At 41.8% G+C, this 116,330-nt stretch overlaps 3 protein-coding genes, 1 long non-coding RNA gene and 1 pseudogene across 8 annotated transcripts; 2 read left to right on the forward strand and 3 right to left on the reverse strand.

Moving 5' to 3' along the window:
* Positions 1-5,646: 5,646 nt before the first annotated feature.
* ATMIN (ATM interactor) lies at positions 5,647-16,990 on the reverse strand. Its single transcript, XM_039461997.2, has 4 exons — positions 16,624-16,990; positions 11,666-11,791; positions 10,705-10,904; positions 5,647-9,677 (listed from the first exon to the last, which is right to left on the reverse strand). Exons 1-4 carry the CDS (start codon positions 16,954-16,956, stop codon positions 7,865-7,867), a joined length of 2,472 nt encoding a protein of 823 aa, XP_039317931.2. The 5' UTR covers positions 16,957-16,990; the 3' UTR covers positions 5,647-7,864.
* Positions 16,991-17,097: 107 nt separating this feature from the next.
* Positions 17,098-22,303, forward strand: LOC141585423 (uncharacterized). The gene is made up of 3 exons (XR_012518883.1): positions 17,098-17,156; positions 17,880-18,049; positions 22,220-22,303. It is a non-coding gene; the product is annotated as an uncharacterized LOC141585423 (long non-coding RNA).
* CENPN (centromere protein N) lies at positions 22,125-46,353 on the reverse strand. 3 transcript variants are annotated; one of them, XM_039462911.2, is made up of 11 exons: positions 46,269-46,353; positions 42,817-42,997; positions 40,429-40,474; positions 37,709-37,768; positions 37,254-37,330; positions 34,218-34,394; positions 31,174-31,275; positions 28,786-28,849; positions 26,711-26,823; positions 22,976-23,102; positions 22,125-22,700 (listed from the first exon to the last, which is right to left on the reverse strand). In XM_039462911.2, the coding sequence occupies exons 2-11, from the start codon at positions 42,985-42,987 to the stop codon at positions 22,618-22,620; spliced, it is 1,020 nt and encodes a 339-aa protein (XP_039318845.1). In that variant the 5' UTR covers positions 42,988-42,997; positions 46,269-46,353; the 3' UTR covers positions 22,125-22,617. The 3 variants fall into 3 exon arrangements, with proteins under 3 accessions (XP_039318845.1, XP_074260873.1, XP_074260866.1); XM_074404772.1 differs by lacking the exon at positions 34,218-34,394; XM_074404765.1 differs by lacking the exon at positions 31,174-31,275.
* A 300-nt stretch (positions 46,354-46,653) lies between these two features.
* On the forward strand, positions 46,654-82,027 carry CMC2 (C-X9-C motif containing 2). 2 transcript variants are annotated; one of them, XM_074404778.1, is made up of 5 exons: positions 46,654-46,812; positions 61,623-61,738; positions 76,628-76,699; positions 80,516-80,557; positions 81,649-82,027. In XM_074404778.1, the coding sequence occupies exons 2-5, from the start codon at positions 61,658-61,660 to the stop codon at positions 81,733-81,735; spliced, it is 282 nt and encodes a 93-aa protein (XP_074260879.1). In that variant the 5' UTR covers positions 46,654-46,812; positions 61,623-61,657; the 3' UTR covers positions 81,736-82,027. The 2 variants fall into 2 exon arrangements, with proteins under 2 accessions (XP_074260879.1, XP_003938118.1); XM_003938069.4 differs by lacking the exon at positions 80,516-80,557 and having other exon boundaries at positions 46,665-46,812.
* A 12,111-nt stretch (positions 82,028-94,138) lies between these two features.
* On the reverse strand, positions 94,139-94,607 carry LOC101041154 (prefoldin subunit 4 pseudogene; annotated as a pseudogene). Its single transcript, XR_012518870.1, has one exon. The product of XR_012518870.1 is annotated as a prefoldin subunit 4 pseudogene (transcript).
* Positions 94,608-116,330: the final 21,723 nt, after the last annotated feature.

The raw sequence follows: 116,330 nt of genomic DNA on the forward strand, positions 1-116,330 counted from the left end.
GTGGCATGTGCCTGTAGTCCCAGCTACTCAGGAGGCTGAGGCAGAAGAATTGCTTGAACCCAGGTGGCAGAGGTTGCAGTGAGCTGAGATTGGGCCACTGCACTCCAGCCTGGGCAACAGAGCAAGACTGTATCTCAAAAGTACATACATACATAAAATTCATGTCATTTAACAAATTAGAGCCATTTAGAGTTGAGCATATGAAGGCATATATGCTGTCCCCTCCTAGTTGTCAAATCTACTCAATGCCACTTCAACATGCTTCAGAGGACAACACACATAAATATATTATGAGAGACAAACTGCATCCCTAGACTGCCAAAAGTGACATAACCCTTCTCTTTCTTTTTAAAAATTATTTAAATTTTCTTTTTTTAAAATTTTAGAACTCACAGTCTAATAAACATTTTAGACTTGGGGGTACGTGGGCATGTTTGTTATGTGGGTATATTGTGTGATGCTGAGGTTTGGGCTTCTGCTGATCCCATCACCCAAATAGTGAACATAGTGCCCAGTAGGTCAGTTTTCAACCCTTGTTCTTCTCACCTCCCCACTTTTAGAGTCCCTAGTGTCTCTTGTTCTCATCTTTACCTCTGCATGTACCCAGGGTTTACCTCCCACTTATAAATAAGAACATGCGGAATTTGGTTTTTCTGTTTTTGTGTTTGTTAAGGATAATGGCATCTAGCTGCATCTATGTTGCTCTAAAGCACATGATCTTGTTCTTTTTTATGGTTGCATAGTATTCCATTGTATATATGTACCACATTTTAGAAATCCAGGCTGGGCGTGGTGGCTCACACCTATAATCCCAGCACTTGGGAGGCTGAGGTTGGTGGATCATTTGAGATCAGGAGTTCGAGGCTAGCTTGGCCAACATGGTGAAAACCCATCTCTTCCAAAAATAAAAAAACTATCCAAGCATGGTGGTACACCCCTGTAATTCTGGCTACTTGGGAGGCTGAGGCATGAGAAGCACTTGAACCCAGGAGGCAGAGGTGCTGCACTCTAGCCTGGCTGATAGAGTGAGACTCCATCTCAAAAAAAGAGAAAAGAAATTCATTCTACCATCGATGGGCACCTAGGTTGATTTCCATGTCTTTGCTATTGTGAATTGTGCTGTGGTAAACATACGCGTACATCTGTATCTTTGGGACAATGCTTTGTTTTCCTTTAGGTATAGACCCACTAACAGGATTGCTGAGTTGAATTCTATTTTTAGTTCACTAAGAAATCTCTGGGATAACATGGGGAGAAATGCCAGATAGAGATGACAGAGGGATGGAGGCAGCAAACCACATTGTCATGTATGTACCTATGCCACAATCCTGCATGATCTGCACAGGTACCCCAGAACCTAAAGTAGAATACTACACACACACACACACACACACACACACACACACACACACATATATAAGAAAAAAAGAAAAAATATCAACTGCTTCCCACAAGGGCTGAACTAATTTACATTCCCCCTAACAGTGTATAAGTGTTCCCTTTTCTGTGCAAAGTTGCTAACATCTGTTATTTTTTGACTTTTTAGTAATAGCCATTGTGGTTAAAAGAAACGAAACTTGAAATGACTTTGATCTTACATTTGTTAAGATTTATTTTGTGGCCTAACACATGATATGTCTTGGGAAGCGTTTCATATGCTGATGAGAAAAATGTGTATTCTGCAGTTTTTTGGAGGAATGTTCTGTCATTGTCTGTGAGGTTCATTTGGTCTGTTGTGCAGTTTACTGTTTGTTGATTTTTCTGGATGACTGGTCCATTGCCAAAGGTAGAGTGCTGGAATCCCCTATTATTGTTGTATGGCAGTCTATTTCTCCCTACAGATATTTACTTAATAATTAGATAATATTTATAGTAATATTTGCTTTATACGTGTGGGTGTTCTGGTGTTGGTTGAATATATATTTAAAATTGTTATATAATGACTGTATCTCTTTTTGCAGTTTTGACTTAAAGTCTATGTTATCTGATGCAAGTATAGCTAGTCATGTTCTCTTTTGGTTTCAGTTTGGATGGGATCACGTTGCCCATCCTTCCACATTAGTTTGTGTGTGACCTTGCATGTTAAGTGAGTCTCTTGTAGGCAGTATATATAGTTGGGTCTTGTTGCAGGTTTTATTTTCTAAATCCATTCAGTCACTCTATATCTTTAATTGGAGAATTTAATGAATTTACATTTAAGGTTATTATTGATAGGTAAGACTTACTCCTGGTATTTTAAAAGTTATTTTCTGGTTTACATATCCTTTGTCCTTTTCTTCCTCTTTTGTTGTGTTAATGGTTTTCTGCAGTGCTAAACTTGGATACCTTTGTCTTTCTCATTTGTGTATTTGATGTAATTTTTGTGTGTGTGGTTACTAAGATGCTTACATGAAAACTCTTATAGTTACAGTAGACTTTTTTAAAGTTGATAAAAACTTTGGTCCTGTACAGATACTCATAGAAAAAATGTTTGCCCTTCCCCCAACAATTTATAATTTTGTCTTAATTTACATCTTTTTATATTGTGTATTCCTTAACAATGTATTGTAGCCATAGTTATTATTCATACTGGAGATCTCACTTACATGCCACCATTAGAGTAATGGTACATTCTGAATTTGATTATGAATTTACCTCTACCAGTGAGTTTTATACTGTCATATGTTTTCATATGACACACAAAATGATGAAAGTAATTATCATCCTTTTACTTTTGGTTGAAGTACTTCAATAGCATTTCTTGTAAGGCCAGACTAATGGTGATGAATTTCTTCAGCTTTTGCTTGTCTGAAATATACTTTATTTTACTCTCATTTCTAAAAGACAGGGTACAGTGTTCTTGCGTGTCAGTTTTTGGAACATTGACGGTATCATTCCATTCTTTCCTGGCTGTTTCTGCTGAGAAATCTGTTGATAGTGTAATGGAGAGTCCCTTATATATGATTTCATGCTTTTCTCTTGCTGCTTTTAAAACCCTGTGTCTTTGACATTTTACAGTTTGATTATAATGTGCCTCTGAAAGGACCTCTTTGGGTTGAATCTATTTGGGATTCTTGGAGTGTCGTGGATCTGGATGTCCATATCTCTTCCAGGACTTGGGAAATTTTCAGCTATTATTTCATTAAATAAGCTTTCTGTGCCTTTCTCCATTTCTCTCTGAAAATCTCATAATGTGAATATCTGTTCACTTAATGATGTCCCCATAAGTCTTGTTGACTTTCTGCACTCTTTCTCATTCTCTCTTTATTCTTTTTTTTTTTTTTTTTTTTTTGAGACGGAGTTTCGCTCTTGTTACCCAGGCTGGAGTGCAATGGCGCAATCTCGGCTCACCGCAACCTCCGCCTCCTGGGCTCAGGCAATTCTCCTGCCTCAGCCTCCTGAGTAGCTGGGATTACAGGTACGTGCCACCATGCCCGGCTAATTTTTGTATTTTTAGTAGAGACGGGGTTTCACCATGTTGACCAGGATGGTCTTGATCTCTCGACCTCGTGATCCACCCACCTCGGCCTCCCAAAGTGCTGGGATTACAGGCTTGAGCCACCGCGCCCGGCCTCTCTCTTTATTCTTATTGAAGTTGTTATTTCAGTAGAGCTGTCTTCAAGTTCAGAAATTCTTTTTTTTTTTTTTTTTTTTTTTGTTCTGGCTGGGTGCAGTGGCTCATGCCTATAATCCCAGCATTTTGGGAGGCTGAGGCAGACAGATCACCTGAGGTCAGGGGTTCAAGACCAGACTGGCCAACATGGTTAAACCTCCTTTCTACTAAAAATACAAAAATTAGCCAGGTGAGGTGGCAAACATCTGTAATCCAAGATATTCAGGAGGCTGAGGCAGGATCACTTGAACCCAGGAGGTGGAAGTTGCAGTGAATCAAGATGGTATCAGTGTTTTCCAGCCTGGGTGACAGAGGGCGACTCTGTCTCAAAAAAAAAAAAAAAAAAAAAAAAAGAAAGAAAGAAATTATTTTTTTTTCTGTTTGATCTAGTCTGTTGTTGAAGTTGTCAATGGTATTTTTTATTTCATTCGTTGAATTCTTCAGATCCAAGATGTCTGTTTGGGTTCTTTTTTTAAAAATATCAATCTCTCTTGAATTTCTTATTCAGATCAAGAATTATTTTGCTTACCTGTACTCTCTGTGTCTTGTTGGTTTTCCTCAAGATAATTATTTTGAATTCCTTTTCAAGAAATTCATAAATTTCTATCTAACTTGGGGGTCAGTTATTGGAGAATTATTGTGTTTCTCTGGTGGTGTCATATTTGCTTTTTCATGCTTCTTGTGTCCCTTTGTTGATTCCTATGCAGCTGATTTTCCAGTTCTATAGAGTTGCTTTCATAGGGAAAGGTTTCAACATGCAGACGGGGCCTAACCATCAGTTGGGTAAGGCACATTGGCTTTGGTTCTGCATGGGTATAGTAGTAGTGTGGTCTCCATTCAGGTTCTTCAGCTGTAATCAATGTCAGCAATGCCTGCGAGGGCCTCAATGGCCTAGGCTGCAGGAGATTGTGTGGCTGCCATACCAGGTGGGATATGGCTCCTCTGTGGAGGAGGTACCAGGCTTTTTGCATGCTGAGGGGATGGATGCGAGGCTGATCTACTGGCTTGAGCTTGGCTTCCCTGCAGAGCAATACTGCCTTTTCTCTTGGAGGCAGGACACTGCATGGGCTTGGGTGCTAGGGTCATGGCTGTTCTGCTAGCCTAGGTTCTGAGTAGTTGAGTTCAGGACTGTGCTGCCACCGGGATGGGTAAGATGGAGCACCACTCAGGCAGCTTGTTCCCAAGGAGCAGGGAGCTGTAGCACCTCATCTGGGGGATGCTGCACTACTGTGTGTGAACATGGTGTCATGACGGCAGAGCCTCAGGGATGGAGAGGCCATGGTTACTGTCCCTCATAGCAGGATGCTATCAGTGGGTCCAATTTGAAAATGGTGCCATGCTGTGGCAGCTTGGGTCACCTTCTTCTCTGCAGTAATGCAGCCATGTCAACTCAGGCAACTTTCTAAACCAGGCTCAGGGTGGCCTGAGAGAGCTGCAGGGTTCTCCAGCAGCAAAGACCACAGTGTCTGTGGTGGTAATGGGACCTGGTGGCGACCTTCTGCCTTCCTCTTCCCCAGACAGAAATCCGTCTTGGTTCTGAGCTGATCCTGACTGAGGAGGTGGGCTGGCAGAACAGGGTCTTTCAATCCCTTCTCTCTGTGGCCATTGGAGTCTCCGTGTGTCACAGGTTCTCCACCACTCCCCTGACATACTCCAGTATTTTCTTTTTTGTTGGCTGTTTTGAGACGAGTCTCACTCTGCCACCCAGGATGGAGTGTGGTGTTGCAATCTCAGCTTACTGCAACCTCTGCCTCCTGAGCTCAAGAGTCTCCTGCCACAGTCTCCCGAGTAGCTGGGATTACAGGTGCGTGCCACCACACCTGGCTAATTGTTGTATTTTTAGTAGAGATGGGGTTTCACCATATTGGGCAGGCTCATCTCAAACTCCTGACCTCAGGTGATCCACCTGCCTCAGCCTCCCAAAGTGTGGGGATTACAGGTGTGAGCCTGAGTATGATGAAATAGTCATTTTATCATATGGCTTTCAGAAGACAATGAGTTTGTGAAATGGCAATAAAATGACATGAGTAGGTTCAGGAATTCACAAGAAAAGATAGAATTCTGGCTTCTCTTTAATCATTAAATTTCAGTTTTTACAAATAATTCAGGTTTAGGTTTTTGAGGGGGAAACAGTTTTTGTATTATTACATGCTGTTTTTTCTGTAAATAACTCTTGACTAGATTTACAAACATTGTCACAAACACAGAAAAAATTTTAAGCCATAGATCACTGCATTTATATTTACAACAAAGCCATAAACATGCATTTCCCCTTCATTAGGACTTAAATAGATGCTTGAATATTAAGGCAGTGACGATTCTAAAATGTAATGAAATTCTGAGTTAAGGCTTTATGTTTGTTTTGAAATCCATACTCATAGGCAACTGTGACCAAAGCAAACTCTTACCTACTGGGTGGAGTTCATCTGCCCAGGATATGTTCTTTACCAGCACTTCTTTTCTTTTGTAACAAATGTATGGGATAGGAATTAGTAGCAAAACCATCAATAATGAATCATTAGTCACCTTAGTAGGTTTTATTTTGAGGATTTAGCTTTCAGTAACACAGGCATGTGCCACAGAAAGCAGCATTTGTGTGTGTGTGTGTGTGTGTGTGTGTGTGAATGCAGACAACTTACAGGCTGCATTATTCCTACTTGACTGGAAGTTAGCCAGCAATTAAGAATCCAGGATCTCCTAAATACAGAAAATCCCCAAAGCATACTTGATCATGCTCTCACCTCAAAACACAGAAAATGTTCCTGATTACTGAAGCAATAGGTCTTCACTTTCTTTGTATTCTTTGAAGACTGTTTGGTATTCTCTTTAAAAACAACAAAAAAAATGCAGAATACCATATTTTAGATGAATCTATCCTATAATTGTTAGCCTCAAGGCACAAGTAATATCCTTGCTAGACCAATATCTATCTTATTCAAGGAAAAGATGAACGGTGAATACAACAAAAATTCAACTTTAAAATAATTGTAGATTACACTCCTGCCCTATCAAACTCAGTAGTACTAAGTGCAAAGTATTGAAACCTAATGGGGGATGCCCTTTTCTCTTCCCACTTTTTTATTTTTTAATGTTTAGAGTGACAAAACTCAGATCCAGCCTGTGGGTGCACTTTGGGAAACAGCTCCAGAGCCCCCCACTCTGGCCTACTGTGCAGAGCAGAAAGGATATTAATAGGGTATACCCCTAAATGAAGTAATAGGCGTATTTCCACAACTCTCTGTTCCCATCTTTTGGATATCTTATCCTTTTAGCAGGAACACTACACTAAGTGCTTTTTTTTTTTTTTTTTTGAGATAGGGTCTTGCCCTGTTACCCAGGTTAGAGTACAGTGCCATGATCATGGCTCACTGCAGCCTCAACCTCAAGTGATCCTCTCACCTCAGCCTCCCAAGGAACTGGGATCACAGATGCATACCACTATGCCTGGCTAATTAAATTTTTTTTTTTTTCTAGAGACACTGTCTCCCTAGGTTGCCCAAGCTGTTGAACTCCGGAACTCAAGTGATCCTCTCGCTTCAGCCTCCTAAAGTGCTGGGATTAGAGGGGTGAGCCACCATGCCTGGCCTGCTGCTCTTTGCCTTGCCAGTAATTTTACATCATAACCCTTGTGTGTAAAGTGCTCAACAGTAGCTCATGTAGGGCAGAGGTGGCACTGATTACATGAAAACTGCTTAAAAAGCTAAACAGCTATAGTTTTCCTTGGTGTCTTTAAATCAGTAAAGAGGTGCCAGAGCTGATGAAGGTACAGGCAGCAGGAGTCCAAGAGCGTGGAAGCACTACTGCTTAAATCTACGGTGGCAGCATCAGGTTTCTTTAGTTATTAGTAACAGAAGTCAGGAATTTCTAACAAGCACTGTCAAAGATATTGGGTGCAACGTAAGTTAAGTACATTACACTTTGACGAAAATGTTTTAGAAGATTTGAGAAATTTGTACCCTTGAACCTGGTAAGCTTGGCTTCAGCTAAATGGCTATGTATATTTTATAGATGTGAAATATGTCTTTTAAATATGAAAAGACTAGCTGTGAAAGGGCAAATGTAAGCAACACAAAAACAGTTTAGATCAACATCTCACATTTTATAACAGACTCACATTTATACACAAATTTCATGTTTACAAGTACAAAAGGCAAAGAAGCTTAAGCAACTGCATCATCGACTACATTCAATAGAATACTGCTGTCCCCATTCTGTAGTTGAATCCAGAGGAAATGGTAGATGCCGTATCACAAGTGGACTCCACTTTTGGTCTTAGAAGGTGGAGGCTGTGTGTGGTTCAGCAGAGGTCTGGGTTTCTACAGAGCTCAACTGAGACTCCATTGTGTTCCAGGCCAGATCAGCTAGAAGAAAGTCGTCCATTGCTGTTTGAGTTTCATTGCTGGTGAAGAACAAGCTCCCCAGGGTTTCAAACCCAGAACTCATGGTCTGTGTTTCTGTACTGTTCAACTGAACTTTGCTTTCTAGAGCAGGTATATTTTTAGCAGCGGAGATTCCTTCAGTTTGGGTCTCTGTGTCAGATGAATCAGTACTCATGGAAAAGCTGGAGTGTTTCAGAATACTTCCCAGAGGCAGATGAGGGCTGCTGTCTAAGAAGAAGTTTAAGTCTGTCTGTGTCTGTGTGTCAAACATCTCAAGGCCTAAGAAGTTAGAATTTCCCCTACACCCGTACGACTGAGCAGAGGTATCGGCCAGTAGGAAGTCCGTTTGAGTCTCTATGTCCAGTGACTCCAAGACTGGCTCAGGGTTCATGGTGCTAAGTTCACTCTCTTCAGTTTGAGTCTGGATATTTGAGGCTGAAAAGAACTCTTCAATGTCAAAATCAATTCCAGGATTCTGGGCTGGGCCAGATGGAAGCTGCGTGTCAGGTCCAGGATTTGTGTCAGACAAAAGACTACGATGATCCAGTGTCTGAGCAGGCAGATTACTTGACAAGATGTTTTCCAGATCACAGAATAAATCCATGGTTTGGGTCTGATTATCTGTCATGTTCTGTGAAGGAAGCATACTATTCTGTGCACCGAAGTTTATAATTGGTGCAGATTTCTCAATAACTTGATTTAAAGCCTTAGGGTCATTCTGAGGTAACAAACTATGAGTTACTGTCTCTGCTACTAAATTGTTACTTATAATGTTACCTGTAGCAACATTATATGATGAATGAACACTCTCAAAAATGTCTCCACACATAGCAGCTTGGTCCATCTGTACATGGTCATCCGTTGGATTTTGTATCCCACTGGTTTGAGTTTCTCTGGAGACCCCACCTGACTGGAAACAGGGGTCAATAAATGCATCAGTCTGAGCGGCTATAGAGGAAGTTACCTTAGAGCTGGGCAAAAATGTCTGAGTGTGAACACTAATGGGAAGAGACACTTGAGAATCAAACGACAAATCAGTTTGGGAACAAGATGACACAGAGGAATCAGTGCTGGCCCACTGTGCAGAAGGTATAAAGTTGTTTTGTGAGGCATAAGACAGATCTGTCTGCACATTGATGGAAGAAATGCTGTTCTTTTGACACGTGTTCCCTAGTTCTTGTAAAGGAGCCGATGGACTTTTACCCAAGTTCACTTGAACGCCTGTGCTTATGGGCTCAAGAGCAACAGGATGAGCAGTTCTGAAAAGAGGTAGGCTTTCCTTAAGAGAGCAAGCCTCTGAATCTAGGCCAAGGATCAGGGTTCCTACTGACAAGGGCAGCAAGTGCACAGCCCCTGTGGCAGAGCCCTGATCCACACCTATCACCACGGGCTGGGCTGGGGAGTCGGCTGTAGGCACGAAGACAGGCATGAGAGAAAACTGCATCACTGGTAGTTTAACCAAAGCCACTTTTGGTTTTGGTAAAAGCAACTTCTGAGGATATCTTGGTGGTGTTGTAAGAGTCTGCTTTTCAGTGTTAGAGCCACAGGAGTCTTCAAAAGATGGTTCTAGCTTTATTTCTGAAGCTTCTAGTTCTTGCGTGTCTGGTCTAGGGACCGGCTGGTTGTTCGATGATTCAATGGTCTTATTGGATACCTTCTGGTTTTGCAAGCAGTTTTCCATTTTCCTTTTTTTACTAGGCGGATCCCTGAAAACAATGACAGAGCAAAGAAGAAACCTTAAAATACAGCTTTCTTTGACCATGACACTGTATCTTCACTTACAAATGTCATTTCCCACATTTATGGTAGCGGTCATATTCAACCTAGACAAGATAAATCCCTTCTTTTGTAACTCTGGGAATTGGACCTCTTATGGCACGTGGATGTTCAGAAACACACACACAGGGAAGGAGGAAGCATACGTTTTTCTTGGTTAAGCTCTAAGTACTAGAACTCAACTCAGCTCCTTAAGCCAACAGAAGCTAAAAGACTTACTTAATGCAAGTTTTCGCATTTTTTTCTTTTTTTTTTTTTTTTTTGAGATGGAGTTTCGCTCTTGTTACCCAGGCTGGAGTGCAATGGCGTGATCTCGGCTCACCGCAACCTCCGCCTCCTGGGTTCAGGCAATTCTCCTGCCTCAGCCTCCTGAGTAGCTGGGATTACAGGCACACGCCACCATGCCCAGCTAATTTTTTGTGTAGAGACGGGGTTTCACCATGTTGACCAGGATGGTCTCGATCTCTTGACCTCGTGATCCACCCGCCTCGGCCTCCCAAAGTGCTGGGATTACAGGCTTGAGCCACCGCGCCCGGCCATTTTTTTCTTTTTTAAAAAATAATTTAAGGTAAGTTTTCTCATTTCTAAGGCAGGAAGCTACCACACCAAATGTAAATTTGAACTTCAAATGAAGTACAGTTTCATGATACAACTGACTCTTTGGCAGTCTGGTTCCCTCTAATAGAAAATTCTGGCAGTTGAGATTTTCAAATGGAAATAACAAGGGACTCTCAAAGGAGGGTAGCAGGAAAAAATAGGAGGAACAATTGGGTCAAGATTTCAGGCCCAGACATGGGTTACTTGCAAGATCTGCTGCCATGTTCAGAAGCTTCCTTCTTCCACGTCACATGTTTCCTAAGATTCCTTTTTTCTCCCCACACCACTGGGTCTCCCGATGTTTCATCTGAAATGCTTCCCAGAGCTACTGACTTGTGTGTCATCATCTCTTTCTTTCACCTGTGTTCTGCAGGGATCTCGTGGCCAGTTCGGTAGATGTGAGACTGCAGTGCCGTTCTACTGGCGTAGGGACAGCCACATGTGCACCGGAAGGTCTTGCCACAGTCCTCTGCGTGTCTTTTCAAGTCCCATTCTGTACCATACGAATTGCTGCACTTACTACATTTGTGCTTCTTCTCAGCATGCATTTTCATAAAGTGCTATCAAGGACACAGAAGGGACTAAGATGAAAAACAGCAACTGATCAAAGCATTTCCAAAACCATCATCGCACCCACGTTAACAATGATTTTACCCTGTTAATATAAATCACATATAAAATATAGCAGTCCAAGTCAGGAATCTAAAAGCAGGCACACTGCAGTGTATTCTGTATTTGCCGCCTCTTGTTGCTTTTGCTTTGTGAAAAGTGAGCAGATTGTTTTGGAAACAGTCTACGGACTCCAGCATTTACACTCTGATCTGTAAGTGCAATGCTAGGACACCCTCCAGCTGACCCTCGGGGGAACATTTCAGGTGCCAATCTCTTCTGGTTCTGAATCACCTCTTGTCCCAGTCACTGGGGCCCTCCCTCCTAAGATAGCGGCCTCCAAAACTCTTCTTTTACTGGATTCTGCAGGTTCCCATTCCCCTGGGAGAACAGTTCCTTTGTGTCTGTGTGCTCTGCCCTTGGAGGTATGCAGACTCACACAGGAGATCTGACAGCACATATTTTCACATTCTTTGCTGAACTGGTCTCCTCTCTCTCTGAACCCACTTCTAGACATATTCCCTCCAGACCATGCCGCATTTCCGTCCACTTGTGTGACAGCACACTCAGGTTTATACCAAGTGGGAGACGTGTGGGCAGCTCCTCTTACACGCAGCTTTCTATTCGATTCTGTAGTTATGTTTGCTAAATAATCAGAATGCACAATAGGTTTATAGCATCTGCATCTCATCCTCAGGGAAGTATACAATACCTGTTTTACGAGAGAAAACTGAGAAAATGGTCTGTCAGGGCCTCTGGGGCAGCCTTCAATTGGACAACAGTAGAATTTCGGTACAGTTTTCAAATCTTTTCTTATTGTTGGATTGACTATACCATCCTGCAAAAGGAATATTAAATAGTTATTTCAAAAACCAACACAGTAGGCTGGAATGGAAACAGGAATGATTGAAAACGGGCACATTCTGTGAAATACTTTGAATTAACTTAGAGTTTCTCCATCTAGTGTTATCAGTAAGAGAAAAAGTGCATGAGTGTGTTTGAGTAGATTAAATAAAATGCGGGTAGAATACTAAGCAAGACTCTAAAATACTGCATTCATTTGACGGTTACTGAATTATTCTTAGTCAATTTATATTCCAGGGAGATGTCCCCCTTATATAATCCTAGGCTGTCAAATGCTCCATGAAACCACCGACTGGGATCACAACAAGATCCCTGCTCATTTGGAACACGTGGTCAGTGATGCTGTCATCCTGTCATTATCCCCCCCACCTCCCTCACGCGGGGGTAGCGTGCGCTCTCATCGCTGAATGCCTTTTACTACCGCCTGTCCTCTCCATTCTCAGTGCCCCTCCCTTCAGCTCCTCCTGACTATTTATGTGGAATTTGTCGTTAGCCTCTTAATCTAAAGTCTAGACATTCAGTCTCTTTTTCATTCATACTTTTTCAGATTCTCCTAAGAATAGCTTCGGTTACGTCATTATCTTGCTCAAACGTTTTCAGCAGCACCCCAATACTATTCAAGTGCAAACTTGTTGAGCTTGGGATCCAAGTCCCTTCATCCATAGCTTTAAACTACGTTCTCTTCTCTCATTACACCTAAGAGAACTCATTCTAATTTCCCACACCTTTTCATCGGCAGGGATTTATTTGTATCTTCTATTGCCTTTGGGAATGTTTTGAACAGAATAAATGTTCAGTAAAAACTGGCGGCATTATACTGAATCTGTTCAATGGCCATCTAGGCCAAAAACTATCACGCCTGGGGAAGAGACCACTAAAGACAGTCAAAGTGGATGTGAACAGGTTCATTGTCATGGCAACAACCTGACACCATCATGCTCCTGCTTTCTGAGAACCCAACACCCCATTTCTCCCCTGCACAGCAGTTCCGCTCCCACCCACACCCGCTGCTTTTGGGGTCTTCTTCCCATTTCTGTTAGAGAGTATGCTCAAGGGCAGGATGGCTGAGGAGATGAGAAATGGCGCTGGCACAGTAAAATGGAAACGCACTGAGAAAGTGGTGGTTTTATTCTGAAGTTCTACGTACATTCAGGAATAAAATGTACTAGACTTTTTGCGTCTTTTGGGCGCATAACTGAAAAAGATGTACACAAAAATATTTCATGTTTATGAAAGATTTTAAGTTAAAGACCTTGAAAAAGAACCTATGAGAGGAAACAATCCAGTTAACAAGACAGAAAGAAAATATACAAGAGGAAAAAGGAAGGACACAGCTGTAGAGGGTGAAAAGAAAGGACTGTAAGAACTGTAGCAAAAACTAGGAGAAACTGTCACTGTAGTACTCTAGCACCCACCTGACTGCCTTCTGAGAAAGCGTCCAAGAAGGAAACGTTTGCTTTGTCATCTTATTCTAAATTTACAATTAGAAATCTTCGCACAATATAGTCTATCGAGCAACTTGGAACCTTTCTTTAAAAGATTTCTGGCAAATCACTAAAAGCGAACCTCTGGATTGAAAATGACACAAAGCCCTTCAAGCCATGTTTTACAAATATAAATGCTGCTTGATAAGAGGTTCTTTAAGCGCCCGCCTCTCCCCTCCACCGCTTTCGTGCACAGGAACAACATAATCTCTAGCAATAAAAAAGTGTCTTCTTACTTCCACTCTTCCTGCCCCTGAATCATCACAGCTTTCATTTCTCCATCAATGCCACCGTACACAAGGCTGAGCTAGATTTCTGGATTTCCTTACAGGACATGGAATATGGCCATATACCGTAAGCACCCACATCAAACCAGAAGATGGCACATACTCTACAGCCTGCCATCCAGTTCCTCATTCTCACTCATTGTCGCTCGGAAGGGCTTGCTCACCATTTATGTTAAGGGAAGATTTGGTTGGGGGTAGGGTGTTTCGTGAAGAAAGATTAGAACAAAATAATTACTATACAGCAACTAGTGGGGAGGGGAAGAAAATATAATCTAGAAAATATATAAATAATGAAAGAAATTATGCAAGCAACTGTAACCAAGACAGTGGAAATTTCCACTGAGTGTAAGAAAACCTGCCAATGAGATATACTCAGGGCAGAAAGCAGGTGGAGTCTCTCATCAACACAGCTCTTAAAACCTAAGATAGCTTCCCAGCTGGGCTTCCTCCCTGTTCCTTGTCCTTACCCTTTCCTCCTTCCAGTACTTTGAAAATAGGTATCAATAATAATGTTTGAGGCCCAGCACAGTGGCTCATGCCTATAATCCCAGTACTTTGGGAGGCGAGGCAGGTGGATAATGTGAGATCGGGAGTTCAAGACCAGCCTGGCCAACATGGTGAAACCCCATCTCTACTAAAAATACAAAAATCAGCTGGGCGTGGTGGTGTGCACCTGTAATCCCAGCTACTCGGGAGGCTGAGGTAGGAGACTAGCTTGAACCTGGGAGGTGGAGGTTGCAGTGATCCAAGATGGAGCCACTGCTCTCCAGCCCGGATGACAGAGTGAAAGTTTGTCTCAAACAAAACAAAATAAAAATCCCAACAGAATGAGAAACAAACCTACTGTATACTAACCAGTCCTGAAAAGTAAATGGTGTCTTCAGTTCAACAGATGTTGACCAGGGTCTTTAAAGAGCTAGAGCTCCTAACAGCAATTTCACAGAAAGGACAAAAAGAAACTATAAAAATAATTAATCCACCTAAGTTATGATTAAAAAAGGGTTTAGGCCAGGTGTGGTGGCTCGCGCCTGTAATCCCCGCACTTTGAAAGGCAGAGGCAGGTGGATCACTTGAGGTCAGAAGTTGGAGAACAGGCTGGCTAACATGGTGAAACGCTTTCTCTACTAAAAATGCAACACAAAATCAGCTGCGTGTGGTGGCAAGCACCTGTAATCCCAGCTACTCAGGAGGCTAAGGCAGAATTGCTTGAACCTGTGAGACAGAGGTTACGGTGAGTCCGGATTGTGCCATTGCACTCCAGCCTGGGCGACAGAGCAAGACTCTGTCTCGAAAACAAAAACAACAACCAAAAAGGATCTAAAATGTAGTATGAAAACCAAACAACAGATTGAAAGCCATTCCCAGAGTTACACTTGTGTACTGAAAAAAACCCAGAGCTTTTCGGTACAACAATTCAGCCCCACCTACAGGGCCTTCCTCAGCATCCCTCTTGTACATTTCCTGACTGGCTCCCTGATCTTCTTTTGAGAATGCTGTTGCATCTCGGTTTAGATGATGGTAAAAGCGGATCACCCTTCATGGGCGACACATCTGTCCTACTAGAGACTACAATTTCAGGGTTTTTGCTGTTAAATTCTTATCAGAAGTCTGACTACAGTGAACTTTCCAAGGAGGATTCACCTGATGGGCAGACAGAACATGCAATACTCTGGGTACTCTAAATTGACTCCCGACCATCAAAAGCTACATATTCACAGAACTGCTTTCAATGACTCGTGCTTTTGAATACTGTCACCGCTGGCCTAGAGTGGTGGAAGGAAACTTGCCATTGTAATGACTGAGAGATTATGACTTAATAGGTCCGGGGTGGGGCTGGACGTCTGGATTTTTAATATGCTTGTCACAGATGTGTCCTAATTGTGAAAATGACCGCCCCTTTTTGCATAACGTGGAGGAACTGAACTGACTGTTGTCATGGTGTTCTGCATCCCCTCTTAAAGAAGAGCTACAGGGGCAATTTCCCTTAGGTCTCAATCCTGAGCTGATCTTACCAACACCATGAAACTGATGGTGTTTAGAGCAAAACCGAAGGCTGCTTTAAAACATCTTTTTATTCCTTTTTTTTTTTTTTTTTTGAGACGGAGTTTCGCTCTTGTTACCCAGGCTGGAGTGCAATGGCGCGATCTCGGCTCACCGCAACCTCCGCCTCCTGGGTTCAGGCAATTCTCCTGCCTCAGCCTCCTGAGTAGCTGGGATTACAGGCACGCGCCACCATGCCCAGCTAATTTCTTGTATTTTTAGTAGAGACGGGGTTTCACCATGTTGACCAGGATGGTCTCGATCTCTCGACCTCGTGATCCACCCACCTCGGCCTCCCAGAGTGCTGGGATTACAGGGGTGAGCCACCGCGCCCGGCCACATCTTTTTATTCTTAATCGACACAGTAATTATTGCTACTGAGGGGGTGCAGTGTGCAGCATGAATGCACATATACATTGCATAGTGATCAAGTCAGTGTATTTAACATGTCCTTGACCTCAAACATACTGTCTCTTGGTGACGAGAACATTCAAAACCCTGTCTTCTAGTTATTTTGGCACATACAGTCCACTGGGCAGGACCTAAGGGCGGTATTGCGGGTGTGGTGGCAAGCACAGGGCTTCGCAACCAGAGGCCCGGGTTTAAAGCTCCGCATCACCTAGGTTGCATAATCTGTTTCTCATTAATATAATGGAGACCATGCGTCCTCCGCCAAGATGCCATGAGAACTCATGAGTAAAAACGTCTAAAATGCCTGGGCCGGCGCCCGGCACGACACTCGGGGCCAGCAAACCAGGGAACCGGCGCAAGTGGCTGACCCCGGGCTCCTGGCTCTTCCTCCCCGCCGGAGGCCGCGCCTGCAGGGCCCGCCGCGAGGGTTCGAGAGACACCTGCAGCCGGGGCGGACAGAGGCCGGCGGGGCAGCGGCGGCGCGCAGGGCGCTTGTGCCCCACAGGTCGGGCTTGCGCGCCGGCGCTGGGCGCTTTGTTGGAGCCAGGCCCCGCAGCCCGAGCCGCCGGCCGCGTCGGGCTCACCTGCAGGCGGTGGCTCTTGACCAGGTGCATGTTGAGCGCGGGGCTGTTGGGCAGGATCTTGCCGCACCCGCGCACGGTGCACAGGATGTTGGTCCGCACGGCCCGGGACAGCTCGCTCACCGACGGCTGGATCAGTTCCCCCGGCGGCAGCGCGGCGGCCGAGGACTGCTGCGTCGCCCCCGCGGGTCGCGGCCGGCTGCCCCTCAGTCGGGGTCCCGGGGGCACCCACGGGCCCGAGGCGGCGGCGGCGGCTCCTCTTTTGGCCGCGGGGACGGCCCGGGTACCCGACGTCAGAGCCGAGGACCCCGCCGCCGCCGCCTCCGAGGCCGCCATGGCTCCCGCACGGCCGCCGGACCCAGCTCGCAGGCCCCGCCCCCCTGCAGCCACTTCCGGCAGGAGGCGGAGCCGCAGGCTCATTAGCATCCGGCGGGCCCAGGTGGCCGCGGCGCCCCCTGCCGGCTGCAGAGGGCGCGCCTCGGAGGGAGGGGACGTTAGGTGAGGCCGCCAGGAGGCGAAATTTCATCTGCCAGCAGGTAAAAGGTATTGCCCCGCCCCTCTAATCTAACCATTCTTTTTAGGAACCTCAGGCAGCAGTCAGACAAAAGATAAAGCAATACGTTGGGCAATGCGTTTACTTCCCAGAGATTAGAAACAACCCAAATGTTCAGTGGCAGATGAGGCAGAAGTACCCTAATTTCCGCCATTGTTAATTACCTAGATCTTACCGGGTACCAGGTGGGTCTGGTGGGATGCACTTTTCATGCTGTGTCATTTTGTCTTCAAAACGACTGTAGCGGGTACGTACTGTAAATTACCCCACTTTGTGTAGACATTTAGGCTTATAGAAATTAAGTTACTTAACCTAGACCACACTATACAAACGAAAGGACTGTTAAAACGGATAGGGTTAATCACATTAGGGAGGGTGGATTTGCTTGCCTCTATTTTAACTGCTGAAATTAGGATTACTGTTTGGGAGACAGTGTAGTTCAGTACATGATTCTAAAACTTAAATACTTAGACTGGATAGGTCATGTAAATGGGCATAAGGGGAACGGGGTAGACAAAAGGGAGGGGGCGGACTGCAGTGAAACACATCCTTTATTAAAAGCGGCAGCTGCTGCTCATCTTTGGTGTGGCTAGAGTTTTCTGTGAAAACTTCCAACTTTTACATACTAGCAGCAATATTCATTTTCTCTTGCTATTAATAAATTACCACAAACTTACTGCCTTAACACAAATTTATTATCTTACAGCTCTGGAGGTCAAAAGAAATGAGTCTGCTGGGCTAAGATCAAGGTGTCAGCAGGGCTGTGTTCCTTCTGGAGGCTCCAGGGGAGAATCTTTACTTGCCTTTCCCAGCTTCTAGAGGTTGCCTGCATTCCTTGGCTTGTGGCCCCTTCCTCCATCTCCAGAATCAGTAAAGGTGAGTTGAGTCTTTGTCACATCACATCACTCTGATTTCTTCACTAGTGACCGCTCCGCTTCTTCTATTCTTGAGGCCCCTTGTGATGACACTGGGCCCATTCAAGTCACTCAGGATAATTTCTCCAACTGCCAAGTCCCTTTGCCTTGCAACCTAACTGTGATAACGTGAAGTGTCTATTTGGTCTTTGTCCTGGCATGCAATTCCTAAAATCCCTGGAATCAGCAAAGTGATGTGTCTTTTTGTATGCTAATGAGTTGGCTGATGACTAGAGATCCCTAGGTAGCTTTAGGATGAGACTGGTTACTGCAAAGAGGGAGACAGCATTAGAGGCTTGGGACTTTCAGTCCTCCCCCTCAACCTCTGGGGAGGAGACAGGGGCTGAAGCTTAAGTTGATCAGTCATTCCTGTGTAATGAAGGTTCCATAAAATCCCAAAAGAGCTAGGTTTGGAGAGCTCCCAGATAGCTGAATGCATGAAGTTTCCTGGAGGGAGGCACCCTCAGAGAGGGCATGCATGGAAGCTTCATGTCCCGTCCCATAAACCTTGCCCTGTGCATCTTTTCATCTGAATCCTTTGTAACATCCCTCATAAGAAGTCAGCCAATGTGATTTCCTGAGTTCTGTGAGCTGCTCTAGCAAACTAATTGAACATGAACAAAGGGCTGTGGGAAATGCAATTTATAACTGGTTAGTCAGAAGTGCAGGTGAAAGAACCTGGGGCTGGTAGCTGGCCTCAGAAGTGGGTGGCAGCTTTGTGAGACTGAGCCCTTAATCTGTGCGGGTCTGATGCTATCTCCAGGTAGTTAGTGTTGGATTGAACTGGAGCACGAGTAGCTGGTATCTGCTGTAGAACTGACTGCTTATGTCAACCAAGAGGTGAAAGACCACACTGCAAAGCAGTGAGAGAAGGCACTGTTTTTAATTTAAAAAGAAAAGAGACAGGCTTTTGCCATGTTGGCCAGGCTGGTTTTGACCTCTTGAGCCTAAGGGATACACCTGCCTCAGCCACCAAAAGTGCTGGGATTATAGGCACAAGCTACCACATCCGGCCAAACAAGGGATTTTTATTGGGGTCTTAGAAATTGCAATTTGGGGCCGGGCACGGTGGCTCAAGCCTGTAATCCCAGCACTTTGGGAGGCCGAGGCAGGTGGATCACGAGGTCAAGAGATCAAGACCATCCCGGTCAACATAGTGAAACCCCGTCTCTACTAAAAATACAAAAAATTAGCTGGGCATGGTGGCACGTGCCTGTAATCCCAGCTACTCAGGAGGCTGAGGCTGGAGAATTGCCTGAACCCAGGAGGCGGAGGTTGCGGTGAGCCGAGATCGCACCACTGCACTCCAGCCTGGGTAACAAGAGCGAAACTCTGTCTCAAAAAAAAAAAAAAAAAAAAAAGAAATTGCAATTTGGGAGACACACATTCACCTAGAAGCCAAACTGGGTTCTGAAAAGAGGGAGAGAAATAGAGGTTTTTAAAAGAAAGTAGAGGGTTATTACATGAGTTGTTTTGAAAGAATTATCACTGGAGGAGATAAATGGCTTAGTACATGAATCCATAGTTTACTGGTTGTCGCTGTTGAGGAGTTGTAACACTGGCGAAATTCAGTTTTCCAGGATGTAGTGGTTATTGCAATTTTGGCCCAGTTCAAAGCTTCACGGCAAGTTCGTATTTTTTGTTTTTGTGTTTTCCAAGTTGCAGATTGTGCAGGCAAGTCCTTCTGAGAATGGCTTCCCAACTCCATTTTAGAGCTCTGAACCAAAGTGATGCATTTTGTGTACCACATTTCACATTTCCCTCTTTTGATCAAGATCCAAGATAGCAGAGCTGATAAATCACTTGTTGGATGGCCACAGACTAGTTATCTCTCCCTTAAAGTTAGAAACACCTGTTTCTACAGTGTCATGTCTCACAAAGTGGGTAGTCACATCAGTGCTTCCAAGATTGGTCAAATTTGAGTAACAAGGGATCCATTTTAACAAGGAGGACTGCATTAGTCTATAGCAGTTAGCTGTATATAAGGAGGGGCATACATTTGATTAACCATGTCTAAATGTTGTGACATCATGATTTTAACATAGATACAATGGGACATACAGAAGGTACAATCCCTTCTGCCAGCTGCTCAAGTCCTGGGTCCCTTGACTGGGGCTTCCAGAAGAGCAGAGCAGCTTTTGGATCCTGCTAAAAAGTGCTAAAAAAATGCACTGAAAATCAACTGATACAAAATGGATTAATAGGAGAAAAGGCATGCAAGCTTTATTAATATGCCTAGCGAAGAAGGAGAGGAATCGCAGAGTGATTAAATCCTCCAACCCCCAGTGGGGTACGGATGCTTACATACCCTTTTTCACAGGGGTGTAAGGAGATAGGGAACGTATACAGTTCTTTTGAGGAGCAGTAAATGATTATCAGGAGAATAAATGGACCAGGGAGACAGAAATTAACTTACAAATGATTCTCTTTGGAATCTGAATAAGCCTGAAGGGCAGGCCTTATGAAAAAGTCCATCCATGTGTGGCTGTATTCTTCAGTCTTCATTTCTTTGATAGACAATGAGATTTGAAGGAAAGAATAGAGGGCATTTGTTTTTCTTTTGGTAAGAAGCTTTCTTAGACAAGGAAATTCCAGAGGGAGTTCCTCTCTGCTCTTGGTTGAGGCAAGAATAAGACAAAGTTAGAGGGACCTTGACTCTGAGGCTTATTTCTTAGGCCTTTCCATTTTCAAAAGCACCCAGCATGCCCAAGTACCATCCATCATTTTCTGTGCCTCAATATTCCCTAGTCTGAAATTTCCGTCAAAGTTTGACAAACCAAAGAGTGAGCTGGCCATGAAGAGAAAAATCAAGTTAAATAGAATAGAATTTTAGCCAGGTGTGGTGGCTCACACCTGTAATCCCAGCACTTTGGGGTGCCAATGTGGGCAGATCACAAGGTCAGGAGTTCGAGACTAGCCTGGCCAACATGGTGAAACCCTGTCTCTACTAAAAATACAAAAATTAGCTGGGTGTGGTGGCGTGTGCCTGTAATCCCAGCTACTCAGGAGGCTAGGGCAGGAGAATTGCTTGAACCTGGGAGGCAGAGGTTGCAGTGAGCCGAGATCATGCTGTTGCACTCCAACGTGGGCAATAGAACAAGACTCTGTCTCAAATAAAATGAAATAAACAAACAAAAATTAGCTCGGCGTAGTGGTGAGCACCTGTCATCCTGGCTACTTGGGAGGCTGAGGGAGGAGAATCGCTTAAACCCGGGAAGTGGAAGTTGCATAAGCCGAGATTGTACCACTGCACTCCAGCCTGAGCGACAGAGTGAGACTCCGTCTCAAGATAGAATTTTGATTTTGGTGAGCCTGTCAAATATCAAAGGTTTAAAATAATCAAAATGCTGAGCACAGTGGCTTATACGTATAGTCCCAGCTACTCAGGAGGCTGCGGTTAGAGGATCGCTTGAGCCCAGGAGTTTGAGTGCAGCCTGGGCGACACAGTGATACCCTGTTTCTCTACTAGAAATACAAAAATTAGCTAGGCATGGTAGTGCATGCCTATGATCCCAGCTACTCAGAGGCTGAGGCAAGAGAATCGCTTGAACCTGGGAGGTGGAGGTGGAGATCATGCCATTGCACTCCAGCCTGGGTGACAGAAAGAGATTCTGTCAAAAAAAAAAAAAAAATTAGCTGGGCATGGTGGAGCATGTCTGTAATCCCAGTTATTTGGGAGACTAAGGTGGGAGGATCACTTGAGCTTGGGAGGGCAAGTCTGCAGTGAGCCGTGATCATGCCACTGCACTCCAGCTTGGGTGACAGAGCGAGACTCTCTCTCAAAAAATAAATAAACAAAAAATTAGAAAACATTTTTAAAAAAACATGGTATTTAGTGATGATCACTGAAAGACTTTCATCAACAGTAACTGATGTGACAGCATTTTTATATCTTTATTCATAAATCAGTATAATATTTGTCAGTTGGAATGTTATATACATGATAAAATAATTATGAAAAGTATCATATTTACAATAAGAATATTATTTTATATAACTGACTCACCAAATATGCAAGCTCTTGCAACAATAGCACAATGGACTCAACTCTGTCCTTTGAATGGACCAATTTTATGGTTCTTCTAAAAAGTTTTGAATATAGTTTCATTTTGCTTCTTTCTGTGGATCTAAGGCTTAAGAATCAATCCCTGGAAACCAGCAGCTGGAATCAGACCTCCCCAGAATCAAGAAGAGACAGCAGTGGGAAAAAGAACACAAGTCCCAAAGTCTCCAGCACTGTGCCAAATGCCTGATTTCAGAGCATTCAAGCACTCTAGGTCAAGTGTGGGGCCACATATACGTATGTCCTGTCATCTCAAAGGCCGCAACTGTTAGCAGGGTATGCGAGACAGGATGCATATCGTGGAGGAATGAGTCAGTCCCAACAATTATGTGAGCATTTCTAAAAATTCAGTAACAAGGATTCTCTAAAATACAAGTCTACAGACAGAAGCTATACAGCCAGCCATTAACGGAAGTGCACGTGCAATGTCACGAAGGAGGAGCAGTGTTTATGAAACCACACACGTCTTATTTATCTCTAATTTTAAAATAATTCATTCTCTTGTTGGGTATGCAAGTGAGCAGTGGAGAAAGAGGTGCATCTGCAATACCTGAAATTTAAATTTAAAAACAAAGGAAAAAAGAAAATTAAAAGTTGTCACAGAAGGATGGATTGGAGTCAGTTTAAAAATGGCCGAGATTAGAGGGTGGATCATGGAGGTGGCCCTCCCCCCCAATTAAGTACATAAGCGGAAGATGCACGATACAGCATTACGGGGTAGCAGACTGGGTGACGGGAGAGCTCAGAAGTAATTAGCAGATTATGAGGACAGAATGGAGGCATGTTGTTAACTTCTCTAGCTTATAAAGTAAGCTGACCACTCACCAGCTGGTGCTAAGGATTTCAATGCTTCCAGAAGATGTGGGCTAGAGAACTTTATTAGGCATCGGAGGGGTTCTTCCCTCTCAGCCAAGATACTCCCATTTAAATCACTTTTGAATTTTGTTTCAAGCTGTCAACAAACATATTTACAAGTGACGATTAAATGTATTGTATAAATGGTGAAATACAGTGAAATCAGAATGATACATTTTATTAGTTCTTGCCATTAAGAAATATAGGAATTAACAGGGGTGGGGACCATTTCATTTGCTAACTGCAAACATAGAGGGCAGGCAGGGCATGGTGGCTCACGCCTGTAATCCCAGCACTTTGGGGAGGCCAAGGCGGGTGTATCACTTCAGGTCAGGAGTTTGAGACCAGCCTGGCTAACATGGTGAAACTCCATCTGTATAAAAAATACAAATATTACCTGGGCATGGTAGTGTGTACCTGTAATCCCAGGTAACTGCTTGAACCCAAGAGGCAGAGTCTGCAGTAAGGCAAGATGGTGCCACTGTACTCCAGCCTGGGCAACAAAGTGAGACTCCATCTCAGAAAAAAAAAGAAAAAAAAAAAAAAACATAGAGGGCAACTGGTATATCAAACAACATCCAAGGCAAAATGCCAGCATGCACAGTGCCTGCCACATGGGAGACGTTACCTGTCAGTTCCGCCCTCAGGTGCCCTTTACAATTTGGATTTTTTTTTTTGAGACGGAGTTTCGCTCTTGTTACCCAGGCTGGAGTGCAATGGCGTGATCTCGGCTCACCGCAATCTCCGCCTCCTGGGTTCAGGCAATTCTCCTGCCTCAGCCTCCTGAGTAGCTGGGATTACAGGCACGTACCACCATGCCCAGCTAATTTTTTGTATTTTTAGTAGAGACGGGGTTTCACCATGTTGACCAGGATGGTCTCGATCTCTTGACCTTGTGATCCACCTGCCTCGGCCTCCCAAAGTGCTGGGATTACAGGCTTGAGCCACCGCGCCCGGCCACAATTTGGATTCTTAATGGTAAATTCATGTTATCTTCTCCAATCTGTAATTTTAATGTAAATATACCAGTTTTTTTTTTTTTTTTTTTTTTTTTTTTTTTTTTTTTTTTGAGTCATAATGAGATTTCTTTCTTTTTTGAGACAGAGTCTCACTTCGTTGCCCAAGCTGGAGTGGTGCTAACATGGTTCCCTGCAGCCTCAACCTCCTTGGCTCAAGCCATCCTCCCGCCTCAGCAAAAGCAGCTGGGACTACAGCCACATGTCACCACGCCCTGTAGTTCTGAATTTCTGTAGAGACAGGGATTCGCCATGTTACCCAGGCTGGTCTCAATCTCCTGGGTTCAAGGAATCCTCTTGCCTCAGCCTCCCAAAGTGCTGCGATTACGGGTGTGAGCCACTGCACTCAGCTGACATTTCTTTTTAACTTCTAATTATAGAAGATTTTAAACATATACAAAAGTAAAGCGTTTCATGAGTACATCACCCAGGGGAAATAATGATCAGCTTGTGGCCAGGTGCGGTGACTCAGGCCTGTAATCCCAGCACTATGGGAGGCTAATTCGGGCGGATCACCTGAGGTCGGCAGTTCAAGAACAGCCTGACCAACAGGGAAAAACCCTGTCTCTATTAAAATACAAAATCAGCTAGGTGTGGTGGTGCATGCCTGTAATCCCAGCTACTATAATCATGAGGCTGAAGCAGGAGAATTGCTTGAACCTGGAGGTTGTGGTGAGCCGAGATCGCACCATTGTACTCCAGCCTGGGCAGTAAGAGCAAAACTCCGTCTTTCAAAAAAAAAAAAAAAAAAAGTTCAAATCCTATTTTCTGCATCCTAGACCAGTGGTTCTCATGTTTGCGTGTGCAGAATCAGCTTAGAGGGCTTGTGAGGGTCCCACCTGCCCCAGTTTAGTAGGACTAGGGTGGGGCCAAGAATTGGCATTTCCTACCCGCTCCCAAGGGATGCTGACACTATTAAGCCAGGGACTATACTTTGAGAACCACTATCCTAGATTATAAACTGTTTGAAGGAACTAGTTTAAAGCCTGCCATTAAGGGACCCAACTTGAAAAGTGTCAATCCATTTCTCCCACTAAAAATACATAAAATCAAACAGGCTTTGGGCTTAAGTGAGCAGATCAAAGGCGGATTTAAAGTGTGGCCTGTAGCTGTAGAAAGGCTAAAGAGGAAAAAAATCTACTGGAGGGCTTGGGGGCAGAAAAGTGTTTTGAGTATGAGCATGGAGTGAAATTAGAGTGATCACAATATAAACCTCCAGTTCTCCTAATGGTGGCAGTGGGTTTGCGTTCAACACCTGTAGCCCCCTGCCCTGGCCTTCCTGGCAGCAGCCCATGTCTGGAAGGCACACTTCTGGAACGAGCCACATTTGTGGTACTGCCTAGGTTACTGGCTTTTCTCCATGTGATGCCAGCTGGGCTATGTAATGACTTACTGATTCATTATTTTATTCAGCAAGTATTTATGAGCACCTATTATGTGCCAAGTACTGTTCTGGGTGTGGATGGGCTAGAATGGTATAATCTACATTTTTTCCCCCTCAGATATACAGATTACAGCCAGTTATGCATAACTGCATTAATATGTTAAGATGAAACTAGAAGGCAAATTTATAATTTCCTTTTTTTTTAAAATGGAGTCTCGCTCTGTCTGCCAGGCTGAAGTGCAGTGGCACAATCTTGGCTTACTGTAACCTCCACCTGCTGGGTTCAAGTGATTCTTCTGCCTCAGCCTCCTGAATAGTTGGGATTACAGGCATGCACCCTGCATCTGGCTAATTTTTTCTTTTTGAGATGGAGTCTCACTCTGTCACCTAAGCTGGAGTGCAGCAGCGCGATCTTGGCTTACTGCAACCTCTGCCTCCCTGGTTCAAGCAAGTCTCCTACCTCAGCCTCCCGAGTAGTGGGACAACAGGTGCATGCCACAACACCCAGCTAATATTTTGTATTTTTAGTAGAGACGGAATTTCACTGTGTTAGCCAGTATGGTCTGTATCTCCTGACCTTGTGATCCACCCGTCTCAGCCTCCCAAAGTGCTAGGATTACAGGCGTGAGCCACTGTGCCCAGCTGTTTTTTTTTTTAACATTTTTAGTAGAGACAGGGTTTCACCATGTTGACCACGCTGGTGTCAAACTCCTGACCTTAGGTGATCCACCCGCCTTGGCCTCCCAAAGTGCTGAAATTACAGGCATGAGCTACCACACCCGGCTCAAATTAATAATTTATAAAGATCTCCTGTGCTAACAGAAGAACTTATAAATACAATAGAGGTCTATTTAATTCATAAATTTATTACATGAAATTAAAGTGATACATGAAAGAGGAATAGTTTCTTAGATTTGTTTTTCACTTAAGGTTTTTGTTCTTTTTAAACAATGTTGATGTCTTTTTTTTTTTGAGACAGAGTTTCACTCTTGTTACCCAGGCTGGAGTGCAATGACGTGATCTCGGCTCACCACAGCCTCCGCCTCCTGGGTTCAGGCAATTCTCCTGCCTCAACCTCCTGAGTAGCTGGGATTACAGGCACACGCCACCATGCCCAGCTAATGTTTTGTATTTTTAGTAGAGATGGGGTTTCACCATGTTGACCAGGATAGTCTCGATTTCTTGACCTCGTGATCCACCCACCTCGGCCTCCAAAAGTGCTGGGATTACAGGCTTGAGCCACTGCGCCCGGCTTAATGTTGATGTCTTAATATTCAATAGTTAATATTTATTACTATGTCTTACCTTATATTGTGCAAATTCTAGTTGTGGTTGAGGATAATCTCCAAATGTTTTTTGAGTTATTTGTTGGACTCTCTCTTTTTCTGCTATGTTTTCATGAATGATCCTTGAATCCACTATAGGTGGAAGATTTCAGATAAAACAGCCGTTAGGAATATATTTCATCCTTAAATTATCCTCCTTTCATTCCTAACCCTTCAAATTGTTTGTATAATTTTAAAATAATATTTACTGCTGCTTCTTTTGGTTGTAATAATTTCTTATTGTAGGGAAGTTGGAAAGTAAGGGTTGATAAGAGAAAAAATAAAAAAATAAAAATCGTGTAATTCCACCACCCAGAAATAAGCACTGTTAGCATTTTAGTGTATTTTTGCCTAGCTCTTTTTACAGTGAATAAAAATAAAGATGTGTGTGTGTGTGTGTGTGTGTATGTGTGTGTGTGTGTGTGTGTGTGTGTATGTTGTTTGGAGATGGAGTCTTGCTCTGTCTTCTAGGCTGGGATGCAGTAGCGCAATCTCAGCTCACTACAACCTCCACCTCCCATGTTCAAGCGATTCTCATGCCTCAGACTCCTAAGTAGCTGGGATTACAGGAGTGCACAACCATGCCCGGCTAATTTCGTATTTTTAGTAAAGATGGGGTTTTACCACGTTGGCCAGGCTGGTCTCAAACGCCTGACCTCAAGTGATCTGCCCACCTTGGCCTCCTGAAGTGTTGGGATTGCAGGTGTGAGCCACAGTGCCTATATGTGTATATATATATATTTTTTAAGAGACGGGGTCTCACTATGTTGCCCAGTCTGGACCGGATCTCCTGGGCTCAAGCAATCTTCCCACCTCAGCTTCCCAAGTAGCTGAAACCACAGATGCATACCATTGCTCCTGGCCTCATCTAAGTATTATTTAAAACTCGAATCATAAAATACCCACAATTTTATATCCTGCTTTCTTTACCTAAAATGAGATCAACAGCAGTTCATATGACATTGGCAAATCATAAAAGCGTTTAGTTTATAACAGTGGCACTGTTTTGTTTCATTGCCAAATCTTTCTTAAGAGGAAAGTTTGCATTTTTTAATGAATTTATATTTTACCCCACCATTTTTGGGAATTTACTAAAGTAATATAAATTAGTAGTTCTGTACTCTGTTTGCTTGGGATTTCTAGTGAGAGAAATTAGTAGTTCCATACTCTGTTTAATATAAATTAGTAGTTCTGTACTCTGTTCGCTTGGGTTTTCTAGTGAGAGACTTCAGTCATCTTTGAGTAGCAATATACTTAGATTCTGATTGTTCTAGAAGTTTATGCAGTGCATTAAAGCATGGGCTCCAGACCCAGACACACCTGGATTTCATAGCTGGCTCTTCCACTCCTTAGCTGTGTGACTTTGCCTAGAGAGTCACCAAACCAATGAATAGTACTTATTTTTTTTTTTTTTATTTTTTATTTTTTTTATTTTTTTTGAGACGGAGTTTCGCTCTTGTTACCCAGATTGGAGTGCAATGGCGCGAACTCAGCTCACCGCAACCTCCGCCTCCTGGGTTCAGGCAATTCTCCTGCCTCAGCCTCCTGAGTAGCTGGGATTACAGGCACGCGCCACCACACCCAGCTAGTTTTTTATATTTTTAGTAGAGACGGGGTTTCACCATGTTGACCAGGATGGTCTCGATCTCTCGACCTCGTGATCCACCCGCCTCAGCCTCCCAAAGTGCTGGGATTACAGGCTTGAGCCACCGCGCCCGGCTGAATAGTACTTATTCACAGGACTACTGTGAAGATTAAGGAAAGAATATATATAAACATCTTGTGTGGTGCCTGGCACACAAGAAATGCTCAACAACTATTAGCTAATTTTTGTTTTTGTCATTATTATTTTGTTGTTTATTGTTACTCCAGTAAATTCTAATGGAGTCCTATGGTAGATTAGCTTTCCTCCTTCAACAGATACTTAATTTTCAATTTTTCTGAAAATACATAGTGTTGAATTAGGATCCCAGTATACACGGTTTACCAAGTGAAAGAAATCTATAAGGGAATGATGCATTTCCAAAATTCAGTTTTATATTAAAATACACATACTATTTATATCTAGTCCAAGGTTTCTTTCCTGTAGAGGTGTCGTAGAGTTGTGAGTTTCAAAGGTCTAGGAAAAAAAAAAAGTGAATGTTTTACTAATTTTGACATCTTGAAGTATATATATTAATTGGTTTTAGAATATTAAAGTATGCCAAATTTTTTTTTTTTTTTTTTCAACAAAAAGTTCCGAGGCCATATCCTGGCTGAGTTGAACAGGACACTGATAAGGAGGCTGCTGGGACTGCAGCTCACTGTTCCGTTTGAGGAGCTGTGCTTTTTTATTACAGAAACGGATCTGGTGAGCCGGGCGTGGTGGCTCACACCTGTAATCCCAGCACTTTGGGAGGCCAAAGCGGGTGGATCACGTCAGGAGATCGAGACCATCCTGGCAAACACGGTGAAACCCCGTCTCTACTAAAAACACAAAAAATTAGCTGGGTGTGGTGGCACACACCTGTAGTTCCAACTACTTGGGGGGGTGAGGCAGGAGAATCACTTGAACCTGGGAGGCAGAGGTTGCGGTGAGCCAAGATCACGCCATTGCACTCCAGCTTGGGCAACAAGAACAAAACGCCGTCTCAAAAAAAAAAAGAAAAGAAAAGAAAAAGAAATGGATCTGGCAAGTGTAAAGCCCAAGGAATCAGCAGAAGCATTTGCACTGTGGTATTTCATCATCGTCAGTGCTGAATCTTCACAACCCTAAAACACTTACTGAGATTGCTTTTGGAAACATAACCTTCCTACCATAAGTCTGAATCTCCTGAATCCCTTCTCCTACGTTCGCCCACTGAAGCCACTGTTTTTATAGTTCAGTGCTTGACAATGTGGATTTTCCTAAGAATGCTATTGTCATTTTTTTGTTTTTGAGACAATATCTCATTCTGTTGCCCAGGCTGGAGTGCAGTAGTGTAATCACGGCTCACTGTAGCCTCAATCTCCCTGGGCTATGGCGATCCTCTTACCTAACCCTCCCAGGTAGCTGGGATTACAGGCACATGCCACTACACCTGGCTATTTATTGTATTTTTGGTAGAGATGGGGTTTTGCCATATTGCCCAAGCTGGTCTTGAAGTCCTGGGCTCAAGGAATTCACCCAAAGAGCTAGGGGTACAGGCATGAGCCACTGTGCCTGACCACTACTGTCATATGACAGCAGAAGAGTTTATATCAATTTGGTGGAAGGTAGTAGGTAGGAGGGGATGGCTAGAGAAGAAAATTATGATTTAACTTAAAAAAAAAATTATTTTTTATTTTGTAGAGATGGGTTCTCCCTACGTTGCCCAGACTGGTCTCGAAATCCTGAGCTGAAGCAATCCTCCAACCTTGGCCTCCTAAAGTGCTGGATTACAGGACTGAACCACTGTGCCTGGCCTCATGATATAACTTTTTTTTTTTTTAAGATGGAGTTTTGCTCTTGTTGCCCAGGCTGGAGTGCAATGGCATAATCTTGGGTCACTGCCACCTCCGCCTCCTGGGTGCAAGTGATTCTCCTGATTCAGCCTCCCAAATAGCTGGGATTACAGGCATCCACCATCATGCCCAGATAATTTTGTATTTTTAGTAGAGATGGCTTTCTCCGTGTTGGTCAGGCTGATCTCGAACTCCTGACCTCAGGTGATCTGCCCGCCTCAGCCTCCCAAAGTGCTGGGAATACAAGCGTGAGCCACCGTGCCTGGCTGGCAAAACTTCTTAATGCTAGTTTTTCCTTAAAGAGGGACTACTTGCAGAGAGCATCACTTCTTTCTGCTTAGAACAGATCAAAATGCATAACTATAACATCTCTAATGGCTCAAAGATATACAGAGCGCATTAACAATCCAACACAGGAGTCTCGACACATATGCAGACATTTGTCATGCTTAGTTTGAAAAAATACCCCTGCATTGTAAGGACAGATCTGTACTTGTCATTAGAGGGAACATTACGTTCCAATAATTTTAACAAATGAATTTTGGGACTTAAAAAAAGCACACTTTTCTCTTTAATTCCAGTGCCTATATAACCTGCTAGACTGATGGGACAAAAAACTAATCACACTTTTCTGTTGTTTGATAGAATAATGTATTTAGCTTCAAGAGACAATGTAAATTTACTCTAAAGAAAAAACAGATTCTAGATTAGCTGATTTGGAGGCTGAGATCTATAACATAGACTCTAATGACTAATGAGTGGTATAAAACACAATATAATTATAAAGAGATGACTGAGGAATTTTTATTTTCCTTTCATGTTCACTAATAGCAAGCTTTCTTCATTTCAGTAATATCTGAAGTGATCTCCTCTTGTCAAGAGGTAGATTTTCCCAGTAGCGACTTTTCCCACTAGCTTCTAACTCTGGTATGAAAGAGAAAATAAAGATTTACCTTTAAAGAGAGTCACAGATTGGCTCACCTGATTATACTGTTTAAAAACAATAGCCTTGAGAGACTCCAGATATCTACTTCTCAGGTCCATTTTCACAATCTGATGGTGTTTGCTAGCAACTGTCAGTGCCTTGAAATGAAAATGTGCAAGACTTTTATTAGGATTACTGTCTCTGTGTTTGTAATATTTGTCAAAGTAAAATATTAGGAACTGCAATTAGTGAATAGTTTCCCCTTAAGTGTAAAAAAAAGAAATCTAGAAAAAAATCTGAAAGCCTGTTGCTAATTTCAAAAACAGCATGGTTAATGCTATTAAGATTCTCATAAATGCAGTTTTTTAAATCATTTTTTAAGAAAAGTGACCCTGTTTAAAGTTAGGAGTTATAATAAATCAAGTTCAGACTTAGGAATAAAAAATAAATACTCAAAATGTTACTGTTTTTGAATATGAGTCATCTAATACTATAATGATACTGCCATTCAGAAATGCAGATATGTATGCTTTATGGCAAATACTGAAGAAAAAAGTGTGTATTGAATACAGCTTAAAAAAGTTTCCTGTCAAGGAAAAAGAAGACTGAAACAGAATTACTATGATAGGTCAAGATGTTTACTTGGATCTAGAGAATAGAGACAAGTTTGCCTTAAGATGTGCAATAGAAATGAACATTAGTCCGAGTGGTGGCTCATGTCTGTAATCCCAGAGCTCTGGCAGGCCGAGGTGGGTGTATCACTTGAGGTGAGGAGTTCAAGACCAGCCTGGACAATAAGGTGAAACTCCATCTCCACTAAAAATACAAAAATACATTAGCCAGGCATGGTGGTGAGTGCCTGTAGTCCCAGCTACTCGGGAGGCTGAGGCAGGAAAATCGATTAAACCTCGGAGGTGGAGAGTGCAGTGAGCAAAGATCATGTCCCACTGTACCCGGGGTGACAGGGCGAGACTCTGTCTCAAAAAAAAAAAAAAAAAAAAAAAAAATAGAACACTAGCCTTTAGGGTAATGTTTAAACTACCTGTGGTAAGGTAATGTTTAAACTACCTAGGTGTAACTGAATGAAAGACTACTATGTGTCATGGAGGAGGAGAGCCCAAATGTAAAGAAGTGTTAAAAGGAAATAGAATTGAGTAGCAGTCTTTGCCATTTCGATAAACCACCAAAAAACTTAAATGACAAGCAAGTACAGTCACAGGGATCCTGGCGCTCGCCTGGTCACAACACTGGAGTCCACACAGCGGCTCCACTCAGCTCTGTACCCAGCTCTGCTGTGTGTAGTGACAGGAGGTGATGCAGCCAGGATGGCGAAGCTACTCACTACAACCAGCTGATGTGGCAGCTCTGGAACCAATTGAAGGTGCCACTGCGGTTGTGAATGCTAATAGTGGCAGCAGCAATTGCCACGCCAATTTAGGGAGAACTTACTTTGGGGAAAGATCCTAAGAAGCTTGTGATACTAAAGGCAGAACCATAAAGAGAAGCAGACTCTGAACAGAGGCTACATCTTAGGTTAAAGCAGTCTCCTTGTGTATGGAATGTGGGAGAAATGGTTCCAAATGAAAATGATGTTCATCAATAGGCAAATTATACAGTTATGAAAAAGCAATGAGGTATATTCATTTGTAACCATGTGGAAATGTTCTGTTGAATTTCTTTTTTTGAGTTTCTTTCTTGTTGCCCAGGATGGAGTGCAATGGCACAATCTTGGCTCACTGCAATCACCACCTCCCAGGTTCAAGTGATTTTCCTGCCTCAGCTTCCCAAGTAGCTGGGATTACATGCGCCCGCCACCATCTCAGCTAATTTTTTTGTATTTTTAATAGAGATGGGGTTTCACCATGCTGGCCAGTCTGGTCTTGAGCTCCTGACCTCAGGTGATCCACCTGCCTTGGCCTCCCAAAGTGCTGGGATTACAGGCATGAACCACCAAACCCGGCCTGCCCTGGCTTTTCTTTTTTTTTTTTTTTTGAGACGGAGTTTCACCCTTGTTACCCAGGCTGGAGTGCAATGGCGTGATCTCGGCTCACCGCAACCTCCTGGGCTCAGGCAATTCTCCTGCCTCAGCCTCCTGAGTAGCTGGGATTACAGGCATGTGCCACCATGCCCAGCTAATTTTTTGCACTTTTAGTAGAGACGGGGTTTCACCATGTTGACCAGGATGGTCTCGATCTCTTGATCTCGTGATCCACCCGCCTCGGCCTCCCAAAGTGCTGGGATTACAGGCTTGAGCCACCGCGCCTGGCAAATATATACATATTCAATTTTTTTTTTTTTTTTTGAGACAGAGTTTCGCTCGTTACCCAGGCTGGAGTGCAATGGCGCGATCTCGGCTCACCGCAACCTCCGCCTCCTGGGTTCAGGCAATTCTCCTGCCTCAGCCTCCTGAGTAGCTGGGATTACAGGCACGCGCCACCATGCCCAGCTAATGTTTTGTATTTTTAGTAGAGACGAGGTTTCACCATGTTGACCAGGATGGTCTTGATCTCTTGACCTCGTGATCCACCCACCTCCCAAAGTGCTGGGATTACAGGCTTGAGCCACCGCACCCGCTGCCTTGGCTTTTCTAATAAACATCCTGTCAAAGGAAATAGCAAACTCTGACGGTAGTTATTTTGAATGTATGGAACAGGGAATAGGGGTATGAAGCTTTGAAGCCTTTTTATCTTTAGAGACTTCTATATTGGTTGCATTTTTTTATATTAAGCATGCATTATTTCTAGATCAAAAAACAATAAAGTATAGCCCCAAACTAATACCTTATGCTGTGTTCCCATCTGCAGATAACAACTCTCTGTTTCTTATTTTAAGAGAACAAGAATTAAATGTGGTATTCTTTATCTTTTTTTTTTTGAGGTGATATGTTGCTTTGTCTTGTGATCACAGCTCACTGCAGCCTTGGAATCCTGGGACAAGCAATCCTCCCACTTCAGCCTCCCAAATAGCTGGGACCACAGGTACACGCCACTACACCTCACCTGGTATTCTGTATCAAATACTTATTGAGCAGTTAAAATCTTTATAGAACTTTGCGATAAGGATAATAAAATATTACAGCTTGTGACAATTTCTTCCATACCTGACCCAGAAGTGGTGCATTGCACCTCAGCCTGGAGGAGGACGTGAAGGCGTACGGAGTCTGGGAGTAGTATACCACATAGGTGGGTTTGTACTGGTTTGGCTTTGTGTACTGTGTTCCCCAGGCAATTCGAATCCAGACTGCATTCTCCTCAGTTTCTCTGAAGCTGACTGTCACCTCATTAAAAAAAAAAAAAAAAAAAAAAAAAAAAAAGGATTAAGTTTCCTAATTAAAATCTCACTGTGGCACCAATTCCAGGTGATTTTTAGGGGTAAGTGATGATGTCCCTATAATTTTTTTTTTTTTTTGAGACGGAGTTTCGCTCTTGTTACCCAGGCTGGAGTGCAATGGCATGATCTCGGCTCACTGCCACCTCCGCCTCCTGGGTTCAGGCAATTCTCCTGCCTCAGCCTCCAGAGTAACTGGGATTACAGGCATGTGCCACCATGCCCAGCTAATTTTTTGTATTTTTAGTAGAGACGGGGTTTCACCATGTTGACCAGGATGGTCTCGATCTCTTGACCTTGTGATCCACCCGCCTCGGCCTCCCAAAAGTGCTGGGATTATAGGCTTGAGCCACCGCGCCCGGCGATGTCCCTATAATCTTGCATGCAGGTTGAGACCTGGCAGTCTTTTCTCCTTTTCAGGAGTATTTTGGGTATTTTTGGGAAAACATTTTGCGATTAAAAAAAAAAATCTTTTTCATTTCTTTTTTTCGAGACTGGGTCTTACTCTGTTGCTCTGGCTGGAGGGCTGTGGCATGATCCTAGCTCACTCACTGCAGCCTCCACTTCCTGGGCTCGAGCCATCCTCCCATCTCAGCCTCCTTAGTAGCTGGGACCACAGGCACATGCCATCATGCCTGGCTAATTTTTTTAAAAAAGTTTTTTTTGCAGAGAAAAATAATTTCTTGGGCTTGTCCTGAAAACTGCTCTTCCAGCTGTAAGAGTTTATGAGGTAAGGCAGCCTTATAAATGAGATTGTTTTATAATGAAGCCTTTTCAGCATCTAGCACAGATCTAGCATCCACTATCAAGTTTAAGAGTAAGATTTCTATGTAATTAAGTCAGGTGTTATGACTCATGCCTGTAATCCCAGCACTTTGGGAGGCTGAGGTCGGAGAATTGCTTGAGCCCAAGAGTTTGAGAACAACCTGACCAATGTAGTGAAACTCCATCTCTACCAAAAAAAAAAAAAAAAAAAAAAAGCCAGGCACGGTAGCATGTGCCTATAGTCCCAGCTACTTGAGAGGCTGAGGTGGGAAGATGGCTTGAGCCTGCAAGGTCGAGGCTATCATGAGCCAAGATCATGTCAGTGCATTCCAGCCTGGGCAACAGAGTGAGACCATGTCTCATTTAAAAAAAAAAAAAAAAAAAGGAAAAAAGAAACATAAGATTTCTGTGTAATAATGGGCTTAAAAATATACTATTCCTAATGCTCTTATGCATTTAGCTCAGAAGGTAAAAACTCCTGTGGGAATGTTATATGGCGAGACCAGAGGAAGTACTACCCTGTATCCATTTCATTGATAAAATACAGGCCCTTCTAAACTGCTACATATGGTTGCCAGTTAGTCTGGAATTTAATAGCCGGTTCCTAGATTCTCAGCTCCCCTCTAATTCAGCTTCCCTTTAAAGCTCTGAGCCTGGAAATGAGGAACTTGAGTGAAATGCACTTGGCTCGCCCACGTCTCTATTTCCTCCCTCTGAGATCTTGTTCTAGGAAAAGTGGGTTGTTATGGTGGCACTAGCAAATTCTGCTCCCTTTATTTAGCTCCTTTTCTGAATTCCCTCAGTCCAGGAGACAAGGAAGTCTCCCCAGTCCAGGGTATGGTGGCGCAGAGCTGTGTGACTTTCTTGGGTGAGCAGCACAGAGCTTGGCCCCAGTCACGTGCTGTAGGCCTCTACTAGCTTGAATGCAAGGGCATCTTATTCTGAATAGCTTCTTTGTTTCACATTACAAAAGCAAAAACATCTGTGAAATCAAGGGTGCTTCAGATTTGTACTGACCATTACTGGAACTACTAGCTCCATGTGGCTACTTAATGTAAAATCATTAAAGTTAAATAAGATTAAAAATTCAGGCCGGGTACGGTAGCTCACGCCTCTAGTTCCAGCATTTTGGGAGGCTGAGGTAGGCAGATCACCTGAGGTTAGGAGTTCAAGACTAGCCTGGTCAACATGGAGAAACTCTGTCTCTACTGGAAATACAAAAGGTAGCTGGGCCTACTGGTGCACACCTGTAGTCCCAGCTACAGGAGGCTAAGCCAGAAGAATTTCTTGAACTCAGGAGGCAGAGGTTGCAGTGAGCCGAGATCTCGCCACTGCACTCCAGCCTGGGTGACTAAGACTCTGTCTAAAAAAAAAAAAAAAAAAAAAAAGAGAGATTAAAAATTCAGCTGCTCAGTCACACTAGCCACATTTCAAGTGCTCAGCAGCCACATGTGGCTGAACTGAGCAGTGACAATAAAGAGCAGTTCCATCACTGCAGAGAGCTCTATTGGATTGAGTTCTGCCTGAAAAGGAAGTATCACCCCCTGAATGGACAGGTGAGAGGAAAGGGAAGATTTTATAATATTTACAGTGTGTCTTTGATATGGAGTAGAACAGTATGAACTATTACTAACTGAATTTCTTTTTTTTTTTTTTTTTTTTGAGAAGGAGATTCGCTCTTGTTACCCAGGCTGGAGTGCAATGGCGCGATCTCGGCTCACCGCAACCTCCGCCTCCTGGGCTCAGGCAATTCTCCTGCCTCAGCCTCCTAAGTAGCTGGGATTACAGGCACGCGCCACCACGCCCAGCTAGTTTTTTTGTATTTTTAGTAGAGACGGGGTTTCACCATGTTGAGCAGGATGGTTTCAATCTTTCGACCTCGTGATCCACCCGCCTCGGCCTCCCAAAGTGCTGGGATTACAGGCTTGAGCCACCGCGCCCGGCCTCTAACTGAATTTCTTACCAAAAAAAACTAAGTAGCAAATTTTAAGTGCACAGACATCATTACATTGAATTTTATGTAAAAGATGATTTTTATTCTTACATTCTTTAATGCTCTCTGAAGAATTTTCTTAAATGAATTTTTGAATTGTTTCATATCAAAAAGGTCAACATCTTCACCTGCCAAAGTGAAACACAATAAAGAAAAATCAAGACAGCTACAATGTCTTCAGTAAATACATTTACAAAGAACCCTGAAACTAAGCATTTAGTATAATTCTAGAGCAATAATGATCAAATCACACAAATGCTGCTAGTACTTCTGACATGGCACCAAGAAATATGCTTCTCATTTTCCATAAAGGTGTAATAAATAATCACCTAATTTTGAAAGAAATGAGGAACATACTGCTATTTTTTTTTTTTTTTTTTTTTTTTGAGATGGTGTCTCACTTTGTCACCCAGGCTAGAGTACAGTGGATCTCAGCTCACCTCTGCCTCCTGGGTCCAAGCCAAAATATCAAATACAAACATTCAATTATAAACAGAAAATATTACCTGGTTCTTTACTCATCTGAAAAACATCCCAGATTTTCTGGTGTTGATGAAATTGAGTATCTGAGAGAGAGAAAAAAGGTTTACTACTAGCATATCATAGAACTTTGAAGTAATATGCTTATTGATATTTTTATAATATAAAACTGGGGAAAATAACAGTAATTCACAAATGGGGTTATACAGATTTATATTCAAAACATAAACTTTATATGGATTAAATTTACTTCATACGAATAAAGCAAATCATTATCCAATCCAGCCCATTAAGATGACACAGTTGAGTTTTGGTATTTATTCTATGTTAGCCCATTTATTCTATTTCCACATAAGCCTGCCCCACAGAATGCCACATTAATCTTGCACAAGAGGGAATGCTGTGCCCCACAGGACCCACATTTGAGTCACCTGTTCCTCTGTCTGAAGCCTCTTCTCCTAGCTCCTTACACATCCCATTCCCCACCTCATTCTGCTCTCTACTCAGAGTAGCCCCCACCCTCATCACCCCACCCCAAACGTCCCGTGTTAGTTCCCAGTTCCCATCGGAGGACGCACCATTACCTGATGTCATATTACGTATATATATATTTATATGTGTGTGTGTGTGTGTGTGTGTGTGTGTACTTATTATATTTTTGAGATTGAGTTTCACTCTTGTTGCCCAGGTTGGAGTGCAATAGTGCGAGTTCAGCCCATTGCAACCTCTGCCTCCTGGGTTCAAGCAATTCTCCTGCCTCAGTATCTCGAGTAGCTAGGATTGCAGATGCCTGCCACAATGCCCTGCTAATTTTTTGTACTTTTAGTAGAGATGGGGTTTCACCATGTTGGCGAGGCTGGTCTCGAACTCCTGACCTCAGGTGATCCACTCACCTCGGCCTCCCAAAGTGCTGGGATTACAGGCGTGAGCTACCGTGCCTGGCTACATTATGTATTTAGATGTTCATTTATACACTACCTGTCTTCCCAACTAGACATTCATGGAAGTGAGGGACCTGTTTACTGTTGTAGTCCCAGGTCTAAACTTAACTGTGTAGCATAAAGCAAGCACTCAGTATTTATTTTGTTTTTCTAAAAGACAGGGTTTCACTATGTTAACTGGACTTTGAACTAGCAGGGTCAAGCGATCCTCCTGCCTCAGCCTCCCAAGTGTTGCACACCATCATACCAGGCTTCAGTTTATGTTTGATGAACGATGCCGATGCCCTGAATTCAGCGATGGCATAGTTGGAGCAAGGTATTAATAAAGATAATTTTCATTACACTTACAGAAAACAGCTAATACATAATGATCACAATTAGTAGATACCAGGTTCTATTCTAAGTATTTAACATCTTATTTAATCCTCACCATAACCTTATGTGATATTATCACTATTATACAGTTTGGTCAAATGATAAAACCAGACATGTTGGCATGGCACAGAGATGTTAACCAGCTTTTTCCAGAGCTCACAGGGAGGCAATAATGGAGCCATGAAATGAACCCAAGAAATCTGGCCCCAAGGCCTGTGTTCTCAGCCCCTATACTACGTTGCCTCCTGATGATAAAAACAGACATCTTAAAAAAGTACAGACAGCAAAGCTAGACAAAAATCAATGAGAGGAAGGGAGGAAAGGTGAGAAACTGCAGTGTAATAGGAATAAATTTTCCGAAAGATATTTTCAAATGCTGTAATAATAATACAGACTCTTCTTCACTTATGATGGGGCTATGCCCGATAAATCCACCTTGAGGTGAATATAATTCACCTACCCTTCATACATCCTAGCTTAGCCTACCTTATAGGTGCTCAGAGCACTTACAGTAGCCTACAGTTGGGCAAAATCACCCAACATAAAGGCTTATATCATAAAGTGTTGAATACCTAATGTAACTTATTAAATACTGTACTGAAAGTGAGAAAAGAATGGTCATATGGGAACTCGAAGCATGGTTTCTGTTGAATCCCTGCTGCTTTCCTACTGGCATGCTGCTTTCATACTAGTTGAAAAATGTTAAGTTGAGCTATTGTAAGTTGGCAACCTGAGTAATACAAAGCCTAACAAGCATTTACTTTGTGCTTATGATGTGCCAGTTACCACACTAACAGCTTCTCAGGCATTATCTCATTTAATGCTAACAAGAATCCTGTGAAGTACATACTGTACTATTATCTCTGCTTGAAGTCTGAGGCTTAGAAAGGTGTTGTAACTTGGCAAAGAACATGTAGCCAAGTGACACAGCTGGGATTTGAAACAAGGTCTCCTCGACTCTAGAACCTGAGGCCTTATGTACAAAACTGTTTCTGGATCAGGTACAGCGGTTCACACCTGTAATCCCAGCACTGTGGGAGGCAGAGGCAGGATGACCACTTGAACCCAGGAGCTGGAGACAGCCTGGGCAACATGGCAAAACATGGCAAAAAATAGAAAAAATTAGCCACGCATGGTGGTACAAGCCTATAGTCCCAGCCACTTGGGAGGCTGACGTTGGAAGATCACTTGAATCCAGGAGCAGAGGTTGCAGTGAGTTGAGATCGTGTCACTACACTCCAGCCTGGGTGACAGAGGGAGAAGGTTGGAAGATCACTTGAATCCAGGAGCAGAGGTTGTAGTGAGCTGAGATGGTGTCACTACACTCCAGCCTGGGCGACAGAGGGAGACTCTGTCTCACATAGAAAGAAATAAAATTGCCTCTGATGAAACTGATTGGTTAAGTGTAAATACAAATCACTAAAACTTACAAATGATGTCTAACAGGGCAGCATCATTGAGACTTGCATGCTTTTCCTAAAAAAGAAAACATATTAATTAGCCTAACTGTGGTGATAGGTTTGTTTGTATCCCTTTAATACACATTTTAGGATTGGTTAGAACAGACTACTAGCACGTTCTCAGTACTTCACTGACAACCTGTCTCCCCTCTGTTCTCCTGTTAACCAGTGGACATTCTTTCTGATTCATGTCTCAGTCCAGGCATTCAAAATCTTCGCTCACAATTTATTCCTCATTTATCACTTTTAATTTCTGGATTTTTTTTTTTTAAAATGAACTTTATTGAACTATAATTATCATCCATTAAACTATATATATTATTAAAGTATACAATTTGCTGAGTTATGACTTATGAATATACACACAAAACCATTACCACAACCAAGACAGTGACAAGATCCAACAGCACTGCCTCCCAAATGTTCTCCTGTCTATTTTTTTTTTTTTGAGGCACAGTCTCATTGCTGCCCAGGAGTGCAAAGGTGCAATCTTCGCCCACTGCAACCTTTGTCTCCCAGGTTCAAGTGACTCTCCTGCCGCAGCCTCCTGAGTAGTTGGGATTACAGGTGTGCACCACCACGCCCATCTAATTTTTGTAGTTTTAGTAGAAGTGGAGTTTTCATGTTGGCCAGGCTGTTCTCCTAACCCCAAATGATCTGCCTGCCTTGGCATTCCAAAGTGCTGGGATTCCAGGCAGAGGCCATTGGGCCCAGTCTTGTGTCTCTTTCTTGTCACCACCCCCCTCACTCTTCTTTGTCCCCGTGTCTCTACCTCCCAACTGTTAGTCCTGAGGCAAACACTGATGTGCTTTCTGTCATTATAGATTTGTTTGCATTTTCTAGAGGTTTGTGTGAATGTTAACGTTAAGTATGTACTTGTTTTTTTGGTCTGGCTTTTACTTAGCACAGTTATTTTGATATCATCCATATGTTGGCATCTATGAATACTTCACTCCTTTTTATTGCTGAGTGTATCCACTGTATGGATGCATCACAATCTGTTCATCTGTTTACCTGATGATGGACATTTGGGTTGTCTCCAGTTTGTGGTTTCTATGAATAATGTTGCTGTGAACATTAGTATACATGTGTTTATGTGGATCTGTTTTGGTTTTAAAACAATGCTACAATGCATCTTAATTTCTATAAATACTTATCAATTATATTATTTACATATACTTCCTTATTTTTTACTATTTTCTTACTATGAATTTCCATAAATAGAATTGCTAGGTCAAAAAGTGTATTTATTTAAAAGTAAAGGAAGTTGGGTGCGGTGGCTCATACTGGTAATCCCAGCACTTTGGAAGGCCAAGGCAAGCGGATCACTTGAGGTCAGGAGTTGGAGATCAACCTGGTCAACATGGCAAAACCTTATCTCTACTGAAAATACAAAAATTAGCCCGATATAGTGGTGCATGCCAGCAGTCCCAGCTACGCAGGAGGCTGAGGCAGGAGAATCGCTTGAATGTGGGAGGCAGAGGTTGCAGTGAGCCGACTGTGCCACTGCACTCCAGCCTGGGTAACAGAGCAAGACTCTGTCTCAAAAATAAGTAAATAAAATAAACAAGTTAAATGAAGGAGAAACCAGTATATTGGAATAAGAAAATTATTTGAACTATATGTGCAACTTTTCTGATAGTCTGAAAACATTTTAAAACAAAAAGCAATTAAGCAGATAAATACACATGAAAGGATTCCTTTCTCTGCAACTTTGTCAACAAATCTGGCTGTTGTCTTTTGATACTTGATAATTAGATAGGTTTAGAAAAATACTGTAAAAATTACTGCTCATTATTTAAATTTGTACTGAGTGTTTTTTTCTCCTATGGTATTCACTTATTCTTTCTTATTGATTTGTAAGCATTCTTTTTCTGTTTTTTTTTTTTGAAATGGAGTCTCGCTCTGTTGCTAGGCTGGAATGCAGTGGTGTGATCTCGGCTCACTGCAACCTCTGCTTCCCAGGTCCAAGTGATTCTCCTGCCTCAGCCCTCCTAGTGGCTAGGACTACAGGCATGTACCACCACACCCAGCTAATTTTTGTATTTTTAGTAGAGACAAGGTTTCACTGTGTTGGCCAGGATGGTCTTGATCTCTTGACCTCATGATCCACTGCCTCAACCTCCCAAAGTGCTGGGATTACAGCCGTGAGCCACCGGGCCCGGCTGTTAGCATTCTTTTAAGATGAAAAGGTCAATTAAAAATTAGTTTATTTTCCACTGCAGTTGTATGTAGCCCTCATCCCTTCGCTAGTAGTTTAGCAGCTACCTTACATTCCTTTTGCAGTAAGGAACAGAAGAAAGAAAAACCCAAAGGGGTAGCATTTTGTTCAAGACTCATCATTTTTAACACAGTTACCTCACACAGCCGAACCAAGTGCTGAACTAAAGATTCCTTTCTCTGCCGGAAATTTATAGTCTGCAGTTGATTTTCAGGCAAAAAGTCCCAGGCTTTTAGGATTGTTAGCAGTTCATTCATGCGGATTTTCAAGATGGTCCTCTTGATGAACTCAGCAACAGTCTCATCCATCCCTTTGGCACTTTAATGAAGCAAAAGTAGCACAGCAAAGTATTAACCAAATACAAAACTTGTCTATCTTTATTTACACATACACAACACATGAAAAAGAGAGATAGGGTCTCACTACATTGCCCAGGTTGGTCTTGAACTCTCAGACTCAAGCAATCCACCCACCCTCAACCTGCCAAAGTGCTTGGATTATAGGCATGAGCCACCGCACCCAGCCATTAGCATCATATTTAACTGGGATTTTGATGTGTAGGTCAAACACCTAAATGTTGATTTATCCTTTTCCAGCCATTCTGCAGTGTTTCAGCGTGAGCATTTATTTTCTCCTTCAATTGTATATTTAAATGCTTTAGAGTTTAAAAATTGGTGCTGTCTCTCATTTCTTGGCTAGAGTATTTTGATCTTTTGATGGTGATGATCTATAAATCATTCATTCATTCACTGATTCATGTAACGCCTTACTTATGCATGCCAGGCACTTTTCTAGGCACTGGGAATAGATTATGTCTTTGGCCAAAAAAACAATTATCTGTTCCAGTATATCGTGTCCATTCTAGTGAAGGAGAGAGAGAAACAACATGGAAACCACAAAAGTGAAGAGTGCAGGAGAAAATGGAATCATGTTAAGCAGGCTGAGTTGAGGGTGGAGGTGCTGGAGAGAATACGACTTTGGGACAATCCTTGCAGGACAAGCAGCCATGTGTGGACGAGCTTTCTAGGCAGAAGGAACACCATGGGCAAAAGTCCTGAGGCAAGAGCCTGCTTGGGGCCTTCAAGGAAAAGGGACAGGGGTGGCTCCAGTGAGGGGACAGCAGGGAGAGGAAGGAGGCATAGAGGAGGTGAGATGAGGGATCGTGGAGGGCCCTGAAAGCCACTCAGGGGATCACTGCTTGTTTTACTCTGCAAGGTGCTGAGCATGGGCTGGACATGCTCTTGTTTAGCTTTTCTACCAGGATCAATCTGGCTACTGTACTGACGTAGTCTAAGGAGGCGAGAGCAGAAGCTGGAGGTTAGCGAGGCAGGGGAAGAGGTCAGATTCTGGATACCCTTTTCAGAGGGAACTCATGGGTCAGCCACCGTACCCGGCCTTTTTTTTTTTAAGACAGAGTCTTGCTCTGTAACCCTGGCTAGAGTGTACTGCTCACTGCAGCCTCCTGCAGCCTCTGCCTCCTAGGTTCAAATGATTCTTCTGCCTCAGCCTCTGGAGTAGCTGGGATTACAGGTCTGCACCACAATGCGCAGCTACTTTTAGTAAAGATGCGGTTTCGCCATGTTAGCCAGGCTGTTCTTGAACTCCTGGTCTCAAGTGGTTCTCCTGTCTTGGCCTCCAATAGTGCTGGGATTACAGGCGTGAGCCACTGTACCAGGCTATCCTCTACTAATTGCCTTTACAGAACTATCTGAAGTTATCTTTTTTATTTTCTTGTTTCTAAAGTTGAGCTCTAGCGCAGGATGGTGTTTTTATTTACAGCTATGCTCCTAGAATCCAGAACTGCGTCACTATAGTCAATTATGTCTAGTCAGCCCAAGCACAGTCTAATGCGTCCTTGATAAATACTTGTGGAATGAATGCCTGAGGAGACAACCTGGGCTGACTGGGATTCAGCAGTAAGTGAAACATCAAGTCAAAGCTTCTCCCATTAGGAACATAGGCGAGGGGCCAGGCGCTGTGTATCACTTGAGGTCAGGCACTCCAGACCATCCTGGCCAACATGGTGAAATCCCGTCTCTACTAAAAATACAAAAATTAGCTGGGCGTCGTGGCACACATCTGCAGTCCCAGCTACTCGGGAGACTGAGGCAGGAGAATTGCTTGAATCCGGGAGGAGATTGTAGTGAGCCGGGATAGCGCCACTGCCCTCCAGCATGGGCGAGAGTGAGACTTCATCTCAAACAACAACAACAAAAACACACACACACATGCAAGGCTGTTAAAATGAAGATTGCTGGGCCCTATCAAGTTAAACCGTGAGGACGGGATATGGAGGGCTGGAGATTTCGCATCTTTTAAAGAGAACATCAGATAATTCTGGGTAAAGTTTGCAGAACGCCTGTCTAAAGAAATTTGGAGCGTACTCAGTCTCACCAATGAAGCTGGAAATCCCTTCAGTAAACGCTTACCCCACTCACCATTTTTAAAATTATTATTATTATTTTTTTTGAGACGGAGTTTTGCTCTGTTACCCAGGCTGGAGTGCAATGGCGCGATCTCGGCTCACTGCAACCTCCACCTCCTGGGTTCAAGCAATTCTCTTGCCTCAGCCTCCCGAGTAGCTGGGACTACAGGCCTGCGCCACAATGCCCAGCTAATTTTTGTATTTTTGTATTTTTTTTAGTAGAGACGGGGTTTCACCATGTTGACGAGGATGGGCTCGATCTCTTGACCTCGTGATCCACCTGCCTCGGCCTTCCAAAGTGCTGGGATTATGGGATTATAGGCGTGAGCCACTGCGCCCAGCTTTTTTTTTTTTTTTTTTTTTTTTTTTTGCCAGAGTCTCACTCTGTCGCCCAGGCTGGAGTGCAGTGGTGTAATCTCGGCTCACTGAAACCCCCGCCTCCCTAGTACAAGCAATTTTCCTGCCTCAGCCTCCCAAGCAGTTGGGATTACGGGCACCTACTACCACGCCCGGCTAATTATTGTAGTTTTAGTGGAGACGGGGTTTCACCATACTGGCCAGGCTGGTCTCGAACTCCCGTCCTCTAAGGTGATCGGCCTGCCTCGCCCTCCCAAAGTGACGGGATTACAGGCGTGAACTACCGCGCCAGGCCCCATTTTTAAACTTTCTTTGTACTTCTCAGCGCTTTAGTGCCTGGCATAAGTAGATGCTCAAGATTTGTGGAACGCATGATCCAACAGACCCCTTTTAAGCAGGCAGCGCGAGGAGCCACGCAAGAGGCTACAAAGCCGAAAAACGACGGAAGCCGAGGTGACAGGAAAGCAAAACCCCAACCCTGGGCCAGGCAACAACCCCAGGCTGAGAACGCGGAGTTCCGGGCCACATGACCACGCGGCCGGTCTCTGACGCAGACACACGCCGACGGAAGGCTCAGCCCCGCCCCACCGCGGGCGAGGTGACGCCACGGCCGGCCCAGCGTCACCGCCCCCTTTCACTGCGGCCCCTACCGCAGTTCCCCGCCCCGAGCCCGAGACCCGGCGCCAATCCTGCGCCTCACAACGTGCGGCAAGCCTCAGAAAGCCGCCCCCGAGGCCTGGGATCTGGCTTCCTCAACGCCCTGGCACCCTCCGGGACCCGATCCACGGCCGCCCGCGGCTCTCTTACCGACCCACATCTCCTGCCGTCTCACTCCTCCGCTGCCGTTCCCGCCCGCCGCGCCTTCAAAGCTACCAATTGCAGTTCCCGCTGCCTCCAAGCCCCGCCCACCGGAGCTCGAGCTTCGGGCAGCGTGTTGGGCACAGGGAACTGCACGGGGGAGCGACTGAAGCGAAGCTTGCGGAGCCCCCACTCCGCTCTTCTTAGAAGTGTACAGTCGTGCACCAGTAGCGGACTTGCACTTAGGCTCCTTGAGCCCGGCTTGTGTGCTCGGCTTGTGGCTTAGACCCTCGGCAGGGTGCGCCGTGCCTCAGTGGACTCGCTGTGCTTCCCCCCAGGGCCCACAGAAATGGGCTTGTCCAGGCCGGGCGGCGCAGGCGCCTTGAGGGCCGCGGGCGGCGGGGGTGGGGAGCCAGGACAGCGGTGTAGAGCGTCCCCGGCGTTCGCCGCTTGGAGAGCGGTCCAGTCCTCGACTCCCTGGTAGCCTGCGTTCGGGTCGGGCGTGTTCATCGGTGACTTCCGCTTCGGCCCTGCCGGTGTGGCCGCGAGTCCGGTGAGTCTCGGGAGTCCGGGCGGTTCCGAGCACGGTCCGTTGTCCCTCCTCAGGTCCCCGGACGGCGCGCCCTACCGAGCCCCTTCCTGCCTCCCGCCGGCCCGGGGAGTTAGGACCGGGGAGACCCGGCGCCCTCAGGCCCACAGCCGGGCTCCTGCGCTGGGGAGGCTGCGGGTGGAGTGGCTGGGCGCCCTCTGGGGGAGACGCCGGTGGCCGAGACAGGCCCTGGGTGTCGTTCGGGGTTCCAATCCGCCTGCCGCTCACTGGCCGACCTTGGGCGCGCTCCTCCCCTCCCGGAGCCGAGGCTGCTTCGCCTGTCAAACGGGCACAGCCCATCACTCGGCTTTGAGGAACGGAGCCCTCAACAGAGTTTGACAGCATGAGCGCTCAGTAAACTGTTGTTGTTTAAATAGCAGTTGAGAATTTGCGGGTAGAAAACGGGAGCCGTTCAAACACGTTTCAGCTGCGATGAAAGTTGGCTCTGTGATGGGAGAACCCTAAGAGCCCCGTCAGTACCCTTCACTCTTGTTTCCCCTTCAGTCCTTTTTTTTTTTTTTTTTTTTTTTTCATGAAAGCAAGACATTGATCTTTCTTCTCTTGGGTTTAAAGATCGCGGGTTTTATGTAGAGTCTTAAGTAAATTAGTTTTGGAAGTCTTCATTTAAAACCTTAAAGGCGGGGAAGTTTTTGAGGACAAAGGAATTACCTTGTGATGCCTCTTATGTCTCCTCTCTTCTCAATCGTGGCTTTTGCACTTGTTGAGTTGATTTAAAATGAGTTTATTTTTCATCCTTTTCCTACTGCGTAGAGGCTTGAACTAGTTGTCAGTTTCTGAGACTCATGAATTCAACATTCAGCAGACATCGTTTGGGTGTTTACCACGTGCTTTTGCAAGAATGCTGCCTCACGAGCCTCTACGTTCCTTGAGATGTTCGGACGATATTTTCCTCTGAAATTCACGGAGCAGAGTGCTGGGCCCTTTGGTAATGTTTGTTCAGGGAAAGCTGCGAGGGCGCATTCACTCAAACTCCTTGGTGGAAGTCAGAGTAGTTAAATCCTCCTCCCCAGGCCGCCCCTGGGGTCACTCCCAGGGGCAGCCTGGCACGGGGTCTACATTGCCAGCGCCAGTCCCTTTCTCAGTGGCATCGCTTGAGAATTGGTCCCTTTGCGCTAACTCGAAGTGGGTAAGGGAGGCAGTCTCTGACCGTCTGCTACCTCTTCTGCGGTACGGCTCATAGTTTGAAAAGTTGAAAAATAATTATTTAACTGATACTAGGGCCGAAATGTAGGCTTTAAAATATATGTTTGTTATTTTTTATATTTTAATTTATTTTATTTTGAGATGGAGTTTTGCTGTGTTGCCCAGGCTGGAGTGCAGTGGCGTGATCTCGGCCCACTGCAACCTCCACCTCCTGGGTTCAAGTGATTCTCGTGCCTCAACCTCCTGAGCAGCTGGGATTACAGGCCAGCTCTCTGTGGATAGTTTTTTTCTGGAGAACAGATTTTTCAGACTCTGAACAACAGGCTTTTATGGCCTTGTTTTTTGCTTTTGAAATAACGTTAGAAATTACGACTGTAGTGTAAATTTCCTGTCCAGTCGCACAACAGGAAAGTCTTTCGAAAGAAAAGCCAACTGGCATTAAGATACACGGTTTTCCCCCGTGATTATAGATTTGATGAAGTGCGTTATTAGAATGCTTACCCATTTTCTTTATACTAGAGTTAATATAGCGCCCGCTGATTGATTTATTTTCTAAAATTGTGCCACCTGGTGGTTGAAGTCTGCCATAGAATACTCTTGAGGAAAATTGAACTTCACAGTCAGTAGACTAAGTGAAGGAGTGAGCTGTAATTTTTGTATCTCGACTAAGAGTACCCTTCGGCCTTCTATGCTCCCAGCTTACTCCCTAGGAAAAGTTAAAATTGCTCTTACCCTTATGGGTCTCGTAGCCAGCTATCAAAACTTGACAGGTGAATTTTTTTTTTTTTTTTTTTTTTTTTTTTTTTTTTTCACAGAACTGCCCCAGGGCAGACAGCTGAAAATTTTAAGGAGTTTCATTGAACTGTTTTGGTATCATTATGTGCATATACACAGTGCATGGGGCTGGACTGAAGAGGGAGGTGGAGGAAAAGTTTACCCTTTTGATGTTTTCTTAAATACTGATGTAAAGATGAGACTGAGACTCTTTGGTGGAAGTCACAGTAGTTAAGCACTTCTCCCCAGGAAGCCCCTGGGGTCACTCCTAGGAGCAGCCTGGCATGGGGTCTACATTGGAATTGAATATTAGTCTATTCAAATAATGACAGTTTGAATGGAATTTGTCCCTCTATCTCACTGGAAACATCCAAGAATAAGGTCTTATGTTCCTTTTGCATTTGTTTCAAACATGCTGCTGATGTTCGTAATTATTAATTTTTTTTGAGATAGAGTCTCACTTTGTAGCCCAGGCTGGAGTGCTAGTGGTGTAATCTCGGCTCAGTGCAGCATCCGCCTGCAGGGTTCAAGCGATTCTCCTGCCTTAGCGTTCCAATTAACTGGGATTACAGGCCCCCCACCACCATGCCTAGCTAATTTTTGTGTTTTTAGTAGAGACTGGGTTTCACCATGTTGGCCAGGCTGGTACAGAACTCCTGACCTCAAGTGATCCACCTGCCTTGGCCCCCCAAAGAGCTGAGATTACAGAAGTGAGCCACCGCTTCTGGCTTCTCATAAGTTATTTTAAACCCATGCCATCACTGAGATAAAGGTCGAGAGCAAATTTCATTTTATGGAAAAGAGGCTTAGGTCTCAGATTAGTAACCAAAATGACATAACTTGTCAATAGCTGACTAGTGACAAGTACAATACTATTCTCTTTTTTGTGTGTGTCTAGACAGACCCAGTATTTCCGATTTTACAGGATTTTACATCAACTTATTTGGAACCTTGGCCTAGAATTACTGCCTGTTGAACTTGTTATCAACCAAAAGCTCTTTGGGAAAGTTTTTTCCATCTTAATTTATTTCATTCACAAACTGCTGTAGAGGCATGTCTTTCCTATTTTGAACATGGATTAAAAATCTGTCATGGTTAGAGATTGTGTTGGGTTGTGACTTTGCAGTTAACTACTGTGTGACCTTGGGGTTAGTTTTTGAAAATGTGAGCAGTGCATATTTTCACTTACAGAAAGACAATTTCTTGTGGTTCAACTGAATTTAAAAGGCTCCTCGTTTCATAGGGTTGTTGCATTCTAAGACTTGTGCTTAGCACTTGGCAAGTGGTCATCAAATTATTTTCTTAACTAATAAAGCTGATATATTCTTATGACTTCGAAGAAATTTTAAGAATAAGAGTATGGAGTATGTATTTAGGTTTTCTTCAGTTCATAAAATATATTGTGAGTTAAAAATTGTGTCACCTTTAAGGTGAGTACTGGAAGACATCAGCACTTAATTACATGTGTTCTGGAAGAACAATGCCATTGTTTTACAGTTGTGCCTTGTACATTACACCCAAGAATATAGCAGTACATCTGTGTACGCACCAACATTTAGGAAAAGCCAGGTGATACAAAGTGGATGGAAGGGAGCATAGGTGACAGGTAGATAGAGGGCAAGGGGAGGAAGAAGCTCTCTAGCTAAAAATATGTGGTAGAGGAAAGAAAGGAGTGATGGGGAAAGCAAGGAATCTGTTGGATAAGGGATAAGGTGAGTGTTTAGAGCTCTAGGTTAAGTAGTAGCATCTTACCAAGAATAGGAAAAGGAAATGAAATTAAACCATTTTATTCTTTGACATAGTCATCTAGGCTAAGAAAGTAGAAGGGCCTCATAAATATGTGCAATTATTATTTGTCAATTAAAAATGCAAATAATGAGAATTAGAAGGGAAGGTGTTTTATTGGTACCTACTGTTAGGCGCATCACTCAAGTAAAGATACACACCAGGCTTTGTGTAAGTAACATGGCTGTTTATTCACCCAGGTGAGGGTGGGTTGAGTACGAAAAGAGAGTCAGCAGAGGGCAGTTGGATAAGAGTTGGTTTTAAGGCCGGGCGCGGTGGCTCAAGCCTGTAATCCCAGCACTTTGGGAGGCCGAGGCAGGTGGATCACGAGGTCGAGAGATCGAGACCATCCTGGTCAACATGGTGAAACCCCATCTCTACTAAAAAAAAAATACAAAAAACTAGCTGGGCGTGGTGGCGCGTGCCTGTAATCCCAGCTACTTAGGAGGCTGAGGCAGGAGAATTGCCTGAGCCCGGGAGGCGGAGGTTGCGGTGAGCCAAGATCGCGCCATTGCACTCCAGCCTGGGCAACAGCGAAACTCCGTCTCAAAAAAAAAAAAAAAAAAAAAAGTTGGTTTTATAGGTTGGGGCAAGTGGTCAGCAATACGTTGGGCAATGCGTTTACTTCCCAGAGATTAGAAACAACCCAGGCCGGGCGCGGTGGCTCAAGCCTGTAATCCCAGCACTTTGGGAGGCCGAGGCAGGTGGATCACAAGGTCAAGAGATCGAGACCATCCTGGTCAACATGGTGAAACCCCGTCTCTACTAAAAATACAAAAAATCAGCTGGGCATGGTGGTGTGTGCCTGTAACCCCAGCTACTTGGGAGGCTGAGGCAGGAGAATTGCCTGAGCCCGGGAGGCGGAGGTTGCGGTGAGCCAAGATCGCGCCATTGCACTCCAGCCTGGGCAACAGCGAAACTCCGTCTCAAAAAAAAAAAAAAAAAGTTGGTTTTATAGGTTGGGGCAAGTGGTCAGTTAAAGGTGGTAATGTATTTTAGGGAGGGGAAGGGCATCAAGGGATGCATGACCGCAAGGGTAGAGATCAGTAATCTATCTTGGGGAAGGGAAGCGTGTCACAGGATGCTTAATCACAAGTGTAGGAGTCATCTCTTACAAACAGGCATTATCATAAGGTTGGGGGGGTTATTGGTTGCAAGCAGAGGGGAGGGTGAGGCAAATTACGTAGTTACAGGGGTTGGGGCCCTGAGAAACCCAATGTCCAGGCGGGAAATTCTGTGAGGATGAGTAGAACAATGGTTGCAGGGGGAGAGCCATTAGTTGAGGTTGGAACTAGTTGTTTTGCTTCTTTCTGCCACCACCTGGTGACTTGTGGCACTTCAGACTTTCTGGACTCTGGGGACCATCCAGACGTGTACATCCAGTTCACCCAGGCTATAATGGCTAGGCTTGGACTTGGAGGCCTGACATTCTCATCTTTTTATATCTGTATAAAGAAAAAAGTTAGAGAAGTGAGTAGGGGCTATGTTTCTCATGGCTTCTTTGAGCATGACGGGAGGCTGCGAGGATACCTAAAAAAAAGTCTGTGATTCTTGTAGTTTATTAAGTGTTTGGTTAAGTCCTTGAAGCTTAATAGCTTTAAGGTGGCTGGTGATGAAGCCTTGGGCCAAGATTGGACAGGATGTGGTCCAGGAAGACTTGGATTGAAAGGGTTATATGCGGGTTCTGGAGAGTTGTCATGCTGCATCTTGACCTTACTTAGCCCAGTGTTGCCTGGAATTCTTGAGGGGTGGGTGGGTGTTTCAGGTTGATCCTAGAGGGGTGAAGGCTATGAAACAGGACTGGGGATAAGACAGGCCGGTGAACGGGGAGGGTTGGCAAGGCATCTTGTCTTAAGTGGCTGAGAGGTCCTGGGACAGGGTGATGTTGTGGGGTTGTTAAAAGTAGCATTTGCTGTATAGAGTGATTAGCGATGGCCTGAATACGGTTTGCAGAAATTGAGAAACCAATTGGAAAATGCAAGGTCCAAATAAAAGAAGGAAGAAGGGCTTTAGGGGAGTAAGGATTGGAGGGTAATTAGGAAGAAGTAGCTAATGCCAGAATGGGACCAAGATAAGAGTGAGTAGAAAAGTAAAGAGGAGGACTTCATTAGGGTGAAAGAATTGGAATGTCCCTTGCCACACAAGGTCATTTATCCACTCAGGGTAGGAGTTGAGGGTAGAATTTTGTGGATAGAACCACAAGATACTAGCTAAAGTGGTCTGGAGGAAAACAGTAAACTGGCAAGGCAAGCAGGCATAGGGCATTTAAATGTCGACAAGAAGGGCGATCAGAAGTATGGTTAGACAGAAAGCAACAGAAATAGCTTGTGAGGTGTATACCAAGCTTTAGGGTTGACTGTGTAGAGTCCTGCTGCAAATAGCAAAGTTAAGAGAAGGATTCCTGTCAGTGTTAGAATATAAACTACTCATGTGTGATTTGTGTCTACTCTTCAGGAATTTGAGTTAGCTTAAGAGAAGTAGGAGAGAGTACTTGTGACTTCCAAGAGGAGATGGATGGGCTAGGCTGGTCGTCTGATGGGCACAGTTTAATCCTGGACTGATGAACCCAGTAGGAAGGGTTTTGTAGACAAGACTTATTGGGGTACTGTGGACAACCAGGTAGGGACCCTTCCACTGAGGCTGTAGAACTGGAGAGTTTAGATCCTTGACCAGCACTGATTGTCCAGCTAAGGTGTCATCATAAGGCTGGATATCTCGAGTGGGTAAGAGGAGGTTAGTAGCTTGAAGAATTTCCTGCCTCGTTCGTTGGAGAATTAGAAGATAGATTGTAAGACGGCTAGTGTCTGGGAGGACGCTAGCTTAGGCCTAAGCAGAAGAGTGTGGCCATATAAGAGTTCAAAGGGGCTGTATCCGTGGGTTCCTGGAGAGTGGCATGAATTTGGAGAAGAGCAATAGGTAGAAGGGATACCCAGTCCCTCTTTAGTTGAAGGATGAGTTTGGTAAGATGTGTTTTTAGGAGGCCGTTAGCTTTTCCCACTTTTCCTGATGACTGAGGGAGGTAAGGGTCATGGAGATTCCATTCAAAGCTAAGCGCCTGAGAAACTGCTTGGGTGATTTGGCTAATGAAAGCAGGGCCATTGTCTGATTGCATAGAAGTAGGCAGGCCAAATGGGGATTGATATTATTTAACAGACAAGAAATAATAGCAGCAGCCTTTTCTGTTCCAGTAGGGAAGGCTTTAATCCACCCTGTAAAAGTATCTATGCATACAAGAAGATACTTGAATTTTTTGGACACGAGGCATGAGTAAAGTCAATTTGCTAATTTTATGTGGCAGCAAATCCCCCAGCTTGGTGAGTGGGAAAGGTGTGTGTGTGTTGGGGGGGCGGGTCTCAAAAATCCCAGGGGGTTGGTAGAGTGGCAGATGGAGTACTGAGATGTAGTTGTTTTAAGGATGGACTGCATGAAGTGAAGAAGAGGTTCTAAGAGGTGGGCCAGAGGCTTATATTCCACGTGAAAATGGTTAAGAGAGGATAGAATGGGCTTGTGAAACAGGAAGAAGGAATTTTCCTTGATCCAAAAACTAACTGCCTTGAGTGGGAATTGACTGGTAGATAAAGGATTCAGAAGGAGAGTAAGTAGGAGTAATTGATGAAAAAGAAAAATACTGTCCGCTAGGAGGGGATATTGGTTGTGCATTTGCTGCTTTCTTAGCTGTTTTAATTGGCAAAACCATTTCGTTGGACAATGAGATTTAAAGTTTTTTGGTGTCCTTTACAGTGGACGACTCCAGCCTTGGCTGGAAGAAGGGCAGCTTTAAGGAGAGCTTTTATTAAGGGGGCATTGATAATAGAGGACCCCTGTGTGGTAAGGAAACCTCTTTCTGCCAATATGGCAGCATAGTGGTGTAGGATGTGGAAGGCATATTTAGAGTCAGTATAGATATTTACATGTATTCCCTTAGCAAGAGAGCACGAGTTAAAGCAGTTAGTTCAGCTTGCTGAGAAGTGATGCAGGGAGTATAACAGCCTCAATGATAGGTGAATGAGGTACAGCTTTAGCTGGTGTCAACTGACCGGGCTTTGAGGAACTGCCATCAATAAACCAGGTGTGGTCTGGGTCTGGAATGGGAAAGAGAAATATGTGGAAATGGGGAGGATGCTATATGGATTAGGGAGACATAGTCATGGGGTTTGGGGCTTGTGTTTTGGTATTAGGTGAGAAGCTGTAAAATTAGGGCCGTGTGCAATAGTCATAGTGGGAGTTTCGATAAAGAGTTAATAGTGTTGTGTAAGACGTGGGGCAGATAACAGATGTGGAAGATGCCAAGAGGATACTAAAGCCTGAAGATTGTGAGAGCTGTGCAGTGAGTGAGGCATAGCCTGTGATTTTGAAAGCCTCGAGAAGGAGTAGAGCAGAGGCAGCTGTCGCACGTAAGCACTAGGGCCAACCTAGGACAGTTGAGGTCAAGTAGTTTAGAGAGGAAGGCAACAGGATGCGGACCTGGCTTTTGTCTAAGAACTCCAGCTGCACCACCCTGAGTTTCAGCAGTGTATAAGGAAGAGGGTTAGGTTGAATTGGTATAGCAAAGAGCGGGTTAAATTAAGGGTTTTGTACAGGTAATAGGTGCAGTTATGTGGGCAGCCAGTGGAACAGGAGGAATAGGCAGAGAAGTTACACGGGGTACCTTGGAGAAGATTTTTTGATTACTTTAATAAAAGAGAGTTAAGGGTGGCAGCCGGGTGTGGAACCAGGAAATGTCTTGGCACACACAATGGAGAAGAGGGTGAAGTGGCAAGATTGACAGGAGCAGGGCATTTACATTTCCTTAGGAATTGAGGTGAGTTTCAGAGAAGCTGAGGAGAGTATAGGGATTTGGTACTACAGGATGGATGTGGGTGGTGTCCTACACTTCTAGGGTTAAGGTAGGGGGACATAAAGGGGAGGTATTGAGGGAGGAGGGTGGCAATGAGGTGTGGCTGTTTCCCAGGAACAGTTAAGGAGGTAGACAGTTTTGTTGTATCTTGGCCTGACAGGAGAACTGAATAAGTGGGAATGATTAAGAAAGAATGTGGAAAGGAGTGCTGGCCTAATTGACCCTAGACTTGGGGAGTTTTGAGAGACTTGGAGGCCTTGCCGTCAGTTCCCACAACAGTTATGGAGGCCAAGGAGACAGGTTATTGTGCGGTGAGTGGCTACTACAGTATTGATTAAGAAGGGGATGGACTTACCCTCCACCATCAGAGTAATGAAGCTTGGTTCGGGCAGCGTTAGTCTTTAGCCACCAAGCCAAGCAGTGTCGTGAATCTGACTGTCCGAATTCCAGTGGGAGCCCGCACAGAACGGGCAGAGCTTAGGAGGAATCCCAGGCTGAGGGCATTCCTTGGCCCAGTGGCCAGGTTTCTGACACTTGAAGCAAGGTCCAGGAGAGGCGGCTGGATGCTGTAGTCTGGGCGCTTTGAGGTCTTTGTGAGCCAGTGGTGTGGCTGGGGTTTGTCTTATGGCAGAGGCAAGCATTTGCAGTTCTGAAATGCATTGCTGCCTGGCTACTTTCTCCCTATTGTTAAACACCTTGTAGGTGAGGTTGATTACATCCTGTTGTGGCGTTTGAGAGCCAGATTTTTATTTCTGTAGCTTTTTTAATGTTAGGGGCTGATTGGGTGATAAAACTTTTTTTAGGGGTGAGAGTAGAAGTAAGGATGACGTTTAAGTTAATCCTGTTGGCCGATTTGGGAAAGGCCCGACAAAGGAAAAGGAACGTGCACCCTAACTATGCCTTAGGCTCCAGCCACCTCTCCAAGGGGACTGAGGAGTTAGTTGCAGGACTAAACAGCAAGTCTGACTGGGTATGAGGTGGGGAGGTGACAGGAGGAGAATAAGGAGGTGGGTTGTAGGCAGAGGAGGATGAGGGATGCTCTGGGAGGAGGGAGGTTCTGGTTGGGGGTTAGGGCCTGGATTAGGGTCTGGTTCAGACAGGTGGAGAGGAGAAAGGTAGAAAGGGTCAGTGAACAAGTAGGATTCTGAATCACTGGTGGATGTAGGAGGAGCGGATGGGAGAGAGGAAAATTTGGGATGGGATGCATTGAGCAGCGATTAGGGAGGGATTGGAATGTTAAAAAAATGCCTAGACATAGGGAATTTCAGACCATTTGCCCATTTGTTGACAAATATTGTTTAGATCTTGCAGAATAGAAAAACGGAAAGTGCCATTGTCTGGCCATTTAGAGCCATTGTCTAATTTATACTGTGGCCAAGCTGTATTGCAGAAGAAAATAAGATGCTTAGATTTTAGGTCAGGTGGTAGCTGGAGAGGTTTGAGGTTTTTCACAACACAGGGTAAAGGAGAGGAGGAAGGAATGGAGAGCAGGAGATTGCCCATAGTTTAAGAAGAGCAGTGGAGGCAAAGAAAGTGAATGCGCAACCAAGCAGTTTAGCAGGCGTCCTAGACTAAACCTTGGTTTGTACCTGGGGTGAATCAGTCAAAGGGGGCATCCCTTGTGTTGATCCATCACCTGTGAGTGAGTACGAGTGAGTGACCAGAGCAGATGTGTCCGCAGTGATCAGTCACTTAGGGAAGACTGTTTTCCCGGTTCTGTGACCCATGTGGGATTTTTTTCTGGTCATGAACTGCACAGAAAGTCCTGTCTTTCTTGTCTCCACTGAAAGGGAGAGGACAATGAAACTGAAAGGAGAAGGAAGCTGACAGGCAGTGAGAACTGCTAAAGACAAGAATTGAGGCAAACCGCCTACCTGATCTGAGGATAGTGAGTGGATATGTGAGCTAGTCTGATGAAACTAGATCGTAGGTAGGTCTCTTCACAGAAGGAGCACAAGGAGAGCAGGGGAGGGTTTGGTCTCCCATAGGAGTTCCCGCCTCCCAGGTTTCAGCACCAAATGTTGGGCACGTCCAGAGAGCATCAGGCAGGCTTTGTGTGAGCAACATGGCTGCTTATTCACTCTCGTGTGGGTGGGCTGAGTCTGAAAAGAGAATAAGCAGAGGGCAGTGGGATAAGAGTTGGTTTTATAGGTTGGGGCAAGTGGTCAGTTAAAGGTGGTATGTATTTTAGGGAGGAGAAGGGCAAAATTTCTCAGATTTTTTTTTCACAGCTTGAGGTATAATTTATATACCATAAAATTCACATGGTGAAACACATATGACATAAAATTTACCATCTTAGCCATTTAAATACACAGTTCATTGGTGTCAGATACATTAATAATGTTGCCAACCACCACCACCACCCATCTCCATAACACTTTTTATCTTGTAAAACTTTCTACCCATGAAACAATAACTCCCCATTCTTCTCCTCCTGCCCTTCCACCTCCCCCTGGTAACCAGCATTCTACTTTGTGTCTCTTTGACTACTTTAGGTGCCTCATATAAGAGGACTGTTACACTATTTGCCTTTAAAAAAATATATCAACTATTATTTTAGATTTTGGGGATAAGTAATATGCAGGTTTGTTACATAGGTATATTGGGTGATGCCGAAGTTTGGGGTATGATTAATCCCATCATACAGGTAGTGAGCATAGTATGTAACAGTTTTTCAATCTTTACTCTCCTTCTACCCTCTATTCCCAGTGTCTGTTGTTGCCATCTTTATGAGTATCCAGTGTTTAGCTATCACGTTTAAGTTAGAATATGCCGTATTTGGCTTTCTGTTGCTGTATTAATCCACTTAGGATAATGGCCTCCAGCTACATCCATGTTGCTGCAAAGAACATGATTTCTTTCTTTTTTATGGCTGTTTAGTATTCCATGGTGTATATGTACCATTTTTTCTTTATCCAATCCACTACTGATAGACCCTTGGGTTGAGTCCCTGTCTTTGCTATTGTGAGTAGAGCTACAAGGAACATATGAGTGCATGTGTCTCTTTTTGTAGAATGGTTTATTTTCTTTTGGCTATATACCCAATAATAGGATTGCTGGATCAAGTGACAGCTGTTTTAAGTTCTTTGAGAAATCTCCAGACTGTTTTCCACATTGGGGGGACTAATCGACATTCCCACACCAGTGTATAAGCATTCTTTTTTCTCACAGCCTCCGTCACATCTGTGTTTTTTTCACTTTATATATAATAGCCATTCAGACTGGTGTGAGGTGGTATCTCATTGTGGTTTTGATTTGCATTTCTCTGATGATTATTGATGTAGAGCATTTTTTTCGTTTGTTGGCCACTCGTGTGTCGTCTTTTGAGAAGTGACTGTTCATGTCTTTTGCTCACTTTTTAATGGAGTTATTTATTTTTTACTTGTTGAATTAATTTCCTTATAGATTATGGATATTAGATCTTTGTTTGATGCATAGTTTGTGATATTTTCTCCCATTCTGTAGGTTTTCTCTTTTCTCTGTTCATAGCTTCTTTTGCTATTCTGAGCTCTTGAGTTTAATTAAGTAGTTTTTGTTGTAATTGCTTTTGAGTACTTAGTCTTAATTTTTTCCTAAGGGGAATGTCCAGAATGGTGTTTCCTGGGTTTCCTTCTAGGATTCTTATAGTTTGAGGGATTCTATGTAAATCTTTAATCTATCTTGAGTTAATTTTTATGTATGATGAAATGTAGGGGTCTACTTTTATTCTTCATATGGCTAGCCAACTATTCCAGCACCATTTATTGAATGGAAAGTCCTTTTGCCATTGCTTATTTTTGTCAACTTTTTGAAAGATCAGAAGGTGTGCAGATTTATTTCTGGGCTCTCTGTTCTGTTCCATTGGCCCATGTGTGTATTTTTGTAGGAGAAGCATGCTGATTTGGTTATTGTAGCCTTATAGTTTAAATTAGGGTAATATGATACCTTTGGTCTTTGTTCTTTTTGCCTAGGATTGGTTTGGGTATTTGAGCCCCTTTTTGTTTCCATATGAATTTTAGAGTGTTTTTTTTTTCTAATCCTGTGAAAAATGACATTAGTAGTTTGATAGGAATAGTGTTGAATCTGTAGATTGCTTTGGGCAGTATGGCCATTTTAATGATACCGATTCTTCCAATCCATGAGCATGGAATGTTTTTCCATGTGTTTGTGTCTTATGGAATGTTTTTCCATTTGTTTGTGTCATCTATGATTTCTTTCAGCAGTGTTGTGTAGTTCTTCCTGTAGAGATCTTTAACCTCCTTGGTTAGATGTATTCCAAGATATTTTATTTTTTTGGTGGCAGTTGAAAATGGGATTGCATTCTTGATTTAGCTCTCAGGTTGAACGTTATTGGTGTATAGACATGCTACTGATTTTTCTATGTTGATCTTGTATCCTGAAACTTAAGTCATCGGGGAGAGTCTTTAGAGTTTTCTGAGTACAGAATCGTATCGACAGTGAAGAGAGACAGTTTGACTTCCTTTTTTAATTTGAATGCCTTTTATTTCTCTTGGCTGATTTCTTTACCTAGGACTTCCAGTACTGTGTTGAATAACAGTGGTGAGAGTGGGCATCCCGTTCCCTTGTTCTGGTCCTCAGGGGAAATGCTTCCATCTTTTGCCTGTTCAGTGTTATGTTGCCTGTGAGTTTGTCATAGATGGCTCCTATTATTTTGAGTTATGCTCTTCAATGCCTAGTTTGTTGAGGGTTTCAACCATGAAGTGATGTTGAATTTTATCAAAGGCTTTTCTGCATCTGTTAAGATAGTCACGCGGTTTTTATGTGTAATTCTGTTTGTGTGGTGAATCACATTTATTGATTTGTGTATGTTGAACCCTATATATATGTTTTTTTGACTGGCTTATTTCACTCAGCATGTCACCACAGTTCATCCATGTTGTAGCATATGTGGGAATTTCCTTCCATTTTTAAGGCTGAATAGTATTCCACTGCATGTATATATCGCTTGGTGCTGATCTGTTGGTCTGTTGGGCTCTTGGGTTGTTTCCATGTTTTAAGTATTGTGAGTAATGTGCTGTGAACATGGGTGTTCAAATATCTCTCTTCAAAACCCTATTTTTAATTCTTCTGAGTATATAGCCAGAAGTAGAATTGCAGAATCATATGGTAATTTCATTTTTGGTATTTTGAGGAAGTGCTATACCAGTTTCCACATAGCTATCCCAGTTTACATGCCCATCAGCAGTGCACAAGAGTTTCAGTTTCTCCTCATCCTCTTCAGGACTTGTTATTTTCTGGGATTTTTCGGTAGTAGCTGTCCTAAAGGATGTGAGTTGGTTCCTGTTTTCTATTTAGAACTTTTAAAAAATTAAAGGAACTAATTGTTTCTTTCTTTTGGTAATCATTTCTGAGGTAGAAAGAATAGCTTAAGCACAGGTGGGGTGCTGTAGCACATGCCTATCACAACATTTTGGGAGGCTGAGAATCACTTGAGGCCAGGAGTTTGAAAACAACCTGGGCAACATAGCAAGACCCCTGATTCTACCAAAACACAGACACACAGACACACACACACACACACACACACACACACACACACACTGCCTATAATGTTTTTCCTTTGACCTTGGCTGCTAATTTTCCACTTTGTGAATGGACAACTTAAGCATAATTTCAGGGATTACAGCTTCATGTTTTCAGTGTGGTAATTAGTTATGACTATGTCTGTTAAATTTGAACTTTTTTTCCCCGTAACTTCTTGTTTCATTTCATTGTTTAGTTGTTTTTTTCAGCCAGCTATTATGAGGAAAGTAATCTATATTAATTCACACCACTATGAGACTAATGGCCTTTTAACCCTCAGAATAATATACATTTAAAAATAATAAGCCACTTCTCTTAATTGGTAGAATTTCTTCTGAACACAGTGAGATGTAATGAGTTTCGAGATTGTGGTGAAAATATGTGAAGCCAGGCTTATAAGTAAGCTGTTTCTGCTTTGGCACTTATTTGCAGGATTGGGTCTCTTTAGGCTTCCTGCTTTTCTCCTGAACCTGCAGGTTCTCTAAACACTACTGATAACTTGTTCAGTATGTGAAATCATTGAATAAGAAAGCTTTGGCTCAAGTTTAATAATTTGCCTGAGGTCACACAGCTGGTTAATGGTTAACATACTTCTCTGATAAAGGTCACTGAAGGTTCTCACTGAAGATACTTTTAGGTGGCATAACAGGTATATTTATGCATATTCAAGACACTCTTGTATCCACAGGTTGCAGTGCTGTGATCCGTCATCATCTCCTAAAGATGCATCCTGACTTATCTCCACACTTGCACACTGAGGAATGCAACATCTTGATTAACTTGCTTAAGGAATGTCACAAAAATGTAAGAGTTCAGAAAAACAACCTGTAAAGCCAAAATGAAACTTAGGTATAACACACTGATGTAAAATGTTGTCTCCATTAATAGTAGGGAATGATAATGTCTTAGAAAGGAGTCTGAGTTTAGTAAAGATTAGCACTTGATGTGTGTGATTCCCTCCTCCCCAACAAAGTACCTCCTTTTATGATTAGTAAACATCAAGCATTGTAGTTTGTTAGAGAACTTCTGAACTGGTATGTAATGGTTGGAATCTATCTTCTTACAATAAAATGCTTTATTTTTCCTAATTATAGGGCACTAGAAGAATTATATTCAGCTCTGACTCTTCTGATTATAATGGAATTATTCTAAGATTATCTTCTCTTTGATGGCTACCATTCTGTGTTTAATGGTAATAAAAACATGTTACATAATTAGACATTAACTAAATTTATGATTGGCTTAATCTGATGTTTTTAGTTGTTAGTGGAATGGAAGTAAAATTACATGGTTAAAACCAAAATAGGAAAGGAGCCCATATTTGGAATGCATTGAATCAAGCTGATAGTTTCATAGCTGTTGAATATTTAGCTTTTCTTCATATATTTGATATATGACACAGTTGTTATAAGAAGCATTTGTTTTTTCTTTAGCGTTGTATGATGTTCTTCTTCTAATGATATCCATAAACTGTAGATATATCAAATTATAATAATAGTATCCCTTAAATGAGTAAAATTTATAGACCAAAAGTAAGGTGGTAAGTAGTACTTAAAAAATGTGAAGTCAGGCCGGGCGCGGTGGCTCAAGCCTGTAATCCCAGCACTTTGGGAGGCCGAGGCGGGTGGATCACAAGGTCAAGAGATTGAGACCATCCTGGTCAACATGGTGAAACCCCGTCTCTACTAAAAATAGAAAAAAATAAGCTGGGCATGGTGGCGCGTGCCTGTAATCCCAGCTACTCAGGAGGCTGAGGCAGGAGAATTGCCTGAACCCAGGAGGCAGAGGTTGCGGTGAGCCGAGATCGCGCTATTGCACTCCAGCCTGGGCAACAAGAGCAAAACTCCGTCTCAAAAAAAAAAAAAAAAAAAAAAAGTGAAGTCAGATATTTTTACTGATTCAAATCATATTGTTGATGACAATATACTTTGGGCTATTTTCACTATACATAATAGATCAAAGTGAACCAGACCATATAAATAAAACATAAATGTTTGTTTTTAAAGTAAAAACTGTATAAAGTTTTCACTGTTTAAAAAACAGGAACTAATTATTTGTGTTAAAGTAGAATGTTTCAATTTGTCTATGGTCAGTTATAGTCAGAGACAGCAAAGGAGAGAGGATCTGGCAACAGAGAGGCCCAGTGGAGAGAAAGAGACTCTGCGGAATAACATTTCATTCTTGATATTGAGCATTTTGCCAATACAGCCATTTAGATGTATGTTGTACTTTTTGTAATGCTAGACATAAATAAGGATATTACATCTTCATATTTATTTCCTAGATTAATCAGATTAAGGGCCAGAGTTTTCAATCTTTGCTTTTAAGTAATCTTTGCTTTATGTTTATATTTGTATATTGCTTTTTGGTCCATGACTATTTTTAAATTGAAATCAATTTAAACCTTTTTTTTTCTTTCAAATGGATTTCTTGTAATAAAGGTGGCTTCTCAAATTACTGGAACTGAAGATGGACTTAAAAAATTAACTTTATTGAGATGTGATTTATATGTAAGGAAATTCATCTATTTTAAGTATGCAGTTTGATGAGTTTTGTAAAATATAGACAGCCACGCAACCACCATCACAGTCAAGATCTAAAACATTTCTATCAGAGAGTTTCTTGTGCCCCTTCACAGTGAGTCCCCAACCCTCACCTCTTTCCCAGGGAATCACTATACTACTTTTTGTTGATGTAGATGAGTTTCACAGTTCTAGAATTTGCTAGAAATGTACACTACATTATATAGTCTTACATTTTGCTCTGTCATACGTTTTTATTTCTGAGTAGCGTTTCATTGTATGGATACGTCACAGTTTATTTACCTGTTGATGGACATTTAGGCAAATAAACAGTTTTCAGCCGTGCTGTTTTGAGTAAAGCTGCTATCAACATTCGTTCACAAGTCTGTTATTTTTGAGACAGTATCTTGCTCTGTCTCCCAGGCTGGAGTGCAGTGGTGCAATCTCAGCTCACTGCAACCTATGCCTCCTGGATTTAAGCAGTTCTCCTGCCTCACCCTCCCAAGTAGCTGGGATTACAGGCGTATGTCACTATGTCTGGCTCATTTTTGTATATTTAGTAGAGATGGGGTTTCACTATGTTGGTCAGGCTGGTCTCGAACTCCTGATCTCAGGTGATCACTTGCCACGGCCTCCTGAAGTTCTGGGATTATAGACATGAGCCACTGTGCCCAACTATCATGTACAAGTCTTTGTGTGGAAATTTTTTATTTCTCTTGGGTAAATACCTACGAATCGAATGACTAGGTTATGTGGTAAGTGTATATTTAACTTCATAAAAGTCTGTCAAACTGTTTTCCATTTTATACTACTTTACATTCCTACCACTCTCCATCACCAGCACTTAATATTAGAAACCTTTTAACTGTAGCTGTTGTGTGGATATGTAGTAGTATCTCCTGGTTTAAATTGTATTTCCCTGACAACTAATGATTTTGAACATCTTTTCATGTGCTTATTGGCCATTCATATACAATTTTTTGCCCATATTTTAAAATTGGGTTGTTTGCTTTATGACTGAGTTACAAGCATTCTTTTTATTATTTGGCATACAGGTCCTTTGATAAGTGTATTATGAATATTTTTGCCGGCTGTGGCTTTTTTTTTTCTTCCCCCTTTGGGATGTGTTTCAAAGAGTAGCTTGTAGTTTGATAAAGTCATTTTTTTTTCTTTCATGGTTTGTACTTGTAGCATCTTAGCAATCTGTGTATTCTGTGGTCACAAAGATACTCTTTTTTTTTTTAGACGAAGTTTCGCTCTTGTTACCCAGGCTGGAGTGCAATGGCACGATCTCGGCTCACCGCATCCTCCGCCTCCTGGGTTCAAGCAATTCTCCTGCCTTAGTCTCCCAAGTAGCTGGGACTACAGGCGCGCGCCACATGCCCAGCTAATTTTTATATTTTTAGTAGAGACAGGGTTTCACCCTGTTGACCAGGATGGTCTCGATCTCTTGACCTCGTGATCCACCCGCCTCAGCCTTCCAAAGTGCTGGGATTATAGGCGTGAGCCTGGCTCACAAAGATACTCTTTTGTGTTTTCTTTTAGTTCTGTGATATTAGCTTTACATTTAGGTCTATGATTCATTTTAAGCTAATTTGTTTTCATTTTTTTCTTTTCATAGTTGTGTATTATCTGAGATTTCAAGTTAATTTTGTGTATGGTATGATGTGTGAGTTGAAGCTGATGTTCTTTGCCTGTGGGTAGCCAGTTGTCTCAACACCATATGTTCGAGAGACTGTTCTATCTACACTGATTTACCATGGTCTCTTTGTCAAAAATCAGTTGACCATATGTGAGTGGGTCTATTTCTGGGCTCTCTAGTCTGTTTCACTGATTTCTGTGTCTATTCTTAACACCAGTGCCATGCTGTCTTAATTACTGTTGCCTTGTAGTAAGTCTCAGTCATATAGTGTAAATCCTCCAATTTTGTTCTTTTTCAGTGTTGTTTTGGCTATTCTAGGTGCTTTCATTACCATATTAATTTTAGAATCAGCTTGTCCATTTCTACCAAAAATATGTTTACTGGCTTTTTGTTTGAGGCTGACCATTGTTGATGACTTGGATTTTGTCTTTTATATCAGCAGGCAGTTCATGTTTTTACGTATATTTAGGGTATATCTGGCATAGCCTTTACTCTAGGGTTAGTGGAGCGCAATTGCTTATATAATTCTTCTGGATTCTATACTGATTGACTTGAATGTTCAATGAGATCTCTACTTTGGCTTATAAGAGCTCCATTGACTCTCAGCCCTGTGTGAGCTCTCAGCGTTTTTCAGCTTCTAGTTGCTCTAGTTGCTTTTCATAGTGATTGGCCTTGTTAAAGTTCATCCAACACATGTGCAGTGAAAGTAGCCCTATGTAGATTTCTGGAGTTCTTTTGCTGTGTATCTCTACCTCACAAATGCCAGCTGCCACAACCTGCGTGGCCTCCTCAGCTCAGTGAAACCACCATTCTCTTCTTGAATTCTCTTCTCTGCTACATGATTTGGAAATTGTCTCTAGTTAGAAACCTAGGTGAATGTAGGGTTCACTTAGTTTTGTTTCTTTCTTTCAGGTGTCACACTCCTGCAGTCTGTTGTTTCAATATCTGAAAATAGTTGTTTTATATATTTTGTTCAGTTTATTCTCTGATGGCTAAAAGCAGAGGTTTGGGAGATAAAATTTTAAGTAAATAGCATGGGGACAATTATATAGCTGTTGGAAAAAAGTTAGAATACCATACATAGGAGTCATCTTCATCATCTTCTAATGGAGCAGTCATCTAAATGTCAAAAACAAAACCATACAAATACTAAGAAAACCTGGATAAATTCTTATATAACCTAGGTGTAAGGAAAGTGTGGCTAAGTAAGGGCTCTGAATTCCAGAGGCAATAAAATCAAAGATTAATAAAGGATCGTTTGAGGCCTGGACTTCCAGACTAGCTTGGGCAACATAGTAAGACCTTGTCTCTGCAAAAAAATAAAAATAAAATTGGCTCTGCATGGCAAACGCCTGTAGTCTTAGCTACTTGGAAGGTTGAGGCAGTAGGATCACCTACCCAATTGTTTGAGGCGCTGTGAACTATGAGCCACTGCACATCAGCCTGTGTGACAGAGTGAGACCCTGTCTTTATGAAAAAAAAAAGGAAGAAGAGGCCAAAAATCAAAGAGAAAAATGAGCGAAAGCATGAGAGACAATTTACAAAAAGAGAAAAGATGGCCTTTAGACATGAAAAGATGTTCAACCTCAATAGTTAGAGAAATACAAATTAAATATACTGAGATAATATTACTTATCTGTAGGGAGGCAAAGTTAAACAGCGTGACGGTGCCTTCTGTTGGCACGACTGTGGGAGAATGGATACCCTCATACATTTCTGATGGGACTACAAATTATTGTAACCTTTATGGAGAGGAATTTACTAGTGTGTATTTGCTTTTTAACCCATCAGTCCTACTTCTAGGAATTTATCTTGATCCTTAAATAAAGTCCATGCTTACTTAGATTGCTTTGGGTTATTGTTTACCTCATGTCTTTTCTGTGTTAACAGGATTCCGTCCAGGATACCCATTACACTTCGTTCTCGTGACTCTTTAGGCTCCTGTTGTCTGTGACATTTTTTTGTTTTTGATGACTTGGAAAGTTTTGAGGCATAATGGCCAGGTATTTGGTAGAATGTTCCTCTGTTTGAATTTGTCTTGTTTTCCTCATGGTTGAACTAGAATAATGTGTTTTTGGGAGGAAGACCACAGAGGTAAAGTACATTTTCATCACATTTTAATCAAGGCTATCTACTGTAATATACTTATTCACTGTTGCTGTTGACCTTGATGACCTGGCTGAGGTTTCTCTACTTTTTTTTTTTTTTTGGAGACAGGATCCACTGTGTCATCCAGGCTGGAGTATAGTAGTGTCATTTTGGATCACTGCAGCCTCAACCTCTTGGGCCTAGGTGATCCTCTCATCTCAACCTCCCGAGTAGCTGGGACTACAGGCCATGCCATCATGCACGAATAACTTTTTGTATTTGTAGAGACAGGTTTTCACCATATTGCCAAGGCTGGTCATGAACTCTTGGGCTCAAGCGATTTGTCTTCCTTAGCCTCCCGAAGTGCTGGTATTACAGATGTGAGCCACTGCACCTGGCTGGGTTTCTCCACTTTGAAGTTATTATTTTCCTCCCTTTTCATAACTCTTTGGAAGGAAGTCACTATGCGCAGCCTAGATGTAAGGACTGGGTAGTTACTCTGTTCCTCCAAGGTGGTGGAGTATCTACAGGCTTTCTGGAATTCTGTTCTGGAGAGTTGTCTGTTCTCCCCCATTTATTTACTTATGTCAGTATGGCTTTATGTATATTTACTTTATACCCTGGGTTACAATCCACTACTGCTTTGTTTTGTTGTTTATATTGTTCTAGCTTTGGCCACTGAGTTTTTCAGTTACCTTTTTTAAAAAACAGTACAGCTGTGTGTGTGTGTGTGTGTGTGTGTGTGTGTGTGTGTGTGTGTGTGTGTGTTTAAACAGGCCAGGCTTGGCAGCTCGTTCCTGTAATCCCAGCACTTTGGGAGTCTGAGGTGAGAGGCTCACTTGAGCACAGGAGTTGGGGACCTACGTGGGCAACATAGACCCCTGTTCTGCAAAAAAATCAAAATTATGTGACTAGATGACACATGCCTGTAGTTCCAGCTACTAACGAGGCTGAGATTGAGGTAGGAGAATCACTTGAGTTTAGGAGATTGAGGCTGCAGTAAGTTGTGATTGGGCCACTGCACTCCGGCCTGGGTCACAGAGTGAGACCCTGACTCTTAAAAAAAAGGTTTCTTTGAACCAACATATAATGACTTCCAGGATATAGTTAGTAAAGAAATCAAAGGACAAAACAATATTTATAGTATACTAGCGTTTGTATAAAAAAGAAGGAGATAAGCAAAACCTAGTTGTATATCTCCTCATTTGTGCCAAAAAACCCCAGATAACCGGAAGCTAATGAGATTCATTACCTTCTGAGTGGTGGGGAGCAAAGTAGAGAGAGTGGAGGAGTGACACTTTTACAAAATCTTTTGGCGGGGGGCAGTGGCTCATGCTTGTAATCCCAGCACTTTGGGAGGCCGAGGCAGGCGGATCACTTGAGGCCAGGAGTTTGAGATCAGCCTGGCCAACATGGCAAAACCTCACTTCTACTAAAAATAAAAAAATTAGCTGGGTGTGGTGTGTGCACCTGTAATCCCAGCTACTCTGGAGGCTGAGGCAGGAGAATCACTTGAACCTAGGAGGCAGAGGTTGCAGTGAGCTGAGATTGTTCCGCTGCACTCCAGCCTGGGTGACAGAGCAAGGCCCAGTCTCAAAAAAAAAAAAAAAAAAAAATTATGTAAAAACATTATGCATTTTGTGTAAGTCTTGCTATTTGAACTTTGTTAATGTTTCATATACTTAAAAAAAAAAGGATGAAAAAAAGGATGAGCAGGGTTGGGAAGAAAACTCAAAAGTGGAATGCAAGCAAAACCAAACAAACCCATTTAAAAACAGTCATCTAATTACACTAAAGGGAAAAATGAACTAGGCTAAAGACAAAGTAGAACTGTTGTTAATAGTTTGGATTTGGCAGTGGCATGGATTGGCAATTCTGAAACTGGCTTCTGTGTATTCTGTGTATTCCAAGACTGAGCAAATAAGTAAACATATTGAGATAGTAAGAGATAGATTTCTTACTTGTCATAAATATGGAAGGGGAAAGGCTAGGATGAATCCTGTGATGTTGGGTTGGAATTGGAGGTGTCATTGTGCACGGTTTTCATATAAGATGTAGAATACATATATTTGTGTGTGTATGTTTATTTCATATATATGCATTCAATATATGTTTTCCTGTAGCATTGTGCATATGTAAGGCCCAGATTTTGTTTTTAAACACCACTCTTCAGTCAACAGAAACAAGGATCCTTGGAGAAATGACTGATTCTAAGGCTAGGGCTGGGAAAGAACAAGAAGAACCTGCAACATCTTGTCCCAGTAAATAAGACATTTATGAAAGAATGATGGGGGTTGATTAAAAGGACAGGGTCCAGCTTGGAGGGATTCCCACTGACCAAAAAATGGGACACAGCATTAAAATAGTGAAAATAATATAATCGAATAAGAATCCATGAGTCCAAACTCATATAAATATGTAAATGGAGGAAAAGCCTCCCCCCGCCCCCCAAAAAAAATGGATGGAAAGGGAAAGTTTCCCTTATGGTAGAATGCTAACAAAAATATAAGAGGAGTGCTAGAATTAGAAAATCACTGTTTGGTAACCATCATAGTAATAATTGATTTAGTCAGTAATCATTAATAGATCCTGTACTAGTGGGTAAAAAGTTTGAGGAAGTAATTGGATAATTAAATGATCTCAGAGTGTCTCCCCATAATAATTACAGAGGAGAAGCTAATTACTTCACAGTGTACAAACTTGGTAAGTAGCTCCTTTCCTAGGTAATAAAAGTTAACATCAATAATGGGACAAATTGCCATGTGCCTTTTGATGTGATACACTGAAGACACAGCATCACTTCTAGGGTATTCCTGCCAAAAAGGCATAACTTGAATAAAGTTGTGAAGAAACACCAGACAAACCCAAGTGAGAAGTGTTTTGCAGAATAACTGGCCTATAGTCTTTGAAATGTCAAGGTAATGAAAGACAAAGAGACAAGCTGTTTCAAATAAAGATTAAAGATTAAAAAAAAATTGTAAGAGTTGAGGGAAAAAAAAAAGACGGAAGAGACATGACAACTAAATGCAATGTCAATCCTGGAACAGGAAAAAAAAAAAAAAACCCAAATTTTTTTGCTTTTTGCATGAATGATATTATTAGACCAGTAGGTGAAATTTGCATAAGGTCTATAAATTAGATACTAGTATTATATTCATGTTAATTTCCTAATCTTGGTAATTGTATGGGGACTTAAATTTAAGTCCTTATTTTTTTTTAGGAAGCGTGCATTATATCAGCAACTTAATCGGTAGGTTCGGAAGAAAAGCTTGTGCGTGTATGTAAGAGCTAGAAGGATAAAGCAAACGTGGTGAAATGTTAGCATTTGGAAATTCATTGTACTGTTCTTGTAACTTTTGTAAGTTTAAAATTGACAAATATTTTTAAAGACATCTCCTGTCATCAGGAAATATTTTACCTGAGTGATCTTTCTGAAGACTTTCACTTTTTAAGTGTTAAATTGAGTCCAGGAGTTTGAGGATGCAGTAAGCTCTTATCTCCCTGTGGCACTTCAGCTCAGGGAAGACAGTGAGACCGTATCTCTCAACAACACCTAGTGACTTAACAGTAATTCTGCAGGTCTGAATCTGGGGGAAAAAAGTTAATTAAAAGTTTATGGGGAGGATGTTTTGCTCTGCCACCCAGGCTTAAGTGCACTGACACGATCATAGTTCACAGCAGCCTCGTACTCCTGGGTTCAAGTGATCCTTCTGCCTCATCTGCCTGATCATATGGTACTACAGGTGTGTGCCATCATGCCTGGCTGATTAATTTTTTTTTTTTTTTTTTTTTTGGTAGAGACAGGCTCTCCTGTGTTGCCCAGGCAGGTCTCCTCAAGCTGTCCTCCTGCCTTGGCCTCCCAAAATGCTGAGATGACAGGCACGAGCCACTGTGCCTGGCTTGATCTCAGTTATTTAATTAATAAAATGAGTGAATTATACTACTTAAGATGTCTTCTAGCCCTGAGTTTGTGTAATTCTGTTTTAGTCTTTTTTTGTTGATGAAGCCATCATCCTTAATGTCCCTGTCTGTGCTGGAATGCTGCAGTGCTCTCCAACCTGCTTGAAGTGCATGAGTGTTTTATCTCCAAATAGCCTACCTTGCTGTGCTTTTATCATTCTTTTCATGCTTCATAGTTCTGCTGTGATCTTTGCAGAGAAATGTTATTTCCACAGCTTTCAGTTGTCTGTGGGTGGCTTCTGATCTACTGGCCTATTTTGCCTACATTTGTTGGCCAGACTTAGATACTCTTTCCATGTAAAGTTAAAATACAGAATTTAGAACAGCTGTTTTCCTCAAAGCTACTTGGAAATTCTTATGTATTTTTTTCTGATACGTGAAAGTAATATGTAAATAATACGTATCATTTTAGGTAGTATAAAAAAGGAAAGTATAGAGCCAACAAAAATTACCTTTTGTTCAAATCCAGAGACAAATTCACTAAAAACTGGATTTTTCCAGCATGTAAAAATTTTTATATTTTCCCTCTTTTTCTCTTCTTCCTATCAGCATTTTGAAATGCCCACAGTTTTTCTATCCTGGGAAGATGAATATATAAGATTTCTTCCCATAATCCCACTCTTCTGGTATTTTGTGTTAGCATCCCTTTCAGAGCTAGCTATTGAGAGGTTACTGCTTGCTTCTTACACACTGGCTTCTACCCCCACTAGCGTTGCAGAACAACCAAGATCATGAATGACTGCTCTACTGCCAAATTTGGTGAATGTTTTCAGTAGTAGTTAACTTACTTTTCTCCCAGCAGCATTCAATTCCCTCTCAAAACACCCTTCCACAGGCTTCTATCATACCTTTCTCTTCTCTGGTTTTCTGTAAGTTTCTTTGGCCACTCTTCAGTGTCCTTGGCAGACCCCTGTCTACCCTAGGCTACATCTTCTTGCAAAAAATCATTAACTTTAATGGCTTCAGTAACTCTCAATCTGTATCTTTGGCTCAGATTTCCTCTGAATTCCAGGTCTGTTTATCTTAACTAGATAGTGGACTTAACTGTTCTACCAATAAACTCAACATGTCCAGAGACAAATTCATCTTATATTCTTTAAAAAACCTCTGCTGTCATTCTTAGCTGGAAGCCAATGTCATCTTTAATTCCTCCACCTGCCTCACCTCTTGCTGTAAGCCTTTACCAGGTGCTGTTCGTTCTCTGCTGAATCTCTCTTGAACCATTGTTCTCCTTTGCTAGTGCCACTGCCATTGTCTGTGCCAACACTTTTATTGGGGCCACCTGTAAAGGACTCCTATCTGGTCTCCGGGCAGTTTTGTTTTCTTCTTTGCCTAAATCCATTTTCCATACTGCATTTAGAGTGATCTTTCAAAAATAAGTTTAATCATTGTTACTTTTTTTTTTGGAAATGGGGTTTAACTCTCTTGCCCAGGCTGGAGTGCAGTGGTGTGATCTTGGCTCACTACAGCCTCTGCATTCCGGGTTCAAGTGATTGTCCTGCCTGAGCCTCCTGAATAGCTGGGATTACTGGCACCTGCCACCAAGCCTGGCTAATTTTTATGTTTGTAGTAGAGCCAGGGTTTCACCATGTTGGTTAGGCTGATCTCAAATGCCTGACTTCCTGTGATCCGCCAACCTTGGCCTCCCAAAGTACTGCAATTAGAGACGTCAGCCACTGTACCCTGCCCATTGTTACCTTTTGAATAGATCCTTTTGCCTCTAGAATGCATTATAAATATCTTGCCTTCTGTTCAAGTCCTTAATGAAACTTACCCTAAGTAGATCTTAGGTTTTACCACTCTCCCACAGCTCTTTCCCCCTCATTCCTGTGATCTCCTTCTTTTTTTTCTTTTTGCAGGTATATGGGAGAATGCTATTTCTGTCTTTTAAGCCTTTATACATACTTTTTCCTTTGCTGAACTTAGGGCATTCCTCCTGCTTCAACTTACTGTTTGTTAAACCAGGTTTTATCATCCTTCAACTTTCCTTCAGCTTTGTTGGTCATTTCCTTTTCCCTTTCCTGACCTAGATTCTCCTGGTACAATCACTCTATTTGGGTAGCATCAAACGTACTTTGTGGCAGTTCTCACACTTTTTGGTCTCAGGACTCCTCTGCACTCTTTGACATTATTGAGGACTCCAGGCAGCTATTGTGTATGTGGGTGATATCTACCAATATTTATTGAATTAGAAATTATGATGGTTGATAAATTAAAAAATTTATTTTAAAGTTACAATGATAAATTATACTTTTACATGTTATGATTACATGTTAGCATAGTTATTTTTCACAATAATCTTGTTTTTAAAACCAGAAAAAAGCAAAAAGAGTGGCATTGCTTTTGCATTTTTTAAGTGTCTGAATTAATAAAATATACCTGAATTCTCAGGTCTACCTTTACATTCAATCTGTTGTGATAATTAGACTTCATGAAGCCTCGGGAAAACTCCACAATACCCTTGTGTGAGGACGAAAATGAACAAAATAAATGTTTTTGTATTATTGAGAAGATAGTTTTGACCTTGTACATTCCCTGAAAAAGTCTTTGGACTACACTTTGAGAAACAGTGCTTTATGGCAGTCACTTCTTATTTGTCTCTTTCCCTCTGATTATGTACTGTGAAAGTAGTGCCCAGGTCCACTTTGCTCACTTCTGTATCCCTGGTGCCTGGGACATTGTTCTTCCTGTAAAAGGTTCTCATATGTCTGTTGATTGACTTATTCAGTCAATTACTCGGTTGTTTTGGTTCTCAAGAAATAGACACCAGGCACTAGAGACTTACTCCATGAAAGTGTAAGAAAATTGTAGCCCTCGGGCATTTGGTTCTAATATATTTCATATAACATCACAAGAGTATAATTCTCATTTTAGGTTAGTTAATGTTGAGGTAAAAGGAAGCGTGTACATTAATTTTTGTCATGGATTTTTGAATTAAGATGTAAATTTATGGAATTATATGAATAAATGTAAACTATGAAATATTGCCTTCTCGTTTTACTTGACTAGAAGGGGAAGAAATGCGTTGTCATACTTATTTGTTGTTGAGGAAGTAGTATAGGAAAAATAGACAGGAAATATTTATTCTTTGGAAATGATAGAGGAAAGAAAAAAGCAAAATAAAAGATATGAAAGTTTTTTTAATTAAAAAATTTATTCTGTAAAGATTATTAGGTAAAAATAGCAGACTTTAGTCTATCTTAAATGCTTTCTAGAAAACCTGACCAGTTTCAGTGTGGACCTGAAACATACATTTAAAGTGGTGGTAAAGCAGGAAAAAAATAAATAGCATGAGGCATAGCTTATTAATTATGTGTTGTCTGGTTTCCATGAAAGCCTTAATTAGAACAAAAAGGAAAATATGTGCTTATTATTACAGCTATCAAGTTCAGCATTTATGACATGCCATTATAAAGCAGATTACCATGCTGCCTGACCCATCCTTGAAAATCATGAAGTACAAACACACTAATTATGTTCTTACTAAAATTCAGGTTCTTAACTTCAGGCTTCAGCTTCACCAGCTTTAGAGCACTCATACTTTTTACCACGATAATAGTAATAGGACTTGAAACAACTAGGAGATTTTTATTTTACTTTTGAAACAAAGCAGACTGAACTTCAGGCAGATTTCCTTATGTCCTAAATCAATGTCTTATTTATATGACCTTTATAAAGCATCTAATGATAATGTTATTTTTTTTTTTCTTGAGATGGAGTTTTGCTCTTGTTGCCAAGGCTAGAGTGCAATGACGTGATCTTGGCTCACTGCAGCCTCCGCCTTCTGGGTTCAAGTGATTCTCTTGCCTCAGCCTCCTGAGTAGCTGGGATTATAGGCATGTGCCACCACACCTGGTTAATATTGTGATTTTAGTAGAGATGGGATTTCTCCATGTTGGTTAGACTGGCCTCAGACTCCCAACCTGAGGTGATCCTCCCGACTCGGTCTCCCAAAGTGTTGAGATTACAGGCGTGAGCCACCGCACCTGGCCATGTTATGTATTTGATGTGTTTTGGTGACAGTTTGAGTGGGAGGAAATGAGAAAAGGGCTCTACCACTAGGCATTCATTAGATAACTTTTACAGGACAGTGTTTGCTAGTGAAATTATTCATTGCCTGTGTATGTCAGTGTGGTCACACTGTAGCTTGACACCAGTCCCTGTAATAGAGAATGGATTGTGCTATGATTTTTAACATTTCCCTTAAGAAAGGAGTTTTAGGTTATGATAAAACTTTTACACTGTCTTTGTGAGGTTTTGGTGAGTTATTAAGTAGGCTTCCATTTTATCTAGAAAAAGCCTTTAAAACTTTGTTTCTACTTGTAGAACATTTATTCCTTCTTTATAGGAAGAACTAGGATAATTTGTTCTTTTGTATACAGTTGAATCCTTGAACAGTTTGGGAGTTAGGGACACTAATCCCCATGTAGTTGAAAGCCCACATATAACTTTTGACTTCCTGAAAACTTGACTGAGAGTTTCCTGTTGTCTGGAAGCCTTACTGATAGCATAAATAGTTGATTTACACGCTTTGTATGTTGTATGTATTATATATTGTATTCATACAATAAAGTAAGCTAGAGAAAAAATCATAAGGAAGAGAAAATACATTTATAGTACTGTATTGTATTTATTGGTTTTGTAAGTTTACGTCCTCTGTTTACAAGATGACATATGTCAGTCTGAAATGGTAGACAACCATTGCTGCAGACCCCAATCTGCAGTATATTTCAAGTAACTCAACTTTTTCTTGTGATGTCGTAACTTCTCTCTGCTGCTTGGGAGCACTTCCAGCATTACCCGTGGCACCTCCTTTGGGTCCCATGGTGTTATTAAAGGTTTATGGTTATTGCAGTAAACATGACCTGCTTGCTGTGTAGTTATTGGTATTCCAGGGTGTTTTAAGTGGATCCTTGTAACACTTGAGCCCGCTGTAATAGCAATAGAAGATGACTTCAAAATTATTACAGTAGTTTAGTATATACTGCAGTTAATGTAGTTATGGTTTGATACATCTTTATGTTTGCTTATATTTCTCTCAACTTTGGTGCCATTTATGTTTTGTTGTTTGTGTGTGTTTTGATAAATTTTAACTTTTTATAATTTGTATATGTTTGATGGTAGTATATGACAAAATAGACTATTCACACATTTTATGCATTTATGCCGTACCTTTTTCTTAATTTGTTTTTGAGATTTCTAGGCTATGGTGGTTCATCGGTGAGTTTTTTTAAATTGTTAGAAGTGTTCAAAAACTTTTTCAATATATTTACTGGAAAAAATCAATGTATAAGTGGACCCACGTAGTTGAAATCCATGTTGTTCAGTGGCCAACTGTGTTTTATACATGTGATTTAACTATTAATTGTTTATTAACAAAGTAACACTGTAAACTCATTCTGTAGGAGCATTTAAATTTTATGTGCCCTAAACCTTGGCATACTATGGGATGAAATATTTTACTCCTTTTCTTCCTTTTAGCACAACATTCTGAAATTTTTTGGTCATTGTAACGATTTCGATCGGGAGGTGACAAAATGCCTGAAGAAGGAGGTAAGAAAAGTGTCAAAACATGGATATGGTTGAACAATAGAATAGATCATTTTTGAATGTTGTATATTACTGCCATTATTGAATTTTTGCCAGATTTTAGTGTAACAGAAAATTGAGTTTATACATATGACCTTCTCTCTGTTAAAGAGAAGTGAAAGCTTTTCTGGGGACAGTTTTAGAACATAGCCTTTTTGCCATGAACACAAATGAGGAAAACAACTTCCTTTATGATAATTACTGTAGATCATCTGGATGAATTTTAAGGTGTAGGAAGTTGCATCTCTGGCCGGCAGAATGACTTCTGTCAGTCACCTATTAGCTGATTGGCAGGTAACTAAAACTCTGGGCATATATATATATACATACACATACATACACACACACACACACACACACACACACACACACACACGTAAATTGAGGAGGTTAGAATTAGGCTCTTCTCAGCTTTAACATTCTGAATTTCTTTGTAGTTATGCTTTGTGTAAGCCATAGGGATCGAATTTGACTTGATTTTAGGCTATGACTTGGACTTGGGCACATAGCCAAAGTACATAGTTCATTGTCTTTTTCCAGGTACTACCAACCAAGCAGAGTGCATTTTAAACCTTTGAAAAGAAATTTGATTCAATTTCTGTTTTGTACATCAGATTTTAAAAAATCGTTTAAAAATATATGATGGCTAAAATTTTGCCTTTCAACTTTTGTTTTTGTTATTTTTGAACTCTTTTTTAGCCTCAGATGAAAGGTTTAAATATAATATTTGAAGTTGTTCAGCATCTTTCTTTTGATTTTGTTTTCTGCTCAGGCTTTTATTTTTCCCCCTTCCTGGATTTCCTTTTCAGTGTGACACTTAACCTTTACTGGTCAAAGAACATTTAGGCATTCTGAGTCAAGAGTAATAGTTTTTCTTTTGAGACACTTGCTCTGTCACCTAAGCTGGAGTGCAGTAGGGTGATCATAGCTTACAGAGGCCTCAAACAAGGGATCCTCCCACCTCAGTCTGCTGAGTAGCTAGGACTACAGGTGCAAGGCAGCAGGTAGGGTGATCATAGCTGACTGAAGCCTCAAGCTCAAGTGATCCTCCCACCTCAGCGTCCTGGCTAGCTAGGACCACAGGTGTGTACCACTGTGCCTGGCTAAGGTTTTACACATTTTTTTTGTAGAGGTAAGAGTCTCACTGTGTTGCCCAGGGTGGTCTCGTTCGCCTAACCTTAAGCAGTTCTTCCACCTTGGCCTCCCAAAGTGCTGGGATTATAGACATGAGTCACCATGCCCAGCCTTATTAGCATTTTTAAATGATTTATTGAACATATTTGTCCTTTATATGAAAAAACCAGTCTATATGAAAACTACATCTAGGGCAGTATTTCTATTTTAATAGTAAGCTTATGAGCATCTGTAATCCCAGATTCTCAGGAGGCTGAGGCAGGAGGATCACAGGAGGTGAAAAGTTTGAGGCTAACCTGGGCAGTATAGTGAGACCCTGTCTCTTAAGAAATCTCTTAAAATTTAGCCAAGTGTGGTGGCATGCACCTGTTGTCCCAGCTACCTGGAGGCTGAGATGGGAGGATAACTAGGGAGCCCAAGAATTCAAGTCTGCAGTAAACTATCTAGATTGCCACTGTGCTTCAGCCTAGGCAACAGAGTGAGACCCTCTAAAAGATAATATTGGCTGGGTGTGGTGGCCCACACCTGTAATCCTAGCATTCTTGGAGGCCAGGGTGGAGGATCACCTGAGGTCAGGAGTTTGAGACAAGCCTAGCTAACGTGGTGAAACCCCATCTCTACTAAAAATACAAAAAAATTAGCCAGGCATGGTGGTGGGTGCCTGTAATCCCTGCTATTCCTGAAGCTGAGGCAGGAGAATCACTTGAATCTGGGAGGTGGAGGTTGTGGTGATCCCAGATCACACCACTGCATTCCAGCCTAGGCGACAGAATGAGACTCTGTCTCTAAATAAATAAATAAATAAATAGTAAGCTTATGGAAAAATACAGCTCATCCTATTTTATTTGGTATAGCGATTTGTTTTTTACATACTTGCAGCTGCATAACGTAGCTTTTTTCCTGTGTTTAGGTTTTCTCCCCCTAGAGTTCAGAAATTTTGCCACTGCTTTGTCAGTTAGATCTTAATATGAAATTGTCTTCTTAGCTGGCCTGAGATCTGTTAGTGACTATTTGGTAGACTGTTGGAGGTGTTTTTCTTACTTGTCTGACTTTGTTTCCATATACATTTTATGTGTTTTCCTTGACTTATTTTCTTGACTTATTACGTAGTTTTATGTTGCTTTATTCCCTAATTTGTAGATATTTTTCTGGCGGCTTGTCCATCACTAATCCTTTGAGTCTGCACTGATGATGTGTTTCTTCTGTACTCTTAATGCTTGCTTTAAATGCTCTCCTGCTACTCTTTGCTTCGTGTGTCATCTGATTACTTCATTCTGTGAAGCTTTTAAGTAGAAAAGTGTATGGCCATTTCTTTCTGAGACTCTGCTGTGTCACTGCTTTTATTCTTTATTTTTTTAAAGGATTAGGTCTTGGTGTGTTAATCAGGATGGTCTCAAACTACTGGGCTAAAGCTGTTCTCCCATCTTGGCCTCCCAAAGTGTTAGATTACAGGTGTGAGCCATTGCACCTGGCCTTTTGTTGTTCTTACTGGAAAAAAAAAATCACTAATAGTACTTTTGTGGCATCCTTTTTTATGTCTCTTAATTGTTTTCTTTGGGGTACATTGGCCTTTCATTCTGTCTGTATTGTTTGATGGAGTTTTGTGAATAACGTAGTATTCACATTTTCCCCCCTTTTATTCAGGGACCATCTTGACTTCCTTTGGAGATATCTTCACATATTTTAATGTAGACTGTATTTTAATTTGCTCTGTAAGTTATTTTATCGGCCTGCTACAAAGTATTTACTTCTGAAGACTTACCCTTAAGACCCTTCTCAATCTGATTGCTGGGGACAATCTAGTAGACATGATTAAAAGTATGTATGAAAGCTTTTTCTCAGCAGGTATTCCTCCTTGTTCTAGAATAGTGTTTTTTATTTTTCCCTCCAACAATTTTATGAGTAAATTTAGTGTATGATAGATAAAGTGAATGACTTTGAAGGGGCTTGGTGCTTCATGTGTAATTTGAAGTAGCCTTTTGACAAGGAAGGAAAAAAAGTTTGAAAACTATCATTCTAGGAGATATGTTAGAATCCTTCAATCAAAACTTTTAAGAAAAAGTTTTAAGAGAACTCCTTAAAGATTGTCTAGCCAACTTTTTTGTGTGTGGGGGGGGCAGAGTCTTGCTCTGCTCTGTTGCCAGTCTAGAGTGCAGTGGGTGATCTCGGCTCACTGCAACCTCCACCTCCCAGGTTAAAACAGTTCTCCTGGCTCAGCCTCCCAAGTAGCTGGGACTACAGGCGTGCTCCACCATGCCTGTAGCTAATTTTTGTATTGTTAGTAGAGATGGGTTTCACCATGTTGGCCAGGATGGCCTTCATCTCTTGACCTCGTGATCTGCCCGCCTCAGTCTCCCAAAGTGCTGGGATTACAGGCGTGAGCCACCACGCCTGGCCTGGTCCAACTTCTTATATTTGAAGTTACTGACCCAGAAGAGTGAAGTAACTCAAAGTTAACGAATCTCCACATTACTCTCTCTTGGGTGGCAGGGTTCATCCCTGCTTAGCTCTGTATCACTAATCTTTAATTTCTGTGGCCTTGCTCTCCAGATCTGTGGCTTCTAAAATATTTTGATGTTTAACTGTTAACATGTTTTCAATTTTTTTAATTTGAATATACTTTTACCCTTTTCCTCTTCTGCCCAGGGGAAAACACATTCATTGGCCTTTGAAGTGTGTTGGATCAATGTATGTATTGTAAGCATATAAATATATACATATAAAAACAATCAAGTTTCTCTGCTTTAAATGTAGGCTATTTGAGAATATCTAAGTGTCAGGCTCTCTGTCACCTGTTATTTATAACCTGCTGGCCAGATAAGAATACTAGGCTGAAAACCTCTTGAGATGAAAACCGGATTTGGGGAGGAGTATCAGGTTTGTTAACTGTTCATGATTAAGAAACCTTGGGAAGTTCAGCTGACTGTATTTTCATGAGAGTCATTAGGATAATATGGTTGCTAAGAGCCAGATACTGTTTTGATAATACCTAAAGAAGTATAATGTGAGTTGAGCATAAGATCTAGGTCCACTGTAGTCCATGTCTGTCATTGTGATTAGAGCACTGTATTCAGTTTTGGTTGTGATTTTTTTTTTGGGGGGTGGGTATAAGAGGCATTGATGTTAAAGTGCTTTATAGAATAAAAGTGATTTTATAGGTTAGATATTAAAACACAGGCTATGTTCTGTGCATCAGTTGTAGAAACCAGTAAAGTTCAGCCCAAAAGGTAGTAAGTGGGTTATCTGTAATCAAATGTTTGAAAATGATAGCAGACAAGAAGAAATAAAAGGTGGTAGTTTACAGGAAAGCACTTCTTGGTTTAAAATGAAAAGCTTTGGAAAAACTAGAATTCTGCAGCAGTTAGACAGGCTACCTCTCAAAGTAGTGGGCCCCTCAACTAGGGGTGCTCGGCAGAAGTTAGAGGACTTGTTAGACTATGAGCCCCTGAGAACATGGACTGAATTTATCCATCTTAAATACTTATTTAATTTATATTTTGGGAAGAAATTGATTGAGCAATCATTTGTACACCTATTAGGATGTAGATGCTGTGCTGTATTGAGTGAAATTGTGCAATATTAGATATTCTCCAAGGTCATTATTTCCGATCTCAGATTTAGTTAAATGTAAGAATTCTGTCAGTAAGAACATTTTTAAAAGATTTAACCCCTATTAACCTCAAAGAACATTTATATTTTGCAAATATTTCTAAACAGTAAACTGCTATAGTTACATAATCTGCTCTCTCTTTTCTCCCCCTCTTCCTTTTATTTTCCAGTACTTAGAAAAGAGGAACAAGAGCAGGGAGCATGGCATTGCAATGCGAAAGAGACTTATTAATCTTCCAGAGGAATCCGAAAAATAAATTGTATTTTCACTGGATGCCTTGGCTGAGAGAAGACCTAAAGACTCTGGGTTGATACATGAAATGGTCCTGTCTTATTTGGTCTCCAGAATCCTTTGAATGGAAAGTGACCTGTGAGAAATTGAACCATGGAGAAATATGAAAACCCTGAATTCTGAATATTTGTTGGGCAGAGTGTTTAGTACCATCTCCCCTTTGCCAACAAACCTGACTTCACCATGTTTCTTCCCTTTGCCTACAGCCAGTTAATATCTGAGTAACTAATCTCCGTCAATAAAATAATTTATTCAAATATTTTTTTCTCCTTTCACTTACATTCTTCTGGCATTAGGGCAAAATGATGCCATTAGGCTTTTTCTTTTTGACAACATGATGTTGAAGAGTCCTGGGGAAATCCCAGCAGTGTTAACTTTTTGAAAATGTTCCAACTTTGTTGTTTTTAAAGAGTGATTCTCTAAATGATTAATTTTTTTTTTTTTTTTTTTTTTGAGACGGGGTTTTGCTCTTGTTACCTAAGCTGGAATGCAATGGCACGATCTCGGCTCACCGCAACCTCCGCCTCCTGGGTTCAAGCAATTCTCCTGCCTCAGCCTCCCTAGTAGCTGGGACTACAGGCGTGCGCCACCATGCCCAGCTAATTTTTGTATTTTTAGTAGAGACGGGGTTTCACCATGTTGACCAGGATGGTCTCGATCTCCTGACGTCGTGATCCACCCGCCTCGGCCTCCCAAAGTGCTGGGATTACAGGCGTGAGCCACCGTGCCCGGCAATGATTAAATTTTTAAAAAATTATTTAGAAATGATTGTCTGCCTGGGCGACAGACTCTTTCTGAGACAGGCTGGAGTGCAGTGATGCAGTCTCAGCTCACTGCAACCTCCGCCTCCTGGGCTCAAGCAATTCTCCTGCCTCAGCCTCCCTGGTGGCTGGGAATACAGGCACATGCTCCCACAACTGGCTGATTTTTGTATTTTTGATAGAGGCAGGGTTTTGCCATTTCGGCCAAGCTGATCACGAATTCCTGAGCTCAGGTGATCCCAAAGTGCTGGGATTACAGGCATGAGTCTTGGTGCCCAGACTAAAAGTTAAAATACTTTTATTTAACATTGATAAAATTACATCTGGTTAGGATTTGAATTTTAGCAGACTTTGCTTTCCCATTTGGTTGAATGTGCCCCCTTGAGGGGCCTCCTGGACATTAACCTTAGGCTAGTGTATCTCCTCTCTGCTGAGTACAGGGCTCTTCTTCCCATGCCCAATTCTAGCAGTTGTCTCATCTGTTCTTCCAAGTGTTTGTGAGAACTGTGGCAATCTGGAAGTCAGCAGCTTCCAGCTGCAGCCACAGCAGGGGCTTGGTCGTCTTGTCAGGTGTCAGGCTGAGCTGTGAGCTCCTTCTTTTGGAGTTGTGTGTATAATGTCCAGCATGAGGCCTTCCTGGTGTCGGTGTTTAATAAGTGATTTCCCCATCACAGGAGGTACTCAAGAAGCTGGACCTTCACTCAGCAAGTCTGTTACAGAGCATAGCAGGTATTCAGTGAAAGGATGGGGAAAGAACCAGAATTAATTCTGAAGTACCTTCTAAGACAAAGTATATGAATATTCGGCCCCCCTAGTGTTAGGGAGTACAGATACAGAAATGAGACATTTTGCCTTCAGAACTTTGTAGTAAACTGATAAATTGACTTTTAGTCACCTATAATCATCAAAGTGCCATGATTAGGTAGGTATCATAGAAGACATAGGACATTTGTGTTCAGTCTTCATGAAGAAAGAGCTATTCTAAGAAAGTTATTTAGCTAAGATGACCTTTAACAAATGAGTGAAAATGGGATACAGTCTGAGGCACTTTAAGTCATTTAGCATGACTAGAATATGGGAGCTTAGAGTGGAGGAAGATCACAGACAGCTTTGGAATCTGTTGGAATTTATTTTCAATGCTCTGATGGCCAGTTGCAGTTTTTAATATGGTGATTAGGGATTTGGGGAGAGGAGTTAGTTGGAAGGCTGATATATTTCAATTTGTATTTTAGTAAGATTTTTCTGGTTATAGCTTGGGGGATACATTGGAGGGGAAGGAAGATTACGCCCAGGGAGACCAATTAGATTTTTGTCCTAACTTAAGTGAGAAATGAGGGCCTGAATTAAAGATGTGGCTTTGGGAATCAAGAGGAATGACTATTCAATCATGTTGTCAGCATGACTGGCTAAGTGTAGGGTTTAAAGAAGCGTCTAGGATGTCTCAGGTGTTCAATTTGTGCCTGCATGGGAAAGAGTACTGGGGAGCTGAAGTGTATAGAAGATCCAGGGGGAGATGGCTTACAGGATGCTGCTGGCTATTGAGGTCTGTAGCTCACTGGAGTCACCTGAGTAATATAGGAGTACATTTTTATGGGATATTCAAATCACCTACTGTTTTTAGGTCTTACTCTCTTTGTATTCCGGCTGTTGCTGATCCTTGTAGAATAAAGTACACATTCAAGGCCTATGGCAATGATCTACCTTTCCAGCTCTCTAGGAAGGGAGTTTGAGAGAGAAAATGCAAGTGAGCTGGAGCACAGGGAACAAGGGAGAGGGTGGCATGAGCTGAGGGGACACAGGTGGACAGGGCCAGAACACATGGGCCTTAGAAACCACCTCAGGGAACTTGCATGTTATTTGAAGGTTTTAGGGATTGGTTATGATTTCATTTATTTATATTTTATAAAGATCTTTCTGGTGATTTGGTGAATAGTAACGGTTAAACCAATTCAACCCAGTGTCAGAACTTGTCACATAGAGTTATGGTGAAGATTGGTTGAGATGCATGTAATAGATTATCGCACAAAGTAAGGGCTCCTTCAGTATTGTTATTCTATCAAATGTACCTGAATTTTGGGATATTGGACTTTCCCTGCACTTTGGTAGAATGCACCAAATCACTAGGGATGATATGATTTGAGAGGTAGAGAGTCACGAGGTGAGGGTCTTAATAAGAGACCGAAGGAAAGGCTAGGCCTCTAGAACTCATCCCAACCCGGCTCCATTCTCTGGCTCCCTGTATATCCTGCCTTCCCGTAGAGGAAGCCAGTCCCAGGGGTGGCTGCATCTTACTCCATGCTTTACATCTCGTCAGCCTTGCCGACTTTCCCCAACCTACTGTAGATCAGAGTGACATCTGCATCTCCTTTCTAGAGCAAATATACTTCCTGCAGATGTCCAAATATTTTAACTTCCTGTGTACAGTAGAAGCCCAAGAGGCTGGAGCGAGATTGGGATGGGGAGGAGCAGATGTACCACGTCTTCTTGCCTTTATCAAGCATCTGGCACTGTGGCGGATGTAGGTGATACCGTGGTAAATAAGATCGATGTGGTTCTACTGACGGTTCACATCAGGAAGGACCATCTGTGTCCTCTTAGGGAGTCTGGTTTTCCCACCGAGGGCAAGATGAAGGCATTGTAGGGTCTGTGCAGGATTCTGAGTGAAGGAAGAGATTTGCTTATTGTCGACTTTGAGATGAGAAGTAAACCTTTGGGTCATAAGTGACCATCTCTTGGAAGCTGAAGAGCTCAGGCCAAAGTTTTTCTGAGAAATCAAATTTTGCAGAATGCTATGAACCTTGATGCTCGATGCTCTGGTGACTATATATATATATATATATATATATATATATACACTTTTTTTTTTTTTTTTGAGACGGAGTTTCGCTCTTGTTACCCAGGCTGGAGTGCTATGGCGCGATCTTGGCTCACCGCAACCTCCGCCTTTTGGGTTCAAGCAATTCTTCTGCCTCAGCCTTCTGAGTAGCTGGCATTACAGGCACGTGCCACCATGCCCAGCTAATTTTTTGTATTTTTAGTAGAGACGGGGTTTCACTATGTTGACCAGGATGGTCTCGATCTCTCGACCTCGTGATCCACCCGCCTCGGCCTTCCAAAGTGCTGGTATTACAGGCTTGAGCCACCGCACCCGGCCAGGTATGCATTTTCAAACTTACTGGAAGTTGCTAAATTACACCCCAAATGGTTTAAGATTTTAAGATTTTTTTTTTTTTTGAGACACAGTCTCACTCTGTCATGCAGGCTAGAGTGCAGTGGTACGATCTTGGCTCACTGCAACCTCCATCTCCTGAGTTCAAGTGATTCTTGTGCCTCAGCTTCCCAAGTGGCTGGGACTATAGTTGTGGGGCACCATCCCCGGCTAACTTGTATTTTTTAGTAGAGACGGGGTTTTGCCATGTTCAGGCTGGAAGATAATTAGGATTTTTAAAATAGTGACCTTATACATCTTTTGCTAGATTTGTTTCTAAGTGGTATTTTTTAAATTCCTTATTCTAATATCTCTTTAAAAAATTCTATAAAGCTGGAATTACAGGCATGAGCCACTGCATCCAATTTATTCTATTTTCCTATTGATATAATGGAGTATAATTGAATTCTGTATATTTTATATTCATAAAACTAGTTGAACTTTATTAATGATTCTGGGGCCTATCAATGATTTTAGGTTTTTCTATGTAGACAGTTATGACACTTTTGAATGGTAACAGTATTGAGTCATTTGTTCTTTCCAATGCTTATAATTCCTTCTTTTATTGTACTTAGAACATTCAGTGTAATGTTTGATACATCATACTTTTCTTGTTACTGATGTTAAATCCTTGTATTTCACTGATAAGTAGCAAATTTGCAATAAGTTTTTGGAAGATGTCCGTGCCTCCTTAAAGAAGTTCCTTGGTAATCATAGATAGACTTGCTCAACCTCAACTGCACCTCCTTGTGTGCCTTCCCATATTTCTGAAACTCAGAAGTTAAATACTGCATTTTCTCCAATTCCTTTGCAGTTAGGAGTCTAGATAGGAATTAATGTCCATTAATCAGTGAGGTTTGGATTTGGAATTGACTTAAGTTGAGGGAGAGATGGTCCATGAAGCATCCATTTTCTGGTATGGATCAGAGCAGAAATTGTAGGGTTATAGAGCCAGCAACTGTTGGCTGCAGTTTTCTCTTTTTTTGCTAGGCACTTTCTTTTTTTTTTTCTTTTTTTTCTTTTTGAGACGCAGTTTCGCTCTTGTTACCCAGGCTGGAGTGCAATGGCGCGATCTCGGCTCACCGCAACCTCCGCCTCCTGGGCTCAGGCAATTCTCTTGCCTCAGCCTCCTGAGTAGCTGGGATTACAGGCATGCGCCACCACGCCCAGCTAGTGTTTTTGTATTTTTAGTAGAGGCGAGGTTTCACCATGTTGACCAGGATGGTCTCGATCTCTCGACCTCGTGATCCACTCGCCTCGGCCTCCCAAAGTGCTGGGCTTACAGGCTTGAGCCACCGTGCCCGGCCTGGCACTTTCTTAATTGCATCATGGCTCTGAAGTTTCTTCATTCCAGTGGTTACATAAGTTATTTAAATACCTGTCTGTCATTGCTTACTACACTGTCCTTTAAATCTTCATAATATAAACAATAAGGACATACTTAATGCTCACCACTAGTCTTACGTTAATATCTACCTAGTAATTTTGGTTATCCGAGCCTCATTTTCCAGCAGATTCCTAAGGAAGTTCTCATGGGAGCAATATTTCATAGTTTTTTTTTCCTTTTCTAATTGAGATGGAGTCTCGCTGTGTCACCCAGGCTGTAGTGCAGTGGCATGATCTTGGCTCGCTGCAACCTCCACCACCTGGGTTCAGGGGATTCTTGTGCCTCAGCTTCCCAAATAGCTGAGACTACAGGCGCGTGCCACCATGCCCTGCTAATTTATTTTATTTTATTTTTTTATTTTTAGTAAAGATGTTTTATCATGTTGGCCAGGCTGGTTTTGATCTCCTGATCTCAAGTGATCTGCCAGCCTCGACCTCCCAAAGTGCTGGGATTACAGGCCTGAGCCACCACGCTCGGCCCTTTCGTCATTTCTGTTGTCCCTATCATGTTCAATTTTGATTCTGTTCCTTGCAGTTCCTCCTCACTGTGGAGTCTTGTCCTGGGAAGGAACCCTAGAGGGTCAGTTTTGAGAGTTCATTGATAATTGTTCCAGCCCCTTCAGAACTTCCTGTGGGCCCCATTTATTCACCAACTATTGAAGTGGGCAAGAACCTTCCCAATATCAACTGCTGTTCTCAAATTGGCCCTCTGGACTTCTCAGTGAATATTTGTTGGTTGTTTTGGGTTCTCTGGTCCTTAGATGGTTCAGTTACCTCCTGCCTCCCTGTGCTGCTTCCCACTTCGATACTGAGATTTCTCAGGTCTCTGGCTCTTGATGCTCTGTCCTCACCTCACTCATATTTTGGGATTTGGGAATTACATTCTAATGTAATTTTGTTGTAAATACTGTCTCTCCCTCCACCCATTTTTATGTGGGGATTTGGAAACATCCAAAACCTTTACTTCCACAGCCAGAACTATCTTACGGAATTTCCCACTAGCAACTTTTTGACAAGCACACTTAACTTACCAAAGAGAAACATTTTTCTGCTCAGAGCCCAGGGTGAGTCACATAGACTTCACTCTTACCTCCCTATGGTGGCAAGTGAATGTTTTCTAGTTATGTTTTCTTGGAGGATTACCTTCTCCTGGCTTTATGTAATATTCTTGTTTCTTACACCATTCCTCATAGAGACTCAGTGTTTTCCATCTTTTTCCCTCGTGTGAATGAAAACCTCACTTCCGAGGTCTCTGGAACTGGTCTAGGCTGCATAACATGTGCTGATGCTCTTACCCGCTGGTTTGCAGTTCTCTCTGATTAACAGTTCCCTCTGATTTCAACCCCCAGAAATTTTGTTTCCTTTATTGTGAGCTCAGCTACACCTCTAAAAACCATATTTGATATATAGCTATCTAGTATTTTAGATATCTTTTTAGCAGGAGGTTTTCAGATAACCTAATGAGCCATTTTACCAGAAACAGATAACCTGTACATAAAATTTTACCTTGGAAAGACTGCTGACTAGGTATGACTATATTTTCAACAATTAAAAGACTAACTGATTCCTAGAAGATGGGGGAAGGATGGGAGGTGGAGAGGGCATGGCAAAGAGGAATTGTAAGAGCATCCTCTGTTCAGAGACCTTCATCTGCATTTGGGCCACTAGGCTATGGTCCATGGGCCAGCAGCTTTAGTGTCACCTGAGAAAGCTTGTTAGCAATGCAGAGTCTCAGCTGTGTGTGGTGGCTGGAACCTGTAATCCCAGTACTTTGGAAGGCTGAGATGGGAGAATTGCTTGATGCCAAGGAGTTCAAGACCAGCCTGGGCAACATAGTAAGACCCTGTCTCTTAAAAAAAAAAAAAGAAAGAAAGAAAGAAATGGAGAGTCTTAGGCACCATCCTGACCTGCTAACTGAGGATCTGCATTTTAACGTAATCCCCAGGTGATTTGCATGGATATAAAAATTTGAGAAGCACTGACAGGCTTTTTCTGATATAACTACCTTCCGTGAAATGAACTACTTCTGTGGGGTTGATGACCTTCATCCACTCTTGCCATCACTTCTAGCTTTCTCTTTTTTTTCTCCAATTGATTTGTAAGCACTTTCCTCAAATGACTTTGGTACTGAAGCTTTTGAGAAAACTTCTTATTGGTGCTGTATTATATTGAGGATATAATTTGAAAGAACAATTTAGAAAGCATTAATATGATATGTTATCATTGCATATGACAGCAAAATCTTAAGAGCAAAGCTGTTACAAAGTTATCAGGGTGTTTATTTTTTCCTCAACTCTGGAGAGTAGAGCGCTAAGAAAGAAAAGCATTCTGTAATTCTGTAGAGAGATTTAGACCTGGCTATTTTTCGCTGGGGTGTTTGCTTATAGAGCATCCATATTCCTAAAATCCTGTGACTGGATTGTTGATCTACTGATTGGACTTGACTACAAACATTAAAAATACGAGGATATCTTTTCGAAGCAGATAAAAGGAAAATTCTCTAGGGATAGCTGATGTTGCTGTGAGGGCTTTATCTGCGAAAAGTTTAGTTCGGCTAGCAGATAATTTATCAGCATGTCATGATACATGGAATTCAGGTTATGTCTAGACTGAAAGCTCTCTGGGCAGACACCACATTATTTCTGTATCTGCAGCTCTTAAGACAGTGGCTGACACATAATTGGTATTAAATAAATACTTTTTGACCGAATGAATGAATTTTTAGCGAATAAAGTGTTGAAGTAGTCTGAAGGACTTTAAAATGTACTTTTTTTGTTTTCTGTAGATCACTTGATAGGTACATTGTTGGATGTAATTACAATAAGAAGGGCTCTATATTTCTACCAGTTGGACACTAGTTGAATAAACAATGGTGCATTTACGCAAAGTACCATGAATCCATACAAAGGAATGAAGATTTTGCGCGTTCGTGTCTGTGTGTGTGTGTATGACTAGTGATATCTCTATATAAAGAAAAAGAAATTTCTAAAACTTGAAAACAACTCAAGTACATGTCAAGTTGGTTGTAAGGAAAGGATTATAAGTATTGTTCAAATACAATATTTTTACATCTATAGAAGGTGATACATCCTGAAGATAAAACTAAAAAAAAAAAAGACTATTTGTAATAAAAATAATACTGTTTTGAAATTGGTATTATAAAATATCATTTATATGTTTCAAAATCATAATGTTAGTGTCAGTAGAAACCGAGATTTTCAACCTAAGACCAAAACAAGATACAAGAATAAAATTCAAGTCAAAACACTATACTATTGGCCGGGCGCGGTGGCTCAAGCCTGTAATCCCAGCACTTTCGGAGGCCGAGCCGGGTGGATCATGAGGTCGAGAGATCGAGACCATCCTGGTCAACATGGTAAAACCCTGTCTCTACTAAAAAAAAAACAAAAAATTAGCTGGGCATGGTGGCACGTGCCTGTAATCCCAGCTAGTCAGGGGGCTGAGGCAGGAGAATTGCCTGAACCCAGGAGGCAGAGGTTGCGGTGAGCCGAGATCGCGCCATTGCACTCCAGCCTGGGTAACAAGAGCGAAACTCCGTCTCAAAAACAAAAAACAAACAAACAAACAAAAAACACTATACTATTAAATTTGAATTGGAAATAGTACTTTGAATTTATGATTTTTTTCTAAACAGTATTTTCTAATACTGTCCACTGAAAAGGTCTTTGAAGCAATGACAGCTCAGTAGCAGTTAGCATCCTTAGCACTCAGATTACGATTTTTAATACCATTGCCCATTAAAAGAAAGCCAGGTCTCTTTGGAGAAGTGGTTGATTTCCAGCTCTTGGGGAGTAAAGCAGGGGTACTGTCAAAGACTGCTGGGGTCATGTCAGTATGACTCAGGAGCTACCTTGAAGAACTGTCCGGTGGCCACAGATGAAACAGTGCACACATCAAAAACAATAGTGAATGCAATAGATGTATACATATTGAATATGGTAAATATCCATGAGTTCATAAATATGAAAGACATTAATGTCATTGAAGGTTGTTAGGGCATCTAATTTATTACTCTGAAAGGAAAGTGAAATAGCTATCCAGACTTTGCCATATAAATTGTATTCAAAATAACCAAATGGATGACTGAGAGGAAGTTTGTTTGTTTATTTTTTGAGACAGGGTCTGTCACTCTTTTGTCCAGACTGGAATGCAGTGGTGCAATCCCAGCTCACTGGGCAACTTCTGCATCCCAAGCTTAAGTGATTCTCCTGCCTCAGCCTCCCGAGTAGCTGGGATTACAGGTGTACACCACTACTGCCTCGCTATTTTTTTGTATATTTAGTAGAGACAGGGTTTCACCACGTTGGCCAGGCTGGTCTCGAATGCCTGACCTTAAATGGTCCACTCGGCTCAGCCTCCCAGAGTGCTGGGATAACAGGCGTGAGCCACCGCACCTGGCCAGGAAAGTTCTTTTAAACATATTTCTTGAAATATAATTGATATACCATAAAACCCAACCATTTAATAAATGTTTTTTTATTATATTCACAAAATTGTCCAAACCTTACCACAATCCAAGTTTAAAATATTTTCATTAACTCCAAAAGAAGCCCTGCACTCCTTAGTCACACCCCATTCTCTTTCACTATCATAGCCCTAGGCAAATACTAATATTTTTTCTATCTCTATGAATTTGCCTATCTTCTAGATATTTATATAAATGGAAACTTTAGTTAAATATGTACTCTTTTATGATTGGCTTCTTTCACCAAGCATGATATTTGCAAGGTTCATCCACATTATAGAATGATCTGCACTTTATACCATTTTATTGCCGAAAAGTAATAAGAGTTCTCAGCCTGGCCAACATGGCGAAACCCCGTCTCTACTAAAAATACAAAAATTAGCCGAGCGTGGTAGCAAGCACCTGTAGCTACTGGGGACACTGAGGTGTGCGAATCATTTGAACCTGGGAGGCGGAGGTTACAGTGAGCTGAGATCCCTCCAGGGCACTCCAGCCGGGTGACAGAGAGACCCTGTTAAAAAAAAAAAAAAAGTTACAAAGCACCATTTTGCAGCTCCTAATGCAATAATGGGTCTGTGATGTTTGAAATTATCAGTAGGTGTTTGAAACCATTAGGTGAAAGAGAAAGGTGGATGGGAAGGTATAAAATTGAATGAATCACACCAGTGAACCCTGAACTCAGTGAAAAATCTTTAAATTATTAAACCATTCAAAGTGAGACTGCCACATATTGTGTGCCTCCTCTTATTTTAAAAAATGAAATGACTACCATATTATTTTGTAAATGAATCAAACTTCTAGAGTTGACTTTCAGTTTATGGGATTCTGAAGGCTAGAGAAACGCGTTACCACAGAAACCAAAAATGTATGTGACATTCTATAGGACAAATGACTCATTTGTCTTAGCAAAGAAAAAAGAAGAGGGAGAGGGAATCAATTTATGTTTTAGATTAAGAGATTTAAGAAGTATAACCAAACGCAATTTGTGAATCTTGTTTGGATTTTGGCGGAAACAAACCAACTGAGAAAAGACATCTTTGAGACAGTTGGCAAAACTTGAGTAAGATTAGGTTTCAGATGATGTTAAGAAATTACTGTCATTTTTTAAGCATAATGGCATTGTGATTATGTTTTTAAAAATGTTCTTAACAGTTGAAGATGCCTTGAAGTATTTACAAGGAAAATGATAGATGTGTGGGATTTACTTTAAATTACCAGCAAACAGAGTAGATATAGGGGGATTAGATGAAACAGGATTGGCTGTGTGTTGGTAACTGTTGAAGCTGGGCGATAGATTTGTCAAGTTTATTTTACGTTTCTCTCTTCTTTAATGAATGTTTGAAAAATTTTAAGAATTTTTTTACAAAACCGAGTCCTAGATGCTTTGAGTCAAGAAGCAATTTTATCTAGAATATAACTTGTCAAGATACGTGCTTTTCTGAGAAAAAGACTCAGAACTTCTGTTTTTTCTTAAATGCCTAACATTTATTTTGGTCTTTTTGATTCTGACGAGTTCTAGGTTTTTCTGTTTAAACAAAGGGCAGCCTTTCAAAAGAAAGACAAATGTTGGCGATGGAGATGCCAAGAGTAGAATAGGAATATGGTCAAAACACGAAATATATAGGCCCACATGGAAACTTACTCATGACTATTTTGAAGCCTTCTTCTCCCCAGGGCCGCATTTTCTATGGCAAATTTCTATGAATCTCAACTGTCTGTTTTAGTCTTTCTTGGGAGTCAGAATATTGCCGTGGTTAGAAGTTTGAAAGCAGGCAGACCTATATTCAAATTCCAACTCTTGCCACCTAGGAGTTGTGATGGAGGACAAATTTACTTAAACTCCTCAAACCTCGGTTTCTTCAACTGTAAAATGGGAATAATGGTAGTATTTACTTAATAGAGTTTAAATGAGGATTAAATTATCCCTTTTGACATATGGTGTGTTTTAAGTTATCACGTGTTTGGAATACTGTGAGTGTTTGTGGAATCCTAGCTGGTGTTTGTCTGTGTGAGAAAAATAGAAACTAAAGCACATGGCCACATGGACACAAATGCCTTTTGTCTGCCTTTAAAGCCCTTTCTCAGTTGAGATACACAGCCTTGTGTTTCAACATAAGGAATCACTCAATGAAGTAAATTAACACAAAATTCCTGTATTTCTGGAGTTAAGTACTCAGAAGTGCAATCCTAAATATTTGTCTCGTTTCTCTTTGGACTCTGTTGATCTTCTCAGCCTCTCCCAAGGAAAGAGAGAGAGATTTGAAAACCTGGCTAAGGACTGCTTGACATGGGCACTGATAGATGCCACCTGACTACAACGATGAGCAAGCCCCACATGTGCCTGCAAGAAGGGTTGGAACCTGTCTGTATACCTTTAAGGGAAGACGGAAGAACAAATGGTGGTGTAAAAGGCAAATTTTACTTTTTAATTTCTTTTAAGTTTTATTTTTAGCTTCTGGGCTGGGGCACTTTCAGGCTGCTTGGTGCCAGGGGACTGCCCGTTAAGTTTTATTATTTTTTTTTTTTTTCATTTTAAACAATATTCAAGTTTATTAAACAAATAAAAAAGTATTATAAAATGTTTAACTTTCATCGGCTTCAAGGTTTATGTTGCTCCCAAATTTTGCATACAACTGAACTTTCAAATGTGCTAAGACCCGCTGAATTGATTCCACTCTGGATTCTAAGGCGTCAATTTCTTCTTGCAAGTTTTTCTTTGCTTCTTCTAACATTTCTTGTGTTTCTTCTTGAGAATGGCTAATGAAAACATCACCAATCTGATAAGGTATCATTAAGCAGTCATCATCTGCAAGCATGATGTCATCACAAGCATCTTCTAGGTTTTGGAGTTGTTTCTTTTTTACTTCTATTTCTTCCTTCAGCTCTGTGATTCTACTTGTATTCCGTGCAAATTTGTTTATCTTTTGTTGATCTTCGAAAGTAACATTGACATCTTCTGCAGCCGCCTTCTTCATGGTGGCCGCCATCTTGGGACTAAGTTTTATTTTTAATTGACAATTATCTATATTTATGGGGTGTATAGTGTTTTGACACATATATACATTATGGAATGATCACATCAAAGTAATTAGCATGTGTCACCTCAAGTATTTACCATACCATTATAGTGACATTTACTTATTTTATTTATTCATTTAAATTGTACTTTAAGCTCTGGGATACATTTGCAGATCTTGCAGGATCGTTGCATAGGTACACCCATGCCGTGGTGGTTTGCTGTCTCTATCCTCCTGTCATCTACATCAGGCATTTCTCCCAGTGTTAGACCTCCCCAACCTTTCCACCCCTCGTTGTCCCTTCCCTTACCCCCAGCCCCCAACAGACCTCAGTGTGTGATGTTCCCCTCCCTGTGCCCATGTGTTCTCATCGTTCAACTCCCACCTATGAGTGAGAACATGCAGTGTTTAGTTTTCTGCTGTTTTGTCAGTTTGCTGAGAATGATGGTTTCCAGATCCATCCATGTCCGTACAAAGGACACGAACTCATTGTTTTTTATGGCTGCGTAGTATTCCATGGTATATATGTGCCATGTATTCTTTGTTCAGTGTATCATTGATGGGCATTTGGGTTGGTTCCAGGTCTTTGCTATTGTGAAGAGGCTCTCTGTCTGTTATTGGTGTATAGGAATGCTTGTGGTTTCTGCACATTGATTTTGTATACTGAGACTTTGCTGAAGTTGCTTAACAGTGCTGCAGTGAACATATCTGTGCATGTGTCTTTATAATAGAATGATTTATAATCCTTTGGGTATATACCCAGTAATGGGATTGCTGGGTCAAATGGAATTTCTGTTTCTAGATCCTTAAGGAATCGCCACACTGTATTCCACAATGGTTGAACTAATTTACACTCCCACCAACAGCGTAAAAGTGTTCCTATTTCTCCACATCCTCTCCAGCATATGTTGTCTCCAGATTTTTTAATGATCACCATCCTAACTAATGTGAGGTGGTATCTCAATGTGGTTTTGATTTGCATTTCTCTAATGACTAGTGATGATAAGCATTTTTTCATGTTTTTTGTCCTCATATCTGTCTTCTTTTGAAAAGTGTTCATATCCTTTGCTCCCTTGTGAATGGGTTTGTTTGTTTTTTTTCTTGTAAATCTGCTTTAGTTCTTTGTAGATTCTGGATATTAGCCCTTTGTTAGATGCGTAGATTGCAAAAATTTTTCCCCAATCTGTTGGTTGCCGATTCACTCTAGTGATTGTTCCTTTTGTTGTGCAGAAACTCTTAAGTTTAATTAGGTCCCATTTGTCTATTTTGGCTTTTGTTGCCATTGCTTTTGGTGTTTTTTAGTCATGAAGCCCTTGCCTATGCCTATGACCTGAATGATATTGCCTAGGTTTTCTTCTAGGGTTTTTATGGTGTTAGGTCTTATGTTTAAAAATTTAATCCATCTGGAGTTAATTTTAGTGTAAAGTGTAAGGAAGGGGTCCAGTTTCAGCTTTCTGCACGTGGCTAGCCAGTTTTCCCAGTGCCATTTATTAAACAGGGAATTCTTTCCCCATTGCTCGTTTTTGCCAGTTATGTCAATGATCAGATGGCTGTAGATATGTGGCGTTGCCTCCGACGCCTCTGTTCTGTTCCACTGGTATATATCTCGGTTTTGGTATCAGTGCCATGCTGTTTTGATTACAGTAGCCTTTTAGTATAGTTTGAAGTCAGGTAGTGTGATGCCTCCAGCTTTGTTCTTTTTGCTTAGGATTGTCTTGGCTATGCAGGCTCTCTTTTGGTTCCATATAGTTTAAAGTGGTTTTGCCCAGTTCTGTGAAGAAGGTCAGTGGTAGCTTGATGGGGATAGCATTGAATCTATAAATTACTTTGGGCAGTATAGCCATTTTCATGATACTGATTTTTCCTAACCATGAGCATGAAATGTTTTTCCATCTGTTTGTTTCCTCTCTTATTTTGTTGAGCAGTGGTTTGTAGTTCTCCTTGAAGGGATCCTTTACATCCTTTGTTAGTTGTATTCCTAGGTATTTTATTCTCTTTGTAGCAATTGTGAATGGCAGTTCATTCTTGATTTGACTCTCTTAATGTCTCTTATTGGTGTACAGGAATGTTTGTGATTTCTCCATGTTGATTTTGTATCCTGAGACTGCTGAAGTTGCTTATGAGCTTAAAGAGATTTTGGGCTGAGATGATGGGGTCTTCTGAATATACAATGATGTCATCTGCAAATAGAGATGATTTGACTTCCTCTTTAATTGATATCTTTTATTTCTTTTTCTTGCCTGATTGCTGTGGCTAGAACTTCCATACTATATTGAATAGGAGTCGTGAGAGAGGGCATCCTTGTCTAGTGCCAGTTTTCAAAGGAAATGGTTCCAGTTTTTGCCCATGCAGTATGATAGTAGTTGTGGGTTTGTGCTAATCAGCCTTTATTATTTTGAGATACGTTCCATCGATACCTAGTTTACTGAGGGTTTTTAGCATAAAGGGCTGTTGAATTTTGTCAAAGGCGTTCTCTGCATCTATTGAGATAAATCATGTGATTTTTGTCTTTGGTTCTGCTTATGTGATGGATTACATTTATAGATTTGCATATGTTAAACCAGCCTTGCATCCATGGGATGATGCCTACTTGATCATGATGGATAAGCTTTTTGATGTGCTGTTGCAGTTGGTTTGCCAGTATTTTATTGAAGATTTTTGCATCGATGTTCATCATGGATACTGGCCTGAAGTTTTCTTTTTTGGTTGTGTCTCTGCCAGGTTTCGGTATCAGGATCATGTTGGTCTGGTAAAATGAGTTAGGGTGGATTCCCTCTTTTTGTATTGTTTGGAATAGTTTCAGAAGGAATGGTACCAGCTCCTCTTTGTATGTCTCATAGAATTCAGCTGTGAACCCATCTGGACCTGGACTTTTTTTGGTTGGTAGACTATTAATCGCTGCTTCAGCTTCAGATCTTGTTATTTGTCTATTCAGGGTTTCAGCTTCTTCCTGATTTGGTCTTGGGAAGGTGCTAGTGTTCAGGAGTTTTTCCATTTCTTCCATATTTACTGGTTTATATGTGCATAGAGTTGTTTGTAGTAATCTCTGATGGTAGTTTGTGTCTCTGTGGAATCGGTGGTGATATCCCCTTTATCATTTTTTATTGCATCTATTCGATTCTTCTCTTCTTTTTTATTAATCTGGCTAGTGATCTATTTTGTTGATCTTTTCAAAAAAAAAACAATTCCTGGATTTATTCATTTTTTGGAAGGGTTTTTTGTGTCTCCTCTCTCCTTCAGTTCTGCTCTCATCTTAGTTATTTCTTGTCTTCTTCTAGCTTTTGAGTTTTTTTTAAATTTTGTTCCTCTAGTTCTTTAAGTTTTGATGATAGAGTGTCAATTTTAGATCTTCCCTCACTTCTCATGTGAGCATTTATTGCTATAAATTTCCCTCTAGACATTGCTTTAAATGTGTCCCAGAGATTCTGGTACGTTGTATCTTTGTTCTCATTGGTTTCAAAGAATATCTTTATTTCTGCCTTCATTTCATTGTTTATCTAGTTGTCATTCAGGAGGAAGTTGTTTAGTTTCCATGTAGCTATGTGGTTGTGAGTTTCTTAATCCTGAGTTCTAATTTGATTGCACTGTGGTCTGAGAGACTGTTTCTTATGATTTCCGTTCTTTTGCATTTGCTGAGGAGTGTTTTACTTCTAGTTATGTGGTCAGTTTTAGAGTAAGTGTGACATGGCACTGAGAAGAAAGTATATTCTGTGGATTTATGGTGGAGATTTCTGTAGATGTCTGTTAGGTCAGTTTGGTCCAGATCTGCCTTCAAGTCCTGGATATACAGGACTTGATTTTCTGTCTTGTTTTTCTGTTTATTGACAGTGATGTGTTAAAGTCTCCCACTATTACTGTGCAGGAGTCTTAGTCTCTTTGGAGGTTATTATGAGCTTGCTTTACGTATCTGGGTGCATATGTATTTAGGATAGTTAGCTCTTCTTGTTGCATTGATCCTTTTGCCATTATGTAATGCCCTTCTTTGTCTTTTTTGATCTTTGTTGATTTAAAGTCTATTTTATCAGAGAGTAGGATTGCATCTCCTGCTTTATTTGCTCTCCATTTGCTTGGTAAATCTTCTTCCATCCCTTTATTTTGAGTCTATGTGTGTATTTGAACTTGAGATGGGTCTCCTGAATACAGCACACTGATGGATCTTGACTTTTTATCCAGTTTGCCAGTATGTGTCTTTTGAATGGGGCATTTAGGCTGTTTATATTTAATGTTAATATTGTTACGTGTGAATTTGATCCTGCCATTTTGTTACTGGCTTTTTTTTTTTGCCTGTTAGTTGACACAGTTTCTTCATTGCGTCACTGATCTTTACTGTTTTGTTTGTTTTTGGAGTGGCTGGTACTGGTTGTTCTTTTCCATGTTTAGTGCTTCTTTCAGGAGCTCTCGTAAGGAAGGTCTGGTGGCGATGGAGTCTCTCAGCATTTCCTTGTCCATAAAGGATTTTATTTCTCCCTCACTTATTAAGCTTAGTTTGGCTGGATATGAAATTCTGGGTTGAAAGTTCTTTTTTTTTTTAAAAGGATATTGAATATTGGTCCCCTCTCTTTTCTGGCCTGTAGGGTTTCTGCCGAGAGATCCGCCGTGAGTCTGAAGGGCTTCCCTTTGTGAGTAACCCAACCTTTCTCTCTGGCTGCCCTTAGCATTTTTTCCTTCATTTCAACTCTGGTGAATCTGACGATTATGTGCCTTGGGGTTGCTCTTCTTGAGGAATATCTTTGTGGTGTTCTCTGTATTTCTTGGATTTGTATATTGGTCTACCTTGCTATGTGGGGGAAGTTCTCCTGGATTATATCCTGAAGAACGTTTTCCAGCTTGGATTCATTTTCCCCATCACATTCAGGTACACCGATCATGTGTAAATTAGGTCTTTTCACATAATCTCAAATTTCTTGGAGGCTTTGTTCATTTCTTTTCATTCTTTTTTCTCTAATCTTGCCTTTTTGTTTTATTTCATTGAGTTGATCTTCAATCTCTGATATCCTTTCTTCTGCTTGATCGACTCAGTTATTGAAACTTGTGTATGCTTTGCGAAGTTCTCATGCTGTGTTTTTCAGCTCCATCAAGTCATTATTGTTTTCCTCTAAGCTGGTTATTCTCTTTAGCATTTTGCCTAACCCTTTTTTTTAGAGTTTTTAGTTTCTTTGCATTGGGTTAGATCACGTTCCTTTAGCTGAGAGAAATTTGTTATTTCCCACCTTCTGAAGACTGCTTCTGTCAATTTGTCAAACTCATTCTCCATCCTGTTTTGTTCCCTTGCTGGTGAGGAGCTATGATCCCTTGGAGGAGGAGAGGCATTCTGGTCTTTGATGATTTCATCCTTTTTGTGCTGGTTTCTTTCCATCTGTATGGATTTATGTATCTTTGATCTTTGAAGTTGGTGATTTCGGATGGGGTCTCTGAGTGCATATCCTTTCTGTTGATGTTGAAGCTATTTCTTTTTGTTTTTTAGTTTTTTTTCTAACAGTCAGGCCTCTCTCCTGGAGGACTGCTGGAGGTCTACTCCAGACCTGTTTTGCCTGGGAATCATCCGTGGGGGCTGCAGTGCAGCAAAGATTGCTCCCTGATCTTTCCTCTGGTAAGTTTATCCCAGAAGGATTCCCACTAGATGTCAGCCAGAGCTCTCCTGTATGAGTCGGGTTTTTTTTTTTTTTTGGTTATTCAGGGGTCAGGGAGTCGCTTGATGAGACCGTCTGTACCTTGTCTGCCTGCAGAGGCGCTGCTGGGCTGCCTTTGACTCCTCATGGCTGCTGTGTGGCTTTTGTTTACACAGTGATACTAGAACCATCTTCGCAATGGCAGATGCGCTTTCCCCCACCAAGCTCAATCGTCCTGGGTTGGACTGGAACTGATGTGCTGGCTGCGAAACTCTCAAGTGACAAGACTTCAGTGTGCTAGTCTTTGGGGAGTTGATACCTACCAAGCCATATCATCTGTCTGCCTGCTTTCAGCTCTCTGTCTTTCTGGTGGCCGGGTAGTTCTGTCTCACAGGCGCTTTTGGCACTAGTCAAAACTTTCGCCCAGATCTGTGCCAAGAACTCGTGTCACTGGGCTGGCCAGAGCCATTGCACAGATGTGTGTTGGTAAGTTATGGCGCTTTTAAGCCTGGTGTGTTCTCCTGGACTGTGGGTTGCAGAGGCCATGGGAGAAGCGCAGTATCTGAACTGGAGTGTCGAGGGGAGAAAGTCCCTGATCCTCAGGCCAGTTGCACTTCACAGGTGGGGCAGTGCCCCGCCCTGCCTTGGTTCGCCCTGCCTTGGTTCACCCTCCTTGGGCTAAACCCACTGTCCAGCCAGTCCCATTGAAATGAACCTGGTATCTTAGTTGGAAATGCAAAGATCACTCGCCCTCTGTGTTTTTCTCACTGGGGACTGTGCTCCACCATGTTGCTGGAAGTCCCATACTTATTATTTTTTAGGATAGAGTTTTGCTCTTTTTGCCCACACTGGAATGCAAATGGTGCAATTTTGGCTTACCGCAACCTCTGCCTCCTGGGTTCAAGTGATTCTCCTGCCTCAGCCTCCTGAGTAGCTGGGATTAGAGAGGCACATGCCACTACACCTGGTTGGATTTTGTGTTTTTTTTTAGAGGCAGGGTTTCATCATCTTGCCCAGGCTGATCTTGAACTCCTGAGCTCAAGTGTTCTCCCTCTCTTTGCCTCCTGAAGTACTGGGATTACAAGCATGAGCCACTGCACGTGGACCTAGTGAGAACATTTAAAATCCTCTTTTTAAGCTATTTTGAAATATCCATTTTTAACTGTAGTTCCCTTGCTGTGCAGTAGAACACCAAAACATATTCTTCCTATGTAACTGTAACTTTGTACGCATTTGCCCAACATCATCCTTTTTACTTTCCACTTACTCCCATCCTCAGCCTCTGGTAACCACTGTTCTACTCTCTACTTCTGTAAGTTCAACTTTTTTAGATTTTAAATGTAAGTGAGATAATATGGCATTTGTCTCCCTGGGCCTGGGTTATTTCACTTAATATAATGTCCTGTACGGTCACAGATGTTTCACAAATGACAAAATTTTGTTTCTTTTTTTAAGGCTGGGTAGTATTCCATTGTTTACATTTACTACACTTTAAAAAGTCAATTTATTCATGGATAGACACTTGGGCTGTTTCGATATCTTGACATCAGTATGTCAGAGAGATGTCTGCAATGTCGTGTACACTGCAGGTGAATAATTTTTTAAGGAACCTCCATATTGTTTTCCAAAATGGTTGTACAAATTTTCAGTATCAATAAGAGTGTATAAGGATTCCCCTTTCTCCACATTCTCACCAACACTTGGTATTGTTCATCTTTTTGATAACAGGCATTGTAATAGCTGTGAGGTGATAATCTCATTCTGGTTTTAATTTGCATTTCTCTGATGATCTGAAATGTTCAGTATTTAAAAAATGTGTCTGTTGAACATTTGTATGTCTTCTTTTGAGAAATGGCTGAACCATGCTGTTTTGGTTACTGTAGCCTTGTAGAATTCAGCTGTGAATCCATCTGGTCCTGAGTGTGTTTTTTGGTTGGTAGGCTATTTATTACTGATTCCGTTTTAGAGGTTGTTATTGGTGTGTTCAGGGATTCAGTTTTTTTCTGGCTCGGTCTTGGGAGGACGTATGTGTTCAGGAGTTTATCCATTTCTTCTGGATTTTTCTAGTTTGTGTGCATGGAGGTATTCATAATATTCTCTAATGGTTTTTCATATTTCTCTGGAGTCAGTGGTAATTTTACTCTGTTGTTTCTAATTCTTGTTACTTGAGTCTTCTCTCTTTCATTCTTTATTAGTCTAGTAGTGGTCTTTTTATTTTTTTCAAAAAAACAAAACAAAACAAAAAACTCCTGGACTTGTTGCTCTTGAACTTTTTTTTAATGTCTCAGTGTCATTCACTTCAGCTCTGATTTTGGTTATTTCTTGTCTAGCAGCTTTGGGGTTGGTTTTCTCTTTGTTCTCCAGTTCTTTTAGTTGTGATATTAGGTAGTTAAATTGAGATCTTTCTAACTTTTTGATGTGGGCATTTAGTGCTATACATTTCCCTCCTAACACTGCCTTAACTGTGTTCCAAAGATTCTAGTATGTTGTATCTTTGTTCTCATTAGTTTCAAAGAACTTTTTGATTTCCGGCTTGATTTTATTATTTATGCATAAGTGATTCATGAGCAGGTAATTAAATTTTCATGCAATTTTATGTTTTGGGGTGAATTTTTAAATCTTGATTTCTAATTTGATTAAAAATTAGAAATCTATGGTTCAAGAGATTGGTTGTTATGATTTCAGTTCTCTTGCATTTGCTGAGGAGTGTTTTATGGGCAGTTATGTAATTGATTTTAAAGTATGTGCCATATGGCAAGGAGAAGAATATATATTCTGTTGTTTTTGGATGGAGAGTTGTATAGATGTCTATCAGGTTCATTTGATCCAGTACCAAGTTCAGGTCCTGAATATTTTTGTTAATTTTCTGCCTCAATGGTCTATTGCTGTCCGTGGGGTGTTAAAGTCTCCCAGTATGATTGTGTGGGAGCCTATGTCTCTTTGAAGGTCTCTGAGAACTTGCTTTATGAATCTGGGTGCTCCTGTGCTGGTTGCATATATATCTAGGATAGTTAGATCCTCTTGTTCAATTGAATCCCTTTTCATTGTGCAATAGGCTTGTCTTTTTTGATTTTTGTTAATGTCTGTTTTGTCTGAAATTTGGATTGCAACCTCTGCTTTTTTCTGTTTTTCATTTCCTTAGTACATTTTTCTTCATCCCTTTATTTTAAACCTATGGGTGTCATTGTCCATAAGTGTCTTGAAGACAGCATACAAGTGGGTCTTTGTTCTGTATCCACTCTGTGCCTTTTGAATGGGACATTTAGTTCATTTAAATTCAAGGTTAATGTTGATATGTATGGATTTGATCCTGTCATCACGTTGTTAGCTGGTTTTTATGCAGACTTGTTTATGTGGTTGCTTTATAGTGTCACTGGTGTGTGTACGTGTGTGTTTTTGTTGTGGTTGGTGATGCTCTCTCCTTTTCATCTTTAGTGCTTTCTTCAGGAGTTCTTGTAAGGCAGGTCTGGTGGTAACGAATTCCCTGCTTGTCTGAAAAGAATCTTATTTCTCATTTGCTTATAAAGCTTAGTTTGGCCAGATATGAAATTTGGGGTTAGAATTTTTTTTTTTTTAATATTGAATATTGGCCTCCAATTTCTTCTGGCTTGTGGGATTCCTACTGAAGGGTCTGCTCTTAGTATGATGGGCTTCCCTTTGTAGGTGACCTGACCTTTCTATCTGCCTTAACATTTTTTCTTTTATTTTGGCCTTGGAGAATATGATGATTATGTTATGATCTTCTTGTGAAGTATCTCCCTGGAGTTTTCTGTATTTCCTTAATTTGAATGTTGGGATCTCCAGCTAGTTTGGAGATGTTTTCATAGATGATATCCCAAAATATGTTTTCCAGGTTGTTTACACTCTCCACGTCTCTTTCAGGGATACCAGTGAGTCGTGTATTTTGTCTCTTTACATAATCTCACATTTTTTAGAGGTTTTGTTTTTTCTTTTTTATTCTTTTTTCTCTATTCTTATCTGACTGCCTTGTTTTGGAAATCCAGTCTTCAAGCTCTGAGATTCTTTTTTCTACTTGGTTTATTCTGCTATTATACTTGTGATTGTATTATTAAATGATTGTAGTGTGTTTTTCAACTCTGTTGGGTCAGTTACGTTCTTTTCTCTACTGACTATTTTGTCTGTCAGCTCCTACATTGTTTTATTGTGATTCTTAGCTTCCTGGGATTGAGTTTCAACGTACTCCAGCATCTCAGTGATCTTTGTTTCTGTATTCTGAATCATGTTTCTATCATTTCAGCTATCTCAGCCTGGTTCAGAACCCTTGCTGGAGAGGTGGTGTGGTTGTTTCGAGGAAGGAAGGCACTCTGGTTTTTTAGTTGTCAGGATCCTTGTGCTGGTTCTTTCTTATCATTTTGTAATCCTTCAATATTTGAAGTTGTTGACCTTTGGTTGTTTTTTTTTTTTTTCCCTCTTTTATCTTATTTGATGACCTTGATGGTTTGATTGTGGTATGAGGTGGGTTCAGTAGACTTTGTTTTTAGAAGATTTTAGGGAGTCAGTGCTCAGCTCCCAGCTCCTAGACAGTGTGTTCTAATTCTGGAGAACTTGTATTGGCCTTGACTTTGTTTTCTGTCTCTTGAAGGTTAGAAAACCACTGAGCTTGGTGGGGGAGTTGGGGGGCTGAGGTGCTCTTGGACCACTGGTCACTGTACTTTGATGTTTGGTGTCAGCCAAAGCATTTTATAGTGCAGTGACAGGGGGATCCATCCTTGTGTGTATGTGCCAGCAGCAGCAGCAGTAGCAGCTTAGTGGGGTGCTCACTAGTTGGCTTGGCAGGATGCCTGCCTCTGTGCAGATATTCTCCTGAGTGGCAGAGGCAACATGGCTGGGGTTGTCGAAGGGTCCCTTCTGGCGACTATGCTTGTGGTCATGCTGGTGGTGATGTTTGCTCAGGGGCAGGGTGCTAGCAGGCTCAGGCCTTTGTGGGTTCTTCATAGGAAGGAGTGGTTGCTCAGAGTGTGGGAGGATTTGCTGTTCTTCATGCCTAGTTTTACTTTCGTGACAGTGTTGGATCAAGTCACGGGGAGGGGAGGGGCACTAGTGAGGACAGGGCTGGCTGTCTCTGTGCCCACCAAGGCTTCTACTGCAATGGCAGTTTGCAGTGGGGAGGGTTGGGCGTACCACACTGTCACTGTAGCAGTGGCAGGGTGAGTGACATACACACAAGTACATTGGTTGAGTAAGAAAAACAAAACCACTCACACACATGCACAGGTAAAGCAATGTCAAGGGTTGCCATGGGGGGAAGCTGCCATGTAGGAAGCGGCAGGCTGGTGTGTGGCTGTGGGGGCCACCGCACTGGAGCTCTCTACAGGTCAGGCAGGGTTCATCAGTGCTAAAGCTATGATGTAGAACCCCAGGGCACCTGAGGCTGCCCTGCAAGCAGGCACTGTTAGGCTGGAGCCTTGGGAGAGACCAGCAGACCAAGGGGTGCTCAGGTCAGGCTGGTCCCATCTGATGGTCAAGACTACCCTGTAGCATTCAGGTCTGTCAATACCCCTGGGGCTAAAGGCTCTTATGGGAGCAAGTCGGCCAGGGATGGCCATCCCTGGCTGTACTCTCCTACAGATGCTCCTGTACCAAACCCTCTGGGCTCCATGTCAGCTGGCTTGCTGCCCCTGCCACCTCTCTAGGCAGCTCTCCTTGCCAACTCCAATGTCGGTGGTGGACCACGTGTCACCTCCTGCTGGGATTCCCAAGGCCCATAGTGAGAGTGGTTTGCTCCTGGCCAGGTCAACTCACCTGTTCCCCCAGAGTCACTGGGGGCCAGGAAACAGTCCTGGTGCACGGTAGTCCTGTGCAAGGTTCCCAGTTTCCTTCCCCTTCAGCCCAGCTTTCCTCTGTCCACTCCTGGCACCTTCCCTTTGAAAGTCTGTTAGGAGTGCACCAGTCCTCTTGGTCCCTTGGTGACAGCTGTTCCTCCTGACTGTGTCTAGTCAGCTATCTTCTCTCTCTCTTTTTAAGTCCAGCTAAAGGCTTTGTCAATTTTGTTTGTCTTTCAAAAAACTATTTCAGTTTTGTTGATCTTTTCTATTGTTTTTCTAGTCTCTATTTCATTTATTTCTGCTCCAATCTTTATTATTTCTCTCTCTTTTTATTTTATTTTTATTTTTTATTTTATTTATTTATTTATTTTTTGCTAACTTTGAGCTTATTTCTCGTTGTTCTGGTGCCTTGAGGTATAATATTAGGTTGTTTATTTGAGATCTTTCTCTTTTTTTTTTTTTGATGTGGGAATTTTTTGGTGTAGAATCTCTCTTAGCACTACTTTTGCTGCATCCCAAGACAAAGTAAATGTGTTTTCATTTTTCTTTGTCTCAATATATTTTTATATTTTCTTCTTTAATTTTTTCTTGGATCCAGTAATCATTCAGGAACATATTATTTAGCTTTCTTCTTATATTTGTTCATTGTCTATGATTTTTCCTGCTACTGATTTTTAGTTTCATCTCATTGTGATTCAGAAAGGATACTTGATATGATTTCAGTCTTCCCTGATTAAGACTTGTTTTGTGGCCTAACGTTATGTGTCCTAGATAATGTTCCATATGCACTTGAGAAAAATGTATATAAATGTAAATTTCAGATGCAGAATTTTTCATTGGATCTTGGCTTCCCCATATACCCTTGGTGACTCACCTTACCTCTTCATACCTCCATTTTCTCATCTGTAAAATGGAGATCTCTGCTTCACCAGTTGTTGTATGCATCAGAGGAGACCATAGCATTGCTTTTGAAGTATAAAAGGCCATACAAATATTAACTGATAGTTTCTAGAGAGAGTGTAGTTAGAGTGTAGCAGACTTCTCTTGGAATCCCATGAGGACATCCCATCAGAACAGGCCAGGAGTGGCCTCTGATGGGTGCTCTGAATGCTAGGTGGCTTTCAGAGCTCCTTGAACTCTCCTGAAGCATGATCTGGGTCTAGAGGTGTTCTAAAAAGGGTGTTAGTCTCCTTTATCTTGTTCTCAGCCTCCCAGTGCTGCTCCAGGACTCGGCCAAGGAAGCTTCACTGGCTGTGGTCGTTGGCCCATACTGCAGTGACCTTCAGAGCATGCAGGAAAGCCGTGCACAGTCCCTGGTGCCTTCATATATGTCTTTACTGGATTCCCAAGGCATCCTGGCCAGTGTACTAGGTGTTGGTATATATTATAAAGAAAGTAGACATGGAGTTTATAAGTCTAGGGAGAAGTGTTCTGGGTTTTCTATATGCCTTGTCCAGCATTGTCCAGTAGTACTTCCTACAACGATGATAATGTTTATATATCTGTGCTGTGCAGTGTTGTGGTCATATGCCATGCATGGGAGTTGGGCTCTTAAAATGTAATTTGTGCAAATGAGGGACTAAATTTCTAATTTAACTCAAATTAATTTAAAGGTCACATGTGGCTAGTGGCCATTATGTTGGACAGTATTGGACCATGCCAGAAACATCTTGAGAGGGCTAGAAGGGCACCCAAGCTGGCCAAAGCCTTGACTTCTCTTCCTGAGAAAGGGCTGTGTGAGACCCAGAAGTGTCCTGAGTCCAGGCCTTTGCTCTGTCTTCCTCTGTGTGTATGGATCACCCCTTCAAAAAAAAAAAAATCATTAATTTAATTAGATCTTTTAAAATTCGTTTTTCACATAAGGTAGCATGTATGAATTCCAGGGAGTCGGACCTGATATTTTGGGGTGCCATTGTTCAGCCAACTATACGTAGGCCGAATACTTAGTAATAGTGGACTTACTTTAGAGGAAATACTGTGACTATGTCATCGGATGTGTAGAAGTTACTGGCTGTCTGCCAGGATCTCCAGGGGGAATTTTCTTAGTGTTCTGAATGGAGAGCCAAGCTTGATAAAAATTTTGAGATTGATGCCTTCCCTGCTTCTGCCATGAATTACCTTGACTTGTTTATGTAAGGTCATCTTACTACAAGGTGGGTCAGCTCACAAATGTGCCCCACTGTGCACTCTACCAATATTTGAATTACTCCCCATATCACCTCCAGTTCCCAAAATGTGTGGAAGGGACTTTGACTGGGATTTAAGCTAGGAAAACGCAAACTTTTGCATCCAAGTGAGAGGAGGCAGCATGTGTCCTATCAGCTGGGTGAGCGATGTTTCTCTAGTAATGTGCTTTCCAATTAGAAAATACAGAGGCTTGACCGTGACACAGCCCGGGAACAGCTTTTGACTCTTCTTTGGAATGTCATGTTTTACTGCTGTTTAATCAAATCAGAGAGCTGTGGTTGGGAAGTGGGTTTTGTAAATATTGCTCTGAAGCATTCACATTTCAGCAGAAAACAGATGCCAAGTGTTTTCATTAGTATCAATAGTCAGAGTTATTAGAACAAAACAAAAATCTACTTACTGGTAAAGCAAAACACCTGCAAAGGCCTGGAGTTGGATGGGGCAGGGGGAGGGTGAGGGGAATATGTGTTTGTAAAGTTTGAATGAGGAATGAAGTTCACTGGAAGACCTTCATTTTTGCAAAAGAAGCCTAAAAATGAAATATTTGTAACTAGAGGGCTATAGGAACACAATTATAATTTAAAGTGTGAGTCACAACACTGTCTTGTTCAACCAGGGAACAAAATGACTTAGAGGCAGAATAAAATTACTTCATTTATGTGTCTAAAGAACACAACATTCTTTCAATCTGCTCATGTCCTTGGGTTAAAGGGCGGTGTCTGCTTTGTTCTCTGAGGTGGTCAGTGGCTTTATTACTGGTCATTCACCTGGGGTTGCTTTTCCAAGATTAATAATGATGATAATAAAAGTTCACAAAGTGCCAAGCGCTATGCTTTTTCCAGGATTATGGCAGTAATAGTTCACTGGGTGCCAAGCGTTGCGCTTTAGTTATGTCATCTCATTTAATCACGTTGCCTTTTTTGGGTAGGTATCATATCCATTTTATAGATAAGGAAACGGAGGCTTGGAGAAGCTTGGCCACTGTTCCAAACCCACTCAGTTACTGGCTGTCACAGCTAACGTTTGAACCAGTGCCCTTGATCTGGAGCCCAGCTCTCAGTCACTTGCCCCGCCCTCCCTAATGAGACAGGCTTGGATACTCCCCTCACTTTGTTTTGAAGGCCCGTATAACTAACTCTCCTGGCAGAGTTTGCTCTGCTGTGTTAGTCACAGTCCCCATCAATAGAGAGGGATTAACTTGCATAGTAAGGTTTTGAATGTTCTGCAGCATCTGGGTGTTTATATGTATGTGTCTGTATATATATATATACATATATACATATACATATATATGTGTATGTATACACACACACACATATGGAGTGCAGTGGTATGATATTGGCTCACTGCACTCCTATATGTATATATGTAAAAACATATATACATATATAAAATACCTATATATACATGCATATAAACATACATATATATGTATATTTTGAAGTGTGTGTGTGTGTGTGTGTGTGTGTGTGTGTTTGTGTATGTATGTGTACGTATATATATTTTTTAGATGGAGTCTTGCTCTGTCACCCAGGCTGGAGTGCAGTGTTGTGATCTCAGCTCACTACAACCTCCACCTTCTGGGTCAAGCTCAGCCGCCTCAGTAACTGGGATTACAGGCATGCACCACCACGCCTGGCCAGTTTTCCTATTTTTAGTAGAGATGGTTTCACCATGTTGGCCAGGCTTATCTCAAACTCCTGACCTCCAGTGATCCACCTGCCTCAGCCTCCCAAAGTGCTGGCTGTTATTACAGGCATGAGCCACCGTGCCTGGCCTTATTTATTTATTTATTTATTTATTTATTTTACTGTGACTGTATCTCTTCAAACCCCCTCATATTTCTAAATGAGACATAAGATGGGACTTGATAACTTCCCAGGAACAGAGAAAATCTCTTCCCCACATCTAAAGACAATTTCATTTACTTCCTCACAGGGGCATATTTGTCCTTCAGATTTCTAGTCTGCTTTTTACTACCCATGAGTGAACACCATCAGTGTGCTCATGCAGGCCCTTGAGTTCTTTGAGCTTGTGCCATGAAGTGCTGTCTTCACTCACGCACTCTTTCCTCAGGAAGTTTTCCTTGACCTCTGTCTGTGCTGGGCCCTGGGCAATGTCGGGGAAACACTTTGTGAACGTATCAGGCCTCGCCCCTGGCCTCCCAGAAGCCTCAGCATTTGCAGTGAGGGCACTGCCAGCCTGTTAGCCTAGATAGTTCCGTGTCGTGCAGGTGCATCCTGCCTGTTGCAAGCTGTTCATCGAGCCGGACCCTGACCCACTAACTTCCCAAGCAGGGGCACCATAATCATGTCACCATACCTTTCCAGGTGCCTCTAGGGGGCACTGCTGCCCCTGGTTGAGAAACACTGCTTGCTGGGAAGACTTACTCGCAACAGGCAAGCTTGGATAGAGTCCCCAGCCAATTCTGTCTTGGGTGTGGTGTGCACTTTTCTTTATTTCTAGGAATTTGGACTGTATTAAGTTAGGATGGCAGAAGTAGATATTTGAAAAAGGAGAGGGAAAACCAAATGCGTTTATCAGGGTCCTGCACTGAGAAGTGGCTAATCTCAGCAGTATAAAGTCGGTATGTTTAGCTGCTCCCTACTGAGGCTGCCTTCCACAATCTCTTCCTTCACTCCCCTCCCTGCTCACCCCTACGCCAGCTCCATCAAAAGGTAAACCACATGGACGTTAACCACTGCCAACCTGAGGCAGAGACTGAGGAAGATCTTGATCAGGAGGGAGAATGGAAGGGTTGAAATGGCCCAGAGCACTGTGGCTGATGAAGGAGAGGACGAGATCTCTCCACTAGGACTGATAGGCAGCTTAAGGGCAAAAGTAAAGACATCTTTTTCCCATCCTCTAGAATCTGTGTGGGTGCTGATTAGCTAATAGCAAGATTGTCCCAGTGAATAGACTGTACCCTCCCTCCATTCTTATTGTCAACAGCATAGCAAAGGAGTGACACAGGCAAGAGCAGAGAGGCTGGGGCCCTGCCCTGGAAAATCTCTGACTGTCTCTGCCTAGTGAAACCTGCCAAGTGTTAAGCATTGTCTAGGGTCTGGGAGTGAATGAAATAAACAAAATACTTGCCCATGTGGAGTTTTGAGACTAGCAAGAATGACAGATGTTGAAGGAAAATGTACAAGATTAACAAATTTTAAAGTTGGATATGCACTGGCAAGGATATAGACAGGCAGAACTCTCATACATGGTTCATGGAGGTTGGCAGAAACTCTGTGAGAACAACAAAATTTATGACTCAATCATGCCATTCCTATGTACCTACCCCAAAGAAACTCCTGCAGATACACAATCATAAGTGTCTACAACAGCTTTCTTTGTAGTGTTAAAGAAAAAAAAAAGAGTCAAGGAAAATGTTTATGAACAGGAGATGAATAAATACATTGTAGGACATTCATACTTGGAATGCATCAGTGAAAATGTGTGACATGGAACTCCACATATTCTTGTGGGTATGTTTAACAAATCTGTTGAAAATAATAAGTGTAGAATAGTATATGTAGTATTATTTATATTAAGTTTGAAAACATTCAAGAATATAGCATGCTGCTTAGGCATACAAACATACGTGGTAGAAATAAAGCACATGGGAATGATTGATACGGTTTGGCTATGTCCCCACCCAAATCTCCAGCTGTAGCTCTCATAATTCCCACATGTTGTGGGAGAGACCCAGTGGGAGGTAACTGGATCATAGGTGTGCGTCTTTCCTGTGCTGTTCTTATGAAAGTGAATAAGTCTCACATGATCTGATGGTTTTATAAAGGAGAGTTCCAGCCAGGTGTAGTGGCTTATGCCTGTAATCCCAGCACTTTGGGAGGCTGAGACGGGTGGATCACTTGAGGTCAGGAGTTCAAGAACAGCCTGGCCAACACAGTGAAACCCCATCTGTACTAAAAATACAAAAGTTAGTCAGGAGTGTTGGCAAGTGCCTGTAATCCCAGCTACTCAGGAGGCTGAGGCAAGAAAATTGCTTGAATCTGGGAGGCAGAGGTTGCAGTGAGCCAAGATTGTGCCACTGCACTCCGGCCTGGATGGCAGAGCAAGACTCTGTCTAAAACAGAAAAAAAAAAAAAAAACGGGGGGAGTTTCCCTACACAAGCTCTCTTGCCTACCACCATGTAAGACATGACTTTGCTCTTCCTTTGTCTTCTGCCGTGATTTTGAGGCCTCTCCAGCAATGTAGAACTGTGAGTCCATTAAACCTCTTTCCTTTATAAATTACCTAGCCTTGGGTATATCTTTGTTAGCAGTGTGAGAACAGACTAATACAATGATAAACCCTAAATTTCAAATGAGCAGGTAATTGATGAGGAAGAAGGGGATATAATTCAGGGGAATATAAGGATCTTCAACTATGGCTATATTTTATATTTTAAGGCAGATGGAATGGTGGGCACATTGGTAACATTGCATTATCATTTGTCTACGGTACCTACCATCCATCCATCATTATCTTTGTTCTTACTGACAGCAAATCCATTTTGTTTAGTTACCTACCCATCCCTTTATTCATCTTACAGGGGCTTCAGGGAAGCTGGTTTACCCTCAGGTTCAAGGTGCAGGGCATCTTGAAAGAAGGTGACCCTTCCATGGGAATCATTGTGCAGAAGCCAAAAAAAAAAAAAAAAAAAGGATGACCCATCATTCTTGTCTGTGATTGGTTCCTGCCATACTCCCTCTCTCTCTGTCTTGTTGCTGAATATAAGAGGAAGCATGTTACCCTGCTTGCCCATGGCTACCCTCCTCCAATAGAGGAAAAGCCTTAAAAAGTAACTGACACTGTAAACGGCAGAGTAGAGGGATGATTAAATCCATGTCAACTCTATCACCCTGGTTCTGAGGCCATTGCTCTTTCAGAATGTGAGCCAGGCATTGTTCTTGAGGCTGAAGCTACCTTGGTTTGGGTTTTCCATTGTCTGCAAGACCACGTAGGTTGCTGTGGAAGCATACAGCAATCATTTCCTAATCATCAGGAAAATTGTTTAATTCACCCAATTTTAAGTTTTTCTCTATTTTTACTTAAACTTTGGCACCTGCTTGGTGGGCTGGTTCTGTCAGTACTAGCAAGATTTAGCCTTTGAGGAAACCCACAAACACAAACCAACCTTAATGGAAAAAAATCATGAAGACTCCAACGTGGTTAGTGTGTCAGCCTATCTTTTTCTGAGAACACGTGTATTATTTTCCATTGTATTAACTTGTGTCTGTTGTAACAAAGTACCACAAACTTGGTTATACCAACAGAAATGTACTTTCTCACAGATGTGGATGCCGGAAGTCTGAAATCAAGGGACTGGCAGGACATGCTCCCTCCAAAGGCTCTGGTGGGGAGAATTCCATTTGTTCCTTGACTTTTCCGTCTTCTGGAAGCTGCTGTCATCACTCGGATCTCTGCCTGCGTCTTTACATGCTCTTCTTGTGTCTTTGTGTCTCTCCGCTGCTATCTCTTACAACCATTGGATGTAAGCCCACCTGGGTAATCCACGATGATCTTACCTCAAAATCCTTAAATTAATTACATTTGCAAAGGCCAGTTTCCCAAATAAAGTCACATTCACAGGTTCTGGGGATTAGGATACAGACATGTCTTTATAGGGCATCATCATTCAACCAACTATAATGCAGTTGTTTTTTTGACTTTATTTATTTATTTATTGAGACAAAGTTTTGTCCTTGTTGCCCAGGCTGGAGTTCAGTGGCGCGATCTTGGCTCACTGCAACCTCTGCCTACCAGGTTCAAGCGATTCTCCTGCCTCAGGCTCCCAAGTAGCTGGGATTACAAGCATGTGCCACCACGCCTGGCTAATTTTTATATTTTCTTAGTAGACACAGGGTTTCACTATGTTGGCCAAGCTGATCTTGAACTCCTGACGTCAGGCATCCCACCCATCTCAGCCTTCCAAAGTGCTGGGATTACAGGCATGAGCCACCATGCCCAGCATTTTGTTTTGATTTTATAGTGCAAAAAGATAACATGGTCTTATTTTTCAACTTGAAAAATGGTTCCTGATTCATACAAATAGGAAAAAATAGATCGGTATTTACTGGTGCTCCATAGAAAACACTGTCTTCTTTTAGCCGAATTGGGTAACAGCTTAAGTAACACTTGAGAGACAAAAAAAAATTTTTTTAAGATAATAATAGAGGCAATATGATGGTGCAGTATAAGTGTTGGACAACATGTTCTTGATAGTGTGTGTTCCTGGATCCCTGGGAGAGAGGCCATGTTCAGCCTCAGATATGTCCCAGGACAAATGTGGACAAAGAGGCTCAGCATCAAATACAGGAGTTCCGGAAAAGGAAAATAGGAATAAAATCAGCAGAGAGCAGATGGATGTGAGAAGGGAAAAAGTGTCATGTTTTGAGGCCGTTTAATCTCCTCTGAGAGGTGGTGGAGAGATCCCAGAAGGACAGCTGTGGACATTGGAAAGGAAGTAAAAAACAGTGAACTTGGAATCACATAGACCCAATTCAGGCTTTTGACATATTTCCATATGATCTTGGGGGAATTAATGTGTTCATCCTGAATCAATTTTATTTCCTCTACATTGTAGAAATTTTATTTTATAAAATGGAGATGACAATGTCTACCTCTCAGGGTTGTTATGAGTATAAACCGATTTATCCTCTGTGAGAGTACTTTCCCCATGGTAGGGGCTTAGGACGTTTCTGTCAAGTTAGAATCTGAACTAGAAATGTCAGTGAGTGACAGGTTGGAAACACCTACAGTATGAGCGTATTATCACAATTCTTCCAGATTCACCGGTTTCTACATGTTTTGACTTGAAATGGAAAGATCAAGATAGACAAACTGGAGTTCGGTTTCTGGCCATGATGGAGTCACTGATACAGATTATCCTTCCCATGAAAACAACTTGGGCTGGCTAAAATAGGTAGGGCAGCTTTTTATTTTCCCACTCCCTGACAGTGGATAATCGATATAGCAAGACTTTGGTCCTTGAGAGAATGGAAACTCATGATGTGGTTCCCATAGTCATCCAGCTCTCTGGCTGGGGACGTTATTCCAATTGTAGAATAAAGAACTGGAATTTGAGCAAAGGACAGTGATCCTACTGACCGAAGGGGGAAGAGATCAGAGTTCAGGGGAACAGAAGAAGTTAGAATCTGTGAGACAAGAGATTGGACAGGAGGGAGATATCCAGAGGGAGCTGTGTGTGGAGAATCTCTGAATCTGTGCCTGAGAGATACATGTGCACACAAGACCACCTGAGGCTCATCACAGAGTGGCTGCTTCACTGGTGAGAGTGGAATATAGGTGCCAGAAGGTGGGCAGTGCTAAGGATGAGCACTGCTGGGGCATGGTGGGTTTTCAGCTCTGCTGGAGTAGAGAGAGATCATAATGGCTGATTAATTCCCCTGGCACCCAGCTGAGGTACCAGAAAGGTCACATCTAAGGAGCAGGGTTTTCTTTAGAGCAGGGTTTCTCCCAGGTAGTACTGACATTTTGGACAAGAAAGTTCTTTGAGGAGTGGGGGCATCCTTTGCATCTTAGGATATTTAGCAGCATCCCTGGCTCCACTCATTACATGCCAGTAGCACTCCATCACCAATGTGTGACAACTAAAAATTGTCTGTAGACATTGCCACATGTCCTCTAGGTGCAGAATTGCCTCCAGATGAGAACCACAGTCCTGAAGTAGGACCTACTTTGTACTTTACCTAACAAAACTCTGAATAAACTCCTGATAAGATTTGTAGTGAGGGCAGAGTTTAGGAGTTGAGTCCTCAACTTAGAGGGGCTTGGAAAATACTTTGGGCTTTTCAGAGATCCATACTAACCACTCATAAACCTATGTAAGTTCAAGATGATTAGCCAGTAACTGAACTGCACAATCAATACCTCCCAGGAGAAAATAAGAAAATTCAGACATGTACAGTAATACATATAATACATAGTCTACTATGTGTTAATCACAATGCCTATTTTTCAGGCAGGAAATACTAGACATGCAAAGAAACAAAAAAGTTCCATTTTTAGGGAAGAAAAAAAGCAATAAAAATGAAGCCCAAGATGGCGCAGGCATTGCACTCAGAGTATAAAAACTTAAATGCAGCTATTATAATATGTT

Source organism: Saimiri boliviensis, chromosome 1 (genome assembly GCF_048565385.1).
Source record: "Saimiri boliviensis isolate mSaiBol1 chromosome 1, mSaiBol1.pri, whole genome shotgun sequence".
Classification (NCBI taxonomy): domain Eukaryota; kingdom Metazoa; phylum Chordata; class Mammalia; order Primates; family Cebidae; genus Saimiri; species Saimiri boliviensis.

Bases quoted from the DNA above. Each gene is read 5' to 3' on its own strand.
- ATMIN (XM_039461997.2), bottom strand. From the start codon at position 16,956: ATGGCGGCCTCGGAGGCGGCGGCGGCGGGGTCCTCGGCTCTGACGTCG. The intron at 11,792-16,623 runs GTGAGCCCGACG...TTCCTTTTGCAG, and splicing joins TCAAGAGCCACCGCCTGCAG to GATGGTATAGTCAATCCAAC. The intron at 9,678-10,704 runs GTGAAAGAAAGA...CATTGTTTTCAG, and splicing joins GAGATCCCTGCAGAACACAG to GGATCCGCCTAGTAAAAAAA.
- CENPN (XM_039462911.2), bottom strand. From the start codon at position 42,987: ATGGATGAGACTGTTGCTGAGTTCATCAAGAGGACCATCTTGAAAATC. The intron at 23,103-26,710 runs GTAAGACATAGT...GTTTGTTGACAG, and splicing joins TAGAATTTGCACAATATAAG to CTTGAAACAAAATTCAAAAG. The intron at 22,701-22,975 runs GTGAGTGGTCAG...TTTAAATTTCAG, and splicing joins GAAATCCTTAGCACCAGCTG to GTATTGCAGATGCACCTCTT.
- CMC2 (XM_074404778.1), top strand. From the start codon at position 61,658: ATGCATCCTGACTTATCTCCACACTTGCACACTGAGGAATGCAACATC. The intron at 61,739-76,627 runs GTAAGAGTTCAG...TCTTCCTTTTAG, and splicing joins TTAAGGAATGTCACAAAAAT to CACAACATTCTGAAATTTTT. The intron at 76,700-80,515 runs GTAAGAAAAGTG...TCTTCTGCCCAG, and splicing joins CAAAATGCCTGAAGAAGGAG to GGGAAAACACATTCATTGGC.